This window comes from Pezoporus occidentalis, unplaced genomic scaffold (genome assembly GCF_034315485.1).
Source record: "Pezoporus occidentalis ecotype Australia unplaced genomic scaffold, CSIRO_AGI_Poc_V1 ctg24, whole genome shotgun sequence".
NCBI lineage: Eukaryota > Metazoa > Chordata > Aves > Psittaciformes > Psittacidae > Pezoporus > Pezoporus occidentalis.
The window spans coordinates 8,981,888-9,126,066 of record NW_026914285.1 but is presented as its reverse complement, the minus strand read 5'-3'; the positions used below and the strand labels follow the sequence as shown (position 1 = coordinate 9,126,066).

The window sequence follows — 144,179 nt, the reverse complement described above, 5'->3', positions numbered from 1 at the left end:
AATTATCTGAAATGTCGCCCAATGTTTAGTGTGGAACCACGTGCCTGATTTTCATAATACTGAGTATTTCATAGCACATTTACCTTTTTCTATCTCCCACTGAATTTCTTAATTGTTATGCTTGTCATGGTTTGTACCCCCTAAAAATGAAATCTGGCACCTGTGATTTGCCCAACACTCCCCAGAAGCTTTGGGAATAGTGTGGATAAAACACACCTGACAGCAGCCTTGTTTGTCTCATTTCCCTGGATACAACCTGTTACCCTAAACCTAACAAGGGATGGGCTCTAAAGGAAAAAAGGCTGTTTTATCATGTACATATACAGTACTTAATAATGTTTGTGTGTTTGCAGACAGATCCAAATTAAGATTACTTGGACAGCTACTACTAACTCCAGCAGAGTTTCTTCCAAAGCCACAGTCAACATGTAAGAAAAGAACCCATTATTTCTAGTATGTTAGGCTGACTCATCTGGAAGTGTCCCATAGGCAAACAAACACCTCCTAGATTCAGTAAACCAATTTCAGTGAAAGGATTGACTTTCTGAAAAGAAATTAAGGTTTATAGAGTACATTTACTACAATGCTCTTTTAAGATGTTAATACTATAAATAAAGGGCAGAATTAAGTAGCCATATTGCATGTAGAGTACACTATAAATGTACCATTCATCATATCCTCCTCTATGTTATACTATACAGAGGAGCCCCTACCACATCGTGGATGTTTATTATCATTCAAAACTAATAACCTTGGCTATATTCAGTAAAAAATGAGATCATGTGAGCTGCAAGTGGTCCAAGCACAAGAGCTTTTGTTCATGTGCCAAAGTTATATGCATATATCCCTCTGTCTGAACACATCAGTCATTTTAATATAATCAGTTTAGCTCACAGATAATTTTGTCCTTTCATTCTTTTTTCCATGCCACAGGTTTTATGGGTGGACTTTGAGAGCCAGTTGTAGATGTGACAAATGATTTTAAGTTTCCCTGTTCTTGGAGCTTGAATCTGAGTGCCATAGAGCTGAGCATTTAAAGGTTTCTCAAACTAAGCATTCAAAACCCAAGCTGCTCAAAATCACACAACTCTTTTGAAAGGCCTGGTCCAGATGAACAGTTTCAGAAATATCTACGTGTACAAGTTTGGGAATATATATATACATGTATGCATATACATATATACAATTTCTGGTTAGTGTTGCTTTGTCCCTGTAGCCTATTCATGCCATGCAAACTGCTTCATGTTGCAGTCCTCATCCCTAAGACCCGGGATCAGGCACTGCCTGAAGCACCTTGGCTTGCCCCAGCTGCCCCTATCAACCCCAAAAAACAGGCAATTGACAGCAATACATTCCAGTGAATTCTAAACCTTTCTCTGAAAGTACCTTCCTCAGCCACTGGTTATCTGAAGGACTGAAATGACAAGACCCCCAAAATTGGGTAGTAAAATTATATTTTAAATTTTCTTTAATATTTATTACATAAATAATTTATTAAACTTATTAAAATCATAATGGGATCAAAATGTGGACTTGATCTTTTTTCTTTGGAGGCTTTCTAGTTTTTCCAAGTCTATTGACTTTCAGTTAGATGAATCTTTTGGTTTGAACCTCTATAAAAACCCCAAATAGAAAAAATCCAAAAGCAAAATACTTCTGTGATAGCAAAAATTTGGAGTCCACTCAAGATCATTCCAAAGCGGGATAATGTTAAAGCCAGCAGTGATTGGTGGAGAGATGATATGTGATGGGTCTCAGGCAGGAACAAGACATGAAATGAATGGCAGTACTGCTGGCGGCTGACGGCACCCACAGCCAAGACAAACACCTGAAAAGCTGCGCAGGCAGATCACCCAGACACTCGTGAGAAGAAAACAATGGGGTGGCACAAGGCCAGTTACAACCCAATGGTGCCTTACGGGTAAAGTGCTGGAGACTCCATAGATCTGAGGAGGGGTTAAGGCTCCTCCTGTACATCTGGCGGAGCAGCAGCTGCTCTGCAGTGATCAATGTCAGCATTTGCCGCAAGGACTTGTTTCACAGAGAGGGGGTGGGAGTAGGTGTAGGATCAGGGTTGGTTACAATGTGCCTTTAGACTTATGTTGGTTTCCTAATCTCTTCTTTGAAAAAATAGAGAGAGGGGGAAGAAAAAGTTTTACTGTGAGCCCGCAGGCCGTATTTCCCCTCAGATCTATCCAGCCATTGCTCACATACATAGAGGGATCTGCTCTTACCAAGCTCAAAGTGCCAGCCATTCTTTTCCCCCCAAACCAGTTCAGCAGAAGTTAGCAATGAAAGGGATGAAACAGATGAATTTACGGTGTTAGAGAGGGTAACCTCATTTGCCTGTATGGTAAAAATACTACTTGAGCATGCCTTACAGCTCTGATCCAGCTGGCACTTAAACATGGATCCAGCCTTAATAATTCAGGCTGTGTGAGATTAAGCAAGCATGTAAAATGAGTGTATACTTAAGGGCCTGGCTAATCTGAGGTCCGCAACAGCGAGTACTTCAGGTCTGACCCTCCACTGGTCTGCAGCTGGCAAGGATATCTGCGAAGAACATCACCACACTGTGCCACTTTGTGCTCCCAGAGCAGAGGCTGAAATGGTCAGATTTCTGGGGGTTTTGAGAGAATTGGTGCAAAATTTGAGGGGCTGAAGTGAAAATATTGGTTGATAAGGATGCACAGAGTAAAAACCGAATTGCTGAACTAAAATCTGCCGGCAGAACTGTCGGCAGCCCAGGGGACAAGAGGCTTTCTGCAGCCATAGACTGCAAGAGAAGAAACAAGTCACAGATCTGGAGAAAGGGTCTGGAAAGCACAGAAACAAAAGGATAAGACTGATATGGGTAGGGAAATAGTAAAATGAGAAACAATGAAAGAGACAGCAATAAAACATGCATCTGTCGTTTAATCCTGGGTAAATACCCAGATTAGTGACATTAGTTTCTGCTGTTTATTTGGAGCTTACTTTGGAGCCGTATCTTTCAAGGCTAATGCAGCTGTGGAGCGCACAATGAAAAGCACAGCCAAGGATTTATCCCAGATATGGCCGGTTTTGTACAACAGAGGCATTAGGCAAAACTAAAGTTTGTATGCAAAAGTTGTCTTTCCAGCCCTTGTGTTCATAAAAATAAAGCTGGCATGAGCTGGCAAAGCAAGGAAATTCAAAAATTTCACAGTTTCTCTTCACAAATTTTCACATAATTTCACAATCATTTGGTGCTTAGATGGTCTTTGAAGGTTATGAAGGCTAAACATGCATGCTGGCTCTTGATTCACTTATGAGGCCTTACACCGGTATCCATCACACCGTGTACTGAAGCAAAGTGACAGCGCGCTCATCAAGCCAGGTCTTATTGCTGGTACAAGCCAAACTGTGCCAAGAGGAGGAAGAGGATGCTTTATCTGAGATGATGGCCTTGGACAAGAGCCCAGGAGGTTGCTGGTGTAGCTGCTAGAGGGGGTGAAAACACCAGACACCACTGTGGCTAGAAGGGATTTCCCCTGGAAGAAGCAGCTTGTGTCCTATGTACTCCACAGCAGCTCAGAATCCTGGCTGAGCAAGACAAAGGTAGAGACAAGCCATTTCAGGAGCACACTTGGTTTGAGAAAGCCATCCCTGCCTTCTCTGGCAGCTGTGCATTGGGCATTAAAGCTACTACTCCCCCCAAGAAGTAAGCAGCCATTTTGCCAATTTTCATTGTTTCTGGGGTAACCCAGAGAGCCATCATCTTCACTGTCCCACAAAGGCTGGCTCTGGTTTGCTCACTAAAAAAATATTAAAAACCACTGCCTATGCAGAAATGTACTTTTTTTTTTTTTTCATTAAAAATGACTTGGTTTTGTCCTTATGTTTAACTAGGTCAGCCTACGAGAAACATCCCACCAGCTGCTCACCTGATCCCACTGCGGTAATCATCTTCCTTTCCTAACCTGTTAAGAGCAAAGCTGTAAGGTGAGACATTTTAATGAGCCCATTGATGTTCTTGGAGATAAGTGCATTAAGTTACTGCTGGTTTTGCCACTTGCCAGCGGGCTAGGGGAGGCTGGTCCACAGCAGTTAAAGCGTTACAGAGCACCAGAGGCAGCTGGCATCTACTGAGAAAGGCACATGGAAAACATGACGCCAAGCAAGTGGGGCTAATTAACACCAGTTTCTTAAATTAGAAGGCTTTTAATGGCTAATGTTTAAAAATAACACCTTAATGACATCTAAAAATAGGTGCTGCCAAGCCCCCTAGTATTCTGACCTCCATTAAAATGGGAGTCCATTTCCCATGACTGGTGGTGTAAATCACATTTACCTTTTATATTCTGTTCTCCCTGGGATTAGCTGCAAAACCTGCTGCCTGACCTTGAAAGCCTATTTGAAAACATGTAAGAGTAACCTCAAGCACTCTTCTGAATGGTGTGCAATATACCAATACAATGTGTGGGCTGAGTAATTGGATAGAGTATAATCTCAGGTTGCAGCCTTCTGCAGACATGCACAGGGAAAAGTACTGAGGGAGTGGGGGACCATCAGACCAGGCAGACACCAGGGATGTGAAAGCTGGTGCTGAGCTTAGGGCCTGGGAGACATGAGCTCCATTTCCAGTTTGGTTGCAGATATCCTGTGCAACTTGGGTAGGTCTCTCATCTTCCCTCTGTGCCTCAAAGCACAGCCCCTCATGGTCCTGGAGGGGTACTACCAGGATAATTTCTCTAAGGTGTCTGGCATGCTTAGATACAACAACAATATGACTCACAGGAAACAAACAATAATATCAAAAGGGAAAATACTGCTTAATTTTCCTTGTGTTTAATATATGAGCCAAACACAAACAGTCTGGAAGGCAAACATATGTTGAGGACTTTTTCTAGAGCTATTATCCAAGCATGTGGTGGGAAAAGAAATAAGATTATCTCCAGTACTGCTGGAGATAACCATTTGCTTGCTTTTGCTGTGCTCCTCTGTGCTGTGCTTGGCCCTAACCTGTGTCCTGTCATATCACAATAGTCTGTGATAGCTGGTACAAAGAGAGAAATCTGCAGCTTGACTTACCTCAGAGGATGCAGGCACATCCCATGACACTTACCTGGAACAGTTATTTCTGACATAAACCCCTCAGTATTTGTTTCACTATCTGAAAATTGGGCAAATTAACAACCAAATAAATTTAGTTACTTTTATTTAAGCATTATTTAAAGGGTATCTGAAAGGCTAGAAAGGCCTAACAGTAGGAAAATGCCTTCCTAATGCTAGCCACACTAAAGGAAAGCTGGTCTTTGGTTTTTATCTTCCCTTCCAGTCAGAGGGCTGGGAACTTCTCTGCAAAGAATTCCTCTCTATCCTATGTCTGTGCACAGCAGACATGCTCCAAACAAATGAAAAGGAACATGTGTAAGTACGAGACTGTCCTGCCTAGCCCATATAATCCATGTGCCTTCCAGTTTTTTTCCTTTTTCTTTTTTCCTTTCCTTTTTCTTTTGTTCAAGGCAGATTCTGGATTGCTTCAGGAAGAGATGCCCAACCTTGTTATGGAGAGATTGGTGCATACTGTGACAGTGGTCTGGAGACAAACATCAACACTGATACTCACCTCAAGCACTCCTGCCTCATTAGTGAGATAAAGGGAATGTAAACCAGCTTTCGCTTTTCTCCCTCTGTGTTATTTTGTCATTCTAATGGTCTTCATTAGTTTGGCCAGATGGTTTTACTCCCTTCGCCTGCTCAGGCCCAGTCCTGCAAACACTTAAGCTTTCTTCTACACACATGCGTTCAGCACATGCATCAGTCTTTGTAGAATTAGAGCCTAAATTTGTTTCTGTTTCTGAATTCCAAGTTGGATTTTGACGCAACAGTTATTTTATATATTAAAATATCAGGTTTCTGCCCACACACATAATGCATGATGTATAACAGACCTTGCAAGGCAGCCATTGGAAAAGACCACTTAATTTGCTATTTATACAGAAGGAAGAGTTATTTACTATTCCTTGTTTTTCATCTAGAGTTTATACATGACCGAACTGTGAAGGTGTTGCTCCTCAGAAGCTCCATGATGTACATCTGGTTTCACATTCTGTCATTTCACCCACAACCTAAAATCATAAGCTGAAACTCCACAGAGGCTAATGAAAATTATTCCCCTTTGAGTTGCTTTATTAAAATGCAGCCTCAAGAAATACTGGCAAGTCAGGAAAGCGACTTTAATCCAATACTTGTTATCCTCTTCCACAGATTTTAAATCACTCTCTTTGCTCCTTACTTTGAGCAAATATATCCTTATTGTTTTCCTAGTCCTGCTATGACCTTCTGGGAATGTTTTCATCATGTAAAGTAACCTGCAGTTCTCTACTTCATAAATCTCATTCATTCCAAGTGTTAACACTAACTAATTCTCTGCTTTAGAAAGAAAATTATGTTTGTTTTTTTGAAGAGTCTGCTGGGAAGAGGAATATTTGCATTTAAAACATTTTTTTTCCATTTCATAAATTGTCTTGAGTTTTCTTCCCAGCAGGCAACAGAGGACTGTTTATATAAGCGAAGAGGGAAACTTGCTTTCCCATTACTTCCACAAAAGTACGATTAACAGCGATAACTATGCTAATTATTGAACTAACTGCACTTGGAAGGCACCTTACTGGCTGGAGAGGTAATGCATTTGGGTAATAATTAATTCCTTTTTTCCTCAATTACCTTTTATTAGGAGAGCAGAAGGTGTCAAAGTAAAACAGCTGCATATCTTCCAAGAAAAGCTCATGTTTTCCGAAGGAATTCAAGCGGAGGTGCTTTATTAAGAGAACTAGGCAGGACAAACATTAACATGGCAAGCTCGGCTGTTCAGTTACTTGGCTTCTCCCTAAGCCTGCTCGGCCTAATTGGGACATTAATTGCTACTATTCTGCCACACTGGTGGCGAACGGCACATGTAGGCACCAATATTATAACAGCTGTGGCCTATATGAAAGGGCTTTGGATGGAGTGTGTTTGGCACAGCACCGGCATCTACCAGTGCCAAGTCCACCACTCCCAGCTGGCGCTGCCCCGTGACCTCCAAGTTGCCCGTGCCATGATGGTAATTTCCTGCGTCCTTTCTGCGCTGGCATGTGTGATTGCTGTCATCGGTATGAAGTGCACGCAGTGTGCCAAGGGGACTTCTGCCAAAGCCTCCATCGCAGTCTCTGGGGGGATCGTTTTCATCCTGGCCGGTCTTGTCTGCCTGGTACCGGTTTCTTGGACCACTAACGACATTGTTACAGATTTCTACAACCCCGTGCTTCCCAGCGGGATGAAGTATGAGATAGGTCAAGCTCTTTACCTTGGCTTTGTCTCTGCATCTTTGACGATCCTTGGTGGTGCTCTGCTCTGCACATCAAGCCAGTGTCGCGGGAACGAGACACCTTACCAGACGCAGCCCAGCAGCATAAGAAGGACTGCTCCCTCCTATAGACCACCAACTGTCTACAAGGGAAACCATGCTTCTTCCCTGACATCTGCTTCCCATAGCGGCTACAGATTAAATGACTATGTGTGAGTTCCCTAACATTTGCCTGTGAGACACAGCTGCTTTATAATTTCTGTGCATGGCATAAAACAAAGCTAAGAACTTCTAACTTATAAGGGTTACAATACAAAGTTTACCATTGTTTGTTTCTTCCTTTCCTTTCTTTCTGGAGAAAGAAAGAATGTGAACACAAAACTGCTTGCTGCAAAACCTGGAAAACAAATACAAAGGAGGCTGTGATATTCCAGGGACAGCACATACCTGCCTATTTTCAATTAGAGTTTTGCAGGCAGCTCAAGAGCCGTTTTGCTAGAAGTAATGATTTTGTTTGTAGTTTCTGTCCTGCAACAACCACTAAAGTGGGACTGGACTCAACTTGTTTGAACAGTGTTCCAACAAAAGATGCCGTTTTGCCTAAAACAGAGAATTGTGTGGCGAGACACAGTGATTTTCCAGCAGCGACTGCCTGCTAAGTTTCTCTTTTCCATAATGCATGAATGATTCGTTATGACAAGGTATTACTTTTGCTTTGACTTAACTTTTTGTTTGGTTTTTTTATAGTCCCTTGAAATATGGATTTCAATAGCATTGTGACAGATGTATTTGACAGTATGTTATAGCCAATATTTTAAATTATACTATAATGTTTTGACCTTATCAAAATAAAATTTTAGCACATTTTTTAAACAAGACAGTACATCATAATGGAAACAAACCATCTCTGTGGATCAGAATTGGGTCTTTAGAAATGTTGGCAATTGAACAACACTGGACATTTGATGTTAAACTTTTATTAAAAAAATAATAAGAAAAAAGCAAGTATCAGAATTTGTCAAAGAATGGGCATTTAGGTCTTCATCAGATTTAGCTTTCTGTATGCATTATACAGAGCAGTAAAACGATTTCTAGAATCCTGTCCCCAAAGACTATGTGATGAAATGTACTAATTTCTTAGGCTTTGTCCCAGATCTTTTTTGCCTGGGGTCCTGACCAAAGGTGCATTAGAGTTAGTAAGAATATTTCCATCTGCTCCAGCAGCATTTGGGGAGCTTCCATTCACCCAGGCTTAGGCAAACAAGGCAGCCTCTGTGCCAGCAGAGGTTACGCTCAGGGTCTGTAACCACTGCTGGTCAGGAGGAATATAAAATCAAGACATTTACGTCTAAAATGCTTGGAAAATGGGATCATTCCCCAGTGTGTTCAAACAATTAAAAACCAAACTAATGAACAAAGAACCCCAGCCCTCTCCATTTCATGTTACAGCACAGTCCAGTGCAGCACATACTGTGGTATAAAACTATCACAAATATAAAAAAGCTGTTAACTTTCTGTTAACCCCAGAAAGTGATAGGTCTCTCCAGAGCAATGTATGGACCAACACACTGACATTTAACAGGGTTAAAAAAGTACTTCCAAGACCTGTGAGGCAACTACAGCTGGTATACTTCATTTGGCAAAAAGCTTCTTTCCAATTATGTTGTCACCTTGTAGCACCTCCAGAGTTGGGATCCTTTCAACATTTCCCCTGGTTTCATTCTGACCCTTCCTTTTCATGCCTGATCACCTTGCCATTTCTTTTCCTGTTGATTTGAATTGTGACAGTGTTTTTCAGCATGGGTGTAAGTTATCATCATCACTAATTTTAAAAAACAAAATGGCATTTCTGAGCAATTTGCTGAGACCCACAGTAATAAAAAGGATCTGGGACCAGGCTTTGGTGATTGATCATTAACAATGGATTATGAACTCCTGTTTTATTAACTGTAGCTATTACACATGATGTGAAAGAAAACCATCTTAATAACAGACTATGAGGCACAAGGAACAAACAGAAACTGCTTTGTCAAGGACTTCTTAGAGAAGATGGAGTCAAACTGTTCATAGACCGTTAGAGTTTTTCTGGGATGCCTTTTTAAGACAAAAGGTAGCTTAACGAAGGTGGTCAGTTATGTATGGTTTTTTTCTGTATTTGCATTACAATAGATCTAGCCAAGTGATTACAATATCAACTTCAAATAAGGGCTTTGGACAGCCATGAATACTGGAGCACAAGTCCAAGTGTGGGAAATGGGCTTGCGTCTCCTTAGGGAGTGTGTTTGTTATATACTGATAAATTAATTTACTTGTTAAGATAATTTGTGCAGTGGGAATACTTACATGTAGTGCTATTCTTACCACACAAATTCCCAGCCACGCACGGTATGTGACAGTAGTAAGAACAGCTTATAAAGTCTTCTCAAAAATACCTGGAATTGCCTGAATGTCAATGAAGAGAGGGGAACAGTTTCTCTGCCAGGGGGCTGTGAACCAGTGGATCTCATTCCATGCTAAGACTGACATAAATTTATTCTTCTTTCTTTGTTTTTTTTTAAGCTGCCACTGGAAACAAAAAACATATCCATTCTAGCAGCCTTAGAAGTCTGGCTGTACCTACCCTGGACTGACGTATGTGTTGATAACTCAAGCTCCTCCCCTGCTCCCCTGCTACCATGCAGGCTGGTGTCCAGACCTTGCTCCCTGCTTGTGTGGAGCCTGCCTTGGCAGTCCCGTGCAGGCAGTGCAACAAGGTACTGCTCAGAGACCTAGCCAAGGAATGAGTCTCCACTGCACCTCCTTTTCTGAGTAACCCCTTGGTCACTGGTGGCATCGATATGTGATGAGTGCCAAGGAAAGGGGATGAGTTTCCTTACCCATCGAGGTGCTGTTTGTGGGAATGTGCTTTTTGGCAGCTATAACTCAGCAGCAGGGGAACTGGACAGGGCAATGGATGGGGGCTGCCACATGCCACATTCCATTCTGCCTGCATGCATCCACTGGGTTTTTGGAGAATCCTGCAGAGGCAGATTCTTTTGTTACTTATTTTTTCAGATATCTGCTTTTCGCCTCCAGCTCACGAGAGCTGAAGTGCCAGCCTGTCCTCCCCGTGGAGGCACTGCAGGGAGGCAAGGATGGGATCCAGGGCAAGCAGAAATTCCATTTAGCAGTGCAGGCATTGTCTGTGAGTGTGATTGTGGTTACACTGTGTTTTAATCAACTTCAGTCACGTTCCTAGAGGAGCGGGGTGGGAGACTTGGCAGGGAGGCGTAGGTGGAGGACAGGATTTGGCAGCAGGAGGATATTGTGGTTAGCACTGCAACACCAGGGCAGAGTGGGGATTCTGCTGCAGGACTGGGTAGAGATGGAGGCATCTGAGGTAGGGATGGAGACTGGGCTCAGAGAGGGAACTTTGCTACTGAAGTGATGAGATTCCATTTCCCCTGCCCTTGCTGTCCCAGCTCCCAGCCACCACTTTGCACTCTGGCTCTCTTTGTGGACCAGTTTGCCTTCTTTAAAAGGCAGAAGACAACTGCATCAAAGAATGGAATCAATTTCTGACACTGAGATTAGCTAACCTAACTATCGGAAAAGTGTGAGTAGAGCCACAAAAGGGATGCCTGGAAGGGCAGGGGGTGTGGGAAAGGAAGAGGAGTAAGCAGTGGCATAAGTGAGCAAGGATTTCCCCTTCGGTAGCATGGAGTCAACTGGCCAACAGACAGGCACAGCTGTCTTGAAAACTAGCACCTGAGATGCACTGTGATGTTCACTGTCACAAAGCCAGACAACGTCACTGGCAGACAGAAGCTCACTGGGCCATGAACTGGTTGGCATTTTTGGTCTGTTTTCTCCACAATACCCAGTGCAAGTACTGGAGTGAGATAACTAATAATCCATAGCAAAACTTAATTCATTTCTTCAAAAAGTGTGTCTGAGCTAACTAATAAGACGAGGAAATTAACTAAATTCAGTCATTAAAAGTTCAGCCAATCTAAACCAGAAGTTCCTCCCTGCAATTAGCGGGCAATTAAGGTTTCTCACATCAGTGTATTAAGATTAATGAAAACTGTGTCCACCTGTAAACATCTACTGCTAGTTTACTTTGCTGTCTATCCCCCAGGATAGTTTGTGTATGTACAAATTATGGGCAATATTAAGGTGTCATGAGGCTCAGGAGCAGCTTAAAGAAGACCTTTTTCTTTTCTCCTCAGCTGATCTACTAAAAGATATCATTCCTTCCTTGCACGCTTTGCTGTGCTGTGCAATATAAGAAATATGCTCTTTTTCACTTGTTTTCTTCAGAAATTATACATATAGCTTAGTCCATGTGTTCTGATTATCCACATTTCCTATTCTTACCACTAAATGGGCACCTGGTCATGTTGATTTCCATTTTAATTTGTATCCTTTCCTATTCTTCTACCTATGACATGTTTGAAGCTAGTGATGATCCTTGAACCAGGCTTGATCCTGACCAAACATGACTCAACCGAAGTCATGTTATCCGTTTTTTCACAGTAGATCTAGATGAGGTATCCCCCTTCACTGAGAAACCTGCCAGTTTGTAAGAGAGCTTTCCAAAACCTCAAGCATCTAAATGGGCTTAAAATACTCTTAAGAGAAGAAAGACAAGATATACTGACCTCCCTCTTTTCTCTTTCAAAGATTTCCTGAGGGAAAAGGTTGTTAATTTTATTTTCTGCTTTAAGCATGAGGAAAATACATTCATTTCATTAGCTTTCACCTAAAAGATCTTTGGTAAGCAAACTGTTAGAAAGCAGAGTAAATAAGAAGAGAGAATCAATACACAGATTTGATCTGTTAAGAGCATATGAATATACTTCTTATATATGTGTGGATATATAAAATGGTGAAATCTGGCTCGATCGACTTTACTAAGGTCAGAATTTCACCCATAAGCTCATTATTATTGTCAATACTTCCAGATCTATTACAGAGCTTTTAACTAAAAGGCCTCCAGAGCAAAGAGAATCAAAGTCATGGGAGTTTTGCCCCTGTAAGAGAAACAGAAAGGGAAGACTGGAAATGGCCCTTTCACAAAGTGCTTGATATTGAGCAGAGTAGTTGCAACCAGTGGCATGTACAAGAGCCCTCCCTTCCACTCAAGTCAAGGACAACCAATTTTATTTTTAAAATGTCATAATCACTGGTATTGATCAACACTCCCTAACGTGGGTGCACACGAATCCATAGTGGCTTGGGCTATTGCCACTTCCCTAGCAATTCAGGCTCAATTAGGCTGCCTTGCTAATGCATGTCAGCTTCATTTAATTACTCTCAGGCCCGCAGTGTGAGAAAAGGGCAAGCTGACAGAGTAATCCCACACTTCCACTTTGCAGTGAGCTGCCTATTTGTTGTATTTGTTCACATTTTAAAGGGCTAAGCACTTGTTATACGGAAAACACAGGAGAGCAAAAGTCAAGAAGTATTAATAAGCCTTGGAAAACAGAGTTAGAACTCAATTGCTTGTGCAAAGAATTGCTGATGTTTTCAGTACTTTGAAAATAGGCTGGATTTTATAGCTAGGGTGCTAATGAGTAGCATTTCTCTTATGGAAAACTTGGTAAAAATTCAGTGGAAGCAAATGTCTTCTAACACTAGGGAAAACAGCCTTTTTATTCATTGTTTGGCTTATGATGATAACATGGCAGAAGCAACCTCTAAAGGTAGCTGGTAATGAGCTGAGGTTATAGTTTCTTCCATAATATTTAACATTAACATTAACAAATGTTAATAAATTAGGGGACAGGGAAGAGAGGGATGGCAGCAAGCCAGCAAAGGGGAAATAGCCATTAATCACCTAAGATCTCCAGTCTATGAAAGAAGCACATGTGCAGCTCACATTTCCCACAGCAGAGCAGATGTGAACTGAAACAAAGAAATAACCTGTGAGTACCAAAGCGCCTGGCTGCATACAGAAGCTCTTGGGCCTTTGCATCTAGATCTGAAACTAAATACTGGAGGAAGAAAAATGCAGGTAAAAGACCTCCAGGGGGACTCCCTAGGCCAGGGTGCTCCCTTTATAGTTGGCCTATATGGGCTTGGCCACCTTCCCATCACCTGACTAGAGGTTAGGTTTGCTGAAGGAATAAAGATATCAGAGTAATGCTTAGAAGGTGGAGAGGACTCACTGCCATGAGTCCTGGACTGTCAGCTCCAAAACCTGATGTATGCCTTGGGAATCAGACCTGCATCCCATAAGAGGCAGACTAAGGTCTCACTGTGTTTACCTGCAGAGCTGGAGCTGTGCCTTGCACCATGTCTGACAGAACTATAGTAGAAAAACATTAAAAGCACAATACAAAAAGAAACTCCAATAGGAAGGATGATGTGATGTCTTGCCTCTGTTTTTTCTGGTTTTCATTGATTTCTTATTTTCTTTTCATTTCCTAGCTATGACAGGCCTTTTTCTTGTTCCTGGTTTCCTCTGCTCCAGACTCTCCAGGTTGCTTAGCTTATGAGTTTACTTCTATTCTAGTTTAAAGCTTGCTGAGGGCAGTGCACATGACAGAAACACCAAACCTATTGATTTTTGCTTTTTAAGTCACTTTTTCCAGTTTTCAATTGTCTAACATCCAATCTGGTTTTTATTCTTGTTTTAACTGCCAATAACCCAGTGTTTTTCAGTATTCTTTTAACAATAAACTTAAAAAAGAGGATGCCTACAAACATTAAAATAATTCTTCAAAGTTGTTTTATGGTTTTGTTTAAAGTTATTTTATATACATATTTATGTATCAATATATTTGCATGTATATATTTCACCAGCTTTCGTTTTCACATTTGAAGTCTTATTATGCCTAGGGATGCTTTATACAATTACCTTAAATTGATCACTGTGTACTCTTACACACCTGTTTATGAGATGTATATGCTAGGGGTATGGACTACAAATTATTTTTGTGTTACAGGTTACTAAATACAGGTCTTTTTAGACATTTAGATATAGAAAATGCAAACCCAGGTGCTGCATTCTCCTCCCCTAGACTTTCTTCACCCATACTTTTTTGGAGTATGTTTAAGTTTAAAAAGTTACATTACACAGCTATTTCAATATAACAAAGCAAAGAGAAAATTCATAACTCCAGTAACATGATCACTGATGTCTATGGGCCACATGCCAGAAACCCTAAAGCCAGTAATGCACAATTTAAACTGAACTACAATAGGTTATTAGCATAATAAATATACACGAATGTACCTGGTGAAATCCTCCTGAAATTAGGAGTGGCACTGTAAATGCCACCTGTTTGTAAAACCACTGTATTTACAGTAAGAACAGCAGGAAGAAGCACCACACAATTCATTATGCATGACCACGTTAGTGAACATTTGAACAGCAACCATCATTTGGCAGAGAGGGAAATCTGCTCCCATTCAGAGTCAGAAGACACCCAGTCCTGCCTGCAATGCCCCTGGCTGGGGAGAGCACTCCCTCTGTACCTTCTCCAGCTGCAGGTGGGTACTGACTGGCAACAACCGCCTGCTGAAGCTGGTCACCCTCTGCTTGCACAGGGCTTCAACATAGGAGTGGTGTGGTAAGGATTCCAATGTATAACTGAAAGAGGGGTCCTCATGTCTTGTAGAAACATCATGAACTGTCTGGGTGAGATGCTCTGCATATTGACCAACTTCTATCCTCTGTGAAAGCCAGATATTGCAAAGTGTTGAGAATTAGGCCAGACCTAAGCATATTAGAAAAACCTTCATCTAAATGAACACCATCTTCACCATTATGCCTGCAAACTACAGGATGTTCGTGGAGGCCTAGGCAGCACAACTGAAAGGTACCAGCCTCTTGCTACAACAGGACTGCTTTCACACAAGACAGAGTCATCTCTTCAGTCCTTGCCTTGGTAATGAAAGCCAAAGACAATGAGCCTGTTGTTTAAGCTTGTTGGGGTCTTAACAGGAATCATTCTAAATGAAAAAAAAAAAGCTCAGTATATTTCTGGCAATGTATCTATGGTGCTTTGTATTTTCCTTATAGTAACTGTCAGTCTTGTGGTGCACTAGGTTCTGTAACATGCATTTCTGTTGATTTGAGTGACTGGTTTTTAATATACATTTATAACAGAAGGCTTTCCGGGCATCTGAAAGTTGGGTATTATCTTATTTTGCTGTATTTTCTCACAAATCCTTCATGTGTGAAAGGGGATGTAGTAGGTCATTTTGTACCATGGCTGTAAAATATTCAGGATCTTCTTTAGAAACTTTGTCCCTCAGTATCGCAACCAGTGTAAAACAGATTTGACATAAAAGCAGTTATTGTAGTTTATTTGGTTTCTGTTGGAATATCACAGATTTAAGTTTTTTCCTAAACTTTTTAGTGTTTGTATTATTCTCAGTTATTCGAAAGGTGGTTGGTTGGTTTTTTTTTAATAAAGGAAGATTAAGAAAGGAAGTGAAGCTTCCCTTATAAGAACGTAGAGAGATTATGTTTCAGAAGAAAAAAGCAGCCAGAAAGAAATCTTACTTAAAACTAAAAAGGTTGCTCCTATCAGATAATGAATATCTGGACTAGTCTTCTGAGAAAATTAGAAAAGGCAAGTAATCAAATGGATATTAAAATGGTGTATGGTTACTTAATGAAAGGTGTAATGGGACATTGCTCCCTTGGACAAAGGGACATAGACTCAAGAAACCAGAAGGATCCTTCTTATTTTCTTATCTGGTGATTAAAGTACAAAAATTGATGGAATATGAAAACAATCTATTCAAATGGGGAAAAAAAGGTCTTCATTTTTCTTAGGGAATGGGTAGTGTCAGCAGTGATTTGAGAGAAGGGCACCATTAGTGAGAGGAATCAATGGCTACACTAAATGAGCAACAGGTATAAGGGCCTCTAGATGGAAATTTGTCTGCCAAAAACCAAAGGTGGGCTGAGCATAGATGAATAGTTTTAGGAAGTACTGGCTAGACTTGTTTCCACAACCCCCATTCCCTGTCCTCCTGCACTGCTGTGGGATAGGAGGGAGAGAAAATCAGGAGTGAAGTTGACCCCAGGAAGAAGGGAGAGATGGCGGAAGGTGTTTTAAGGTTTGGTTTTATGTCTTATTATCCTACTCTGACTTGATTGATAATAAATTAAATTAATTTCCCCGAGTCAAGCCTGTTTTACCCATGACAATAACTGGTGAGTGATCTCTCCTTGGCCTTACCTTGACCCACAAGCTTTCTGTTATATTTTCTCTCCCCTGTCCAGTTGAGGAGGGGAGTGACAGAGTAGTTTTGGTGGGTACCTGGCATCCAGCCACAGTCAACCCATTACAGGGCAAAAAAAAGTCACCTGGTTCCTAAGATACCGCTGACAAGATAGCGAAATAGAATGCAGAAAGATCTTTGTCAGCTGCTCAAAACTGGAAAAATAAAATGAGGGGAAAAAAAGAAAGAACTGGTCAGAGACATCATTCTGTCTGTCCTTTGCACAGATGTAGCATCATGATAACATACAAACTATCCAGTCATGTAGTTCTAATTTGAGTGGATCAGCTCAGGAATTTTCTTATAACCACCACTGACTAGTTGACATGACATTTACACCTAACTACTCTAAGTAAGTTTAAATGCTTACTAAGCATGGATAGGAATGGACACAAACACAGCTTACATTTGCACAGTAAGAAATTCAAGTAAATTGCACAGAAGGGGTTTGAAAGATATTTGGCAGGTTATTGGTCAAAGATATTGCCACAGTTTTTTTAAGGATTTGGTCTGATGCAATTAATAACAGAAAAATGGGACCACACAAGAACAAAAGTTTAAAGAAATACTCAGACAGGTTATGGAAACTTCCACTTACTTAGCCAGCATGGCTGAAGTCAGCTACAGAGAAATCAGAGTACAGAAAGAAAGAAGAGACCAAAAGTAGTAGTTGCTGGAACATAACCTCAAGTGCCTTTCCTTTCTTCAGGCTTGTGTGATGTAAAATCCAAGTACCTACACCAAACCCGTGTTTGTGAAAGAAGCATCACGATTCTTTGCTTTGCTGCAGTCAAAGCTATTTCACAAAAAGGACAACTTTATAATCTTCTTTGTATACAGTTAATCTGAACAGTTGGCTTTCTCTGAGAAGTTTAAAGAATACTGTTGTTACAAGCATGTATGGAACGAACAATTCATGTAAACCTATTAACTGAGTAAACTCCCATTCTTTTGTATATGCATCACTCAAAGGTAGTATTACCAACACTGAAGCACTCTGCAAGACAAAAAGAAAGAGCACTGACTTACACTGGCCATTAATCAAAAACATTGAAATTGCTTGAATTTATTCATGTTGTTTGAAAGAGGAGGTAGATTTAACACCATCGGCTTCCTACCTTTAATATGTGTTTTTAAACAGAGCACAGAAAATATCCTTATTTCAATATTTTGTGTACAGAATCAATTGTTCTTGAAGATCAGATAAAGTTATATCAGATTTGGGTTACACCATGTATACAAAGTTCATTTTCTCTTTGGTGAGTTCCATCACCTCCTGAGAGGAAGGGAAAAACTGGCCCTTTCCATCCCAGGCAACAGCTCAGCAAGCTGCCTGGCGAAGTTCAGTTGTTATAGTAAACCATCCTCTAATGACCCCTGGTCTGTTGGCTTCTTTGCAAGCAAGATGAACACGAGTTGGCTGAGGTTCATGATATAGATATACACATAGTAATGAATATATAATGAAAACTGAATATCAGCCTAAATATTGTAGTGTCAGATTTCCCAAACTTTTATGTCTAGACTGTATCTGAGGTAAAGCACTCACTATGCCTAAATGCTGAAAACAAATTTTGAACCTTTGGAGTCTCTGGGATATTATAGGATCATCATTCACTGTTCAGAGATGAAGAATGGAGCCTATGTTTCTGCATCTTTCAGACACTAACTGATGGTATCACTAGCTACTAAACAGAGCACCAAAAAAAAACCCTGTTAAGTTTACCATCCAAACTTAGAATCATTAATGCAAGAGAAATGCCAAACATGGGTCACCAAAGACAAACAGAAGAAAATAGACTTAAAAAGTCAGCTTTGCAATAGGTTCTTTCCTGACTTCTCTAGCTCCTCTGCACACTCTTTCACTGGTGTGGCCTGCTGAATACAAACCCTAATTTAAAAAAGATCTCTGCTGTTTGCACAGCTTTTTAACATACTGGCTGCAAACGCATATAGTAATTCTTACTCTTTTTGATCCGTCTTCAGCAATCAGACATGACCAGGGTTAACATTAGTGTTTGTTCCTTTATTTATAGTTGACACTTGGATACCAAATTATGAATTGAAAATGTATGACCTATAGAAAGGCATGTGGCTGACTCCATGCTTGCAGGAAGGTGCTACTGCATTTTAAAACATTACTGAATAGCAGACAATTCTAAGAAAAATATACTCTGCAGTTCCACCTTCATTCTCTATCTTTATTTTCCCACATCCTAGATAATTTGTACGCCTCTTCCCATGCAATGGGCCATTACTGCTACTGCATCAATAACTGATTAATAATCTATTTAAAGACAAAACAATCTGGATTTATTGGCTTTTGTGAGTTGAAATTTTATCCTTTGCAAATGAAACTCTTATTCTACGTCCACATCCTATTTACAAACACTGTGACTTTCCTTTTCCTGTCATCAATAGCAGGCAAGCATTCTGCACTGCTGGTCAGGTTAAAAAAAAACTTGAAAGAAGCAACATTTCAAGTCAGATACTGTGGGTGCTTTTGGTCAGAAAACATTACTCAAAAAATTATGGATTAATCAAGGCTGCATTTTAACAGGTGTTTACTTGTCTTTTCCACCAGGCTTTCCTTCTTTTCACTGACGCTTTTAACTTTTACATTAGTAAACTCTCCAGTTGACTGTTGAGAGAGCAGAAATAAAATCACAATTGTCACTGAATTATTAGTACGTTACACACATCTACCAAGTGCTGTCCTTGCCAGAGGGTTTGGCATTGCCAATGGGTGGCTAATGGAAAAGGATGTAGCTGACATTCTGAACTATTTATTTCACCTGCAGGATTCAGCAGATGTAAAAATGAATATCTTCTGAAAACTAGCAGTGACCAGCTGAGATTTGATTCAGTTGCTGAAGAGTGAAACAGATAGATTTTAGGTTTTCTTTAAGAGCAAAACTGGGCATAAGCAGATTGGGGGTTTTTGAGGGAAGCCTGGATAAAAGATTCTTACGTGCTCTTACAAATATCCCCTCTTCTGATGGTTCAAGGCATCAAAGGTGACCAAGCTAATAATCACAACATTTTTTAGACCAGCTTTCACTCTCTCTTTATAAATAATGATCTGCAAAATACAGAACATAGCTTAAACTTCTTGATAATATGTCTTAAATTTACTGTCACCACACCCTTACATCTGGATTTGTCTGTGGGCTTTGAAACACTTCTGTGCATCAAGGGACCTAAAACTGCCAAACACGATGAGCCCATCTCTCTGATAGTTATAACTGCTATTATAAAGGAAAGACAATGAATAAAGTAGTCTTGCTGATTGGGTGTGATAGAGTAGAAACAAATGAGCTCCCGTGATAAGAACTGAAGACTGATCTTAGATTAGAAAAGCTTCTAAGAAGCCCTGTTGAATGGGTTGTCACAGTAGTAGCAAATAGCTCTGGTGACCTACCCAAGAGGCTTAGGATCTAACCCCAGATATAAATCGCATTATATTAATAAATACCTAATGTCTGCTACATTTGTACCCAACATTTGCAATGTCAGCATTTAACTCATTAACCCCAGCAAATCCTATGAGATACTTAGAATATGGAAGGTATTATTCTGCCCTGTGGTATCTACATGTGCCCTGCATCACTGGCTGTCTCACAAGCACTGATGGATTTGGCCTCAGAGCACCTTCAGGAGCGATGCAAGGGTCGTTATTCCCACTTTTTAATGATGAATACCAAGCAAAGAGGAGAGTTAGAGGGGTGCTGGCAAGTTCATTAGAGAGGTTTTAAAAAGTGACTGGCCTGGGCAGCACTAAGCAATGACACCCAGCCCCAGACCCTTGTGTACAGGATGAAGCAGATCTGTGACAGAACCCTACCACCCCTTGAATCAGCCTGAGACATCAGAGCTGACTATCAACAACAGAGGCCGAGTACAGGGCCTCTGGAGTTGATCACAGACAACTGGCACCAGGCATAGGATACTCAAGGAGGATTATGCTCGAAAGCTCTACTTCACACGAACTACCCATATGCAGCTAAGACACCAGACGTGGCGGAGCACTACAACACTTATTTCTGAGTACATGAAGACATCCTGTGCCTGGGACAGTGGCAGGGATTTAATCCGCAACCCATATTGATGCCATCCACAGCGGGCCTATCTTCCATGCCCAAATGAAAGGAATGTTTCAGCAGAGGATGAGCTGAGCTACCGGCCATGCCTGATTCAAACTTCAAGTTATTCAGTAGGGGTCAACGCCAACTCCTGTTTTACCTGAATGCATGTGGAAAAAGCCACCTACAGCTCCCTCTAGGTTAATCACAGAATCCCAAAGGATGCAGCCAATAGCTCCTTTCCTATTCAAATGCAGTCTGAATTGGGTATTAACTACCTGCTGTGTTTGGCAGATCTCTCATTCCTAAAATAAATAACTGTATGAAAAGTCATAAACTCTATATTGGACTTTTTTGTAAAAAAAAAAAAATAAAAAATCAAAGTACTGTCAGGATTTTAGCAGCTTCACTTACTGCAGTAAATCTGGCTTCCACAGCTGTTCATGCTGTACTGCGTGCTTCAGCCAAGTGTAGCTACAGTCCAACATTTCCTTCTTAAAGTATCCCTTACCCAGAGCAAAGCCAAGTGAGTTTTGGACAGGACTAGCATGCTAGAAATTATGAATGTGCTCTTATTAGAGCAGGTTGCATGTTTTACATTAAATATTCATTCAAATAATCCAGCAAAATGTTTGTCAAGATGATAGTTACTTTGGCTAAAGAACACATTTTTCCTCCAGTCTCCACCAAAACTCGCCCATATTTATCACATCGAGAATCTAAGGACATTAATGAAGATCTTGCTTAAACACGGCTGAGCTCCTTCACTGGTGCCAGATCCTGTTCTCCTGTTTTATAGCTGTACCATTTCAGAAATTGCTTGGTTCTCACTAGGGACAATCCTTTTACAGGTTCCACTGCAGCTCATAAAAGGGAAAAAAGGGAAGAAAAAGAAAAAAAAATGCAAAAAAAGGGGAATGTAGCATTTTCTCCTCCTGCCTGTTAAAAACCTGACTGGGTCAAGCTGAGACTCACAAAGTGCCTCATAAAGTGGTTTGGTTTCAGTGTCGTGGTTTTCTGGGCAAAACCAAACTTACCTCCACGCATTCCTGCTGCTGCCCACTGTTACCATTATTGGCTCAGTGTATCTTTTCCTATTCCCCTTGCTTCAGGAACAAGCCCTTTGTGCTGGTATGCTCTCTCGGGCATGTCTCCATTCATGAAAGTATCTCTCTTTCCCAGGACATAGGTTTCTTCTGCTTTTTTCCCCAGTCCTCCTCTGAAGCATCTGCCATAAGCCTTTCTACATTGCTCTCTTCTGCACTGGGGACTCTGAAGGCACTTGATTTTGGCAGTCATTTCATGGATGGCCTGAAGTAGGTCCTGAACCCTGCAGTGGGCTGTGTGGGGTTGTAGAGGTACGTACCAAGCTTTGCATGTTCTTTCACACAGAGAACAAAATACCTTTGCCACCCAATTTCATACAGCAATTGCTCCACAGGGCTTATCGGAAACGATGGACTGTAAAAATTTCTTAGTTCTCAGTTAGCAAAACCATCTTTGTTTCATACTTCCTTTCTTCTTTTTGTTATTTTCCTATTGTACGGCAAATGCATGTTTCCAAAGCCTCAGCATCACACACACACACACGGTACAGTACATTTATGACAATGTGTTGTCACAGATCAAGATATCACCATTCACTTTTTAACCCTGAAGTCAGGGATGTAAACATGGGCTTTATATACAGCAGGGTTTCATATATGTAAAGACAAGTCATGAAAGATTTCCTCACAAAACCAGAGAACTTCAGTATTCTAGTATAATTACAGACCTTATTCTGAATCAAAACCAGAGCTAGCAAGTTGGTTAAATTAATAAAGTTAAAGATTAGCAATATTGCCATCATGTGGCTAGTTTGAGTAAATGCTCGAGCATGATCCTGAATATATTAAGCACAGAAAGGAGATTGCACCTGAATTCTGCTGTTAAAACTGAGAGGCAATGTTTAAAGTTCTTTGTTTCTGTTACAGAATATAATTATCCCCTTTTTACAGTAATGATTTATATAGGAAGAATGCGTGTGCAATAGATGTGACCCTTATCCTCCTGGAATTTATAGGCTGCATTTAAAAAGTCACTCAAAAATTAATCTTGAATTATCCAACCAGAAACTACCTAAGTGAAAATTACCTCCTACTGCAGAAAACAAGAAGGAAGAATAAAGGACAAGCAGTTATCTTAGATGCCCTTCATATTTGAAACAGCTTGTAAGTAAAATTTTAACATTCAAACCCCTGGATTACTTTATCTTATTACTGCTATAATAATTTGTTATTTTCATTAATTTTATGATATTTTCACTCTCACCCACTCCCTTCTCTGCAGTATCACAAAAAGCTCTTTTGCACTGACTGAAAAACTTATGAGGAAAGGAATTTACACAGCCTACATCAGAAGAGTTGGATTTTGCTTTGTTAGCTAGTTAGAAAAATACGATTCTTTATATCATATTTACCAAAAATGAGGTCAAATGCTGTCATGTGATAAGATAGCTCCTGGCAGGTACAACATGACTTAGATTTGCCAATTTTTTAGAAAAGAAAAGCCTGTTCACACTTGACAATACTCCACGGCTGTTGCAAACCTGCAAGGCCATCTTGAAAAGTGCTTCTCTCTTTCTGGGAAGCCAACAAGTGAAATAGACACAACAGAGTTGCCTACTCCAGCAACTAATGCATACCAGGCACTTGCAAGGTACCCCCATTGTCTTGGTTGAAAATACTATCTAGGCACAAAGTGCAGTTGTTTTATACACTTTCCCCACTACAGAGGATTCACCATTCCAAGGCACATGTTGTCATAACCAATAACTCCTCTCTGTTACTGTACTGTCTGCTCTAAATTACGCACATTGTATTTAGACAAAATATGCCAGCAAAAGACTGTTTTGTGTTATTACTACATATGCAAGCATGAAACACAGATTTAGCCAGTTGCTGGCTCCAGACATTGCCTCTTGTAATAGTCAATCATACACCAGAGATGCAGCATTTTCATGGGGTCAAAGCTCAAATTTAGAATACTAGAGCACATAGCCAACATATTATCTCTCTTCTACTTGCAGAGTAAATCCATACCTTCTTTCCTGTCCCGCTATTTATTTGTAAGTATATCCAGCTGGTGCAATACCACTGGTGCCAGGAAAAGGGAAAATAAAAACATCCACAAAGCTCCTACAACTCCCAGTATGCAGAAGGCAGCACTCAGTGATTTAGCTCAAACCACCCCTTTAAACTAGTTCAGTTAAACAGGCTAAGATCACGCAGATAGCCATAGCCATTCCCATTTCAATCTGGCCTATTTCCATTTCCTTTAGCAAACAACGTTTAAGAATTCCTTATTTCAGCTTTGCTGAAATCAAAACGAAAATGCCTGTCCAGCTTATTTATTTACTTTTGCTGGCTAAATATACAGGATAAGTTTATACTGAGACAAAATCTGACATTATTTATCATCATCATTGTTGCCCCTAAGAATCACATCCTGCAGGGGAAGAGTCTGTGGAGGAATGTCAGAGAAATAAGACCCTTTAAAATTAAGCTTTCCTGGTGAATGTAACTCATAGCAAGAAAAACACTGTAAATGGAAAATATTAAAGAAGGACATCCACATAAGCAAGAGTATGTGTGCATGATTACTTCTACTCGATGCACAAAATGAACCTAACATCGCCCCAGACAGCCAGTTTTAAGTAAATGGAGCACAAAGAAACTTCTAACATGAAGAATTTGGGGCATTAAAGCAAACACCAATAAGCCCATACAGAAAAGATACCAAAAGCAAACACCAATAAGCCCATACAGAAAAGATACCAACAGCTCCCCTGTTAAAAGACAAAAACAGGTTCTTCTCCTTTCAAGAGCACCAGGATCAGGTTTTCACAGTCTCTGGACAAGCCCCAATTTATGACCAGTTTCCAGACAAAAAGAAATCTGTGAACCTTTTTAATTATTCATGCTCTAAGAGGCTAACCCTCTCGGGTTGCAGGCCAAGAGGCCTCAGGGCCATGGCTTTCTGGGGCTTTCAGCTGAGGGAATAAGCAGCCGGATTCTCAGCAATATCACTTGGCTGAAAGTGGCTGTCAAGCTCAAGAGAAACAGCAGCATACGCTGCTTTGGCAGACACGAAAGGGAACCAGCAGGGGAAAAACTCAACTGCTCCCTGTTTGCACATTCCAGCTCTTCTGCTGATGTTTGAGCACCTGCAGCCTGGGCACCACAGCACTTGGACAGCAGGGCAGGCAGGGGCAGGCTATGCTGGCAGGATGCTCAAGGGGTCACGGAAAAGCTATTAGGCTGCTCATGCATGGAAGGGGAAGGAAGGAGGGCAGGAAGAGCAGTGGCAGGGAAAAGGCACTCAGTAAAGGCCTGAGCAGCCAGGTCAGGGCAACCGTAGCAGACATCTCTCTGGAAGCAGCCCTGCAAACTCCCCAAAGAGCAGCACTGGGAAAATGGCAGTGCCCCAAAACCCTGCATGTGAGGAAGAACAGACCTGCTGTGTGGGGCTCTGGGCCAGGCAGGGAGAATGGTAATTGGTACCATGTGTGGGGATTTTGATTCAGAGCTTATTGGCAGTCTAAGTGCTGCCAAGAAGGGCTAAGAGATCTCCTGAGCTGGACTGTCTGGAAGAAGGTGCAGAGTGGACAGAAATACCTGGTGAATGTAGGTTCTGTCTTGCACCTTGAATGCTTTTTGGTGGTAGACTTTTCTCACTATGAAAATCCATGCCAGTCTTTCTGTTAAGGCTCCCAGGATCTCTGGCTGGTTGCTCCACAGCCAGAAGTTCTGCTGGATATATGCATAAGTCTCTCAGGCTCCTGCAACCTGAGGTATGTGTCACTACAACCCAGGATGTTGGCTAAGCAGAGGTCAGCTGCTTGGATACTCTACAGACTTGCCTGACACACTGCTGCTGAGTGAAGTAGGAGAGAAGGAGAGACTCTGCTCTGCCACAGAGTTTGCAGCATGGAGGAGACCTCTTGATCAGACTGCTGTACTTTCCTCCTGAAAACTCTTTCCTGCAGAAGCCTATTCTAAAGCTTTATTCTTCACCAGGTGGAAAGGAACCAAAAATAATAACTTTATTTTTTAAACAAACAAACAAACAAACAAACAATCAACCAAAACCCCAACACTAATAGATATAAAGATGACGAGAAATGTCTTTAAGTAGACAGAAATCTGGAAGACATGTTTCTGCTTAGTTTGCTTATTTTTGGGGAATGCTGTCACCTACTGGCAGGAAACTGCAAAACTGGGAGTTCTGCGGCAAGAAAACCTTTCTGCTCCAGAGGGGAAAAAAAGCCAAAACAAAACCCAATAGTACGACTATAACTCAACCTGGAAACCTAGATGCTCTTGGGTAAGAAGGATCATCCCTGAGCTGAAAGTCTTGCACAGGAACTCTAATGACACCGAACTCCCTCCCTGCAACCTACCACTATCGGTCTGTCTCCCCTTTTGGGTTCCCATCCACTTCTTCCTCCCAGATGCCAGTTTCTTTCAGCTACCAACCTTCAAATTTCTCTCTACATCCCAGCTCAAAAAAGTTAATCCACGCTGTGACTTTTCCTCTCCCAACCATCTCCGTTTCCACCTACACTACTCTTCTCCTTTTCTGTGACTACATTCCTTTCTCATCTCATGTGGCAAACAGAAAAACAGGAGGTACCACTGAGTAGGGGCATGTTGTGGTTTACACCCAGACAGTAGCTAAGTAGCATGCAGCCATTTGCTAAACCCACTTTCCCTCCCTCCCCGAGTGGGATGGGGAGGAGAATTGAAAACGCTTTGGAGCAACCATGGGTTGAGATAAGAACAATTTAATAGATAAAGTACAGTATACTACTACTGATAATAATAATAATGGAAATAACAAGGGGAGAGAATATAAAACTAGAAGAGGAAAGTTAAAAAAAACCCAACCGAAAAACCCAAGTGCTGCACAATACAATTCCTCACCACCCGCTGACCGATACCCAGCCCAACCTGAGCAGCGATCAGTCCCATCCCAGGAACTGCCCCCAGTTTATATACTGAGCATGACATCCTGTGGTATGGAACACCCCTTTGGCTAGTTTGGGTCAGGTGTTCTGCTTCCTCCCTCCTCACTGGCAGAACATAAGAAACTGAAAAGTCTTGACCAGGCTAAGTGCTACTGAGCAACAGCTAAAACATTGGTGTGTTATCAGCATTATTATAGGCAGCAACACAAATGATACATAAGTAAGAAGTTGCATGTCTTCTTGCTCTTGCTCACAGAACACATTCCATGCCTGAGGATTGCTTGCATATTGCTCTTACAGCTGTCACCCTCCATGGCCACCCTCTCTTAGGCTCCAGCAGCTTTGTGTAACTCTGCCCTCTTATTTTTCATTTACTTTTAAGGGGCTGGACAACAAATAACATGGCAGTGTAGCCTTTTAACAGAGGTTAGGACATAAAAGATGACATTGTTATATGTACACATGTGATTAACTGGTTTTGACTTATAGGTGGGGCATGGAAACTTTTTTCTCTTGCTCCCACACAGAGCAGTAGGTACTAGCATTGGTGGTGACAGCAGCAGGTCCTGGATGTTGAAATACTTGGTGCACCTGTAGCAATGGGTGTACCACAACTTGGCAACTCACGGCAAGACAGCTGAAAGTTGGTCAGAGCGTACACCAACCAGATGTTCCACCTGCCTTCCAGATCCCTCCCACTCTTCAAAGTGGTTTTCAACAGAAACGATGCTTAAGACATTCTTGGAAAGTCTGGAGCTGCATGTGGCATTCCAGGTTATCATTTTACAGTTCCTGAGAGAGAAACGCTATCACCGCATGGACTTAACCATCCTTAGCCAATTATAAAATGCAATTCATCAGAAAGCAAGCCCTGTCATCTTAGAAGGAAGCTTGTAAGAACAATACAAACAATTTATTTGCTGATAATGTATATTTGTGGCATAGATTCACCTACAGATTGTTTTTCTTAAAAGAAAACCCAGTTTTCTCTTTCCTCCTTACTGCCAGTATTTCTCCCCCATAGCTCCAGAAGAAGGAATCCTGTTAGAGGAGTGACATCCAGCGGTTGCTCTGCACTTTGTTTTTACACAGAAGTCCCATGCTTTGTGTGCCTGCAGCCTGGACTTTTCAGTCCTTCATTTGCCTCATGAAAGAAGCCAGATGGTTTCAGGTAATGAACAAACATTTTCTGACATGGGAAAGTGATTACACATACATACAGACACATACTTAAATAGCAAAGTATGCAGAATTGGGACATAAAGATGACCTTTTAAAAGATCTGTGATCAAGCCAGAGAAGTACATGTAAGACATGCAAGAAAACCACTCTGAAAGAGGGAAAAGATCACTTGCCCTTGACATGAACTCTTTGAGACATACAGTCTTCTGCATTGTCTGATACTTGAAATATCTATGTGGACTATCTATGCAGTAGCCATAGTGGATGTGTTTACTCCCCATCTTTCACTACATTTCATGCACCTGTGCAAAATCCACGATTCTGAGGAAGATGGGAAGAAATGGTACATGAAGACCATGTATCTCCATGCGCTCCCATGACCAGTAAGTAACTTCTCCATGCGCTCCCATGACCAGTAAGTAACTTCTCCATCTTAAACGTTAAATCACTTGCTCATTCAAGCTATGCCAAACTGGAAATGGCAGCATTCACAGAATTGTAGAAGGTTGGACAGGACCTCTGCAGGTCATCTTGTTCAACCCGCCTGCTCAAGCAGTCCCTTTTGTCAGCCAGAGGAAATGACTATGTGACTGCTCCTTCTTTGGTTTCCCATGGGACTGGTGTGTGAGATACTGACACACACAGTACCAAATGTGTTGACAGGAGCAGCACTTGGACACCCCAGAGTTCCATGGTTCCCAGAGTTTGGCAGTAATTTGCTGCCTCTTACAGAAGTTAATTCTGTGAGTTCAGCGCCCTGCTTGTACTGCTGTAAGGTGAAAGATGTAGACAGGGCATTTTTTAATAATGCCATCTCACCAGGATAGTACCAGCAGGATAGCAGTCCTTGAGTGGTTAAGAGCCTTGCAGAAGGCACTGAGCAAAATGTGACACACCGCATTCACAGCTGGAATATGAACTCAGGGTCCACTTGAAGTACAAACAATTCACATGGCCAATTAAAAATTACATTTATAGAATCACAGAATACTTAGGGTTGGAAAGGACCTTAAGATCATCAAGTTCCAACCCCCCTGCCATGGGCAGGGACACCTCACACTAACCCACGCCACCCAAGGCTTTGTCCAACCTGGTCTTGAACACTGCCAGGGATGGAGCATTCACAACCTCCCTCAGCAACCTATTCCAGTGCCTCACCACCCTTACAGGAAAGAATTTCCTCCTTACATCCAATCTACACTTCCTCTGTTTAGGTTTGAACCCGTTACCCCTTGTCCTATCACTACAGTCCCAAATAAAGAGTCCCTCCCCAGCATCCTTATAGGCCCCCTTCAGATACTGGAAGACTGCTATGAGGTCTCCAAGTAGCCTTCTCTTCTCCAGGCTGAACAGCCCCAACTTTCTGAGCCTATCTTTATACAGGAGGTTCTCCAGTCCCCTGATCATCCTCGTTGTCCTTCTCTGGACTTGTTCCAACAGTTCCATGTCCTTTTTATGTTGAGGACACCAGAACTGCACACAATACTCCAGGAGAGGTCTCACAAGAGCAGAGTAGAGGGGCAGGACCTGCTGGTCACACTCCTTTTGATGCAGCCCAGGATATGGTTGGCTTTCTGGGCTGCAAGTGCACGCTGCCAGCTCATGTTCATTTTCTCATCAACCAACACCCCCAAGTCCTTCTCTGCAGGGCTGCTCTGAATCTCTTCTCTGCCCAACCTGTAGCTGTGCCTGGGATTGCTCCCACCCAGGTGTAGGAACTTGCACTTGTCACGGTTAAACTTCATGAGGTTGGCATCAGCCCACCTCACAAGCATGTCAAGGTCCCTCTGGATGGCATTCCTTCCCTCCAGTGTATCAACCAAACCACACAGCTTGGTGTCATCGGCAAACTTGCTGAGGGCGCACTCAATCCCACTGTCCATGTCACCAACAAAGATGTTAAACAAGACCAGTCCCAACACCAACCCCTGAGGGACACCACTTGTTACTGGTCTCCAGCCGGACATTGAGCCATTGACCACAACTCTCTGTGTGCGGCCATCCAGCCAGTTCTTTATCCATCCATCAAATTGATGTCTCTCCAATTTAGAGACAAGGATGTCGTGTGGGACAGTGTCGAACGCTTTGCACAAGTCCAGGTAGATGACGTCAACTGCTCTACCCCCGTCCATCAGTTCCATAGCCCCATCATAGAAGGCCACCAAATTGGTCAGGCAGGGTTTCCCCTTAGTGAAGCCATGGTGGCTGTCACCAAGCACCTTGTTGATTTTCATGTGCCTTAGCATGCCTTCCAGGAGAATCTGCTCCAAGATTTGGCCAGGCACAAAGGTGAGACTGACTGGTCTGTAATTCCCTGGGCCATCCATTTTCCCCTTCTTGAAAATAGGGGTTACATTTCCCTTTTTCCAGTCATCGGGAACTTCACCTGACTGCCAGGATTTCCCAATTATGATGGCCAGGGGGTTAGCAACTTCATTCACCAGCTCCTTCAGGACCCACAGATGGATTTCATCAGGACCCATGGACTTGTGCACGTTCAGATTTTTAAGATGGTCTTGAACCAGATCCTCCTACAGTGGGCCCAAGGTCTTCAGTCTCTCATTCTCACAGTCCCTGCATCTGCTTTCCAAGACTTGGGTGGTGTGGTCAGAGCCTTTGCCAGTGAAGACCGAGGCAAATAAGTCATTCAGAGCCTCAGCCTTCTCCAAATTCTGTGTTGCTAGCTCTCCTGAGAGCTTCCTGAGGGGGCCTACATTCTCCCTAGTCTGTTTTTTATTTGCTATGTACCTGTAGAATCCCTTCCTGTTATCCTTAACATCCCTAGCCAAGTTTAATTCTAACTGGGCCTTAGCTTTCCTAACCTGGTCCCTAGCTTCCCAGACAACATCCCAGTATTCTTCCCAGGCCGCCTGTCCTTGCGTCCACTTTTTATAAGCCTCTTTTTTCCTTATAATTTTCCTCAGGAGCTCCTTATCCATCCAAGGAGGCCTTCTGGTGCTCCTGCTGCACTTCCTTCTGGTTGGGATGCAACAGTCCTGAGCTTGTAGCAGGTGATACTTGAATATCAACCAAGTCTTGGGCACCCCTTCCCTCTAGGGCTGTACCCCATGGAACCTTCTGAAGCAGGTTCCTGAAGAGGCCAAAGTCTGCTCTCTTGAAGTCCAGGGCAGTGAGCTTGCTGCACGCTCTTCTCACTGTCCTGAGGATCTCAAATTTGACCATCTTGCGATCGCTACAGCCAAGGCTGCACTGGAGCAGCCCAACATTCCCAAACAGCCCCTCCCTGTTGGTGAGCATGAGGTCAAGCATGGAACCTCTCCTTCTTGGCTCCTCTATTACTTGCAGAAGGAAGTTGTCTTCCACACAATCTAGGAACCTCCTGCATTTGCTTGTGCCAGGCTGTACCATCCTTCCAACAGATGTCAGGTTGGTTGAAGTCACCCATGAGAACAAGGGCCTGCGAGCATGAGGCTTTTCCTATCTGTCTATGGAGTGCCTCATCCGCAGGTTCTCCTTGATCAGGCGGTCTGTAACAGATGCCCACAGTAATGTCTCCCACAGCTATATTCCCTTTAACCCTGACCCACAAACTCTCTGTTAACTGCTCACCTGTCCTCAAACACAGTTCCATACTCTCCAGCCTATCCCTAACATAAAGGGCAACTCCCCCTCCCCGCCTGCCAGGCCTGTCTTTTCTAAAGAGCCTGTAACCTTCCATTCCAACACTCCAGTCATAGGAGCCATCCCACCATGTTTCTGTGATGCCTATTATATCATACCCCCGTAGACATGCACACATCTCTAATTCCTCCTGTTTGTTCCCCATGCTAGGGGCATTTGTATAGAGGCATCTGAGCCAAGCTCCAACTGAAGCCGGCTCGTTGGCTGGAGTGGCTGGGATATCTCTACATTGCTCTGATGCGCGGATTGACTCCACAACTCGTTAAAAGTTGTAAAGTAGGTATGCTTTTTATTCAGCGCTGAGACGCACGGGGATAATTCCTCAAAGTCATGCGTACCTCAGTGTTGTTTCCCTGTACATTTATTCTCTAAAGTTATATATATTCATAAGGTTGCACAATATGCCTATACATATTCATGTCCTATCCCCGCTTCGTATTATAATGAGCCAGAAGGTCCTCTGCACCTGCGCAGTGCCCCCTCTGGTCATGGGCAGGGGTCTCAAGATGAAGTAAATGAGTCTTCCTCCTCTGGGTAGGGGTCTTCAAGATGAAGTAAATGAGTCTTCCTCTTCTTGCACTTTTCACCTTTTTTAGTCTTTACGTGTGGCCTTAGAGTTTGGTCAGTGTCCCAGCCGTAAATCCTCTACTTCTCCCCTTTATCAGTAGAGTTTGATCAGTGTCCCAGCCATAAATCCTCTGCTTCTCCCCTTTATCAGTAGATTCAGGCGTCTGCTTATTAACAGGACCGGAGGTCTCTGTTCTGCTTAGCAGGCATTTACAACAGATAGTCCTTTTGTTTAAACAAATTCCTCTAACCACCTTGTACAACCCCCCTGTACAATGGTCAACCCTCTGTATCAGCTCCAAGCATTTATTATAGGTTCTGGCAACTGACTGGGTGTGTTGGAATGGAATGATGCCCCCCTCCCTCAACACATCTAGTTTAAAGCCTCCTTGACCAGTCTGGCAAGCCTCCTACCAAAACTGCTCTTTCCTTTCTTTATCAGATCAGCTCCACCAGCCCCCACTAGAGCTGGCCTACAAACTTGGGTCCTGTGTTCAAGACACCCAAACCCCTGACTATGGCACCACCCTTTTAACCATTTATTAACCTGGCTAATCCTCCTAGCTTTTTTTGGGTCCTCCCCTGTATCCTGGAGAACTGACGAAAAGACTATCTGAGCTCCAGAGCCCCTAACCACCTCTCCCAGGGCTCTGTAGTCCTTTATGTTCCCCAGGGTACTACTATCTGTATCCCTAGCACCCACATGTATCACCAGGAGTGGGTGATAGTCTGTGGGACTTACTAGAGCAGGCAGCCTCCCTGCAACATCCCTGATCCGTGCCCCTGGTAGGCAACACACGCCCCTTGAGACGGGGTCTGGCCGGCAGATGAGTGCTTCTGTGCCTTTCAAAGTAGAGTCCCCTACTACTATGACCTGCTGCTTTTTACTGGCAGCACCAGTAGAGATCTTCTTTACCAGTGCATCAGACGGCAGTTTCTGGCTCGAGTGCGTTTCCTCATTAGCCCCCTGCAACACAGCAAAGCAGTTCTGTGTGGGAACAGGGGGTTTAGGGGGAAGCCCCTTGCTTTTGATTGTCCTTTTCCTCCTTTTTCTGTAGGTTTTTTTTTGTCACTAATTCCCAGTTTCCCAGGTTAACTGCCTCCTTCTTTCCTTCATGAGGTAGAGGTGAAGCTCGAGGCCTCTGCACAGTTTGGGCCAGGAGCAAGCATTCCTGCTTCCTCTCAGCTTCCCTGACGTCTCGCAGTCTATTAACAGCATCCCTCAGCTCAGCCCCTGCTGCAGGAGGACCTCCACCAGGGAGCACCGAGTGCAGCCCTGCCCGTTGTGCACCCTCCCCTCACCAGACCAGTGCAGGCACTCTCTACACCCCGAGCTCTGCACCGCAGCCTCCCCTCTCACCGGCTCTGTCTGGGTGCCTACGCTGCCACCGCCGGGGCAGCCAGAGCAGAGCTGCCGGACCGGGCCCTGCTCATACGCCGAGTGCTCACCATTACTCTCGAACCGCCGCGCAAACTGCCTCGCCGCGCTCCCTGGGCAGGTTTTTACCCGCTCAGGGCTGGTGCCGCTGCTCCTGGCTCCGCCCCGTGTGAGTCAGCTGCTCGCTCTCGTCAGCTGAGCTGCCGGCTCCTGGGCAGGTCCTGTCGAGGACTTGAGGCTCCCTCGGTGGCTCTTGTAGCTCTGAGCTGAGGCTCCTGGACGCTGATCTGCCCCCGCTCCGGTGTTGAAGGCGTCCTCTCTCGAGCTGCTCACCTCAGCAATTGGCAAACCTGGGCTGAAGAGCACCCTTGAAAGAATGATGTCTATGCTGTACTTCACCTTATGAAGCAAAGAGTTTAAATAGGACTGGGCATGTTCTGTTTTGAAGCAGAAATTAGTGCATGACAGAAAAAAAACATGAAACCACTTTCTATAAACACTGCGAGAATAGCCTTCAATGTCTTAAATATGAATGATGTGCGGGGATGGCCCTTTGGAGACTGAAATAGATTACAAAAACTAGAAATCTACAATTCTGACTGTCACGGTGTTAAAGTAGTAATTTATTATACAAAAGATGGCATCCATTTATAGATAAAGTTTAAAAACCGAGTACCGTATAAATTTGACAAATAGCCAGCAAGTAACGAACAGGGAAACAGGAAATCATAGTGACGAGACAACTAGTACTAGAAAGGGAATTCCTATTAGGGAAGTTGAAATATCAGGTATCGCATTCTGACAGAGATCAGATATGAAAGTAGTCTCCAGCAGTGAAAGCCCCGTTATCTTTACAGCTCCAATTACATTGTAAGGCAGAGTGAAAATAAGCTGAGCAACCACAGAAAACCAAAACAAAATACGTAGATGTCGCCTGAATGGCTATGGCATGAAACAAAGATGAATACTCTGGCAATTATCTGCATTTGAAGACTCAAGACTCCAGACACCAGGTATGCCAGTAACACTATAATAATGTACCCAACCTACTTGTTTTCAGCAGAAAGAGCAGAGTAGTTTACATTGAAATGTAGTGTAACCCCCCCCCGAAAAAAAAACCCAACAAACAACAAATCAAAAAAAACCCCCCCCCCCCCCCCCCCAAAACCTTACCAAAACAAGATTTCAAAATATGCATCAGGATAGCTTTGCAATTAGCATTTACAAGTGTAAATTTCAATTCAGAGGATTGTTTGCAGTGCACAAAGACCACTGCAGTACTGTAGTAACGGGTCACTGTCATACAGAAAGATGAAATAGCAATCTCAATCTGGGCAAAACATAAAACAGCAAGTGCAGCAATGCATATTAGTCACAATTATTTGCTTTGGCTATCAATTTTCAGGTATCTCTACAAACTTCAATTTAGGTATCTAATTTTTTTTTCGCGAAAACTGTTTTAGATGTGGCTTTGCTTGGTAATTTCATTTATATTGCTCACTAGAAGAAAACCCAGGTGTGGGTAAGTTTATTGAATCTCCATCCTCTTCTCAGTGGTTGAAGGCAAAGATACAGTTAATGTCTTACAACTCTCTGCTTATTAATTTGCTGAAATCTAATTGTAGGCAACGTACTTCATCTGCCTGAAACACTGACACAAGTTATTATTTCCTTTCTGTGAAATTTTTGTGAATCACTTCTGAAACATTTCTATTTCTGTTTTTCTAAAGTACTAGTCTACTTTCTTAGAAACTGACAGAAAATAAACAATAAGTAACTTATACACCTTAAAGCCAACCATATCCAGGGAAGAATGAAAGTCAAAGAGCTTTAAAATGAATTCCAGCTTTTCTCTCCTGTGCATTGTGGAACTTCAAATAATAGCCTAAATTATGAGAAAAAAAAAGTCTGCTTAAAACTTCCACATGCTAGCATCAACCAGAATGACTATCCACATTTTAACAATCATCTTTTTAAAATCAAGTCCATGATAAGGAAAATTCAGTGGATGAGTTCAGAATACTGTGGATGAGCATTGTACTTGGGAAGGCTAGATCTGCACACCACAGGAAATCCAGTGTAGTCATTTTCAGATACTTTGGTCTCACTGTTTTCAATCTGCAGGTCTTAGTTCAGTTTTTAACTGCTTAATCCAAGCATGAAATGCAAAAAAGAAACCAACTTTTACAAGTCTAACATAACTGGATTTGTATTGTATTGACTGAATAAGTTAAGATTTGGAAAAAAGGAAAGGGGGGAAACGTCTAATGTATGTGCTCAAATCCTGCTGCCTCGGGGAAATCTCATGTCTGTGCTTTGTTTCTTTTTAATACAAAAAATAAACAATTCAGAACTTTCTTCTACTGTTTAATGCTTATAACAGGTCTTCAGAGGGTTTCTTTCGTTTTCTTCTTGCATTTACAAGTTGTTGGGGGGGGGGGCGGGGCTTAAACCACAACGAATCATTATGAATGTGTTTAAGTCTTTAGAAACTCAATTCTTTTGCCAAACAGGGTACTGGCAAATGTGACAATTTATAAACACCAATTTTGGGAGTTTGATGTAGACTCTTCAGTTACTGTAATCAATAGCCAGATTTTCCTCAATTTCCTCAAGCAGTGCCATTTCTTGAAGAACGCTTTCTTCAAGAAGTAGAAAAACTTAAAAGTCACTTCCCAATTAATTCTTCCTCAACAAAGCTACCTTCCCGAACCCTGAGTCTTCTACTGACACTTTCTTCAAAGCACTACGTCAAATACACAAATGGTACTTTAATCAGGAACTGAGGATTTAACATTTGCAAAAAGAAATGCACTCTCAGATACGGCTGCATCTCCTTCAGACTGTGAAGAGTCTACTAAAACCTTAGTCTTTATTTGTTTGAATTACAGACGATTTCATCTTCAGTAGATGTAGAAAGAGCCACATCCTCAGTTCTAGGACGTTTCGACGCTGGGGGCTTTTGAAGGCTGTCATCAGATGGTAATGGCCTCTCTGAAACAGGAAGATGGCAAAAGTAAATGCAGATTGAGAGAGTAAATTGGTCTGCTGAACAATTCACCACCATTCACCAGAAAAAAATCCAACCAAAAGAAAAAAACCCCAACAACAAAAAAACCCCAAACACACACAAAAATAAAATCAAAAAAACAACCAACAAACAAAAAACTCAACATAAAAACCACACCAACCCAACCCCCGGTCTGAGAGTCCAGCACATGAAACTATGGTGTGCTGAAAACTTAAGTCTTTAAAACGCACGTGTAGAACCTGGAGAACACGACAACCAAGTGAATTTACTCTCCTCAGGTTCAGTGTCATCTAATCATAGACTCATAAAATAGTTAGGGGGGAAAGGACGTTAAGATCATCTAGTTCCAACCCCCCTGCCATGGGCAGGGACACCCTGCACTAAACCATGCCACCCAAGACTCCATCCAGCCTGTCCTTGAACACTGCCAGCGATGGAGCATTCACAGCTTCTCTGGGCAACCCATTCCAGTGCCTCACCACCCTTACAGGAAAAAACTTCTTCCTTATATCTAACCTAAACGTCCTCAGTTTAAGTTTGAACCCATTACCTCTTGTCCTGTCACTACAGTCTCTAATGAAAAGTCCCTCCCCAGCACCCTATAGGCCCCCTTCAGATACTGGAAGGCTGCTATGAGGTCTCCAAGCAGCCTTCTCTTCTCCAGGCTGAACAGCCCCAACTTTCTGAGCCTATCTTTATACAGGAGGTTCTCCAGTCCCCTGATCATCCTCGTTGTCCTTCTCTGGACTTGTTCCAACAGTTCCATGTCCTTTTTATGTTGAGGACACCAGAACTGCACACAATACTCCAGTAGAGGTCTCATAAGAGCAAAGTAAAGGGGCAGGACCTGCTGGTCACACTCCTTTTGATGCAGCCCAGGATATGGTTGGCTTTCTGGGCTGCAAGTGCACGCTGCCAGCTCATGTTCATTTTCTCATCAACCAGCACCCCCAAGTCCTTCTCTGCAGGGCTGTTCTGAATCTCTTCTCTGCCCAGCCTGTAGCTGTGCCTGGGATTGCTCCCACCCAGGTGTAGGACCTTGTACTTGGCATGGTTAAACTTCATGAGGTTGGCATCAGCCCACCTCACAAGCGTGTCAAGGTCCCTCTGGATGGCATTCCTTCCCTCCAGCGTATCAACCGAACCACACAGCTTGGTGTCATCGGCAAACTTGCTGAGGGCGCACTCAATCCCACTGTCCATGTCAGCGACAAAGATGTTGAACAAGACCGGTTCCAACACTGATCCCTGAGGGACACCACTAATTACTGGTCTCCAGCCGGACATTGAGCCATTGACCACAACTCTCTGTGTGCGGCCAGCCAGCCAGTTCTTTATCCACCGAGTGGTCCATCCATCAAATTGATGTCTCTCCAGTTTAGAGGCAAGGATGTAATGTGGGACAGTGTCGAACACTTTGCACAAGTCCAGGTAGATGATGTCAACTGCTCTACCCCTGTCCATCAGTTCCGTAGCCCCATCATAGAAGGCCACCAAATTGGTCAGACAGGATTTCCCCTTAGTGAAGCCATGCTGGCTGTCACCAAGCACCTTGTTGATTTTCATGTGCCTTAGCATGCCTTCCAGGAGAAACTGCTCCAAGATTTTGCCAGGCACAGAGGTGAGACTGACTGGTCCGTAATTCCCTAGGCCATCCATTTTCCCCTTCTTGAAAATAGGGGTTACATTTCCCTTTTTCCAGTCATCGGGAACTTCACCTGACTGCCAGGATTTCCCAATTATGATGGCCAGGGGGTTAGCAACTTCATTCACCAGCTCCTTCAGGACCCACAGATGGATTTCATCAGGTCCCATGGACTTGTGCACGTTCAGATTTTTAAGATGGTCTTGAACCAGGTCTTCTCCTACAGTGGGCCCGAGGTCTTCATTCTCACAGTCCCTGCATCTGCTTTCCAAGACTTGGGTGGTGTGGTCAGAACCTTTGCCAGTGAAGACCGAGGCAAATAAGTCATTCAGAGCCTCAGCCTTCTCCAAATTCTGTGTCGCTAGTTCTCCCGAGAGCTTCCTGAGGGGGCCTACATTCTCCCTAGTCTGTTTTTTATTTGCTATGTACCTGTAGAATCCCTTCCTGTTATCCTTAATATCCCTAGCCAAGTTTAATTCTAACTGGGCCTTAGCTTTCCTAACCTGGTCCCTAGCTTCCCGGACAACATCCCAGTATTCTTCCTAGGCAGCCTGTCCTTGCTTTCGCTTTTTATAAGCCTCTTTTTTCCTTATAATTTTCCTCAGGAGCTCCTTATCCATCCAAGGAAGTCTCCTGGCCCTCCTGCTGCACTTCCTTCTAGTTGGGATGCAACAGTCCTGAGCTTGTAGCAGGTGATACTTGAATATCAACCAAGTCTTGGGCTCCCCTTCCCTCTAGGGCTGTATCCCATGGAACCTTCCGAAGCAGGTTCCTGAAGAGGCCAAAGTCTGCTCAGGATACAGCTGGCTTTCTGGGCTGCAAGTGTACACTGAAGCTGGCTCATGTTCAGTTTCTCATCCACCAACACCCCCAAGTCCTTCTTTGCAGGGCTGCTCTGAATCTCTTCTCCACCCAATATGTAGGTGTGCCTGGAACTACCCAAAAACTGTAGTGACATACTGTCACGCAGCTGCCTAAGAGCAACCACAGTGAGAACACACCATATTATCAAAAGCTTTCAAATACTCCAGGGCAATGATGAAGCTTTAGAATCTGCAACTAGGTTTAGGTTTGTTCTTGACTATGCTTGTGTTACAGGCTTATAAGTCTATAATAAAAAGAATGACTGGCAAAAGACTGCTGCATATTAATAGCCACAAATGCAAATAACAGAACTTACCATGTTCTTGTTCTGAGGAAGAAGGTATAGGAACTGCATCTGCAGGGGCTGGCGTATCTGCCTTCAGTGGAATCAAGTTTACTCTCCTTTAAAAGAGTAGCAACAGTTCAATCGCTTTAAAGGCATTATTTCCATAAATGATTTATTTAAAGGTTTACTTCATATAGAATCAGTTTAATTTAAATGTAGTTTAGATATATCATACATTTTTTCCTCTTGCTATATGATAAATAGAACATTTTTCAGAAGTATTTTGAATACCACTAGTGATCTTTCCCATTAGAAAGTACTTTTGCATGTTTTATATGGTGCTGTGCTTGATATTCACCTTCAGAGCACAGTATCCTGGTCAAATATTTTAAAATTAAGACTGCACCTACTATTCCCTAGCCCTGTCCACTTTAGATTCATAAAACTGCATCTCTTTTGGATGGCACTTAAAAATTAAGCACAAAAATGGCAGAGGATTGAACCAATAAAAAAAAAAAAAAAAAAGCCTTGCAAGTAACACCATACATTCCAGTACAAGATGACACTCATGGCATAATCAGTTGATAGGATTAAATATCATTTCTCTCTCTTAAAATGGTTAGCTCCATTAGTCACCCCACCCTCCAGGAAAAAGTTGCTTAGATCTACCTACAGCCCTTTGACTTGTTAGTTCCAGTACAGATGAACACTGCTGTGTAGAAAGCCATCATCTCCAAGATTTTCCTTGCAGCTGTTGATGAAATCCACTATTCTGCTTTCTTGTTCACCACTTCCTCTCTAGCCACCTACTAATTAAAACATTCCTATGAGAAGCTACAATAATCTCCTTCAACACTAAAATAGCCTTGTTTTACATGTCTGTCCCCTCACTGATGCACACCAGTTCAGGGTCTTATATTGCAGGCTGTTTGACAATCAGTACATGGATTACAAGTAATTTCTAAAAACCTAGGAAGTGACCTCAATCAATACATGAAGTCCCACACCCATGACCAAGTACACTAAGGGACTGTTTAGACTTGCACTCTTCATAAAATATTTCCTGTCAGAAGAGTCTTTAAATGATTCTCATCAACTGAAGACTTCAGGTACCATCCTCATACTGAAAATGGAACCTGAAGACAGACACCTGTTACTGCCATATGGACAAGGCATAAGGGTCAGGTTAACTTTGCTACTAGGATTCAGGAGACATTTTGACCTTCCAGTTGCAATACAACTGGAACAAAAAATACCATGTCAAGAAAGCTACCACCAAGACACCATCTCAACCTTTAAATGTAGCACAAGCACAGCTTGTCTCAGCCTTCATATTTATAACCGGAAACGGCAATATAAATCTCACCTTGGAGTCCTGCTCCACGCTTGTAAAGTGTTGAGAGTAACTCTCCTGGGCTGGTTTGCTTTAGCGCTCTGGCTGGCTGACTGGCTGATTTTCCTCTCATCTGAGGATGAGACTGGAATGTTTTTTATGACAACAGGTGTGGAAGGCAAGTCCTTACCAGCAGCTGTGGGTGTTCTAGGTTGGAGAGTGACAGTGCTGGGATCAGTGACCCTGCTAGGAGTCGTAGCTTCTGTCAGTCTAGAACCTGGGGAAATGACTTTGTGTGGCTGGCTCTTTTTCACTTTCTTCTCTGTTACACCAGAAGTCCTGACATTTATCTGTGGCTTCTCCTTCAGTGGTATTCCAAGTTCATCCTTCTCAAAGGTAACAAATGAACAGTATCCATCCATGGAGGAGATAGCAAGAAAGGCTCCATCGCTGGACCTATTTGGAATTTTTTTTTTGCCATTAAGAGTAAAGGTCAGAAATTTCCTTCAGTCCTCATCCCTGCACCTGTAACACATGCTGTACCTGTCTTTTCCTCCCCCCATCCCCAAATACATGCATACATTTTAATAAAACTGCAGTCAAGTGAAAGACATCCAATTCAACTGAACAAAGATCTTCAATTCTGGCTTTTGCCTGTGATCTAATCTCTCTGGTGTCATCTGTGAGCACCTGTAACATGCTGCTGCCAGCACCTGTATGCACAGGTACACAAATCTTTAGTCACGGTGTCTGAAATATTGCTGAACTGTTCTCTTCAGACCAGCAGAGCAATACAAGCTCTTTGGCTCTGCTCCTAGCACTAAGGAGAGGCAATGCTCAAACCACCATGGTGCTCACCTGAATGGGCTCTTCTTGCTTATTTCACCAAGCAATGTCTATCACTGATTACAACCACTTGATTTTCTGTTCTCTTCCACTGCCCCTTTCCTGACACACCATGATTTCGACAGTGTTGAGCATCAATTAGAACTCTGAAAGACAGGCCTCCATGTGGTCCTCAGCTTACTTATACTGGCTAGGAAGGCATGAGAAAAGAAGCCTTATCCAGCAGAGGGGTGTGTCCTGATTATAAGACCAGTTCAATTTTCAGCTTCAGTTCTGATCTGCCACATCAAGTCAGATGAATTATTTCAGCAGAACTGTCCTGATAAAGCAGAATTTGGCCAGGATACAGACACCTGAACTCAGAGAGATGACTTCCAAAACCTCCAAGTAACTTTACTAATGCCAGTTACACTGCGTGAACAATGATTGCTTCCCATGGATACCTAGAACAATAGCTTTCATAAAAATTTCCATCTGCTTGTCCTCAGGATTTGCACCTTGCTTCTCAGCAGGTAAAGAACCACAATTCCCTGGTTTACAGGGAAAAAAAGAAGCAGCTTGCTCTTCACACACTGCAATGACAGTGACCACATGTGCATCATAAATTAAACAAAAATACAAGACACAAGATGCTGTGCAGAACTTCAACATACAAAAAGGACATTTCCCGCATCACAACAGATCTTAGGAATATAATAATTGCCTACCATGAAATGTCACTCAGGGTGTGATAATGTATGTTAGAAACATAACCAAAGGGGAAGGACTGCTCAGTATCATAAAAAAGCACAGAATCTTCTGAAGCAACAGCAAATACCAGTCGATAGGGCAGATCAAACAGAGCAGGAGACGATTTCTGACCGATTCCATCTAGAATGCAAAGGAATGAACACACTGAGAACTTTTTGCATTCATTGAAAGGTAGTAACTGCAGTAGCTTAGCCATGAACCTAAAGATTACATTATTAATCAGTATCAAGATAACAGCTCAGAAGACTGCACTTCTATAAAAAGTAAAGTTTAATGTCAAGTACTAATATTTCTCTTGTCTGAAGTTTTCCCTCTATTGTCTTAGCTGAAGAGAGAGAAATCAGCAGCTTTGCCCATGTGGATTCTTACTGCTTTGTTTTGTGAAGTTTGTCATATATATTCATATATATTCCAGCTGGAATTTTTAAAGAACAACTTTAAGACTAAAGTCCAAACAAACACACCTCAGAATATAGTGTAAATCAAGGTCACAACAAATTTATACCGCTGTGTTATATTCTGTACAACTCAGTCAAAACAATGGATTTAGCACTATTTGTGTTACCTTGGGTTCAGTTCCTAGCTAGTCTTTTTAAGGCCAGATTATTCCAGCTTCCAATGGAAGCTGCATGCTAGCTAGCTGCTTTCAGAAATTTCCAGTATATAGGGCTCCTGTTCAGTTCTCTGATGATTATGGAAGCTATGCACTAAGGCCATTAACATTAATATAACTTAACGTTGTCGCATCTCTAGATTTCTAGGCTACCAAAAATTTTCACTTTTCTGAGTATACGTTGCAGAAACTAAGCATTCCATTTAGATGTGTCACAGAGGCCTACACCAGACACTCACCTCCTTTCTTTGCAACACACCATTACAACAAATCTAAAGATTATGATGAAAATAGAGAACACAACAACTGGTAATCTCTAAATCCTTTAAGGAATACCAGAAAACGATCCTGTAAAGAAAGACGCAAAGCTCTGCCTTTTGGTCAAAGACTAGTCTTCAAAATATAAACACTCCTGGACACACTGGACTCACAGTAAGGCTGGATTTCAATTTTCAGGTAAGTTTTCATGCAACTTCATACAATCCTTTCCCATCCTCAGAACTCCTGTTATGGCCAAAAATACCAGCACTGCTTTGGGTTTGGCTTTCTTGAATAAACATTAATGGTTGTTGCAAACTACACCAACTCTCTGGTGCTTCTGCGATGTGGGTAGTTGAGACTAACAGAAAATATTTCAGTGGGTCACTCCTTTAGTGCTAAGCCAAGTTATTTACTTTTACTTAACACTAAACAGTAAAAGTTTAATATTAAGCAGTGTTAGTGTAGCCTAAGAGGCTAAGTAAGAACATTTATCCACTATATCAAAAGCCACTCACAATGTACTTAAGGTGAATTCAGCGTCTTAGAGTCAAGAAAAAGCTTCTAAGATGTGGTAAACACTATCTTAATGGAGTGTTAAAAGGCTAGGGCATAAAATAGTAAACAGCCACACTGGCCTCTTCACGTATTTGCTGCAAAATCATACTCCCTAAAGGATTTACAGTACCTTTATTAAATGCTCGTCTCAACTCAAAGTAGACTGGGCAGCAGCGAACAGCAAGAGTTGCTTTTCCAGGACATGGCAGGTGACCCACAGGCCTTTTATAAAGAATCAGTATTTTAAAAATCAACATTGCAATTTTATTTCTTATATAAAAAGATATTTTTCATCTTATTAATCTCTACCTTTTAAGATTGTTTCTGGAGAAAACATATGTGGTGTTTGTTACATTTTCTCCTGATTCAACACAGCCAGCTGCAAAAATAAAGGTTAAAACATTACTCATCTACTCAAAAGGGTACTGGGTACACACTTTATGTCCATAAATATTCTACTTCTCAGGAATTAGGCTTGTCAGCTGGGCAAGAGCTGTGCAACCTGAACACAACTTAAAAATATCCCAAATATTTATTTAGTGCTGTTTTTGTTTTCCTTACATAGTTCCCCCTCAAAGCTTCTTTTTGATGTTGTCAGACATCTATAAAAGCAATGCTTATATGGGAAAACTAATCCCCTCCTTGCAATGTTATTTCTACTATGACTGCAGTGTTCTTAAGAAAGGATACAAACAAAGAGAGACCAGTCAAAAAGAACTACTCATTATTCTTCACTTCTATTTTAACAGAGCTGTATTATTGCAATTTACATGTTTCAGTACAGAAAAATGCCATAAATATTATTTTTATCACAGCAGAAAGTTGACATTTTGAACTGCTAACAGAAGAGTATTGTGAAGGCTCTATTTTCTTCAATAAGAAGACTGAGGAATGGCTTAATTAAGATAAATAAGCATTCCCTAGCAGTTTGAAACCAATCCTGAAGTATGTTCGAACTAGAGCATAATGGGCACAATGTAAGTTATAGTGTACGTTCTCACATACCTGGAGTGAGTAAATAGGAGCCATCAGGAGTAAAACTGAGCCTGCGGAAAAATGACTTCATGCTGTCATCGTGGAACATCCGATAGCTCCTAGCCTGTAGCATTGAAAATAGATTGTGTAAAACGCCATGAATGCTTCAGCTGGAATTCAAGTGAGACAAGCCATCCAGTTGTACAGTAACTCAATGGAACTTCTAAAATAAATGTTTTAAAAAACACTGGCTCCTTCAAACTCACTTTCTGCTGTGCTATAAATTCTTCACAGCTAAGAAAAATAGTTCTTGATCCCTTTTCAGCTACTAATCAAAACACGCTACAAGCAGTCACATTAGACCAGTGAGTAAAAAATAGTAGTGACCTGGAAAACAACATTTTTTAACAGTCAATGTAAAAGCCTGTTCCTTAAGCATTTAATTTTAACTCTAGTATTAGAGGTTTAAAGAGACCTTATATCAAAATGCTCTCTCTCAGGCCTGTTCTTCAGTCTCTATGACACTGTTACAAATGTTTTTTACAAAAAAGAGAAAAGGAATAGAAGGAATTTAAAAAGTTATAGCTAGCTTGGTGGTGTTTTTTACTGTTACTTAAAACTGGTTTGGACAAAACAGCTCTTTGGTTTACCTCCTTGAGTAAGACAGAACTTCCTAAATTTTCCAGAGTTCATATTTTTCCTAAAAAATCCAACTACCTTTTTAAAAACTTCAGGCTGCTGATTTTAAAATACTATTGCTATATCATATCCATTAATAAACTTACAGCTTCTGCAAGACATATTTTAAGTTTTCCCCATAAGAATTCACTATGCGTACTATTTTTCCACGCTATTTTTAATATTTACAAAGACATTTTGTTACTACTTTAAACCACTGAACTTGCAAGAGATCAACAGCAGCAGGCAGTGCACTTTCTGAGTCATTTCTGTAATGTTCCAGGAAACCTGTATCAGTCTCTACCTATAACATGCAAAAATGAGACGGAGACAAAAATGTCTGATATACAGATTACCTGAATGGAAAACATTTGTGCCTTTGGTTTCACAGAAAAGAACAACTCATATAAAACAGCACTCACCACGTTCTCCAGAACCATTAGTAGCAGAACAACGTACCTCTCCTTCAGCTCCTGATCCAGATACAATCTTGGTAATATTGAACGCTACACGCTTGGTCTGCGTGTTGTATACCCGCAGGACCCTACACAATAGAGACTACAGTTAGTGAGGAACATCTTCCTTTCTCCCCAAATTTCACACAACACTGCAGGATCTCGCTTCTCAGTCAGAACCGTCAAATATAAATGATAATCACACATCAATTATAACTGTTCATGAGACACTACCAGAGGTACATGTTTTGATGGCTAAATAATCAAGGCATTGCTAGCAATTATTTGACTCAATAAGGTTTGTGAAGTAGTGGCTTATGCATTCAGGGAGGAATGGGGAAATTAGCAGACAGTGAATTGCCACCCCATTCCTACCTCTGTTGTAGTAGCCAGTATGTTTCTGCAGAGTGAAAACTCTCCTCAAAGACAATTAGCTGCATCTCTATGCTTTGGTTTCCTTTGGAATAAACGTAAACTGGAGTACATCTCTGTACAGAACATTGGAACTCCCTGACTTCATCTCACTAAGACAGCAGGTAGCCTAAGCGAATGCAACTGCTCGTCTCACCACCCCCTCTTTTCCGTCAGCTCTGACCTTCACTAAATTATGTTGGCTTGGCAGAAAACCAACCTAACACAAAAACTGGACAGCTTTCTGCCAACTTAATGTGCTGATACAGAAAGAATACTGTATAGAGTAAGGAACAGAAAATAGAAGGTAAGGCTGTGGCATGCCGCTTGAGACATTTGTGGAACTACCAGTTTCTGGATGTCATGCAGATAAACTGGTCTGGCAAAAGGGGGAAAAGGTCTCCCCAGCCTGGACTGATGAGTACCCAGACTTGGCAACTGGCCTGGCTCCTGTTAAATCCCCACTGAGCCAAAGCTATTCACTAGCCTTGCAGAAAAGCATCTGAAACCTCAAGAGGTGGGAAATCTCCCCTCTTCAGATTAGTTCTTGTCCTTGCTTGCAACTTCACTCCAAGACAAAAACTTGTGTATCATTCTATTATTTGTGTTTCACTGCTGTTCATTTTAACAAAAGCACAGAAATCTCACACAAGAGATTATTAGAAGACCAAGACTCATAATGACCTAGTTGGCATTAACTTACAATTTTTCTGACCCTGTTGCAAATCTTACATCAAGACTACTTTTTTATTATTATAGCAATTTTCTTTGCATTGGGTGCCAGATGACATGCATTTATTAGACAGCTGTGAACCCCTTCAGAGCAGCACACATGCCCTAAACAGTTTAAGCTTATTTAAAGTTCTGATAAGGGCCAAGTTTATAATGTGTGTGTTTAGATTTCCAATGACATCACTTACAAAACTGTTGGGGATGAAGGGAGGGAGAGGGTGAAAGAAAGATACCAGTGGAAAACAATTTTAACTTATTTCTTAACCTGTTTATATCTTTCTGTAAAACAAGGATAAACTTACTAGCTCATTAACAACCAGAGAACGCAGCACTCTCTTAAGAAATACTTGGTATCTATAATGAACAAACTCATGAAAGCTTATTTTGTGAAGAAAAATTTCTACAGAAGTTTACACAATCTTATTTGCCGCTTAGAGACACCACTCAGACTTCAGAAATCATTTACTGTAAGCAAAAGATGAACTAAATTACCATTTTACTTTCACATCAAATTTCTTCAGGAACAATCTGAATAAAACTAAAATAGAAGCCAGATTTATCCTGTACATTTGCTTTTAATTCATCCTCAAGTAAGAAAGAATACTAAGGAAAAACACATAGATCAATAGCTCACCTATCACAACTCAGAGTTGTAATGTACTGGCCTAGAGGATCCCATGTTATTCCTTGGACATAACTCTTGTGTTCATTTAATATTGAAACCTTCTGTCCTGCAATTACAAACAGTTTTCAGATTCTAAAATCAAATCTTTTTAAAAACATTTCTTCATATCAAGAAAGAAAACAAAACATTTAAACATGTAGAGAAAACACTTTTTAAGGAAACTTTTAACTTGATAGCACCTGATAAGAATATCAGAACTAGCTGCTTTATTTCTAGAATCTTCACAACTACAGTAAATTGTGAGATGCCAGTTTAAGGCTTGTTCCCTACAAACTTACTCACATAAGCAGTTTGGCTTAGGCCTTAAATAAGCGAGGTAAGTATATTTCAAAACAGAAGTATTTCAAAACCTTTGTCATTTAGTACCTCAAGGACTTAAGCCAGTGATGCTCTCTTTGTACTGAACAGCCCTATAGATTTTTACTATTAATTTTCTTCCAGCCATTTTTTAAAAAACCATGCAAGCTCTGAGCTTGGGTATTACTGGAAGCTATCCCTGAATCTCTTTCCTTTCATGTATAATACAATTTCTGATTACAGAGCCTACATTTTCCAGTAATGGATTCTTACTTCCAACTTCCTAGTTGTGCCTCTGCCTAGAAGAGACAAAATGCCCTCTATGGCATTAACTGCATGCTAAAAGAAAGCAGTGAGAATGGAAGACATTACACATAAATATCATACCAGCTTAAGAGGCTATTGAGCTTTTTTTAGTAATAATTCTAATAGATATGTGCCTTTAGTTGTTACAAGCAGTCTGAGATGCAAGAGACATTTGGTCACAATGCCACTACACATATGATCTAAGGACACATTCTCTTAAGTGTATATTCATGTATTTATTAAAGACATTTGAAAAGGAGTATATGTAACTGTTTAGATGGGAGCAACATTAAACACCCAAACCAAGAACACAGCATGTCAGCAGCGGAACACTGTATTTTCATGTGTGTGTGCACTGAAAAATTAACCTGGATTCTACTTTATTTTTCTTAATTAGACACTAAGTAGTAGAAATATGAGAGAAAAGGTTAACTTCAGAGAAAGTTAAGTATTTCCACATTAAATTAAAAGTGAATGTAACAATAACACTGCTAATAAGAGAACATCAAGCCATCGTAAAGCAACCTAACCTAAGTGTTACTACCAGAACTTCTATAGACTGGCCTTTGTGGAAAATATAAGCAATCTCACTCCACTAGGATGAGAATGAACAGAATTGTTTTGCCTAATGTAGCCTAAAAAAATAAGTCATATTGTGTAAAACAAAGACTTCATCCTATACTCACTTCCCATTTTTTACACAGGGAGGTAGTTACCTGATACCAGTCAAGTTTTATTCCTTTGTAGGGGCTTGGGGTGGAGTAACTAATATACAAGCTGCTTGTATAGGAGTTTATATTATTGTATTGTGTAGGAGTTTATTTTAGAGGGAAACTGGGTGGCTTATTTCCCAAATACTCCAAGGTGAAGAGATTACCTACGTGTAAGTTTTGCTGGCCTGACGATATGTCTGTATGTTAGGCTATCGGCCTCACAACCCTAGAAATCTAGCAGTCACAAAAAAAAAAAAGACACTTTCAACTCTTTTGGTAAATACCATCAGGCACTTCCACCAGGACTAAAGACACAGAAGTGATAAGATGTAGCATTTACCTTTATTGACATCCCACATTATAGCTGTGTTATCTACAGAAGCAGATGCCATGTAATTTCCATCTGAGGTCCAACAGATATCATACACATCTTCTAAGTGGCCTCTTGAAGGCAGAAAAGAAACCAATTTTTAACCAAAAAATTAACAGCTACATGTAAACATGAGTTTTATGCATTTTTAGGTTAAAAGCAATCAGAGGCAAATGAAGCATCACTGAAGTAAAATGAACATCATGACTTTCAGCTTTTAAAAAGTGCTTCCACATGCAGAAGGTAGAAGAACATTTTAAAAAAGCACATCCTACTATTTAAAATAAGCCTGCCTTTTAAACAGGTCTTCTTCAAAGATAATGAAAACCCCATATTTGAAGTTATTTATGAATTTATATCTACAGATCCAGAAACAAACATTGCTAGGATTTGTACAAACAGAAGATAAAATACTACACCAAAGCAATTAGGAAGTGCTGCTACTCAAGAAAATTTCCTGCATTTTTATGGGTTTCATAAAAGCAGTAAACAAACATCCAGTGGAATCATGTGAAACATGGAAAGTTAAGATTAATTTAGATACAGTTGACCAAACGTTGCAACATATTCAGAAGCACCCAGAAGGGCTCCATCCAAACAATTTTTATTTCTTGTCATTTGAAGATTTATCATGCAGCACGGTAACTTCAATAATAAATATTTGGAACACTAAGTTTAGAGAAGGGGGACTAGGTTTGTTTGCTTTAAGAGATTAACTCTAATGTTCCTAAAGGATCACACTGGTGCTTCAAGCAATCCCACTAGCACTTTCAAAATTACTCTCACGTAAACCTCAGCAGTTGCTATGAAAATATCAGTTGTGGATAGCAGAGTTACTTATAAATCTGTAATGATTTTATCAGTATAGACAGGTACAGAACAAACCTTTTAACAGATACTACACAGAAAGTAAGGCAGTGTCATACATACTGCTCATTCAAAATGCATTTCTGAGTCCAGAACCACTAATTTCTTTCAGACTTACCTGAGAGTGAGAACAGAACACTCTCGTAATTCACCTGCCAATGGTGGTTTGATGCCTTACCGTTATCAGCTAATAATTAGTCTTAGGCACAGTGTGTATATTCTATTAATCATCGTACACTTGCAACAGAAGCTGTATAATGCAGTAGATTTAACTACTAATGTGAATTAGTTGAAAAAGACTAGTCAACCCTCACAGCTACCATCTGGCAAAATTTCATGAATCATCTGACACTTTTTGCTTTAATAATGATCAAAATTTCCACTATAAAGCTAGTAAATAAAACTCCACATTTATTTTATATATCTCTGTGCTAAGCTTTCAGTGACTGTAACCCTCAGGAACCAATTTCAAAGCGCATCAGTTATGTCACACAAATGCCAACTCTGCCTTAAGAGAAGACAGAGGTTGGTGCTCTATCAAAAAAAATAAAAGTTAAATACAATAAAAGGATGAGTATTACAGCAAGAAAATTTTAGAGGGCACTGAAGTTCTACATCCACTGAAGAGAAGTCTGTACCAGATGATAAAAGCCACTGGAGAATCAAAAACACTGAATAGAAAAACTAATAAAATATTAAGTTACCTTAAAGTTTTAACGACTGCCCAGTTCTCTTTGTTGAGCTGAGCTTCATCTTCTTCCTGAAAAACCAATGGTTCCAATTCTTTGCTATCATTCAGCTTCCACAATAAAATAACAGCATCTGTAGAAGAAATCATACAGAGCTTCTTTCTTTCCCAGTCACCATTTCATTAATGCATTAGATTTAGTTCAACATTACAATTCTTTCACATAAGACACATGAAAAGCAGTTCTCACCATCTCCTCCAGATGCTAGGATCTCACCACTTGGAGAGAAGCGCACAACATTTACTGCTTTTGTATGGCGGGCAAGGTTGGATAAGAATTCCACAATTGCTTTTCCATCTGGTCCTTTTTCCACTTTCCATATCTAGTTAAAGAAGCATTACAAATAGTTTTCAGGAACAAGATGTAATATATATGCACTACATTAATCCACAATCTATTCCTTGGGCAGTCTTTCTGAACTTATCTGAAACTTTCATAGCTAAAGCTGCAGCTGCACCATAAATTTTCCCTCTATGAGCTACAGCTGTGTACTGGGTGTATATGACAAGGTTTTGATACATGGGGGAGGCTTCAAAGGTGAGTTCTAGCCAGCTCAAAGACAACACCTTTGTTCCACAGAGATGGCACCTCTGTGATAACATATTTAAGGAAGCGTGAAAAGCACTGCACAACAGCTGTGAGAAAAGAGCAAGAAAAATGTGAGAGAAATAGCTCTGTAAACACCAAGGTCAGAGAAAGAGGGGAGGAGGTGCTCCAGGTGCTGGAGCTGAGATGCCCCTGCTGCCGCTGGAGACCATGGCAACAGAAGCTGTCCACCTGCAGCCTATGGAAGTCCCTAGAGGAGCAGATATCCATACTGCAGCTTGTGGACAACCCCATGCCAGAGCAGGTAGATGTGACCTGAAGGAAGCTGCAGCCTGAGGAAAGCCCACACTGTAACAGGCTACCAGGAGGAGCTGTGGCCTGTGAAGAGAAACCCACACTGGAACAGGTTTGCTGGTAGGACCTGGGACCCCATGGGGGACCCACGTCGGAGCAGCCTGTTCCTGAAGGACTGCTCCCTGTGGAAAGGACCCACACTGGAGCAGTTAATGAAGAACAGCAGCCTGTGGGAAGGACCCATGCTGGAGCAGGGGAAGAGTGTGAGAAGTACACCCCCGAGGAGGAAACACAAGAGGGGACAATGTGTGATGAATTGACCACAGCCCCATTCCCCACCCCCCTGTGTTGCTCAGAGGGAAGAGGCAGAGTCAGGAGTGAAGCTGAACCTGGAAGAAGGGGAGAGATGAGGGAAGGCATTTTTAGTTTTGTTCTCATTTCTCACTACCCTCACAATAAATTCAATTTATTTTCCTAAGCTCAGTCTGTTTCACCCATGATAGTAATTAGTAAGTGATCTCCCTGTCCTTACCTTGACCCATTTTATCACTCCCCCAATCCTGTTGAGGAAGGGGAGTGACAGAGCAGCTCGGTGGACACCTTGTGGCCAGCCAAGGTCAACCACCACAAGCTGTAATTATATTGCAGGTTTTTTTAGTGTGATGAAATATATTACTGAGTATTTTCAATAAATTGGAAAAAAAAAACAAAACAACAACCCAACAACAGACAACCAAACACCTAATATCACTCTCTCTTCATTCATCAACAATCTCTAGCTTCAAAGGTATCTGACAAGCCTATAAATATATTGTAATTCCATGCTATTGAATCATTGTATTATTAACAGATCTGTCAACCACAAATTGTAACAGTCTGAAAAAAGAAACCCTGATTACTACAGGAGAAAAACACATTAGCTCTCTTCAGAAGTCTGAGCTTTGCAGTATATCGCAAAGGCCAATAGATTTACTGGTTTCAAACAGATTTGAGCAAGAATTCCAGTTCCCCACTGATCATAACAACAGCATTATGACAGTTTCATATACAGACACTTTTCCAGCAATGCTGGCTTAAGAATTCCTGATCCCACTTGTTCTCAATTTTGCAGTGCATAATAATGCCACTCCTACTGCTCTACTTGGGCACTGGTTCAGACATGAGATCAGCACTGTTATGCCTCTGTAATTGTGGGACTAAGGCACAGATAACTAAATCCCATTAGGTGTTTCAAATAATCTACTCCTGGATGCATCCTCAGACACGTAAAACAAACCAAGACAGAAAACAACCTATCAATTAGGCTATGGTAGGAATATACCAAACAATGAAATAGCATGAATTAAAACCTCTGTAACTTTTGCCAGTTTTCCCTCTTCATGCAGTGGTCCTCCAAAAGAAGATACAGCAGCAGAATTTTTCATGTCTAAGATGACTGAAAATTTTCAGGCCCTAAAATATGTCTAAGTATGAATACATACTCAGTAAATTATATATAGCCAAAATCCCTGAAATGCATACAGCACCAGTTAAGAAGTCAATTTGCCAGTGAGGGAAGGAAAAATTTTGGCTGCATCTACTGGAATAACCCCCTAATTTTTAATCACATTTATCCTCTTTACCACCTCCAAAAAAAAGAGGTATTGTAATCATGCACATATCACAGCAGTTATCATTTGTAATAATTTGCTAATAAATACTTTAACAAATATTGGCATATTTGTGACCACTATGTCTACCTTCCATACAGAGAAGCTGTTAACTAAATAGACAAATAAATTCAATGTCTTTCTCTGCAAGGAAACTGCCTCACTTGGCCATTAACTTTATTTAAGGAGCTAACCAACATCCAGATAAAAAGAACATGCACTCAATTTCCCAAAGCTTACCAATCAGGGCTTTTACAGAAACCAACAGATCACTGGATGACAGGAAGTCCCTGCATTAAGAATTTGGAAGATAGTAAACAACTGCCTGATTTTGCAAAGGTGAATGCTAGAGCCACATGTTTTAAAGCTTATGCTATTCAGCATTTTCATAAGTGATTCTCGAAAGCATGAACAACTGATTACAAAGTTTGCTAGCACCAACACAAATTCACTTAGCAGAGGTGCATTTGAAGCCGAGTTTCACTCAGAAAGACCTCATACTGCTGAGTGGCTACTTCTAAAATGGCAGATAGAATTCAAATTTGATGACCAAAGAAAGAGATTAAACCCAGTTGTTTCTCACTACACATTAGCAATTTCTACTGAGAGTTATCATCCAATAATCAACTAAGGCAGTTTTCTAAGAATAACAATGCAACACTCAGAAGCAGAACTCAAGGACAGTATGCAAGGATAACAGGAATCTCCTATGCAGCTGTACAATCTCACACTCTCCTTAAACCATTCACAGCCAGTGTCATGCACTGGTCAACAGCCTAATGTCTTGGATAACCAGCCATTTCACTCTCTGCACAAGCTATAGAACCAAACCAAACGGGTTTAAAACTTACCCGAACGGCTGTGTCCACACCTGCTGAGGCCAGTCGATTGATCTTCCCATCAGCTCCGTGCTGGAAGTCCAAGCTGTAAACGGGCTCCTTATTATGCCACACTATTTCACAAGTGATGACCTTCATGTTTGCTAAAGAAAACAGAGTAAACGCCAAATAAAGCCTTGTTTTTTTGTGACTAAATCAAAGTTAATTCAGATTTGGCAAGCGCCACAGACAGATCCCGGGACAATTTCACAGTGGAAACTGACAGGATGGTTTAAGTTAGATAATTTCTAAGTGCTAAAATCTATTACGGCTACAGTTACTGCCTAAGCACCGCGTGAGCATACCAAACCGCGTCTCCCAGCGGAATCAAACATTGTGACTGCCGCGTGGGACAGTTACAATGAAAGCCCACCGGGGGCACACACCACAGCTTGCCGCTTTCAGCCCCGGAGTGAGCCCGCCCTGCCCCGGGCAGCGCCAGGCGGGACCGGCACTGCGCACATCCTCTTGCCCTCGGAGTAGTACCGCGGCGGTGCAAGCAGCGCTGCACCAAGCAGTCAGGATCACGGAGAGGCGGGAAGGCTCGGGGGGTGGGGGGGCAGCGGGAAAGCAGTGGCGCCGCTGCCCACAGCCCTACCTCGCGGCCTGGCAGTCGCTCCCTGGGCAGCACCGCACCAAAGCCCCACGGGGCAGGAAAACCGCCGCCGGGGCTGGCGGTACCGGATGCCTGGGGAGGATGCGCCCCACGAGACCCAGCGCCGCGAGCACCGAAGCTAACTCCCAGCTCTCTGCTCGCTCCCTTCCTGCCCCGGCTCCCCACAGCACAGCACCACCCCTAGCCGCCACTAACGGCCGGGGAGGACGGAGGATGCCCCACACTCCCCAGTCCTACCTCCAGCTCCCTGCTGCCGGGCTGGGCTCCAGCGCTAGCGCCAGTTTCCCGCCCCGCGCCTGCGCGCGGCCTCCTCCCCGCTGGCTGCGAGGAGCGTCAGGCGGCCGGCAGCGCCCCCTGGCGGAGGCGGCTACACGGCGGTGCCTCCGCCGGCCCAGCCGCGGCCATCACCGTCGTGGAGTGTCGCGTTATGTCTCTATATTGCTCTATTCGAGATGTTTTTACATCTAGGCTGGTTAAAGGGCAACCAGTCCCCAAAATCGCCGTTTCTTTCAAATGCAAACCTTTCAGTGTGAAGTAATAATAAAGAAATTACATCCTTAGAAACCAAGGCAGCCAGGATTGCCATGCAAGCACAGCTAGGCTAAAAGCCAGGACAGTGCAAGGCCTCGTGCTGAAGCACGGAATCAAACTCTACAACTCGAAGAGAGTTATAAAGCAGGTACGTTTATTACAGCGCCGGGTACAAGGGGGATTGCTCCTCCTAACTTGCACACCGAGGGGTTAAGCAAGCAGATATTTATTACACACAAACATGCATATTCATTAGGTTCCCAAGAGTTCGGCAGGGATAATAGTTAGTTTAGGTACTCATAAGTCTCCTCGCTTTTGGCGCTTGTGCACTGCCCTCCGATGGTCGTGGGCAGGGGTCTTCAAGATGAAGTAAGCAGTCTTCCGCAGGGTGCACTTTTCACCTTTGGCACAGTTGGATGCCCCAGTAATCGCAAATTAGCTGAAACCAGCCATATCTGCAAGTTCCTGATAGCTGGCAAAGATTTAGAACGGTGTGACCTTTGTACCAGGGTAGGGCAGACAAGGAGTATCCTAAGCTAGCAGATGTTCAGGAGTCACCGTCTTCGAACTGATAATTAGAAGGATGGAAAGAAATAATGCACTCTTGTTAGTAAGACTGCTAAATTCTGTTATCACACCACAGACTTACAACACAAACATTGTTCTCTATCTTAGACCTAAGTTAAGTTAAAAGTATATTAACCCTATGTTTTCCAGGCACTTGCTTTCCTTTTATCAGTGCTTGACTTGAAATCTCACTTGCAGAGCAGGACACACAAAGGTAAACCATCATATTGAGCCCAGGAACTTGCCTGAAACTCAGTTAATGCACACCGCAAAACAGCACTGCTCTTTCCATACCCAGAGTGTCTTTTGGTGCAACCCTTTACACAATGCCACCTTGCAGACCACCATCTCTTATTAGTCAGCTGTATTGGACAGTGAAGTAATGGTCAGGGAAGAATGGTCTGCCTCAGCCCCCCAAAACCCCCCAAAAATACCTGAAAGCCCTCAGTCTCCCATGCTGGGGAATCAAACAACTTGCCTAAATGTAAAATTTCATGAGAGCCAAGCCAACCTGAGCCAAGCACCTAAAGTAGGGGGTCCCACCTCCCTAACTGTTGTGTTCCTGTCACTTCTGCCTCAGCACCAGGACAATAGTTCTCTAATAAGGCTTTTGTGAAATACGAACTCACTCTCCTAATCGAGATAACAGGATTTTATTGAGAGACAAATCAATAAATCAAAAGCAACAGTGCAGGGGACGTGAGAGTAGCCAGAGGCACACTGATTAGCATTTGTTACAGATTTATATACTTTAACTATTGCATTAGCCATATACATATTCATAATTCCCACGTATAGGCAGGTAATATTATAACTAGCTCCAGGAACTTATAAGTTTCCTCTTAGTACCTGTGCACTGCTCTCCAGTGATCATGGGCAGGGGTCTTGAGGATGAACTAAGCAGTCTTCCTCACGTGGGCAGGGGTCTTCAAGATGAAGTAAGCAGTCTTCCTCGCAGTGTACTTTTCACCTTTGGCACAGCTGGATGCCCCAGTAATCACAAAACTAGCTGAAACCAGCCATATCTGTAATTTCCTGATAGCTGGCGAAGTTATAGAACAGTGTGACCTTCATACAAAATTTATCGCAAGCAAATCAGGATGGGCAGATGAGTATCCCAAGCTAGCAGATGCTCTGGAGGCACTGTCTCCAAACTAACTGGTAAGTAGAAGGATGGTGTGAAATAATTCACTCATGTTTAGTGGGGCCACTAAATCCTGTCATCTCACCACACACTTAAAACACAAACATTGTTCTTTATCTTCAACCTAAGTTAAGCTAAAAGTACTTTAACCCTGTTTTCCAGGCACTAGATTTCCTCATATCAAGTCTGCCCAGTCCCATCCCCCCCCATCCCCCCCCCCTTTCTTTTACCTTTACAAATTCTTTTGCTATGTGACTCCATTTTGCTCAAGAGTTCTGGCCATTTTCAACTTGTCTAAACTTGTGTCTTTAGTGAGCTTTGTTTCTGTTATTGCGAACTCACAGAGTTATATCCACATAGCAACACCTATGATTTGCAAAAGCAAAAACATTTATGTGTTTATCACACTCTGAAACACAGAGTCCCAAATCCTAGTTGAGGAACAGTCTTGTAACTGAGCACCTGAAGAGGTGCAGGCAGGCAGTGAGCTGCTCTGGGGCCCGGTCAGGACCAAGCCTACCAAGTGTGCTTGCACCTTCAGCTCAAAACCAGACTGAGCCAGCCTTCTCTTAAGACCAAATACTTAAAATAAGCCCGAAACATTGGCTATTCTGCATAGTCTTTATTTATAAACAAAACCATTGCATTTGATCACATACCAGCTTTGATCCTGCAAACTCAGGTTTATATGTTTTTATTTTTATATTTTACAAAAAATACATTTTAACAAGTAAATAAAAAACATTTCCATTAGTCCACTGCTCTCCAAATGTAAATGTACAGTGTAAATCTGCCATTTTAAATATATGCTATATTTTGCCAACTGTCTACAAGAAATTCAACTGCAGAATCTGATGAAGCATAATAAATAATGATTAAATGGAAAACAAAAACTTTTAAAAAGTCATACAAAGTTATATTACATCCACCTCTTCAAAAATCAAACATTCAATTCATCCTTTATAAACCACAACAGTATTGCATTACCCTTATTGACACTGTAGAACAGCAAGCATCTTAAAACTGAAATACTGTCCATAGCAAGAAACTGACTGAACCACAACTAAAAGGAACAGGACAGTAGCAGCGCGAAAGCCGAAAACCTTGGGTTTATAAAAAAGACTCCCTAGAAATGAGCATATTGAACACTATCTCATAATTAATTTTTATTTTTTTTTTTTTTAAGCAAGAACCATTTTTTCTTGATTACTGTTTGGATGACAAATACCATCACATAGTAAAAGGTGGATTTGCTGTCTTTGCCACCTTTCTTCTCATTCCTGATGACTTCAAAAGAAAAGCATGCAACTGACTGAAAATACAGTCACCACTGTAACAGCAACTTCTCTTGGTACCACTTCTTCCCGCTTCCTGGGAAGTTTTTGCATGAGCACTACGGTACACACCTGGACTTATGAACCAGCCCTCCTGCATTCTAATGGGAGCTACAGGTACAACCGAAAATCCCTGTGACTGCGCTCAAATAGACAAGCTCTTAGATGTAGAAAACAACAATCACATAGCAGGGGCAGGACACAAACAGGCGTGTGGTTTCCATCACTGAAACAGCTGAAATATCCTAGCCATATCCCATGGAGTTGTTTATGCTGCAAAGCTATGTACAGGTAATGTTCTTTAGTGACATCAAAGTCCAGAAGGGAGCTAAATATCACCCGTGCTCAGGATAAAACCCTTACAGATTTTTTCTTGCTTTGGTAGTGAAACACAAATACTACCCATATGGCCAAAATTTTAATCTACTAGTTACATTTCCATCCGATTAATGCAACATAACGCAATGAAACAATACTGTAGTATACAAAAATGTTAGGAGGATTTGTTCTGAGACGAAAATCAAGGAAAGTTCTTTTTTGCATTTTTATATAGTCCACTACTTAGATCATCGAAGAGGAAGGAATTGCAAATATTAATACTTATATAAGATCAAAAGTCAAAACACTTTTGCAGAAAAGTATTAAGATTCCTAATAATAAAAATAGTTGCAAATTTAATTAAAAATACATTTTAAAAGCAAAATCCTTAATTAAGTACATCAGTGTTGGTCAATATTGACAGTGTTCCTTTAAGAGGAAGCAAAGACAACACCCACCCAATGCATCTGTGGGAACATCTGAACGCAGACTATATACACTTACTGATCAAACTATGTCAAATATATAAAGCAGTATATACAATTTTGAACCTAAACAAAGGTTATAACGGAAGATCAAGCAAGAGTCTGCTAAAATCTTAAGATACTAAGTACTACTAATTTCATGCATTTGTTCTACAACTTGTCCTAAAATTTCATCTACTACATCAATATCGTAATTGACTTGCTGCAAGTCTAGATCAGGCATTATCGTAGCCAGAAGCTGTCCAACATTGACTCGAAGAGAACGTAGTTTCAGGCTGTGAAGAAATAATTAGATATGATTAGATGTAGTTTTATGTTCAAATACGGAGTACCTTTCTAAACAAAGCTGGAACGGCTCCATACCTGAATTCCGTAAACAAAAAAGTGATGCAGTTAAAGCTGCCTCAAGATAACTTCAAAATCTACCAGTTTTTCAAAGCTGAGCCTCTCTAATTTTAATTTTGAAGGTCTATATTCCCTTAGTTTCAAACAAGTACTAAAGGTGAAACTGAATTCTACCTTTCCCAAAAATAATCAGCAGTATTTCTGAATGGTTTTATTTAAGTTAGCAAAAAAATACTGGCACAATCCTTTATTCCACAACACCTTTTTATTTCTCAAAACAACACTAAAACCCCAGTAACTTTATACATTTAGAAGCACAAACTACTATCACCTATGGGAACAAGAGAAAAAGAAGAAAGAAGGTAGCAAGTAAGAGTAGTTTGTCAAAAGGCTTTAAAAGAAAGAGAAGGTAAGGTAAGAGTTACAGTACAGCTAAAATGTTATGTTTCCTCTTTCTGCTTTCTTTCCTGGATCCCCTTGTTCTGTCCTTTTCCTCACTGAATTGCTTCCAAATCACCCATCCCTTCTCTTGAGCATTCCTTTCTACCACCAGTTCTTCCATCCCCTCCAGTAGTCAGTCTTATCCCAAAAGGACTTGTGGTGGAAACTACTTAAAAGTCCTACATATATTTACTAATTCTTTTAGGAAGCACAAGTCAGCTGCTTTAAGAAGAAAATTAAATGCTGGCAGAGAAAGGGGAGATTTATTTGCTCATAATAAAAAATAAGATTTAAAGGACTGTGTGGAAAACGCCCAGTCCATTACCCCCCAACATACTTTCAAAGCAGAGCTAACTCAGATCAGGTTGCTCAGGACCTTCTTGTGTTTTGAAAATGTCCAAATATGGAGATTTCATAGTCTTCCTGGGCCCCTTTCTCCGGATTTGACTACCCTTGCTGTTAACACTTTTTTCTCTCAAATATTTGAACAGGATTTCCCTTATCACATATTGTGACTGTTGCCTCTCATCCTATCACTAAGAAGAGGCTAGCTTCATCTTTTCTGTATCCCCTCATGAAGCAGCAGAAGACAGCAATAGGATTTCAGGGTAACCTACTCTGTGTAAGGCTATTTCCCTCAGCTTCCCCTTCTATATAATATACTCCAGACCCTTACCCATCTTGGTGGCCCTTCAGTAGATATGCTCCAATATGCCAGTGCCATTCATATTTCAGGGAGCCCAAAACAGGGAATACTGTGCCCAGTTTGGTCTCACAGTGCCCAACAGCAGGGAAGAACCACTTCCCTCGAACTGCTGGCTCAACTCTTGCCAATATAGCCCAATAGGCACTCAGATTTCCCACCACAAGAGTGCACTGCCAACTCACATTGAACTTTTAGTTACTAGCATCACAGGCCATCTTCTTCCAAGTTGCTTTCCTATGGGCAGTCTCTAGCTTGTTTAGTTGCATGGGGTATTTCCAACACAGGTGCAGAACTTCACAATTGCCTGTGTTGAATTTCCTGGAGGATTCTTTCAGCCCAGTTTTCCAATTTGTCAAGGTCCCTCAGCTGCAGCCTTACATATCAATCGCTCCTTACAATTTGATGTCTTTGTGAATTTACTGAGTTAATTTTGCTCCCTCATCTAGGCCATTAATAATCACTGGCCTTGATATTGATCCATGAGATCAGCAGTCCAGCCACCTTTACAACCCACCTCCTAGTTTACCTATCTAAAACCATACCTCACAAACTTTTCTATCACGGCATTATGGCAGCCCACGCTGAAAGCTTTGCTAAAATGAAGGTCTGCAGAGGTGGTCATCTCACTGTGAACAGCAATGAGGTTGCAAAGTCATAATATGTCCTCAGTAATCCATGCTGGTTGTTCCTAATCACCTTGACTATGATGGGGCTGCAGGTGGCTTCCAAGGTAGATTTGCTCCAGTCTTCCCAGGGGCTGAGGCTACACTGACCAGCTTGTAGATCTGCATGTCCAAAATACGGGCACGACAACTGCATTTCTCCAGGTATCAGGAACGTCCAACTGTCACCACCTTTTGGAGATATCATCACAAGGCCAGCTCTTCATCCACTCATCAGCTCCCTCTGGTACATCTCATCTGCTCCTATGGACTTCTGTATACTGAATTTGCTTAAATGGTTGCTTAATTCAGTCACCTTTTATTACAGGTAATGCTTCACTCCCTAAGATTATACTTGGCTTAGGGACCTCAGCAAGCAGACCTTACAAGTAAAAACCAAGATAAAGACGACACTGATTACCTCAGTAGTTTGTACCTCATGCACCTCATATCCTTGGCCACTAAGCACCTGCCCCACTGAGCAGCAGGTCCACACTGTTCTCCAATTGCTGCTACTATGCTTACAGAAGCCCTTCTGGTTGCTCTTCCCAGGCCTTGCCTTTGCTTTGAATTCCATCCTACCTGCACAGGCAGCATACCTATATTCCTGCTGGTCTGCTCATCCATGCTTTCATCTATTACGTGTACTTTTTTTGTGTGTTTGCTATTTCTACTAACCAAGAGCTGCCAGCTCTTTTAAAAATAAGTTTAAACCCTTGTTTGGTTCAAAGATACAGTGGACACAAACTAGTTACAGAGAATTGGTCTGCAGTTAGAAATTCTTATGGAAAAGGAAAAAGTAAGTTTCAAAACTATCCCCAAACTCTTTTCAGTACAGTACTATTGATCAAGAAAGAAAAACAGAACATAAAAGTGAAGTTCATCTACACAGCATAAGGTAATGATCACACTCCTTCCTGCCTCCTTTCTCTCTCCTTTTCTGCAAGTTGTGTCAAGAAATTATTTAACATTTGATTTGTGATATTTTAAGACGTGTCAGTGGGGCATTCTACTGTGCAATGGTCAATCCTCACACAAATACCCAAATTATGAAAAAAAAAAAAAAATCACTTGATTTTAAAAAATGTTACTGGAGTTACGAGTCACAAGCAGCAGTAGAAAAGAATTCCAAGAACTGCATTTTATTGTATGATTATCAGACATAACCTTCTTCAAAATGTTGCAGATACAATGAACCAACCAAAATCTTCCTCGAAATAACAGTCTAGAAAGAACAAAATTGATACCTTTCTCCATCAGAAAAATTTACAGAGTCTTCTACATTACTGGTGGTAGAATCATTTGCACGTGCTACTGCTTGTGGAATTGAAGCTTTTAACTGTGCGATTTCTGCTTTCAGTTCTTCACACTGACAAGCAAATTGATTTTTTTCCACTTCTAGTAGTTCAGCCTGGCAAGTAAATAAAAATTCCTTTATATGTTAAAAAAATTGCATCTTATAAATAAATGCATCTTATACAAATTTACACCATTTTAACTTTACTGACTGCTTTTAGTTAACTTTTCAGTGAGATTGTAGTATATGACAACCTAGACAAACTCCTTTAAAATAGCCAGCTGTCAGCTGAACAACTGTATCTGTGTGCCCCCTAAGCTTGCTCTCTCTTTTGTCTCAAGTCAAAGCCACTTGGAGCCTTGTAGTCTCTCTCCTAAGTTTGCTTATTTCTATCTATGAAAGCAGAACAGGAGATCCTAGGATAATTTAGTATTTCTTCTCACTTTTAGGTAGCTTGATTAGTTAGTGGACTGAAGCATACAACACCTTGTGTATGAGAACTATGAAACACCCATTAAAAATTAGAAATAATTGGTAATTTGAAGGATATCACTGCTTTAACAAACGTACCTCGCTTTTATATCTGTCTCTCTCAATGCTGCACTTGTCCAGTTGCCTGAAAACATCATCCAGTTGCACAGCAATTTCATCTACCTCACTCTTGTTTTCACTATCTGCATATCCAGTTTTTAAGTTTTGCAGGGTACTACATTGTTCCTTTAGTTTTGCTATTTCTTCTAAGGCCTGTTCATACAGAATGGTCACTTCGGACAAGCTTCTTTCACAACCACTTTCTTCTTTAAATGAAGGAACTGTCTCAGTCGACTGATGGCACATTTCTTTTTTTACATACTTATTATTCAATTCAAAAATCCTTTGTTCCAGCGTTTCTACTTGTTTGGTTAATACTTCACATTTGTTTTTGTACATTTCTTTTTCTTTGCTTAATAATTGCAGCTGATTTTTCAGTTCATTTCCAAAATCTACAGATGTCTCGGAAGCAGCATTAACATTGTGCTCTTTAGTTTCCATCCCTGCCCTGGGAACTTGAATAGCAATGTCATCTTCCATCTCTTCCTTTTTAACAACTAATTTTGGGAGCTCTGTCTGTGTCGATGAGGTCAACTGTTCAGTTTTTGATTCTGAAGTAGCTGCACTGCAAGGTTCTCCAATGTCACAGTTTTCTTTCTGCTTCACTTCTTGATCCAAATTAATACATTCAGTTTTTACTACAGGAATATCAGAATCTGCTGAAGGCTTTGGAGTACTGCTCTCCTCTAAAATAATGACATCATCATCATGGTTGTTGAATGTTTTGTCATTTAATCGAGGTGTCTTTAAAGACACAGGTGTAACACAAGTAGGTGTCTTCCGTTTACGACTGAGAAGCAAAGTATTAAACTGTTTATTATTTTGCTGAAATTATATTGCAAAGTCAATTGTTTCAAACTATGTTTAGTGTTTCTATAACCATTATTAAAAGCTACCACTCAGTAACTAGAAAGGGATGTCTCCCTACATAGCATTTTAAGATGTGTAGCCAGAGTAAGTACCTTTCCTGTAAACACAAGTGGCTGACATCCTCACACTGAATTATCACCTTCACACATTATTGAAAAACAGACTAAGATTCAGTATTTGTGGAAACATCCCCCCCCCACCCCCCATCCTCCATCCCACATGCATTCCTTAACCAACAGAAGTTAAGAAAAACATACTATAGAATGCAGTTAACACAATACAGTCTTTTCCTAAACAAACAAACCACTAAGGAACTTTCCTCACCAGTACACACTACTTTTTGCTGCATTCACTTTTATACTTCACAAGGTTTCCTGGTACCTTTAATCAACCTGCGGCTTTCTATGCTCCCAAAAGTGACATATGAATTTTGGCAGCTATTACCTGAAGACAGGATTACATCAACACCACGATTTTCATTAACAAGTTATTAATTTTAGAAATAAATAGGAATCTACTTTGCACAGGTTCACTAACCTGTTATCAGAATCAGAATGAGGTGAAGATACTGATCTATTTAAAGTAAGCAGAGATCTTTTGACAGAAGCATTTGATGTTTCTGGTAGAAGTGATCTTAGAACAGATTCCTTTCCACTCACAGCTGAGAATGTTCTGAAGTCTTTACTTGAAGAAACAGGTGTTCTTACAAACACTTCATTATTGACCTATAACATAATATTAATTAAGAATTAAAAGAAACAGACATTAGTAGAGTCTTCAGAATAGGTTTAAGCAGTTCTAACTATCTGCCAACACGCAGAATTCTTACCAGCATTTCTTACATATACTACAAATATCTCCTTGAACCTTGCTCAGTATTCTGCAATAACTAAGGCTAACTTGACTCTACAATGCAAACCACAATTTTCTTAAATATTCTACAACCTCTACCCCCAAACTCTACTGATACCTGTGAAGTGTTTCCTTCATGTTGGTTTAAGATATACAACATATTAGAAAGCAGCAAATTCTATACCGTAATTACAGACTTTTACCAGATTTCTTAGAGGACTGTGAACACTGTACACTCCTCTCCGTGCACAGATTTACTGCTGTCAGAAAGCAGCTTTCTGATCTTACAAGTCTTTCTCTAGATAGCTACTTTAAAAGTACTGTGTAGAACCTCAGGCAAGAGCTTTTCCCAAGCTGTATCTGTCTGAAGCTTGACCATGACACACAAACCTGCTCATAATTAATTCAGCTTGTCTAAAGGAACAATACTTTACCCATAGAAATTACTTTTTTACTTGGGTAAACGTAACTGGAGAAAAACTAATACAATGAAGTATATAGGTTAAAACGGCACATGTAAAATATCTACAGAAATTGAGTGATCTTCAGATGGCACTTTACTATGAAAGCAACTTAAACCAAAATCATGCTTAGGAAATTTGATTCTGAGTTACAATCTACACACTAATCACTTCACCATGTTGATCTGCATCTGCATTTAATCTGAATTTAAGTGCCTCCTTGCAAAAGTACAGCTACTACAAGTCTGCCCATCTCCACCCCCTACCCCAGTTTTAAGGGCATCTTCACTATCTCCTCATAATATCTCTCTACAACAAATTCACTTTCAATAATTAGATGTCATTCTCTCCTGGGTTCAGCAGTAGCAGCCATTTTTCTCCTTCTTTGTTGCTGGTGCAGTGCTGTGTGTTTGACTTTCAGCCTGGGAACAACACTGGTAACACTGATGTTTTTAGTTGTTGCTGAGGAATGTTTACTCTGACCGAGGACTCTGTGAGTCTCATGCTCTGCCAGGGAGGAGGGGAAGCCAGGAGGAAGCAGAGACAGGACACCTGACCCAAACTAGCCAAAGAGGTATTCCATACCACAGCATGTCATGCCCAGTATATATACTGGGGGCAGTTACCCAGAAGGGCTAGATCGCTGCTTGGGTTGGGCATGGGTTGGTGGGTGGGGAGCGGTTGTATTCTCTCCCCTTGTTATTTCCCTTTTCATTATTATCATTGGTGGTAGCAGCAGTGGTTTGTGTTATACCTTAGTTACTGGACTGTTATCTCAACCCATGGGAGTTACATTCTTTCAATTCTTCTCCCCATTCCCCTGGGAGAGGGGGGAGGAAGCGGGAAGGGAGTGAGTGAGTGGCTGTGTGGTTCTGAGTTACCCCTGGGCTTAAACCACGACACGCTGGAAAACTATAACGCTTTTTACAGTGTCCTGGGATTCCTACTGAGGTTGTTAGGCCCTGGTTTGAGCCCTATATTTCTGTAGAAATCTGGGTGCAAAGGAGGCACACAGTAGGAAGGGGCCATGCTGTTTCCACTGGGTACTGATGAGTAAAATGCCAATTACAAAAAACACCCACCCTAATAAATACGATGAGAGATTAGAAATACAAGGAAAAGTTTCAATATACAGACAATACCCAGAAACTTCTGCAATTGTAAGAGAAGACTCAACAAAACCTTGACACCCTGCTCCAACCTTAGAGTGGGTGGCTCATTGAATTCACTTTTTACCCCTCCACTGCTCTGCTCTCTCTACTGGCAAACAGAGGGCTCTTGCAATACAAAGGATGTCTCCATTAAAACACATTTTTTTGAAAAATGAATGCAAAACCCGGTAAAGCTAGATTCAGCCACAGCACATCAGATTTCATGTTGCAAGAGCATGCTACCTCTTCTATTAAAGCTGGTGCCAGTGATCACATTCTGCCATTCAGTTCACTCTGTGTGGTTGTATATTTTCTTAATGAGGATCTGAAATCAGATCCCTTCTCTTAACTTGACAATCTGCCAGAATTATGCCATTTTACCAAATGCAGAACTCACACGATCCGTCTGTTGTCTGTAGCCATGCAGGGGAAACATTTTCCAAAGAGAAATGTGGGTTGGCCCCGTAAGTATGTAATTATCCAAATTCTGAAGTGTTTCAAGGTGCTCTTGGACCTGATGCTGGCCATCTAAGCTCCTATGAAGTCTTTCAGAAGAATGTACACAACTAAGCTATTGAGTTGGCAGGAAATTTTTGGAGTACAGGACCCTGCTTAGCTTCCAGTAATCATTCTAATGCCATAGAAGAGCTAGGAGTGACTGATACATTTTCTAGCATTTTTTTGTAAGAGGGTTTTGTCCCTCTAAAGCTCCTTCTTAAATACTACATACAAAGCAGTGATGCGTTTTCCATCATTGGAGAGCAAAGACAGAATATTGTTGGTTTACTAATAGCGCACATATGCTGTATAGACATCTAAACGAAACAGGATGTTGAACCAGTCAGTTGGTCATCAGCTAAAGCAAACCTTAATTCAATGCCTCGCCTATTCAATCAAACTGCACAGTACTGTTGCCAGCAAGAACAATTCCACTACCAAAATCAGTTTCCTATCAACTTCAAGAGTTACCTGGTAGCTGAACTCTAGACGCTTCTTCAGTTTTTCCCTGTCTCTGCCCAGCAGCAAGGAAGAAAAAAAAAAACACAAAACACACCAAAAAGCTTAGATTCAACATGTGAATTCATTATAAAAACAAGCCAGCCTCAAAATCTAAAGCAAACACAACACTCCTTTATCTCGGTTACATACAACAGCTTAACGTCAAAAAAAATTCTCTCATAGATTAAGGTTTATTTTAAAAATTTGAAAATAAAAAACAAACCCCAAAATAAACCAACCCCGAAACTCCCAACTCTAGAATACCAGCCAGTATTAGTTAAAATTACCCAAGCTGGGTTTTTTTTAAACACACCTTAGTTAAGAACCCTCTTATTATGAAACAGGTGTATTGAGGTATTCAGCTGGTTCAACACTGAAAAATCCTTGAATTTCAGTCCTTGAAAAATAACAGTTCCTTAGACAAAGTCTCCTAACAGCCCTAGTAGCCCACTTCTGTAACATCCCAAACTATTTTCATCACTTACTACCACAAAACAGTGCCCCTCTAAGAGCTGTACTTGAACACCAATTGCTGCATTGCTCTCCTTAGTAGCTGTTAAATGAAAGGCCCCTTTTGTTACAACTTTCCTAATTTTGATTTAGGAGGGCAAACAGGTATTAAGTCAGAGAGAAATCTGAATGTAATGCCAACATGCTAGTAGCAAAAAAACAGTGCTATTCATCTATTCACTCCTACAGTCAAGTCTTGATTTTAAGGTACTATTTTCTGGCTGGATATATTCCCAGAAGAGATGCAATTACACCACACGTGACAGTAAAGGGCATTTAGTTTTCACATTCCCTTTCTAATGCTGAGACACTTGTAAGAAAGTCTCTAGTACTCACTTTTTCTTGTAAGTTTTCTCATATGTAGGATGTATTAAGTCATCATCTTCTGGTTCTTCTGGCACATTACAATTCCTGAGTCAAGGAAACGGAAGGATTTGAGGGTGGGAAATGAAAAAGAGCTTAACAACCATGCTTATAAGAGGTGATAAGAACTAAAAGCAGTACTGAAATATTCATCGAAATCTAATGTTACCGGAATTGTGGGTCAGGGTTCAGTGAGCAGAACCACTTTTCTGGCAAATGCTCTATTCCATCTGGCAGCTTCCGCCATTTCAGACATGAATCACATTGTACCCATGTCTGATCAGGCTGTTTTCTGTAATGAAAAAAATACCAGCACTTTCACATGAAAAGTTCATTTTCATGACTGAGTGTAGAACAGTAATAACAGTATGTAAATTTCTTCTATTTAGAAGTGATACTCACTGTATCTCCTCAACTGGCAAAGCTAATGGGTATTCTCCATTTGCCTTTGTTTTCATTTCATTCCAGTAATCATTAAGCTTCTCTCCTAATGCTGCTATTGTAAGTCTGAAAAGTTTTTGAAAGACCACCATAAATAATCAAATCCTAGCACAATAAGAACTTTTATAATCTACAATGAAAGAACAATCATGAACCGCTCCAATATTTCTATTTGCACAACAGTAAGCTTTTTGCTTTGAGAAAAGCCTAGAAATCAGAAATTGTGTGAAGTCATGTTTGCCAATAAATTGCTGAAAATATGAGTTGGAGCACAAAGACTGAAATCAAAGAGTCCTCAATTCAGAAGCACCATGAACGTACAGAGCAAACTCTGAAGCTACATCACCAGTTCAACCTCAGTCATAGAAGAAACACGTACAAACCCACCTCTGTCAATCCAGTACGTAGCTGTGTATTTAGCTGATATTTCCGTACATCCATGGAACTGCAGGTTCATGACTACTCCAAGCTGACATGCAACAATATGACATGAAGACTGCAAACTTACCATTGCAGTATAAAGTCAACATGTTGCTAAAAGGAGCAGGCTAGTCTTACCCTAGGTTAATTTCCAGCTAGTTCCCTGATTAGGGCTCATTGTGCAGCCCAATGACTACCAGAGCTGGCACACAGGAAGGAGGCTGTGTGTAACAGCAGCAACAAGCCCCACAAATGAGGCAGAGGTAAGAATGCCTCTTGTAAGCATGCTGAATTTATGTCAGGGTAAAGTGGCTGGGTAACCAGAGTCTGAAAGCCAGTCCATCCCTGCTTGGCTTATTCCAATATTTAAACCACCTTGTGCCTTGAACTAACACAAATGCGTTTGCAGTGAACCAGTATGATGACCTAGAGAGTTCTGATTTAGATCACCTCTGAACCCAAGTCATGAATTTCTGTGCCAAAGAAAAGGGAGTACCACAAAGGCAGAAATGAGCAGCAATACATGGATGGGATCACATCCCTCTTCTGGAGGGGGAAGAAGGGCAGGTCAGTTTACACTGATCATGAAACTGCAGCATCAGTTTTATGTTTCTGGTTTGGGCAGGAAAGTTACCTTTTGAAAACCAGTAGCACTCTGCAGAAAAACATTTATAAAGGAGATCTTTCAAGCATAGTATCCCTCTGTGCCCACATTATATGGTTTTGGTTTTTTTTTAAAAAGAAACATGTAAAAAGCATTCAGTGCTCACAGTGCCAGTTTGCACAACCTTAGTGCAAACCCTCGTCAACACAGATGACCGTACTATGATGTTCCTAATTCCTCCCTTTCTGCCAAAGGAACTGTTAGTGCCACCACATAAGAAAGGTTCAGGGAACATCTGTATTGAAAAAACTAAGAAGAGCTATTTTCCAGTTTGACTGACTACCTGATCTGCTTTACTATGTGTTTTTGTTAAGGTTTCTGCTAGCACAATGGTGAAAGAAACACGGGAACTTCTTAAAACTGGCAATATCACTGCAAAGAGCAGCACAAACTGTGGGTACCAGTTAAAGGTACAGGCAGATTGAACTGCACTGGCTGTAGCAGCTACTAGGTCTGTTGCTCCTCCAGGGGAACACTGTTTCAACAGCAGGAATGACCAGATTTATCATGCTCCTCAATTGCTGCAATTAGCAGGTCTGTTTATTACAGCCCTTAGGTGTGGTTTCTGGGTTATCTTTATAGGCTGAGCTGAATATAAATTAGCAATTCAGGAAATGCATGGTGGACATGTTGCCAGTGGAAGCTGAACCACAACTGGCTGAAGGGCAAAACATGCAGTTTGAAAGAGGTAATGAATTCTCCTGCCAAAGTTTACCCTACCTATGTTTAAAAGTTAATACCCTAAATTTCTAAGTCTAAGACAAAAGCAAGTGTTAAGGCACACAGAAGGAAAGTACCTGCTTTTTTAAGTGTATATGGTCAAAGGAGCCATCAAGAACAGAAACAAACCTGACTGATGAGGTAGTGATAAGAACAAACCTGGTCAGTCACAAGAACTGGTAAGAGTATGTGGAGCGTGAGAATGGTTATTTTTTCAATTGGAAGGATAAGTAAAGGAAAAGAGAGGAGCACGGGCAGTCATAAAACCTGAACAATTGGCATTAGCAAAGACAACAAGTGTAGTAAGTCATGCTAATTGACAGGCTATCAAAAAATACAGGCAAATTAGGATTTTGCAACTGGTAAGGATGCAAACCTGAGGATTCAGGATGCTTGAAACTATGCCAACTGATGAGGCAATGTTCGTGAGCAAGGAGGAGCAGGGAGGAACAAAGAGGGGTTTGACAGAAGAAGGTACAGAAGAAGCAGGTTGCATGTAAAACAGGTTCAGTCAGTACAGTTGTCTGGACTACAGCTAGCCCTACCTTCTTGTATATTATTTAATAATTTCTTAATTCTCTACATATTCTTTATCCCATGTGTATGGCAAGAACTAAGTTCCAGCTACTGGTGAGAGCTGTGTGTGAGTAGATTTGATGCCAGCTCCTGGAGTCAAGACTGAATGTGTCATGCCAGTTATTGGAACAAGCAGAGGTCTCAGCTGCCACCCACTAAGGCAGGAGGTGCATCCCCCAAAACACAGCTCCTGGGGTGGACCAGTGTGAGTTAGGGTCTCAGCACTGGCAGCTGGAACAGAACTGTGTGTCACAGCTCGTGTGCCTGGTGCTGGGAGGGGGGACAAGCATCTGCATTTTTGCCAGTCCCAGTGTACTGGCATGCATGGAGCGTGCACATGTATTTCCCTCCAAACTGGACTCAGCAGTGAACAGGAGGCCCCAGGTCTGGGCAGCGATATCAGGCATGCAAGGGTTCATGTTGGTATACCCAAGGGAACTTGCAAATATGGAGTGTCTGTGGTATGAGTACATGAGTACACACACATTTGCTAGCGAACAGCGAACCACTAGCCAGTGCGTAGGGGGCCTTTGAAGCAGGTAAGAGAGCCTGGGTCCAGGCAAGGATGCCAGGAGGACAGAGGGGCCATGCCAGTACTTGGAGGATCCATAAATGTACATGTGCTTGTGAGCCTAGAGTGCCATGTGTGTGCCTTCACAAGTGAGCTTCTATCTCTGCCAGCCTAAGAGAAGGAAGGGGACTTGGCTGTTCATGTTTTATGGGAGTCCTACATGTAACACCTTGTCTGTGGCAGACTCTGTAACAGCCATGTCAGTGTCCTCTGCATGCAGCTCTGGGACATGTGCTCAGCTCTGCTACTGGTTGAACCTGCAAACAGGAGGGTTGTAGCCACATCCTGCAGCCAGGGCAGAGACCCCAGGTCCCCAGGCTGGGCTTCAGCAGCCAGGCAGGAGGGAGTCCTGAGACAGAGCTGCTGGAGGAGGCAGCTGTTCCTAATACCCCTTTTAACATGAAGCAGCACAGAAAACAGAACACAGCCAACAGCCCTGTCATCATGAAAGGAAAAAGTAATAAGAGAGTGTAACAATTCTCCAGGCTTCTATTCAGGAAGTTTTTCCTGGACAGTTGTTATGCCTCAGCTTGAAAACTGCTTACACAACTCATGCCCTCTAGCCTTTCTCCTCTCCACATGCCTCCTTTCACAATGCCAGTACAAGTGACTCACAGCAGAGGAGTGTACACAGACTAGGAAACTAGTTTAAAAATTTAAGTCAGGCTACATTCCCAACCTGGTTCACAGTTTAACTATAAGAAATATCACATTAGATACTAACTGATGGGATGGATGCAGATATGCGACAAGTGGCAACCCCGAGTTAGAAATAAAAACTGAAACAAAGCAATGTCCCAAATCACCACTACCTTCAGGATGGCAGGTATTTTAAATGCTCTGTCAGGCAGCAGAGGATTTGAGGGCATTCAAGTCCACTCTTTGGAATGAAACCGAAAAGAAGGGCTCAAAATTATCCAGCAAAGCTATTCCAGAAAGGAACCAAACAAGAAATGTTATGAAAAAAGTTAACAGCATGGGATTCGTGTATCACAATTTCAGTCAAGTGCCACACATACCCATATTTCGGCAAGTTATTCTGTGCTCATTTTTACAATCATTGAAGGGCAGAATTGCAACCAACCACTTTTTAGGGCACTTACTTTACAATGAAGTGGACTCTAAACGCTCTAGACTTCACTGACTGAACAATGAATTCAGCATGACGAGTGTACATCCTACCCTTGCTGTTCAGAACAGTCATGCAGTTTAATGATGGCACATAAGCTTTTATTTTTACTACTTAGAAGTCTTTATTGCTAAGTATTTCACAATGAACAGAAAGTCTGCATAAAATGTACAGTTACCTGTATTCATTTGTGTAGTCAAAATCTTGTTTGTTATGAGTTGGTTTTAGAAAATTGCATTCAATGATCCCAACTACACCAACACCCATGTTGTTTGCCTGTAAGGAAACAAGATCTATCAGAAAAAACAACATATATTCTATGCTAATACTGCAAGAGTCTGTCAGAGGTAACCAGCTATGTATGCTAGGTAAGAACAATTTTCTGGCTTACAACTCTTCCCCAAAAACTAAAATCTCGACACAAGCCCACCAAATTATTATTACTACTACTAATATCCTCTGTTCCACCCCTCTTTTTGTCCTGAAAGATATGCCCAGGCCTATATTTTGCGTATCAAGCTTAGTTTCAAAACCAAACATTAAAACAACCACATACAATTTAGTTTGAGCAGCCATTAAGAATTGTATTAAAAAGGTAGTTTTGTAAATGATGTATCAATATCCTAGTTTGCATTCATATTATTTTTTAAAAAACAGCATTTGAGTGCAAATGATTTTTGAAGATGTTAAAATAGTTTTGAGCTTTAATTTCTTACCTTTAACTGACAGCCAACTCTTTCATAAGCTTTGATAAGTCTGTTTTTATGGTACATCATTATTCCATAATGATCTTTGTTTCTGCAGTTAAATCCAAAAGTAATTCTTACTGTTCTAGCCTTTTACCAGATATTAAGGAAAAGTTTGGCTAATCTCATAACCACATAGAGTTACTCTGAGTGTTCATTCTAAACTGGGTCCTGAAACTTTTTTCTATGACAATAATTCCTTCAGTATGTCTTAAAATAAAAATAAATAAATAAATATAATCACATGAGTATAACTGCAATGTACCAAGCAGAATCCAGGTAGTTTACAAAGAAAGTCACATCATTAAATTCAGCATGCAATAATGTAAATATAAGTAAAGGATACATTCAGAAATTTTGGCCTATATATATCACGTTCAATGAAGGCAAGGCTTTTGGACACCAGCTGTGTTTTCACTTTTTGTCCTCGCAGAATGATCTGCATTGTTGGCTTCAGATACAAAATACTGCAATAAGCCTACAAAACAGAGTAACTGCTGTTACTAAAAAAAACCCTCAAACATCAAGGTATGAAAATTTTGCAATACACATTATGTTTAGGAAGACAAACTCAAGCTTTAACTCACTTCTATTAAATGTGGGGCTTTTTTCCAACTTGAATCCAGAAAAACAGGATACATGTATCACAAATTAAATTAATTGCAATTGAAGGACAACTTTTACACATGACATGTTAATAAGGTATCTGAAGATGCAGTTTTAACATTAAAAGAGCTCTCAAGCACAGAAGCCTCTTATTCCCCTACTGAGAGCTTAAATATTCTACTACAAACTTTAAAATAACAAATAAAAGCATGTTAACTTTGCCCCAAATGACTATATATAGCTTGATAATAGCTACATAGATCTATGAATTTTAATTTGCATTTCATTTACCATTATATTTACAACTTCTCATACTTGAAGCAGATATAGGGCTTCAGCAAGTCAGAATAACTGAAGGTTTTAGTTCAAGTGGAATACTTCTGAGTATTATCCCCCTGCCAAGAAGCGTGCCCAGAACACCTAGAAACTGCAGATGCATTTTCTTACAAAAAGACGACTTCAAAGCTTATGAGAATCAATAGTGGAGAAAGTGGTCATATCAATTAGCTTACAGGAAAGTTCTGTCCCTGTCTGCATGAATGCATTCAAACAATTCTGCTTCCCAGAAAACCTAGAAATGATAATTTTAAAATGGATAGGCTTTGTTTGACAAAGATCCAGATGGGCATATGCATGTATACCTGCACTACGATGGAATCTTACTCTGCTGAACACCGCAGACACACACCCCTATTTAACTTCTGAAGCTACTTATTGCATTTCCTGATTTGCTCCTTAGTGGATAATGACGGCTATATTTAACAGCAGAATATATTTGCAAGACTATATAAACCCCAGTAAGTTTCTTCTAACCAGCAAATGTCTACAGAAGTTCACAAATACATTCCACCTTCAATTTCAAAATAGATGTTGACATACTGCCCTAACATTTAAATTCTGATATTTGTCTCCCTCCTCAATCAACACATCTATAGTATAAGTACACTATATTACATAGTATTACATTAAAACAAGAACACATACCCTCCAGCTTCAAAAAATGAACAAACAAATTTTAAAGAGCCTTATACATACTCTCAATGAGTAGTCACTTTCTGGAACAATCTGGTCCAGTCTCTCTTGTTTTTTATATCCTCTTTTGCCCGTTTCATCTAAGTCTTCTGGAATTCTGATGTCGTATTTATCCTTGTCAAAGTCAAACTCTGTTTTTTCATTTTTATCTCTGAGAAGTAATATTAAAAAAATATCCTTATTATGACAAAAAGGAAGCCAATACAAGATAAGATACTGTAGTGGACCCAGGGGTTATCATAAAGATGCAAGAGAAAGGGAATTCCTTTAAGCCATGGTGGTTTTCCACACAGCCTAGAAAGAACAAAAATACCTGTATGTACAGGCAAGTATTACTGCTCACATACACTGAAAGGTAACAAAGTAAGTGAGGGATACAAGGAGAATGGAATTCATCTTACCTTCTAAGATTCCAAATGATAATTCTTGTTCCTTTTTTCCCTATTATAGCATCTAGCTCTGCCAGTAATTTCTCCTCAGTAGAAAATAAAGAATGTGTTAAGATGGCTTTCAGGCTGTTTTTGGATTCCACTGGATCACTTATCTGTCGTAAGCACTACATTAAGGAGAGTAACTTTGAATGAAGTAGGCTTTCAGAACAGGAGGACATTTCCACAACAGTATCCTGTACTTAACTTCACAGGTTCTCTCATTCCACATCTGAGAGCTCCTACAAATGCAAAGGCCTTAACAAATTATAGCCTTTCTTGCATCTTACAATTTATTTAGAGTATCTGTAAGATTAGACAAGGAGATATCCTTTACTGATACTATCATCCAAGTTTTGCATGTATCCACAACTTTTCATTCAGAAATTGTTGAAAGGATATGATGGTTGTTAAATGTCACTATAGGAACCATGACATGTTCTGCTTTTGTGACTTCAAGGAAAGTCTGAGACAACAGGCCGACACTCATGGTTTCTCCATTCTTGGTGAAGACAATTGCATCTTTTCCCAGGCGCATTGACCCTGACTTAAACCCATTTCCATACAGTCCTACCGGAACACGGCCATTCATCACAGACTTCTCACTGAAGCCAAAGCTGAAATATATGAAAACATCAGAAGAGCGTAAAAGATCCTATAAAACTTGAAAACCCAAAAGATGCATGCAAGGCTTACCAAATTAGATTCAGGTACAAGTTAATAGCTTGCTTTAGAGACCATGAACTACTGTACAATGACAATGTAGAGTTACGCAAATCCTGAAAGTTACTCTGCTAAAACCATACTGCAAGAATCCAGATAAATTTACTTTCATCTTTAAGTATTGAAAAGAAATATAATCTGTCTGGAATTATGCAGTAAGCATTCCTATGGGATTCTAATAGTTATCTTGTGGCTTCACAACAAATACTAAGAAAAGCCCCTAAAGCTCCCCTCTACTTGCTTGAAAATGTGCCATCTACATATCTTCCATTAGTAACTGCACATGACATTTAAAGAAAAACAGGTAACTGTATCTAGAACATGGAATTTAACAAGCAAGCTATTACTTACAGTGGCTAATAGAAAAAGAAATGTAAAAGTTTTAATTCAAGCTTGCTCAAGTTTACACCCAGAGATTTATCTGCAGGCAGAGCAATCTTTCATTCTAAAAGAACAATTGAACAGCAACTTCTCTGCTAACTGTAGAAGCTGCAGAAATATAATTTCAAACCCTATAGCACATTTAAAGATAAACAAACCACATCAGTACAATTCCCTTAAGTTTTCCACAACACCTTCTATTTTCAATATTCCAGAGGTTTTGAACTGAATCTCTCTTCTTCCCCCTTCTTGCTCACTTAACTTAAACAAAAGCAACCAAATTAAAAATGTTAGGAAAACATTAAATTTTCCTTAGCTCCACTATAGGGCACTACAGAGTTTATACAGTACAACCACTGCATAGAAAGTTAAACGGGAAGGATGACAGAAAGGATAAAAGGAAATTAAGATATAAAAACACTGATAAAGTTGTGAGAGAGTTTTATTAGCAACTGCCTATTCTAGAGTCTCACTTGTATAACCGCCCACCTTCAAATATGCAAGTTTATAAACAAAATTAGTTGATTATATATGAGAAAAAGGAATAACCTTAGCAGTAACAGAACTAGCAGCTGGAATTTTCACAAGGAAATAAAAAATGCAAAACAGGTTATCCACCTTAGCATTTTGTGCAGCTTCTCTGAGTTCATACCATTTCCATTATCAGTGAATGTCAAACACATAGTGTCGTTTATCACCGTTTTGTCTATCCATATCTGTTTAGCACTCACATCTGGATCATAAGCATTATCTGAAGAGAAAGAAAGCAAATAAGGGTGAGATACTAAGAAGCAAAAAGCAAACAGTTTAAGTGAGAACATATTTTAAAGTGTTGTAATTCCAGTGAAGATGTCCGATAACTCTTCCAAAGTTACATAAATCCATATGTAACCCAACACAGCCTTATCTAGTAGGAATGCATATATAATCAATCTGCCAAATGTCAGGTTTGCAACACTGCCAAACAGCTATATGGAACAGCTGTTCCTAACCTCACTGTAGTGTTGTGCTTGCACATATGTTTATTTGCTGAATATGGCAGCTTAATGTAGTCCCCCAGTTGTGGGCCTGTGACACTCAAGACACATGTTAAACTAATGAAGCTCTGAAATTGCATCCATTTTTCAGCTCCACAGCTAGGTATGTAATACCAATAAAGAAATTTTGTGCTGGCACTGATACAAATTTCTCAGCTAAGTCACTGAATATTAGTCAACTTTTACACAGAAGCAAGAAACCATAGCTTTCAATAAAGTAAATGTTACACTAAAACCTAAGTCTCCCTAAAACACTATCTTCTTTATAGATGACAACACTAAATCAAAACGTTATGATGTTTTAAGAGCTGCATCAAAACTTAGCAAACCTTGCCTGGAAACAACACACAATTTCCCAGCTATTACAAGATGATAGTAATACATAGGCAAAAATTTAGGTGGAGCTGAGCAGCTCAAAAATGAGAGCAGAAAATGAAACCAAGTTTCCACTTTCATTTCCTGTCTCCCAAACAGTTGTTGCAATATTTACTTTCTCCCAGCCACACAAACACCTTTTCCGGCTGGCTCCTAGGAGGCTACAGTCCAGAATGCAGACAATGTATCACTGATATACATGGCTGCAACAACATCTTACCTACTGCAGGCCTGTGGGCTTTTTAACTGGGAAATAAATTTGAAATATTACCACAACTTCAGATAATAAAATTTGAGATACTAAAAAAGGCAAGAAAAAAACCTGAAGCCCAGCTCCCCACATCCCACACAGTTCTGTGAAATCTACAACGTTGACACCACAAGTGCAGGAGATACAGGTGAGAAAACTTGTTGCTGCTCTGTTACCATGTTGCTTCCATATTAACAGAACTGTCACAAATACACGTTTTGCTGGTACAAGTTGGTCAAATTTGAGAAGTCACAACTTCTACAGAAAGTACAAAATGCTTTAGTTTAAACTTCTGCTTACAGGATTTGAAAGAGCTTGCAGCATTGCTACTGCAAGTGAAATAGAAACCATGGCTCCACAAATATTTCTTGTCAGCAAAGCTAGTTTAGATTTCATCTGCCCGCACACCATTTTCTCACATCTCTTTTCCCCCCTTCCCCAGCACTGTGCTACTCATGGAATTTGCAAGGGGGAAAGCACAAGGAAAAGGAGGGGTAGGATGTGATGGCAGAGCAGAGGGCAGTGCCCCTGCCTCACTGCCTGTTTTGCAAGTTCAGCTGAGAGTCATAAATAAACAGCTCTAGTCAACACTGCGGCCTATAAAAAGGAGTCACAGCTCAGCAGCTTGCTTTCTATAAGCATAAAGTACAAATTACATCCACAGTGAAACTGCATCATTACTATGGATGAAAAGATATTTCAGCAAACGAGGTCATTTCAAGTACAATTGAATGGTTGGAAGCATTCTTCCAAGACCATGATTTATGAAGGTCTCCTGATCTGTCAGTGCACCAACTCTCTCTAGATGTCCCATTTACTCTCTTCAAAGTATTCATTAGTTTACCTATATTTAATCTGACCAAGTACTAATGGGAGAAGCCAGCAATATAACCATCAAAAACTGGCAGGAGGGGCTAGAGCTTAAAGGCAAATTTCAGCATACACACCATTAACGTTTTAGGCAAGTTCACATAAACTAAAATTCAGATCTCCATAACATAACAATTGGTATTATTTGGCATTTGGCTTACAGTATAGCCTTTCCTAGCATGTGATAGGTGGATTACAAAATTCACTTAAACAAACATGCCTAACTAAAAGCCTTTACAACCAATATGTTGCTACAATGCTTTTGAAGCTTTGTTAAAGCAACACATATAACAAACCTGAGGCAAAGGAAGAAAAGTCTAGATGCCTTGCACAACACACCTACCATCATTCAAGCCAGGTAGGGTGACAAAACAGCTGAAATGCCCAGCTCTTTCTGCAGTCACATGGTTTTGGTTTCCTCCTCTGTGACAGCTCTGGCCTTATCTAGCTGAAAAATTTCTACTTTCTTTTGTTAGGTTAATTTTCAAGATTAACAACAGCAAAATGTGCACATAAGAAGTGAAGGAATGTGGGACCAGAAGAGCTGCTCCCTTTGGCAGTAGCAAACTGCTAGATAAGCTTGGCAAGCCTTTCTAAACCACACCTTTATTTTGAGGAATCAGAAGAAGTCCACTAATCATCCCCTAACTCAGGAAACAAGCAACCCTGAAGATATCCAGTTAATTGCGATTCAAAATCAAAAGCAAGATGATCAGCAGGAGCTAATAAACATATACACAGCCCTAGCTAACAGAGGACAGTAGAGACAATAACATAAGCAGAACTCTTAGAACACTGACAGACCATTAAAAGGAACCACTCTAGCGGCTCTCTTCATCCTGAAGATGTTCAGCCAGTAATTTGGTAATCCAAAAGAAAATTAGGATACTTGAGGAGTATTGTGACTGTGCAAAAAGTACTACTGAACGTTTTGAGGAAGCATTGAAGAAAAGGGAAAAGTCAAAGTGCATGTACAAAGAATGGTATAATGGGTGGAAGGTTGGGGAGAAGAGGATAATACACACTGATTGTGTGCAAGCTGGCTGCTGGTCAGTATGCTTTTATGGCTGGACTCTGTGCCACTCTGCTCGTACTGAATGCTATTTCTAATGATTTCCTGTGCTAGCATGAGCTCTGTTCTCAGTGTGTGCTTGCACACATTTGTTCTGCTAGCAAACATCAGGCTGGACAAGTTGGAAGAAACCAGCAACTGGTGAGATCCAAGGTCTAAACTAGAGACTGGTAAGAAGCCCAGGACAAAGGTACTGGAAAGACTCCCATGTCTTGGCAAAACACCCAGAAACGCGAAAAAGAATGAGTGATAAGTGAGTGAGAGTACACATATGTGCCACTACTGAACTTTAAACCCAGTTAGGCAAGAAGCAGGAATAGGGTAAGGCCATATGTACTGTTCATGTTTTGAGCACTGCTTGTGAGCTCTTGCAAAGTTACTGGCCTCCTGTCTGTTACAATCTGTCTGTGGCCAGCCGTGTTTACAGGATGCCAGTATACACACATCTTTGGAATGCGCACTCAGCCTTAATACTCTCTGGGCCTGAGAAGAGAAAAAGGCAGTAGTAGACTCGCATTTGATGGTATGGGAGAGAAGCAACTCACTTGGTTCCACAGTCTTCTATATTTGGCAACCCTTAGAAAACAACTCAGCAAATCATACAAGACACCTGCAACCGATATCAGGTATTACATATGCTGTTCAGAAAAAAGCTGTAGCAAAAATGAGTGGTTTGGGTTGGACAAAGAATCACCAGAGACATTAGCAAAAGTTATTTTAATAGAAATTTATAACTGATTCAACAGAATTCGATGGCAAGGTTCACTCTCCTACATACAAAAGGAAACTGTGTTAGACTTGGTAATGATTTATACAGAATCAGGCTAAAGTAATTTATACAGAATTGGACTGAAGTGAGGTGTAAAGAAACTGGGTATATGAAGGAATAAAGGAGACCCTTCCCATGATGAGTCACAAGGTTCAAAGATGACCCCCTTCTTAGAAAGAAGTCCAGGTGCAGCTGGACTCAATCTTAGTTCCAGGCTTGGTCAACAGTTTATGCCTAGGTACAAGATGCTGTATGTGGGTCTAGCAGGAGTCTAGATTTTATTCACAGTTCTAAGGTGAATCACAGGACTTCCAACAACACTTTATTATTAACTAATACACACACAGAGAGTCAAATACCTAAACCAAAACACAGAAAAAGCTATATATGTATATGTACATATATATGCATGTAAATAATGTAACATATAAAAGATCCTGTTAAAAATTCCCCTCAGATGCAGCAAAAATACTCACATCAGCTTTTTCAGCATTCCTCAGTGGGAAAAGGGTTGAGTATCAGTGAGCAGAAGTAACAGCCCTGATAAACAGTCCTCCTATTTTGTAAACTTGAGAATTTACAAACTTTGAGAGGCTTCCCACTCAGAGGGAGATACCCGGTTGCAGCCAGCTGCAATTCACGAGAGCCCAAAGTCTCCCTCTCTCTCCCGAGTCCACTGTTTATAGGGTCAAAGATGATTTGCTTTAGTCATCAATAAATTTCCATCCTGGCCTCACTTCTATATCAGTTCCACCAGTTGCACAACTCCAATAGGATATTCCAAGTTGGCAGAGAATGACTGATTATCCCAAAAGTTCTCCTTGTACAATCAGGGAGTACTCAACCCCAGCCTGATCTCTGTGTGCCACTCCCTATCTTTGCCAGGCAACTATCATTCCTGGTACAGCCAACTCCTTGCACTTAACACGAAATCCTGGGGGGGGGGGAGGGAGGGATGCACCACCACAAAAGTCAATCTGATTGTAAAAAACAAACAAACAAAAAAAAATAAACAAAAAAGTAAGATTCCCAATGGTAACAGGATCAACTCCTCCCCCCACCTGAAGGAAAGAGGTTTTGTAACAAAAATAAGTATTACAATCAAGTACTGAGCCAAATATTGTTCACATACCTATAAGTTCTGCAATTGCACTGAAAGGCCAGGTGTGACTGGTAGAGTTGGTATGCAAGAACTTTGGACAAAGCTGAAATAAACCACAAACAATGATATTAGCTTGCATTTTTCAGTGATGCCAAACCAGAAGCAGTTTTTTAAATACAGTAACATTAAATGAAGCTGGTTTGTACAACACTACCTAAAGGCTGTAATTTAATTTACTTTCAGATATTGGCATTCTAACACCTTTTAAAGGGAACATTAATATAGTTATTGAAGACAAAAAAGCAGTACAAAATTCAGCACAGTGTCATACTATGTTCTGAGCATGGATTATATTGCTATCCTATTTTTATAAAAATGGTTTGATAGAAGGAACTACTCTAGAGGTTACACCAAAGCCTTAGCCCAAATCTAGTAATAGAAGCATATACATATATATGTTCTTAAATGTTAAAAATGTACTAAGATGTATAACCATGAGTATTAAACCTTACCTGAAAGGCGAGCAGCACTTAACATACTCAAGTGTCTTACTGTCTGATGTTATTGCTCCTTTACACATGTTGATCAAATTCACCTGCCACTCTCTCAAGTAGTGGTCTGTACTTTTAGCAATTCGATCTCATACATTTTAACCTCACGATATGTACCCAGAGGAATGTAGCCACTACTAGGATTAGATAGGGATATGCAAATAAAGTACCTATTTATGGGATGTATTCAGTGACAAAAAGTATTATCAAGTGATTTGTGAAAGTCTGGGTTCAGGTATATTCACCTAGATCAAAATACTAGGAAAATCAGAACTAAATATCCATATAAAAGTTAACTATTTGTCAATGCAATGTCTGGAGAAATGTACCTATTAAGCCAGATACAGTTGGCGTTCACATTACCACTGAGGTTATCTGTAATTACACTTTTACAAGGCCTTTAACACAACCCACTGCACATATATGCTTAAGCCTCACTGGCATAATTATGTTGATGTAAAAAGCGGTGCCTATGAATACATAACACTGGAACTAGTTCTTTTACAGTGCAGTTACTTCAAAAAACATAATCCATACAATATATATAAAATTGAAAAACATTTGAAAATAGCATGTATGTACCCATATTTCATAAATTTTACAGAACTACTACACTGACAAACACTTATGTAGTTAGTAAAGTCTAAATTAAAGCAAATAACCACTTCAAGTTCATGTAGCAGTGAAAGAGAATAATGCTGCAAGTTCTAGAGCCGTGAGTCAGGTACTGGAGCAGGAATAAAGCAACAGCTTTAGTTCTGATCAACATAAATTACCACTAAATTTCACCTCTATTCTAAGGTTGTAAGAGCACAGGACACACTTTCGGACTGCAACTTAACCCCTGTATTTCTCCAATGAGCTACAAGTATGGACAGACAACACATTCTTCATTGCCATCTGTGCTTTAAAACTCAAGTTTCATAAAGCTAAGGCACTGTGCCCCTTTCAAATGCTTAACAGATACGTACAAATAATTTAGAATCCAGGAAGAAAATGATATCAAGTCTATTAACGGAAATCTCACATATGCCATGGCATGTGGTTAAAAGGACCTTCAATTTTCTTCCTCTGCCGTACAGTAACTCAGTAGATATGAAGATCTCTGTACCATTTTCTTCACTTCAACCTTTAACAGCGCTGGCATCAGTTGCTGCTTTGCTTTCTAAGCTTCATGATCACAACACACAAGAAACAACTGGGGATTTTTCCACCTGAAATTCCTTCTCGTCAAACCATAAAACCTAACACTAAAACAACCTCAACAGCACACAAATGGACATTCAAGCATTCAGCATCTACTCAACTTGCTGCTAAAGCATTTCTCTGCTACTAGCCAGTGAAAAAAATCCAACCATATATAAGGTAGACTACTTCAACCTCTGGAGTTAATTGCTGGCATTGAAGCCTCAGCAATATGGATTTGGTGAAAAGTCCTGTCTGTACTTTTGATAAAGGCATAAACTCACAGTTGCAAGACTCCCTTGGTCATCAGTCAATGCTGATGTCGGAAGGAATCTCAGTTTCATCAACACTGACATAATCACAAGTAAGTGTCCTTGTTTGCTGTGAAGCAAAAAGCGTGCATGTCCATGGCAAGAAAATCTTAATGTGTTGTCTGTGTAATGCAAAGCTTCTTCACCTGTCCTTTCACTGCTGCATACCAGTGATAAACCTCAAAAAAAACCCAGCACCTTAAAGAAACAGCATCTTCTATAAACAAACACCAGAATCATCCTGATCTTCTCTGGATCACTGTTTCAAGCAGTAAAGTTTTGAGAAAGGCTTGAAGGTGGTACACAGAAGTGTGAACTTGTCAACACATGTAAGAAATGAGAAGACTGGAGTTGGAACATGGGAACTGTAATAAACTGTCTCTAATATCAATTTCCCCTTCCTCCCCCCAGCAAAAGGTGACCAACTATCCCACAGAGTAGTTCACAGGAAAGCACCTCATAGCACCTTTTGTTCATGTAAAGCACAAAAAAAAGGGCACACAAGAAAGTAAAATTAAAAATCCCCAGAGAATAGTGGTTTAAGGCCATTATCTTTTTAGTCTGCTTCAGAACACATCCAGCTACCAGCAACAACTCACCATTTCCTGATGAACTCACAGGGAAATACTTAATCCCAGAATACTTAATCCCATTTTGTTTCCTTATACTTCATTCAAAGCACCACTTCAATTAGCTCACGAATAACTGGAGTTCAGTAAGTACAGTAAGAAAGAGTTAGTTACCTGGTGAGCACTCCCTTTTAGCTATGTTAGGATGACTGGGCCTAATATATTTTGTGACTAAGTGAGTTTTGTTAGTGGTTCCACTTTCCCTCCTGAGTCCAAATGCAGCCAAATTCCTTTTGGAAGTACAACTAAACCTCCCGCTCCTTCAAACTGCATATACAGTTCATATTATAAGCTGCACTAAGAGGAGCATCTCCTACAATTAAGACCAGCAAATATTTAAGAATAGGCAGCTTAACTCTTAAAAACAACATGCAGTGTTGAGAATTATAGCTTTCCAAGAAAACTGGAGCTCTTCCATCCTTGGCAGACGATAAGGCATGCACAGATCGAATTACCACTGAAAAATATATCTTATCTTATGAAAGCATTTCACAACTTCTTGGGGAACAACCCCACTGCCACTTTCTTCCTCTCCCTCCCAGTTATGCAGCCTGGTTACATGACTGTGTGATGAACCCCATCAGGGAGCCTATCCAAATTAAAACCCATTTTTAAGTTCTTATTTTTAACCTGGACCACCTCCCTGATCCGTCTCATCATACAGCTGAGCAAAAGTGAGATAATGCCAGAGTGGGAACGGGTTACCAGGCCTGCTCACACTGCCTACGTTGTTTATACATGCTTCTGAAACTAATGAAAATATTTTGGGGAAACCCAACCTATTTCCAAGCCGACAGAAGAGACTGTGACCATCAGCTCTTTATTGCTCCCTAGAAAACAGAGCCTTTTACACTGTAGGACACAACCTGTTTAGAAGCTGTATTATCTGCTTCCCTATAGCAGGCCATGAAATCCCGCCCCCAGTACCCGAGCCAACCTACCCGCACAAGAGAACTTCCCCGCCCGCTCAGCCCGAGCTAACCGAGCCGAGTTTGTGCCGCGACGGAAGGCGAGCAGCCCGCCGGCCTCTCCCCATGCCCGGCCAGTGCTGCTACCAACGGCTTCCCTCGCCAGTGCAGTGCCCGGGGCTGGGTAAGGAGCTGCCGGGAGCGGCACACGGCGAGGAGGACGGTGCTGGCTTATTTTAGGCGGAACCAGATCTTCCTGACCCCTGGCCGACAACTTTTCACCCCCCAGAGAAGCCGAGGCGCCACTCCCAACCCGGGTGGACTCCGCTCCCTGCTTTCCCTGGGGGGAAACGACGAGCTGTTTCTCAGCAGCGGCACGGCAGCTCCCCCCTCCCCAAAGCGGCCTTCCCCCAGCCCGCCCCTCAGCCACCGCGCTCATCGCACCGGTGCCCCGGCGCCGACGGCGGCCGAGAGGAAGAGAGCCCGTCCGCTGACGTGCCCGTCAAGCCCCCCGGGCTGGCCGCCTCTGGCCCCGCACCACTCACCGCGCTGAAGCGGATGCCGCCCTGTGTTTTCGCCGCCATCTTTTGTGCCACAGCGAGAGCCGGGGAGGGCGCGAGAGCCTGTAACCCGCACTTCCGCCTCGCCCCCTCCACTCACGCTTCCGGCACCGAGCGCGCCGTCTCGCGGGGAGCAGCGGGCCCGGCTGTGGTGTGGCGGCGGCAGCTGCCGGTGGGGCAGGGGAGGCTCGGCCCTGCCGGCCTTTGGGCTGACACCCGGAGCTGTGGTGGCGTTGGCACTGCCCCGCGGACACGCAGCGGGTACTGGGGGCTTTCAGCGCTGGGAGCCTCGGAGGTGCGGGGTACATCGCACAGCGCTACAAAGGAGGGACGGACTGCGGAGAAAGGGTGAAATATGAAAAGCAGTTTTCACAAAATCACAGCATGGTTTGGGTTGGGAGAGACCTTAAAGACCATCCAGTTTCAACCGCTTGCCACGGGCAGGGACACCTCCCGCTACTACTCGAAAGCCGCGTCTAACCTGGCCTTGAACACTGCCAGGGATGTGACAGTCCCTTCGTGGGGCAATCCCTGTGCCAGTGTCTCAACCACCCTTTAAATCTACACTATTCTACCTACTCTAAATCTAATCTAAAATCCATCAGCCCACACTCCTCTGCCCATAGGTCTTCAAGATCAGGTGTACTGAAGAGTGTCCTCCTTCCAAATGAAAAGGCTACACTTCCAGGGCACTTTCCCTAAACATACAGAAACGCAGAGAATGGTTTTTGGAAAGCCATGCATACCAAGAAAGACTTACGGAGCAACAGTCCTGAATTTCTCAGGGGCAGGCACTCCCTCCATGATGGCGGGTCATCAGTGCCTCTCAGTCAGTCAATGACACCCCACCCACCATTCTGCAGCACCCGCAGCTTCCTCCACCTGCTCCACGCAGCTCTGCCGTACACACAAACCCAGAGAACTCATCCTGAGACCACAGAGCTGGGATCCCAGGGTGGAAGGTTCAGGGATGCAAAAGGTGAGGACGTAGGAGTGAGAGCAGTAGGGGCACACCGTGAAAGGATGATGAAGGCAGGGACGCAGTCTGTCCCCCAGCAAGCATGGGGCTTAGCACAGAGCTGCTGCTGCTAGGCTTTGAACTGTGGTCTTCAGGGTTCTGTACAGAGCCCTCATCCATTGAAACAGCATTTGAGAGCTTTTAGAGAGTCAGGTAAAAGTTGATGAGTGAGCAGTAAAAGTAATTTGAAAAACGAGGCTTGCATTTGAAAAGGTATTTCAAAGTAACATTTAATATTATTAGAAGAGTTGCATTCAAATAATACATTTAACCATTACTTAATGATCTGCATTTCAAGCTCTGCTGTTCTATGGCAGTCACCTTGGTTGTACCTACTAGCTTTTTCCTTCAGGAAAATGAAATCCCTTTGAATATGTTGCCCTCTGCATATCATGCATTGTGGCTATGCTGTCTCAAAGCTGAAGTATCCAAAAGAGAAAGCTTGGTTATCCTGAAAACAACCAAAGAACTACACAGTAAAGCAAAAGCATTTTCTCTACTGTTCTTGATACTGAGTTCTAGGCAAAAGTTTTTCAGATTCATCTACAGTTACCCTGCCTTGGCAGTACCAGCATTAAAGCAGTACAACCCTCCTTCACATGGATTTAACAGCAGTAGCATAAGAAGTAAAATGACTACAGTTAGTCCCATATAGAAAAGGTATAAAGTTACACTGCTAGAGATACCTTTAGGCCTATGTAAGTGTGTCCCTCCACCACCCAAGGAGGACTTGTCCTTTCCCCTTATTCACATGCTATTTATACTGATAAAAGATCTGCTTATATACTAAATTTTAAAGAACTTTTTCTTCTTCAGAATTAGATTCTGCTGCAGTGAAAGGATTCTGCAAGTCACAAGTATCTAAGGCCATTTAAAGCAGCCATCTGCAGAACCACAGGACAGAACTAAATGTCTGTATGAAGGCAGGAGTTCAAAGCAGTTTGTGGAAGGTAAGATCAGCTTAGAAGTTAGACAGTTAGACCTAAGTCACAGATTCTGTGATTAAAATGCACCACCACAGCTAAGGAGGAAGTGACTAATGTCTGATCCCCTGCACATCTGAAGTACAGGCAGCCAGAATGGGACATTCCCTTTCGAGGGGAAGGATGACAAACCCCTCCATCTAAGTAACTAGTTCACCACCTCCAGTTTGCAAGGAAACTATGTGAAGACATGGGTTTACAGCTTATGGGAGAACGTAAAAATAGAAGGTTTGATGGCAGAAAGTTGTCTTAGGTTTTAATAGCCCATTTGACAGCATCTTATCAGTATTTTAAGGGAAACACCCAAGTATCAAATGTAACCCTCAGAAAGCTGAAAGTAAAAATATCAAATCACCCTGAGTATTAGCGATTTCTCTTTAAGAATTATTGAAGATGTGTAAGTAATGAACACAAATATTTTAAAAACATTCTGCTCCAATTTTCCAGTAATGCTTTAAAAGGATAACTTTTAACTTGTGCTCATTCCAGTACCATTAGAGAACATTAATAAATTATATTAATACATTCACATTCTTAGTGACTACAGTTTTATGCTTCAGTCTATCACTTTCCTTAACTAAAAAAAAAAAATCAAAGTAGCTGTAAGAATTCAAATTTAAGTTTAAGCATAAGCCTGTTGCAGTATCACCTTCACAGAGCATTACAGTATTAACATAGTAAACCATGATCAGTGTTTCATTATTTTAGTTTATAATACAAAGATGAAATTCGTATTATCTGTAGATAAAATACACTGCAGAATAGCCTTCCACATTTTGAAAAAAAGAAGATGAAACAAAACCATCCCTGACCTCACAACCTGGGGACATCAAACCACACATTTTGTATGTCCTGTTTTAATTAGCAAAAACAAGAGTGGTGAATTTCAGTACCCAACACATTTACCTCAGTTGCAGTGTCCAAATAACTCTAGTAGCATGTAACAGTCCAGGTTATATCTTACAAAACCAATTCTTTGAAGGCAAAGGTGTATCAAAAAAAAAAACCTAAACAAAAGCAGACAAAGCTTCTCACCATGAAAAATAATAAACATCCCTGCCCAGAAAAACCAGTATTGCAAATCGAGTCAGACAGTCCACTAAGTATGAAAATTCAATGTAGTCCATCTTCTCATTTAAAAAATATTCTACTAAGCCTTTTGTTGTAGGCGTTGCTACAATGGTGCTTATCCATTGGCCATCAGAAGTGTCCTTTAGACATGCAGCTGTACTGTTTGGTGGTAGAACTAATCCCTATCTCCCACGTCCTGGGTGGTGGCAGCAGTGCAATTCTGAAATAACCTGCACCTTGAACATTACTGTAGTCATGGCATGGTGATGATCTTCCTACCTCTTTTAACACCTAGGAACAGCCAAATACATTCTTTTGTATCAAAAAAAAAAAAAAAGGTAATTTTATTTTCATTTAATTAGGCTGTTATATGCAGCAATTTATATTTATATAGAATTATCTTCATTTAGTTGTATTTCAGAAGTTTCAAAGTGGCCTTAGTCCCTGAAAGAAGAGTTTTTTAATTAAAAGAAAAAAAGAAATTAGAATATTTTTAGTCAAGTAATTAAAATTAAAAACCCTCAAGTAATGTAAATTACAAAATGTTACTGCATAGGTTTGTCTTTTATGAGTGTTTATCTTTTATTTAGGAATTGCTAATCCTGAAGAATGCTATTATAGTACAGAGTTGAAATTACAAACATGATTAAGTCTGCAGTTATTTGCACAGTGCTGAGACTTATAAAATACATCTGTTTGAAATTTAGGTGATTTGTATAGAATAGATAAGTTTTAGGGCAAGTTAAAGAAAGGAGAAGTAGGAGCAGGCTTTAACTTCAGGAAATGGCTTATCTGCAAACTGATTGTATACTGACATGCAGTATTGGCTTTTTCTTAAATTTACTTTCAGAAGACAATTCCAAAAGCAGTTTAAAATCCTTACTTGAGAAGTTACTGAATAAATGGTACAATTGCTACTTTCACCAAGTCAAAAATATTCTTCCTCTATGTACAAAATCTCTTTAATCCTTCACATTGAGAAAAAGTAAAATAATACAGTAACTATGATAATTGCCACTAAACTGTACTTTTTTCTTTTCCCCGACAGGAGCTGAAGAATCCTGCTTTTTAACCCCACTCAGAAGCCCGGGTTACTGAAGAGCACTCCATAACAGCAGGAAGAAAACCCAAAATGTAGTTTCAAAACTGGGGAAAAAAGAATAATTGCAGTAAAGTTTTCCCTTTTTTTTGCTGTTTGTTCACCACGACTCAAGGGTCTGACATGTGGCTTAACTTTCCATGTTTTCAAGGAAGTCACATTCAACATTCTCTTCAAGCTGTTGCAAGACCTTTACACCATTACTGCCGCCAGCACAGTCCACAGGAGGAGATGCAGGAGTATGTGAATTCTGGGACTCACTCCTGTTTGTTGTAAATGCACAACACAGAGTCTTGAAGAAGGGCATAAGCTGCGTGATGTGGGATACAGAGCGGAAGTTCAAAAGAGGAAACTTCTGCTTCTTGAAAATTGTCTCAGTGCTATTCATTTCCTGTAAGCAAACAAGTTGAGGTTTACTAAAGGTTTTGCACTAAGACACAATTTTATGGCTTGTCTGAACTCCTGTGCTATACTGTTTTTCATGCTAAGAGATCCACAGCCTACAACTGTATCACGATAAAAATAGTATAGGTGGCATACAGAGTTACTTCTATAGTTGGATTCAAGGTTCCATTATATGAAAGTCTCATAAATTCAGAAAACTGCAAATTTGGACTAGCCTTAAGAATCAAACAACAACCAGATTATGTCTGAGAAATACTAATGCCTGTATTTTTTTTCTGGAAGAATTAAAATGAAACCTGGATGGTAATTTATGGTAAAGTTTTTTTTTGGCAAAGTATGGCATGCGCTTTTTTATGAATACTAGTCCTGTCTGAGACAAATTGTTTTCACTGGGTGGTGTGGGAAGATTTAAGGTAACAATAGGAAAACTGCCTCTTGTTCCGTCATGTTCAAATGCAATCATACATCTTCAAGATCTACATGCGAAAGCAGGGAGATAATTTTTAAAAGCCTCATGAATTTTATTAGACTGTCTAAAACCCTCTTGCCTAACTTAAAATCTTGTCACTTGTTTAGAAAAGTAAGTTAATGGATTAAAAAAAAAAGAAAAAGATTCAAGTGAAGCATTCTTTCTTTACCCCATATTTCATCTTCAGCAAATCCATGATTCTTATAATGTGTGGTCTGCATTCCTGATGATTTTCTACCAGGTGAGAAGTCACAGTAGATGACTCTGTGTCCACCTCTGGGACAAATGCCCATTTGTACCTGAAACAAATGGATTATTTACTTGATAAGAAGACAGGCAGAAAAAAATCCTTGCTTGGACCATACGTAGTTTAGTAGAACACTGGTTTGTTTACAGAAAGGGCAGTCATAGCTACAATTTTATGCTATTACAAGAGATTAATTTAATGAACAAGGATATTACTATCATGTCAGTATTTAAATGCAACGAGGTCCAAAAAAATCCAAGTGTGTGCAAAGGGAAAATGAGGAACAGTCTCTGTCTTTTTCTTCTCCCAATTTCTCCAAGTTAAGGAACCTTCTAAGGAGGGTGTTGAAATCCTCCTGCACTGACAAGACCAAATTGTTTTTCAAAATACCCCAAATTACATTTGTCTGAGTAACAACATCTACAACTGTAAAAAGAACTGGTGGCAAAATTATGTCTACCAGAAAATAGATCTGGGTTACTTTAAAGGATAAGAGTGGTAACAACCCAGAAAACAAGTAATTAGAGTACTTACATCTGAAACAATTGCATCCTATCAGGTGGAAATGAAAGCGCTGTGTCCAAAAACTTACAAGCTGATAAGTACAAAGACAGCTCATTCTGGTGTATGTCAGATCCACTGCCATCACTTGAGACTTTCTGTTTGCTGATCTTGCTGTTGGTCCTGTGTTAGTTACAATTAGGAAACATACCATTAAAACCTGAATCTACTAAATGTTTTTCATTCAGCAAACCAGAAATGTACATGTTGACACAAATAAGCACTCATACCTGTGCACAACAAAAACTACTCTTATTCTGTATGAGCATTGTGATTAATATAAAAGGCTGCAGAAGAAAAAGTAATCAAAAATATTCAGAAAAAATGGCAACACGTTAAAATATTCAAATGCTGACTTAGCATCTCTTCTATTTTTGTATGCAACTAGTAAGTGGCACTGACTTTTTGAACTTATCACTATTTTAGCTACTGAAAAGGGAAGTCCTAAACTGTGACTCATCAGTACCAGAAATACACAAGTAGAATAACAAAAAAATCCCCATTGTCTCCTCCCTATCTTAGAAAATTATGTAAATAAATAAATAATTAAATAAATAAGCAAATCCAGAATAAGCACAATCATTATCTGCTTCCACAAGTACTCTGTCAGATGAAGGTAATTCTTACTTTGATGGTTCATCTTCCTCAGTTAAATCTTCTTCAAGCTGTAGGAATGTCTGAATCTTTAAAGAAATAAATTATTTTTTCAGGGATGCTGAAACAATCATACAACTCAATCACAAAAGAGATATCCTTCACATAGTATAAGGAACCACAGACTCCCAGCTTACTCTTATGACTTGCCACAAAATAGCAAGTCATGCAAGAGATTTCATTAGCAGCAACAACAAAATTAATGAAAAAGGTATTTCCTAATGTAAAACTATTGTACATTAATGTAAAACTATTAAAACATTTCCTTTTTTTCAAACAGGGAGTCTGTTTTGGAGGAAGAGAAAGACAAAACGGGAAAAAACCACACACTAATTAGTTTCAAATTATTACTTATTCCTTACCAATTCAGTTACCATAATTGGCCACAATGAGGTTAGATGCTGAGGTGAAATCCTTAACAGAAGAACTCTGAAGAAGAGAAACATTTGTGCAGCAACTATAGAAGTCTGCCCAATACGGAGGTTCTCAGTCAGTCGTTCTGAAGTAAACATGAAAAGTAAACAAACAAAGTAATATTTTTCTGAAAATGTGTTGTTTTGGGAAATAAAAAATGCAGGCAGTCACAAAACAAAATTTGTGCTTTATCACCTGTTTTGGGTTGAATCCCTTGCACTGTACTAACAAAATTGTGTTTCAGGGGAAGTCTGAAGACACGGTGGTTTTATATTGGAAATTTTTTTGTCAAAACTGACATTTAAGGAGAACAACAACTCAAGAGTGGCTGGAAAAGTGGCTGCCACAAAATAATCACATTTTCTGTTATATTACCAGACCAAAGTCTTTGGAACACAGATTCCTGTCCCCCTTGTAATGAGATTATTTATTTGTTAGAATTCAGAGATTCACAGCACTATAACTTTTGTTAAAATCTTTTTAAAAATGGATGTGTTGGAAAATAGGTGACATTCCTTTCCTAAACAATTTATATATGTGTTACAGCTTAAAAAAAAAAAAAAAAGGCAGGTGAAATTACAAATCTTACCTTGTATTAAGGGAAGATAGAGATGATACTGATCAATCTCTCCACTAAAGACAGCGAAAGCTTGCCGCTTTAGCAACATTGCTTTCTGCTCAAAACTTGGGTACAATTTTAAGGCGCTGCTCTGCATATCTGTAATAGAGATAACAATTATCTACCACATAAAAACTTCTTGAGGTTTGGGCAGAAAATAAATCCTATGTCCTGAAATGCCTTAAAAAGAAAAACTCACTTTGGTTCTACTGATTGGTGAACTAGTCTTGCATTGTAAACCTTCAGCTGTTCTTTTAGAAAATCTGAAAAAGGGACTAAAGCTGCTTTTTCTTTTGAAGCTCTAGGCAAATTTATGAGGTCCTATCTCACCCTTTCCCCCAGAGCTTACTCCCCTGCACTCTCATGAAGCCTGAATTAGAGGTCAAAGCCTATTGCTCAAAGGTTTACTGTACTGGTGCACCACACTCCCACAGCTCAATGCCAGTATAGAGACACCTTCAAAATTAGCCAAAGCCTTCTTGCTTTCTAACAGGGAACGTCTGCAAAAGGTGTTTCAGCAACTTAAAATTATGGTGAAATGTGAATTCAGGAGTACAGCATTAGCACTTCCAGAACAAAAATACTTGTGGTGTGTTTTAGACATGACCAAACCACAGAATTAACTTAGCACAGTTTTATTATCTGTGAATAAAATTGGCAATATAATCAATTATGCAGATGCAGCATTGTCTGTATTTTATTGATACATTAATATGTTAAAAAGGCACCCAATAGCTCAAAAAGCAAATAGATTTCAAATTAATATAGAAATAAGTTATCAGTAGCTGATACTTACTCATCAAATCTTTAAACATAGTTTTCTCGTGTGTCAGAAGATGATCAACAATGGATCTCCAGCTGAGTAAGATACAGAAGGAATTAGATACCCAGAGAAAACTTTGGTACAGATTCACAGAAAAGATTCTGGTCAAGCCTTTCATACAATAAAGAGTTTCCAAACAGTATTCAATATGCAGACTCTTACCTGGTTTAACACCTATTGCATTCTAGGTCCTCCAGCTCTACTGTACACAGTTCCCTAATCATTAAGGGGAGTATCAGCATAAGTTTTTACTTATGAACTATAACGTAGTTACACTAATTATAACTAATATACTCATTAGTAGAATTAGTAGTCAAGACCCATTTCTAACATTATTGCATTCTGTAAGAAAGTACTAAACAGAAATTTCCTTCCAGTATTAGCCATTCTCTTTTAAAGCCTTTCTTTGTGAATTCAGAATAGAACCTTGTAGTGCTACAGCCTCATGTCTTACTGAGTGCATGAAGTGTCCATCTGGAAAAAAGCTGGGTCCATATACAGCTCGAGAACTTCTTTTTTCCAGGCTCGCTTGGTGTAGGCGTATCCGCTCAATGAGCTGAGCAACTGAGCACCAGCACGAAAACTAGGAATGTTGTAGGCACTGGGAGAAGAGAATAATAATTATATATATATATATATATATAAAGTTAAGTTTATATGAACAGAAAATAAACTTCAGGGCTCCCCACAACTTCTAACCAAATTCTCCCAGTAATAGGCTATGTCTACAGGAGCTCATAGAGCAGAGCAGATCAGCAGAAGCTCCTCACATTTTTTGTGTACCTTGTCAGGGGAAATATTTTCGGATGAGATGTGTCACAGCACAATACTGCCTGTTTCCACTACAGGTGTGTTTCAAAACTTCCCTGAAAAAAATTTCCAATAGAATTTTGTATCCCTGTCAGCAGACCCCTTTAGAAAGTACCACAGTAGGCTTCACCCAGATAACAAGTGTATATGTTGGTTCTCATGTCATTATCACCTGTATAAAAATTTCACACACAAGCCTTTTTCTCCTTGTGCTGCCCTATACAACATCCCATGCTAAATTTGGACACCATGTTCTGCAAGATGCAGCAGCACATTAAGAATCTGACTGATTTGGTTAGGGGTGAAGCAGGCAGAAAACACTGTAATAGACACAATGGAAAATGCACAAATGAATAGAAAATAGTATTTTCCCAAAATTTCTCTGCATCATTTTTAAACCAACCCTCCCCACCCCTGAGAAGGAGCATGGAAATGTCTTCAAACCCTGCTGTACCCTGAGGCTTGCTGGCTTTAATGCTTACTTCCCATTGACTCTCAACCTATCATCCCTTTTAGGCACGGCTGGTTGTATCTTCCCTGACCCTCTATACCCTGTTTTGCTCTCCACTGTATACTGGCTAGTGGTTTTGACTGCGGCCTAAGTAACACTTGTGACAAAAATCCTCACTTCCCCTTCCCTGCCATCCATGAGCGGTGGCTGGTGAAGTGCCCTCCCACACTTCAGTATAGATTAGTCTGCTCAGACAAACGTAGTAGCCAAAAGGTAAAAGCCAGGAAGAGGGGAAGCTTGGCAGCAGCTACAGCAGAAAAAGCTGGAGCTCAGAAAAATGGAACTGGTAGCAAACAGGGAAGAGAAGGGGAGAGTTGCTTCCTTTCACTTGGCAGAGCGGCAGGAAGCAACCCTCAACAAACAAAAGGTTTCAGTTCCTGGGTGAAATACGGTTCATACCTCATTAGAATGGAAACAGAGGAGAGGATAAACAGACGAAAAAGCAAAAGTGTTACAGTGTGGCCAAAAAAACAATTAGTCTTAAAAAAATCACACGTGCAGAGAGGGGAGTCACCTGTGGTTGCGTAGGTAAGGAAATACGTAATAAAGCAAACGTGAAATCAATGGCACAGCTTTCTCCTTCTCGTCACTCCGGTAAACCATGTCCAAAAGAGAAGCAAGAACCTTAAAAAGGAAAAGAATATCCCTTTAAACCTCCAATTGGTATTTCTGACAAAAGGGGAAAGCATGCTGTATTTCAGGCTAGAATGTGTGTGCACATAGGATGTCTCAATAAAGTTTTAAGCTCCCATTTAATCTATCAGGAAAACCTACATATTCTCCTGCTCAATGATATCAATAAACAACCACCCCACAGATGAAAGCAGCAACTACAAAACCTTTTCCTACTTACTTCTGCAAGGAGGGAAAGAGCTTGGACACTGTATATTGAAGGAGCAGAGGCAGAAACCATTGAAGATGGTACCACTGATGTATCTGAAAGAGGCAAAAATAATTAGTTTTCCCTTCAGACATGCTTAAATTTTGCTGTTTCCTATTTTTCTTCCCAAACAAAACCGTTAATTGCATACTGGTATTAAAGTGAAATGCTTCTGGGTATGTTGCCACAATGACATAACTCATGCCGCATGCTGTTCTGTCCTATATATTGCATGCATCGCTAGTAAGTTTTCCTCTGTATTATACACAATATGCAGATATTTACTAAACCCATTGAGGCTAACATTGTTATTGGAGGAGAATGTATTTTTTTTGTTGTTTTGCTTTGTGTGTGTTACTCCCACGTCACACAAACTACACACTATTTAACACCTTGTATTTTTCACTTAAATAGAAGAGAGGAAGCAGCAGAAAAGTCAGACAAAACCACATTACCGTTCACATCTTCAATGTTGAAGTCGTCTGGTAAAATCTGAGGCCGAGCTTTCACTTCTAAGTTCCGGCTCAGCCAGCTAGTCTGTTCCAGAGAAGAACCAGCAACAGTTCCTACAGCCTCCAAGATTTTTTGGGTCACTTCCTATAACATAACCAGGTAACACAGGATCAGATGAAAGCTATTATCACTTAGCAGATCCAGCAAAGTCCTTTTTATATGGAACATCTCAGGACAACCAGAAGTAGTCACTTTTATCTCTTAGAAACATAAATACTTCTCTGATTTAACAGTCTGTGCTCTCAAGATAACTAACTACTGCTCACTTCAAATAAGATCAGGCAAGAAAATGAGAAGCAGGAAAAACTTTAAGTTAGCTTAAGATGAAGGTTTTAGTCATGATTTGCCATGCAGGCCATTACCATTAACACAGTATTAATTTGGCATCAGTCCTACCACAATTTACATATTAGCTGTCATCTGTCAAAGACATGATCTGAATTGTTCATCCCCTCAGAAATGGCATATCAATGCCTTTATTGTTTTGAATACTGTTCCTTTTTATTCCTTTCACATTTGGAGACTATCAAGTGAGGCAGGGCTTTATTTTATGACAATACATCTGCTCCTATTTCAGTCTTTCTATTAGGTGTAAGCAAGACAGCATCAAACTATGAGCACAGTCACTTCAGCATATTTCATTCCCAGAGAAATGAAAAGCTGGTCACTCTATCAAAACCAAATCCCAAGTATCCAAAGCAAAATAGAGGTCACTTTTGAAGAGGCTGTAAGATGGCAAGATGGCAAAACTGTCTTCTTATTATCATTATTGTTTTCTGGCAAGCCTCTAAAACAGAAGTGGAGATTCAATTTCTCTGTTGGCATATTAAAGTACTGTAACTGTAACACTGTCTAACCTCATACACAGCATTACTTTGGCTCAGACCTAAAGCTGCACTCGTGTAGGTAGTGCTTTAAGTGTTCTGGTGAAATCACTATCGGTATAGGAACAGAATCCTGCTCTAGCCCACCTCTCCTTTACATAAAAGGCGAGCTGACAGCCTTTTACATTGCCAAACACAGCTATGAGCTTTAAGGATCATTATGCTCCTAATTTTCCTAGATAGTTTTGAGATTTGAATGCTTACTCATATGACATAGAATCATAGAATAATTAGGGTGGAAAGGACCTTAAGATCATCAAGTTCCAACCCCCCTGCCCACCTCACACTAAAACATGTCACCCAAGGCTCTGTCCAACCTGGCCTTGAACACCCCCAGGGATGGAGCATTCACAACCTCCCTGGGCAACCCATTCCAGTGCCTCACCACCCTTACAGTAAATAACTTCTTTCTCATATCCAATCTAAACTTTCCCTGTTTAAGTTTGAACCCATTACCCCTTATCCTATCACTACAGTCCCTAATGAAGAGTCCCTCCCCAGCATCCCTATAGCCCTCCTTCAGATACTGGAAGGCTGCTATGAGGTCTCCACACAGCCTTCTCTTCTCCAGGCTGAGCAGCCGCAACTTTCTCAGCCTGTCTTCATACAGGAGGTGCTCCAGTCCCCTGATCATCCTCATGGCCATGAGCTCATGACGTCATACTTGATTTAAATTCTGATAAAAATCATAAAATTAAACAGGGAAACAGCTTTGAGAATTCCATAGTTACCACTGTGATTTCATGCATTTTTGACAAAATTTTGTTAGAGACATTCTGTGTATGTCTCTATTTGAGTCTCCCATATTTACCAGACCTAAGTCAAAACATGTGGATGCACATTCACATATTATATAAGCATAGGTGAATTCAGAGACAAAATACGGATCAAGTCATCTTCACTTTTACTTAGATGTACAGTGCCAGACTTATGAATTAAAAGGAATACATGTATACACTGTACCTGCAAGTCTTTTTGGTCTTTTTTGTTTTCTAGAGTAGGTGTCCTAGTCACAAAGTCATTCAGTGTGCTGTGGGAAAATCAAGTCACTCCAAGTTAGTAATCGGACAGGTCTACTCAATGCACCTACAAACCTTCTTCTCTCTTATGCAGTACCTGAGAAGAAGAAAGTGTCCAGGAGGAGCCAAGTTCAACTGCACAGACTCTTTGAGAAGTCCTAATAAGGACTGGAAGTTCTCCTGCAGGGCTGAGACAGGCAGTCTGTCAAAAACAAACAAAACCAAAACACACAAAAAGTCTTAGGTCAGTTAAGGAAAAAAACCTGCAACATACATGGGTAACATCGTGGCCTAAAAGCTTCCATCAGGATCAGATCAGTACTTTAGATCCTGCCCCTTTCTAATAGGAATATGCTGGTTTGAATATACTCCAGATATTCCTCTCAAGAGCTATTGTAATTAGCCTGAGGGAGAAGAGGAAGGTGACACAAGATGTCTCCTCCCATAGATTGGCTCTCTGAGGAGAAAAGCTGAAAGGTGTAATTATTAATACTTCTGACAGATGTCTCCTGAAGTACAGCGATAACAGCAATGCTGAGAACACATACCAGATTAGGTCTCACGACCAGCAATTTTATCATATCGTAAACCAGTGTAACCCAACACAGCAAAATGATAACCCAGCACCCAGAGGTGATAAAGAGCACCAGAGGGAACAGACACAGCAAGCAAGGTGTGACACAATGCAACCCTGAGAAAACCAATTCAGAGCAAATAAAGCTACATTGTGACCAGAGACTGTTGAACTAACACAGTGAACGCTTATAACAAATTTGTTTTAACATGCTCTGGTCAGATCTGTCCTTATCTCAACCCTCTTCAAGAGTGCCAAGAAGGACTCTGGTGATTTAAGCCAGCTGGCAGCTAAACACCACACAGCCACTCACTCACTGCCCCGGTGGGACAGGGGAGAGAACTGGGACAAAAAAAATAAGAAAGTTAAAATTAATGAGTTGAGATAAAGACACTTTAATAGGACAGGAAAAGAAGGGGAAATAATAATAATAATGATGATGATAAAAGAATTAGAATATACAAAACAAGTGATGCACACTGCAATTGCTCACCACCCGCTGACTGATGCCCAGCCAGTTCCTGAGCAGCAGCCCCTGGCCAGCTTTCCCCCTGGTTTATATACTGAGCATGATGTCATATGGTATGGGATAGCCCTTTGGCCAGTTGGGATCAGCTTGTCCTGGCTGTGTCCCCTCCCAGCTTCTTGTGCACCCACAGCCTCCTCGCTGGTGGGGTGGTGTGAGAAGTTCAAAAGTCCTTGAGTTCATGTAAGCACTGATCAGCAGTAACTAACACATCAGTGTGTTATCAACATTACTTTCAACCTAAATCCAAAACACAGCACTGTACCATCTACTAGGAAGAAAATTAACTCTATCCCAGCCAAAACTGGGACACTGATCCAACAACATGGTATAAATATCCCTAAGCATAGGCAATATGCATACATCTGTAAATGCTAGCAGCACATGCAGTATGCCAGTCAGAGGGCTGTGTCTTCAGGAGGAAGAAAAGGAATAGTTTAGCCTACCAATCCACGGCATGTCATAGCTTACTGAATACAGTATATTGTACAGTCTGATATATCGCAAGGCTTCTGTAAGGAAAGCCAAGTACATGAAGAGTTTTGATCAAAGGAGTGTTTCTAATCAACTGCCTGACCCACTACATGTCCAGCACAAACTGAACCCATAGCAGTTTTATTGAATTTTTAAGTTCTCTATCCATTCATCTGGCAACATAGAACAGATAAGAAGAAAGATCATAACAAATTATACAAGTTTCTTGCTAATGAGAGGCCTGAAGTACCGTGCAGTATTGGTATGAAATGAGGCTTTCAGACTGGCATTATCAACAGATCAAATGGAACATAATTTCATAGCCCAGTTATTTTGTGTCTATCTATCTGTCACTTAACAATGAAGTAGCAATAATCATTTCTGATATTGTGTTCTGTGACACTGGGACACAAAGATCAAAGTAAAGCAGAAACAGTGATGCTGGCTGTTATCCTAACTACAGTAAACCAGAAAGTTTCTTTTTATAATGGCTGAATTACCTTTGAATGAAAGCATAACTGAACTGCAGCACTGGAATATCTACAAGAGAAGATTTCTGAAAAATAAAAGCAAAACCACAATTATCTGCCAGAAGATTAAAAAAAAAAAAAAAAGTTCCAAGCTGTTGAATATTTGTGTTCAATGCTTTCTTCTTAGAAACCGCTTGTACTCCAACAGGTGACCAACTATGTCTATACAGCAGTATGAGGGAATTCACAGCCTTAATAGAGGACCCTAGTTCAGAAGCAGACACATCACTTTGGAACATCTGTTACAGTTTATTTAGAGCTGTAGGAGCTCCTGTAATGGTGTGCACAGTAGCTAAACTGACTTCCTTGAAAACCAACTGGAAGACAGCAGACACAATGCGAAGCACTGTTCAGGTAAGGGTAGAAAAATAGAAGTACATCATTAAGTTGTATATCTGCAGCAACTTCATGAAAATTGTCAGTGTCTTTGGTACTGGAGGACCCTATACTTTTTCATCACCAGTAACTTCTCTAGCGGAACATTCTGAAGAATGGACTTACACTGATGGATAAAAACACAGAAACGTATATTCTGGAAAAACTTACTTATTCAGGTGCAAAAGAGAATCATACATTTAGAAAAACCCAAACTTTCCTTCTAGCAATATTTAGATGACACATTGGAATAGGTCCAGAATAGAATATATTAAGAAAATGGGATTATTTTAATGGTTACCTCTTCGCCCTTGATTTGTGATGGTTTCTTGACTACCTCTTTGATTAGATGTAATATAGTGTCAATTTTCAATGTGCTAAGTGCACATATTAAGTCCACAAGAATAAGCTGAGACGCACTAGCCACTGGAACAATCTGACAAAACAAAACAAAAGACACAGCCCTCAGATCACTGTAGCAGGCAAAACATGAAGTTGAAAAAAACAGCTTTTTGTGTGATTACTCAAATATCAATACTTATACAAAACATAAATTGGACAAGTTAAATCAAGCATGCAATAATTTGCCATATATGGATCTTCTCCCAACACCTTCATGAAAACAACTTCATTATGCTCAAATGAAAGCAGGAAAGAGGTGTTCTATGCCAAATAAATGCTAGTTTTATGGACTACAGCTCTAAACTTTCTATGGAAATAGAGCTGGTTCAAGGTCTTTAAAATACAATTGGAAAATTGCAATCTTAAGATTACAAACCAGCACTGAATAAAAAAAATGCCTGTTACTATCAGACTTAAACTGCTACACTGTCATTTTTATTTGATTATTTATCTAGTTTTAACTGTAGTCCTGATGCTTTATGGAATTACATGTAAATAGGAGTGTTTCAGATTTTTCAGTGACTTGCCACGTCACATGTAAAAAGCCCCAAAGAATCTGTAAACAAACGCAGAGTTTAGAACTGATCATATAAATGTAACATTCATCTGGAAAACTAAGTGTGCCTTTCTTCAGTTTCACCTTGCTTTTACTTTGATTCCTATGAGGTTTCTTGCTATTCCATACTGCTGCAACTGCTGCCATCAACTGGATTCCAAGTTGTGGTGTCAATGGATTTATGAAGTCCAGTATTTTAGTTCTTAATGTCTATAGAGGGGGAAAAACAACTGTCAATGCTCAACTTTGTAAGGCAAAGGCTGTTTCATAGTCTGTAAACATTTTTCCTTTTCCCAAAATATTCAGAAAATATCAAAGAATCTCTTGATATACTTGGTAGTTAGACTAGTTTTAATATCTTGAGTTAGTTAGTATATCCTCCTTACATATGGAAGGTGCATTTGTTGTAAAACATTGCAAAATAGAAAAAAATAACTTCTGTGTTCTATTCTCTCTTCTCCTACAGGTATTTTCACTACATTTTATCAATATCCACAAACAAGAAGGGAAAGTCTAGTATTTTTATCCCTGCAGGTATATGTTCTACTGCCTGTGGAAGGTGCTGACAATTCAGGGGCGGTTAGCTCTACAGCAGTTATTAACAGAAACTCACAGAAAGAGCAAAACATTAAACAGATCAGGATGGTGAGATACACAGCAGTTTAAAAGGACTCCTACTTTAGTTGCTTTAAAGTAGACTGAAGAAGAGCCTTTAGTTGTTCCAAAGAAGTCAGTTGGTCTTTTTTGAGAGTCTTCCCTCTTTATAACACTCCAGAGAAGAGACATGGTATTAATAATGCGAGGTAATTCTTCCAAAATGGCATTCCTAGCGTTTCTCAAGTTTGCAGGTTCAACTAAACAAGAGGACTAGAAAAAAAAAAAAAAGAATATTGAAATACCTTATATTATGCACCACAGAGTAACTACTCTTAGGAGAGTTATAGACAACTAGGAGAATTATAGACAACTTTTCTAATGACAACTTTAAAAATAATTCAACTATTCTATTTCTGAAATATACTGCTGCTATTAGAATCTACTGAATTTGTTGTTCACTATTTTGGCACTGAGAATTGATTTGTCTAGTGAATTATTAGTAGTATAACATCCTCTTCTGACAAATGTTATAGAAAATAAAAATTGTGGAGAACACATCAGCATGTTATAAACTCAAAAGAAAATAGAAGACTTTGTTAATGACAGAGCAACTGTAGACAAGCTACATGGGAGAAATACTTGCGTGATCAAGATCATAATGAACATCTTGTACTTAGGATTAACTTCCCTGTCTTCAAATAAAAAAATAAGTTCAGTTCCTCTCCATTACCCTTTTACTTTGTTTACTTCTTTTGGTTTACTATGAGTCTTCTTTAAGGTTATCTTCTCGTATAAAACCTGCTTTACTATGTATATTCACCTCTGAATGGAAAAGTTTGATGAACTGCTGCCAAGGCATCAAATAAGTGGTAGGCATTAAGCACATACCTTTTTATTTTGAGCAGGGTGATCCAGAAGGCAGAAGTGACCAATGGTTGTCAGGCCTTCCAAAAGGGTTAGTGGGTAATCAGGTGTAACATTTTCTCTTTTAGAAGTTAAGCTTTGAAGGAAAAAATAAAAACCCAAAGCAAAACAAAACCCAAACCAGTTATCAGGCCAAGTGTTATTTCCTTGATTAAAAATTCCAGTAGAAATCTGTTTCTGTTCAATAGTTAAAAGAATACTGGAATGACCAGACAGGACTACCAAAACAAAGGATTCACAAACTACATTTGAATAACCCTGTTTCCTTGTCTAGATCTTTCAGAATATTATTCCCCACCTGACCACAAAACTTTAGCTTTCAATTATATTTTCCCACTCCTTTCACTTACTGCCTGTTCTGAACAGTATCACTGTATTTTTCTACTTCACTGTATCCCTCCTCGATTAGTCCTCCAAAATCCTCAAGTCTTGTCAAAACTGGGAACTTCTTTTTCACTTGGATAGCAAGCAGAGAGGGATAAGAAGTACCACAGCTGCCAGTCATCCTTGCTGCTGGCCCCCTTTCTTCTCTTCCTCCAACTGCAGTGAGCCTGGCTGCAACAATACGTCCTCTGCCCCACCCAGCCTCGATGCCTGTATATGCAGCAGGGCTTAAAGATCAAGCTCTGGGAGCCACAATGCTAAACCAGTAAGTTACTATGCACTACTCTGTAGCAAGGGGAACTCTTCAGCATAACAAATCACACATTGCAGACTCTTACCTTGCAAATGCTTTTGCAGATGTTTTCACAGCTTCATTTTCATACTGTTTGACAAGCTCATCCAGGTTTTTACATATCTGTACAACAAATGGTGCCACAGTCCAGCCTAAGGACTTCCCAAAATAGGGCAGGGAACCTGTCACTAAGGCTACCCAAGTGGGATGCATCCCGTGGCCATACTCTGGTTGCAATCCTCTAACCACAGCGGAGACAAATAATCCCTGTGAGGTTATTGGGTGTGGATACACATATTGCATTGCACCAATAGACTGCTGGAAATTAAGAGCCTGCTGCCATTCCTTAGAGAGGTCTGGTTGATTCTCCTGCTCCCCATGAGTCTGTCCAAGATGGTGCTCCAAGACAATCAATACCTGCAAAAGCTTCAGCAACTCAATCTGGAGTGGGTGTTCACTCCATATTTGATCATGCCCAAAATTTATTAGGTTCTCTTCAAAGAGCTCTTCTTCAGGAACATTATTAGCTCCATCTGCCATAAGAAACTCATACCGCTTCTGACTTATATACATAGATGCAGACAAAGAAAGAAGAACAAACTCCTGAATTTTGCATCTTCCTAGCAAATTGCATATGAACTCTACATTCTTATTTTCTGCTGCCTTTGCCATAGTAGCTAGCTGTGTCATCATTCTAATCAGTACTTCCACACTTTTAACCTGAACATCTCTGTTGCCAAGCACATCTCGGTGTGTGACCTTCAAGTAGCATGGATAATATGAGCGCAGAAAACTGAGACAGAGGTAAGTGAGCAGTTCTATTAGAAGAGAATGGGGACACATGGTTGGGGACTGAGTCTGGAGCTTGCCATAAAAACTCTGCCCTACAAGAGCTTCCTGATGGCGAGCTAAGAGATTGTAAATAAGATTCAAATGTGCTGTGGAGCTGGTATCCATGCTTGTAGTAGCTACAGCTTCAATAAATTCTTTAGGGTTTGTTTTAAGCACTGCCTCCAGAACAGAAAAAGCATACAATACCCTCTTAGAATCATAAGGCTGCAAATATAGCAGCATGTGTTTGAACAGAGCTTCAATCATCTCCTGTTTTTCCTTCTGTTGCTTGAGCAACCTAGAATTGGTAATTTCCTGGAGCTCCAAGTCCACCTCTTCATCACTTGACAGAGACTCCGATGCCTGAGTCCTCTCAGAGTCAGCACGTACAAGGTTTAACGCTGCACTGGATTTGGAGCTTTCAGGAAGGAATGCACTGAGCAGACTCACATGATTTGTGGTCTCTTTGCCATCAGTTGCAGCACTGTCATTGTCCTCATTGCTCACTTCTTGCAGCTCCAGAGAAGGAGAAAAAGAGGATGTATTTTCACTGTCATGGCCTGTGCTGGTGTCTGCTGATTCTGTGTGCTCACTATTATCTTGGTCACCATCTGCTTCATGTAAGATAACTGGATTATAAGAGCCATCATTTTCAGGCTGTTCAGTTTTTAACTCCAGCTTCTCTGGGTCTTTTTCCACTTCTGCCCAAATTGCTTCTCTGTCCACAGTAGTAAACTGACTCAATGGAAGGTTTTCCTCAGAACTGCTCTCAGAGATGCCAGACTCTTTCAAAGAGGCCTTTTTCTTGCAAAGCAAATCACGTATATCTTCTGGAAAAAAAATTACTTGTTTTGGGGTTTGTTTTTCAAAAAGAGCATGTAATTGTCAATTTCACATACAGAAACATAGAACAGTTTGGGCTGTAGATTACCTTTAAAGATCATATAGAACAAAACATGCTTTATATTGAAGACATCGTTGTAAGAAAAAAGAAAAGGTTACAAAGCTCTCTGCTCTGGTATTAATTGTAACGAGTTAAGCTAAAAGAAAAATTAAAAGAAGTAATTGGTTAAGGCAAGAATTATCTATTTTATTTTTAAGTGCTTGAGCAGTGCTAACCTATTGTATGTGCAAGAGAACAGGATCAAAACATTAAGCTGTTTCACTTATGCTATGACTCCCTAGATGTGACAATTTTTTTTTATGCTTCCTGTGCATAAAGTGTTTGCTGAGATCAGAAGGGAAAAGAGAAGGGTAGCAACAGAGGAACTGTGTTTGTATAGCATCTAATAAACAGGTCCTTTTGGATGCTATAAATGTTTGTCATCTAACTATTTGCCAATCAAGACAGAAAATCAATTATGCAAGCTGACAGCTAGATTAACAGTAATGAGACAGACAGTGACAAGGAAGTTTCTTTACACAAAGCTACCAGACACTTCTCCACCGTCTTCCTGCTCTGCTCCAGGAACAACCTTGGCTACTTGAGCCAAATGGTGCAGCATCTCATATCCATACCATTCTCAGCAATCCCAAACCTGAACACATTGACAGCCTTCACAGGACTTTGAACTTGGAGCAAACCCTGGCTCCATGCCTGTCTTGGTCTTCCTCAGCTGCTCCCCACAGGTGTCTGTCACACTTGTCACACACATTGTGAATCACATATGACACACAGATCATATGTGGTTCACAGTGGGTCTTATTATGGGTCTTAAAATGGACATCTTCCAGCTGTCAAATTCAGCTTGTCCACATAAAGACTCCCTGCCACATTCTTAAGTTTGGGTGGCTGAAGGTCATCTTCCATTCCAAACATCTGTCTTTGCTTCTACATCCTAGCTCTGGGGATCCTTGAGACATATGCCACAAGGGCTCAGCTCTCCTCTTGAATCAAGGCAGATCTTTGGACAAATACATTTTAATTTTCAGAAGTCAGCAGAATTAGAAGGGAGGTTTTGTGTGCTGTGACCTGGACAGCAAGATGTTCCTCACAACCTCTGGTTATTAACACAATGCTGAAGGAATCATTAGCAAAATATTCTGAAAAAAATTATTTGATACGAGGGTGCATTGTGTTCAAGGGCAAGACTGGGTGGAGAGAGTAAGATTTGCCTGTCCATCCTACCTAGAGAGGTATCCTGTCATCCTACTGAGACAGTTCGTGGACTGACAGAGTCACCAAACTGCTCCTGGGTTTCATTTGGTTGCAGACCTAGTTTTGCTCGAGAAGGGATCCTGTACACAGTGAACACACATGCAGTGTGGATCATCTGGGAATGGCAACGGGAAGTGTGGCACAAGATCCCAGAGCAAAGCAGGGAGCAATCCAAACTAAGAGTGTAGGTGCAGTCACCATAACAGAACTGATCATTAGGCCTTCAAGTAGCATAACTTACTCCTGAACTCTGTTTTAGGCATCGCTATAGGTACTAGGATGAGGAGGAATCTATGGAACTGATGCAAGACAACTCAGGGTAACAGCATGCCACTGTATTTCAGAGACTGCCTTCAGTCGGTGTTCAGGAGTATGCAGTGCTATATTAGCACTTACAATTTTAGTCCAAGAACAGTTTTACCTGCTGAATTTTTCTGTTTGATGTAGTGGATGGACGTGCGCTGTGTCTTTGGATGAAGCAGCAGCAGCAGGACTGGTTCAAGAATCCGTGCAACATCATTAAGTGAAAGAGCACGGATCAGCCAGCCCTGTGCTGCAGCACCAATTGCGCCATCTGAACAATTGAGACTGTCCAGTACCACAAACAGAGACCTGAGTGAAGAAATCAGAATGAAGAAATACAGTTGAAATCCCTAAAAAGGTTAATGCAAACAACAAAATAGTGGCAGGGAACAGACATAGTGCATGTTCAAGTAAGCACCAGTCAATGGCTCATGTCTTCTAATGACAGCTTGATCATGCACACTTTCTGGAACTGAGGTCAAGTACTCATGCGTTTGTAAAAGCAAGGCCAGACACATACTCACACTCTAGAAGAGCAGCATATTTTAAAGTTCTTTCACATATTCATTTAGACAGATTCTTAATGCTTTTATCCCATTTTATACAAGGTTATGGTCTTGTAAATAGGAAGTAAAACTGTAAGATTTTTCATAAGTAGCTGGTTCTATTTTCTTTGGAAATAAAAATGCGTTATGCAGAAACTTGTCTACAAGCTACTCATATGAAGCTCTTTCTATAGAAACTTTCTTCATACAAGAAAATGCACCACGCGTACAAGGTCCCCCATGCTTTGCAAATGTAGTAAGATCTTCCTTTTGTTCTTGTTTCTCTTTTTGTCTCTACAGAGAACTTTTTCCTACCTCAGAAAAAAGAACATGATAAAGCTTGATACAGTTAAACATAAAAATGTAAGTCCAAGACAGTGGAAATGGAAAATACCTATCAAAGGACCGATTGTGAGAAGTCACTCTGCTGCCTTGGATCTCTCTGGTCAGGTGCCACATGACAGAGAATCTGAACAGTGCTTCCAGCCTTGTCCCCTGTGCAAGAAAACAAGACAGATACATATTTTTTACAGCATTCATCTTTAAGTAAAGTTTTAGTGATTTTTAAACCTTTAGCAGAACAATAGCTATTGTGTAGGTGACTGCTAATCCTTCTCAGGTAGTTTTCTGTCTTGCAATAGACTAAATCAAAATGCCATATACCCATGAATGCACAACCAAAACAGCCACAGTGTTAATAGGAGCAAGAAAAGATGTGCTGATACACCAAAAATGTATTTCAGGGCTCTGGTGTATAAACACTTTAGTCTTGGTTTGGTGCTAGGGAGGTTTAAAAGTTGGATGACAAACGGGAAGACACTGGTATATTAGGTAGTGTTTGTTATTGGTAATTTTGTTTGAAAGCTTTTAAAAGATTTCCAAACTCTTAAGTTGCAAAATTGTAAGAGCAAATGTATGAAAACAATACTGAAGACTGAAGGTGGCTGTTTTTTTATTGTGCAAGGCACTTCTCACAAATACACTGTAAGCTATTAAGTAACTATTCTGACTTACTATTAAACTTAGTCATTAAACTAGGTAATTAAAATAATTAATAACTGGGTCACTTAAAATACAGCTAACTTATTATGAGAACTAAATGCTGAGCCAACATTACGTTGACATACATTTACAAAGCAATAAAATCTTTCGTTGGAATATGCAGTTTACAATATGAACATAAAATAAAATTGGTTTAGAGTTTTTGGTGGAGCTAGGTCAGTTTGGAAACACTGACAAAAACTGCAGGCTTTTAGAAACTACATGATTTGGGCTGAAACTAAAAAGCTCCAGTGACTGAACTTGTATCCAGGGATTAAGTTTAGCAGTATTCCTGTGATGAATAAATTCCAGGGAATTGTAAAGTCATGAACAGAGTCTGTCAGACTCTTGGAAGATACAGAGACCATGGAAGTGAAGACATGGAGTGGAAGGGAACTGGAAGCAGACTGAGAAGCACTGGAATAATTCTACAGTGATGAAGGGATTTCAATGAATAAAGAACTTACTTTATCATGATCCAAAAGTGCATGGCAGATAATGTCTTCGCAGATATTTGCTGATGGTGCCAAGCAGTGTAGCCTGTAGAACAGCTCCACACATGCAATATGATGCTCTCGTGTCTCTTTGTTCAGCTGATTCCAGAGCACGCAGGCTACTCTCTAGGGAAAAATAGCATCAACAGGTAATTTATATTAATAATAGTAATTTATTCCCTAACTTAAAAGCTTTCCATTGCGCAAATCCCCTCTACTACCAAAAGACATTTCCAAATCACCTTAGTTTAGCAAGGAGCAAAAATTCAGGTTATACATTCAGACCTAAAGGAATGTAACTCTCCTACCCTAGTAGGACAGATAATTCAAATGTATGTGCATGAGAAGGCAAGAAAAGCATTTCTGCTTCTATTTTCTGGGTCAAAACTTAACAGATTGTTCATGTGTCAAGCACAGCAATTGGAAACACAGTAATTAAGAAAAAGATCTTGGAACCAACACTCATACCAACACTAATATCAAAAAATGTTCAGGAGAAGAAAAGAATCTTTGAAATGTGTATACTAAAACCAAGGAGGACTACTCAGCCATTAACATTTTCTCTTATCTGAAAATTTAGAGTGGTATCAAAGTTTTCCAAAGCATAGTTTTCAACATAATGAAACCAAACCCTTCAAGTCAGAAATCAAATATATCTACCTCCAAGAATTCGGGCACAAAACCCAAATAGCAATTTGAAAATAACCTTTCACTTTTGAATATTCTGTTGAGAAACACATGCAGAAGAATGGAATTGCTTTCCAATACTTGTGGAAGCAAAAAAAAAAGCAGTGTGTCATTGTTACACAAACATCCTGCCCCCAACATCCATTCAAATAACATTTGCTTTCCCCCACCATCCTTAGAGGTTCAATCTAGTTGGGCAGTAAAAAAGGAAAAGCAAATTGACACCTGGTAGAAATCTGTTTTCTCTGAGATGATCTTTAGGACTCCAGGAGCAATGGGAGGAAGGGTGACCATCTGTAGCTTTCCAAAGAAGGGGTTGTGGCCAGACACTTTGTATCTCTTCATTCTATCTTCTATCACAAGCGCCAGTGACTGGGAATGGTTGATCACCTCCAGCAGCGTGAAGATGGACACATTCTGCACATAGCAGTCATTTACGCAACAGCATATTGTCATTAAGGACTTCAGCCACAGAGGGAAGCTGGCATCACAACCTTCTCAGAGGATAAGTGAAAAAGAAAACAAAGAAAAAAACTTTTTTTTAATAATCACAAGGTTGTGGTCATATTTCCAAGAATCCTTCAACCAAGCTCAGAGGACCAAGAGTCAAAAATGACTACCCAAATCCAACTGCCATGTTGGATATCATCAAGTCCCTTACTTCAGGAAGGACTTGCTTCAGAGCAAGTTATATTCTTTTCCCTATTTCTCCCAGCAGAAAGCTCTTGCAGGACCTTGGTAACCCAGTAACTAATGGATTTCTGCTTTCCATTTTATGCTTACTCACACCTAGGTTTTACAGCTGCTGCTTTCCAGCTCTCATTGTCAAAAAACACAGTGGTCTGCTGATCCAAGGATGCTCTTTCACATAGAATTGAGGCATATCATTTCAGAAACGGTGAAGCACCCAAAGAACTGATATGGCTAACATCAAGTCAAGTCATCTTTGCCTATCCTGAGTGAATAATCAGATACATTTTTATTAAGGCTAGACTGGAAACAGTCTGAAGTATGAGTTTTGGCTTCAAACCCAAATGCTTTAACTGCTTTACTATCACAGCTACTCTTCCTTCTCCACATCAGACAACTTCTGTATCACATTTAGCCCAGAACTTCATTATCAGAGGTCTTTTCTTTCTGTCTTTAAACCTTACTGTGCTCTCCAGGATGTGCAGTTGAAAAGAATTTTGAAAATAAAACTTCTATAACCCTAGGCTGATATTTCAAAGAAACATAATTATGAAAGCAAGCCTTGTAAGTCGAGCTACACTGCTGACCACATGCAAGGCACTGCAAATATGCAAATGTCCGTGTCAGGGAGACAACTCGCCCATGTAGATGATGGGCATATCATCACATTGCTGAGGAAGACAGCAGAAATTTGTAGTGAGGTGAGGATAAGAACTCAATTTATCCAGTTTCTCACCTTTCTATACACTATAAGCCTATCTTGTCAACTAGTCTTCAGGCCAATAACTGCTTCTGTTAAATCTAATGAATGAAATTGAACTCCCAGAACAAACAGGCCCACCAGTTATACAAGATTATTCTTTCTTAGTTTACATTGGACTGGACTCCTTTGAATTCTGAGGTTTATGGAAAGAGATTATTTTGCTTCTGGTATGGTTCAGAGCTCCAGTTTTCTACCTACACCCATCTTCCTCTAACACAACAGATTTCCTGAAAGCCCTGAACCATGCCGCAAGGCTACAGGCCAGAAGGTCTTTGCATCCCTTCAGCTACAAGTTTTGTAGTGAAAGCTTTCAAAAGAATGTGAGTTATAAAGCTTGGTAAAAATTGTTCCTCAGCTGCAAGACAAAAACCACATGCTGATGTGGGGAAGTCTTTAATTCACATGCAACTTGCCTTCAGCCCTGTCAAAAGACATTACTACTGGCCCATGTCACACAGCTCACACAGCTATTCTCTAATGTTCAAGTTTCCTAGTAAAGAATCTTTTCTTACCAGGAACATGAAACAGAGAGAGATACAACTGTTCCATTTCTTCCTCTGAAAGATAGACTGGGAATGTGGTACAATCCAACAAAAGGTGACAAGCTGCAGAGAAAGCTTCCTTGCAGTCACCCCTAAGGGGTCCCAAGACAAGCATCACTTGTTCAAAGTCCCACTCTTCTTCTTCCTTTTCCTTTTTATTACCAGAGTTGTGGTCAGAAGGAAGAGGATTAGAACTCTTGGTCTTGAATGGTGACCCTCGAACTGAGAACAAGTCTGAAAGCATTCGTTTAAACTGAGGTACAGTGATTTGCTTTGTATCCCATGGGCTCTTCTTCTTGCTACCACTTTCAGGCAATCTGTAGCCATTCTCTTTTTTCTCTTTTCCACTCAGATTCATTGCTGAGATGCTTTCGTTATTTGTTTCTTGAAATCGCATCCCAAAAATGTATTTACTGGAAAACTTGGCAACCAGCTCTTGGATGCAATATAAAGTCTTCTGAATGCTTCCCCCTTTCTTCCATACATCATCTCTCTCAAGGGTCACAGTTGGCACCCCCAAGTGCTGAGAGAGCTCTGGAGAGGAAGTGCTTAGACCAATTCCACTGTCTTCTGACTTCAGGGGAGGGAATGATGTCTCATCCTCCTCCTGCAGCACAGACTTAGTCTCCAAGGTTATGTCCACATTTTCCTTTTTCACTGGGCTCTAAAACAGAAATGTTAATGTGGTTAATGTTGCACTGCATAGACCATTTTAAACTACACAGAACTGTGGCAGGCACTAGGGAAGAGCAACGACAGAAAAAAAACCCAAACCCTAGTATTTGCAATTTCCAGATTACTTTTACAAAATCATGAGACACAGTTATTTGTATGCAACTAATTTCAATTGCATTTAAAACCTAACAAATGTTTGTATAATCCTCACACCTTGATTCATTAAACACCAACAGATCCACAGCTACAAATGGAAATGTTTCCTTAAAATCAGTTCACCACTAGAACAGTATTACATATGTTGGATTATTTCTACTCAAATGCATGTATCTGTTCTACTGAAAAATTCTGGCAGGCTGTGCTTGTGTGATTGCTTTATGCCATCTATTCCTCACTCCCTATCATGGTCTTTTCACACAAATAATACCACATTGTGTTAAACTAAAATATTAATTGAAAACCTTGCAAACCTAACCAGCTGTAAAGCTGGGTTTGATTTGCAACTTGAATCTTTAGCAACTGCATTATACTGAGTGCTTTTCAAAATCATTGAGATCACATTCTTCTGAAGAGGTAAGATTATAGTTCCAGTTTCAGACAAGACTATATACTCCTTCACAGTCACAAATAATTCACACAAGTCAGAACTTAAAACCCAGTAAGTCTAACAAGGCAGCAGATAGCTCTGGAAGGGGTGAAAGAAGGTAGGTTCAAAAATCTTTATTGCTGCAGTTATTATATAGGTTTAAGTTAAGAGAATTAGCATTTTAAAATGTTATGTCACTAACAATTTCAAACATTTACAAGTAGCTGAAAACCACCTACCCCATTTCCACTTCCTGTCTCAATGTCCAAATAGGAAGGAGGCATTTGCACTTTGCTAAGCACCTTAAAACAGGTCTTTAAGGCATGAGTGAGTTCTGGTAAACCTAATACTTCCATATTTTCCAGGAGAGACTGCACCATATAACTGAGCATCTGTGGAAGATACTGAGTCTGCACTTCAGAGTAGAGCTCCTAAAATAAATAAACGTCATTTAAGATAGCTATCACATATTACTGTCTATATTCATATTTCTGTCTATATTCAATATTGTCATATTCAGCTGTCTAACAACACAGGTCAGTGATTGATAAAGTCAGTTCATGAATTGTTAACCTGTACAAACCTACTTAAGCACTATTCCGCCTTTCTTCATTCTACATGATGAACCCCAAATCACACTCCAAAAATCTTATTATAGCTAGCCAGCTACTAAGAGACCCAAAAGCCCCAGGAAATTATTTCTCAAGATGCAAAAGGTACACTTTTTCTTTCCCTTGACAGAATCACCATATTTTAAAATGCAAATAGTTTTTATTTTGCTAGGCAAATAGCATGGGTAGCCATACATAAGTCAGCACATAAAACTATACTTTGCAGGGCATAGCATGCATATGTACACATATGTCAATTTGCCCATTTTCATCTTAGGTAATCACAATATGAATTATTTGATTTTAAGTTTCTTAAGACTTCAAAGCAGCTTAATGTTGCCTTACCAAAGGAATCACATCAAGAAGAAACACCAACAGCGTGCAGAGCTCTGAAATTGTGGGAGGAGTGCTAATATTTTCAAGAAGATATCTTGTCTGTGTGGATTTGTTTCTGGATGGAGAGAAACATTATTATGTAAGCTTTTTTCTTCTCAAAATTCGTATTATAATAAAAAGCTTCATTAAAACCAGCACAAAACACTGAACGGCCAGGCTTTTTGAAGCAAAGTAAAATGGAACTTCTAATATAGCAAGATAAAAAATTCTGTCAAAACCACTTTATTGTAGCTTGCATGTGGGATACTACAGTACTTCTAATTTTCAGATTGAATCTCTATGCAATCTTACTGAAGTATAATCTTCTCCATTGTATTTAGAAACCAATAGAATGATAGATATCGCTGTTTTTCTTCAAAACCCACTTGTTCTTCCAAGAAAGACCTCTCAGCCTCCCTTTCCAAAACTTTTTCTCCTCTGTCATTTTAAAAATAATTTCTTTTGTTCTCAGGTTGCTACTTTACATCTAATCATTTACCTGTTTACATTTTTAATTACTTTAGGATTCAACTTGCATACCTGTCTAATTCTAACATGTGTTTTGTCCCTTCCAGAATTTAAATGTTTCAGTAAACACTATTATCTTACACAAATAGCTCTTAAGTGGCATTTCTAAGAGGAACACTACTGTTTGACAACATAAACACCTGAAACATTCTTCAAAACATTTGGTTATGTAATCCCAAAGAAAATCTGTGCTTAAGGATGTGATCAGCAAATTGACTGTCTTGACGATTTCTGAAGCATTTTTGTTCTCTTTTATTGCACTGTATGAAAGGAAAAAGAAAAAAAAACAAACCAAAAACAAATGTTAGTGAAGATTCCAAGAGCATGCACATTACAGTACTAGCTGATGCGTTCTGAAAACTTCCCCCCCTTTCTCTACAGGCTAAATGATATTGATTGGTTTAGATCAAGGACTAAGTCATTCTGGAACAGCTAGAGTTTAAGCATCTTTCTCCCAGATGAAAGAAGTCAAGTCTTCAACTTTGAAAATCAAAAGGCTAAGAGTTCTGCCACCAGACTGATTTTTGGCCAATATTAAGTGGGTTTAATCAATGCAAATCATGTGCAGTGTACTTTATTTTCTTCTCTGCTAATGAAGAGAAATCACTTGTGTGTGGGGAAAAAAGGAAGTAATAGAAAATCTGATTTTCCATACAGAAGGTCACTTTAACAACCTGACCTTCCTTAAATTGGTCAGATTTTAGTAATTCAGTTTAATATAACTGATAGAGTTTCAGTTCATAATTGAAAAGTTGTAGCTATACCTTGTAAGTATGTTGCCACTTTGATTGTAGCTAAGTTCAAGATCAGAACCAAGTGCATCCTTGCAGTAGGAATAAAAGGCTCTAATAACTTCAAGGAAGAGATCCCCAACAACCTGTGGCCCTACAAATGAAGGAAAAAAGAATCTGGTAGTTGCACCAAAGTGATTGCTAGGCAGCTCAGTTGCAAACTTGTATAGGCTTAAATTAGGGGTAGGTAGATGAAAAAACAAAACTTTCACCCAAGCAGGAGAAAAATGCTTTTTAAAACGACAGATTTTCCAGTTACAATAAAATTAAATATGTGGTTAAATATATATATATATATGCATGCATTAATTCTACTTAAATGTCACCTGTTGTTCATTTTAGGAAATTTAATTAAGTGATGCTTGGAAGGCCATAGTACTGGTTCTACATTAGACTTAAGTCACTTCAGTAAGACACCTACACTGCAATCATTTATAAGCGGCCACAACCATAACCATGAATCTGCAGTTCATGTGCCAAAAATACTCTCCATGTCTGTAACCATAAGAAAAACAATCAGATTAACCAATATATGTTTAACATAGCAGCCTTGATTAAATTTCCAGGGACAGAAGATGGAAAAATAAGCAAAACGAGACAGTTTAAATGCTGAAATATATCAAAAATGCATATTTATACACAGTTTTAAGAGTAAGGTACAAAAGTTAGGTGTGTGGGGACAACTGCATCTAATTTTCAAGGGTCACTTTTATTATTTTATCTGAAATTGTCTATAAAGGAGGTGAACCAATAATAAGTACAATACCCTAAACATGGAAGCGTTTAAAGTAGCATAAAAGGATTCCAATGAGTACTTCTAAAAAGGAAAAGTGAGGTGAAAGGTTCCTGTTACGTTTTAGTTTGCTACCTTTAAGAAGCTGTGCTGCTGAATCCGTTTCAAAAGGAAGTGAAAGTCATATTGACTTAAGGCTTAATAAGTTATATTTTGTGTGCTGATTGCCTCAGAAAGTTTAAACTATGCAATGCAGCTCAGCTAAATAACCCTGATTTGTAGTTCCGATTAACACTGGTTGTCAGCCAAATAAAACACACAACAGTTATAATATTTGTCATCTACTTTCTAAATTAAACTAATCCATAAATTTCTAATGCAACAACCCTAGTGTCTTCTTCAGCATTTTTGTCAGGAAATAAAAGTGCTCTATATAAGAAACTTCAACTACAATAAATTTTGGGTTTGGGGTTTGTTTTTTGTTTGTTTGTTTGTTTGTTTGTTTTTTAAACAGCTAAAAAACAGCTAAAACCAGTGGAAGGAAACATTAGCACCACTGTCTTACAAACAGACTAACAATTGCTTCTACTAAGGTAGCATTCATTTGTTAGATAAGAAATAAAGAATCCTTATTTTTCCTGGCAGTGCTTTGATAATTCTTTAACAGGAAATGTGCTTAAAAGTACTTGCCTGACCCATGAAAGAGGATAAGCCTACCACATACAAGATCCTAGAAAACAAACTGCCACCCAAGGGTTTAGTCTCAGTACATGAGTTTTGTTCTAAATCTATGCTTAGAACATAATTTCAAAGACTTGTCCGCACATACACAGCTCTTACAGAATACTGTTAAATCCTAAAACTCTGTCAAGTCATTTTGGCTTAGTTTTCACACAGAGAAAGGAGAACTTGACCTTTAAAACAAGGGCCAGCAGAGCCTCACCCTTCTGGCACTGACAACTTCATGTACACAACAGGACAGACATATGACAGGGAAGAGGAGAAAATTCTTCATAGCTCAGTCATAAGGTCTAAAACTATAGCTCCCACAGCAGCATCAGGCTGGCACTAGCAAGCAGTGCCACTGAAAGAGGTATCCCTACCTCCTCACACACATAACAGGTTATTTCCAGTTGGAATACCTGCAGGTAAGTGGTACTGTCCACTCTGGCAGCAGTACCATCACACACTAGTTGCTGTGGGACTACACTGTCTGGAAAAGCAACGCAGTCATGAGAGTCTGATGCATGCATCTAGGGAGGCCTGCAAGCACAATCAAGCACTGGAAACACCCAGGCAAAAGCAGCAGTTTTCTGCAAAGGAGCCTCTTTATAAGACAGAACAAAAAGAGGTCTAACAGTGTTTTTAGAAAATAAGCTCCAAGGAATGAATTGAGTAGAATATTGAGACTAGGGCAGAAGTAGTTCTTTTTAACAGGTCCCCCAAATTGCAATTCTGGGCACAGAACAGTGTTATCCTCCCTAGGATAAATCCATCCTACAATGGAGTGCTCTGCAGAAGAGCCAGAGGTAACCTGGAGGGGATGCTTGCTCCAAAGCACCATTCTGAATGAGGTCCAAGGCAAGGAACACAGCTCCCTGCACACTAATACACAATGCATGCATATTCAGAATTAGGAAGAACTGTGCAGGGTGTGTCTTAAATCCTGCTGTCAAAGGCAACTGACAGCCAAGTTCTAACAGGCATTAGCAGTCATAAGAGAAGTGACAAGCCACATTACCTATTTCAGGTTTGTCAAGGAGACTAACTAGGATGCGGAAGGGTTTCAAATAAGCTTGATGCTGTTCCTCTGTATCAGGCTCTGGGAATTTCTGCTGTAAAATTTCAATCAAACTCTAGTAAAAAGAAAACATCAAATTGTTATGGGGAGAAGAGAGACTGCTATTTTACTAATACCTGAAGTGTTTCTAAATTTGATTTTGTTTTCTACCGACTACAATTGAATTTCAATTTTCCATTAAGGGTAGACAAATCAATGACATCTTTTCATCATCTGTACTCAAGAGCTGTTGTTATTCAGAGAAGCATTTTTAAATAATTCAGGCAGTTCATCAAAGATGCTACATTTTGGTTTTGTTAGATTCCATTTGTATTATAAGCGCATCCAATATTTGGATAAATACAGCAGAGCAGGCATCCAGGTAGATGAAAATACAACCACCAAAATGGCACTATCTATAGGGACAGAAAGTGAAGGACAAACCAAGGAGCACAGTGAACAATTCTAGATTCAGTTTGCACTAACATTTGAGAGGATCACAAATACATCTGTATGCAGCAAACACCAACCTCAACTAAAAGATCTTTAGAGTATTTTCCAAAGAAATAAATAGCATGGTCTTCTGAAGTTGTTGAGTCTGGAGCAAAAGTACCACCTTTAATATCAGAGCCTACAAGATAAACAGAGGCATCAAGAGTACACAGAAACACTACAGTACAGAGCACTACACAGATGCCATTTATACAAATACTGAAATTATACCGCATATTTAACCTCTGTTGTTTCAATACTTTGCTTGAAACAAACTCACATACTTCCCAAAGACAACCCACATATCACAGCTTGAGGTATCCTGATGTGCTATACTGGACATAAATGAAAACCAAGGCCTGATCCACACATGGGGTTAGCAAGGAATGCCTTCATACAGCTACTTGGCTGCAGCTCTTGCCCTGATCACTTTTAGCATCTTCATGCTAAAAAGAGGCAGATGAGGAGAAGCCTTAGCTCTCTTATAGCCTCTCCTTTACAATTAAGCCCATGGGGGAATTAATAGACTATTACTTCCAGAAAAGCAAGGTTAAAATAGCACCCACTCTTCTTAGTCCAATGAATCACTTCTGAATAAATTGACTAGAGACTAGAAATAATCAGATACCCTGTGATTCAGGACAGCGAAACGAATTAATCTGTGAAGAGTAGACTTATTTGCCAAATAAATGCTTAATTTTACTAATCAGATACTTAATAAATGGCAACTAAACAACACTTTATCATCATTCATTAACTGCTGAAAAGGTGTATTGCAATTTTAAGCACTGACTTTTTTTTTCTCTTAGGTATTCAGAATATTTGATATCACTGTATATTGTACAGTACCTAGCAACCATGCATATAATCTTCTATTGAGTGACATGTCTCTTCTCAACAATGTTTGTGCAGCAGCTGACAGAATATAGACTAAATCAGTCCTGTGCAGCAGAATAGTGCTTTCATTGCAGTCCTAGGATGAAAAACAAAGGCATTTCAGCTGCTTATGAACACTGAAACAAGTCAAAGAGGTAATGAGTTGGTTTGGGTGTTTTGTTTTTTTTTTAACAGGTGATATTAATGCTTTGGGAAAAAAACAACAACAACAAAAAAAGCAACAAAGTGTCAACAACAAAATATTCTGTAGAGAAAAAATCTCAAGGAAGGGCATCTGATTCAATTGTGATAATATTCATATTTAAGGTATAGAGCTACAAGTTAAGCTAAAAGTACTAAAGACTTCATTATGTTATAACTGCATGCCTAAAATTACTTGCTACTTTCAAAACACTGGCTATACTACCAGGTAAATTAGAAAATGATGGAGAACAACTCTAGTTTCAAGCAATATTTTCTCTCTAGTCTTTAACAGAAGTATCTTCGCTTAGCACAGACAGTTCTAAATGCTGAAATCCTAGTTGAAAAGAAGCTCGATATTTTTTGCACATGCCTTTTCTCAGGCCTGAATACTTCAAGAACATTCCAAGTATCATGCAATAATCACTGTGAAAGCATGAGTCTGAGAAGCAGCAGAGTCTCCTCTACTATTAAAACTGATGCAGGAACAAGAAACTGCAATATCTGTTTGATGACTTTGAAGGTACAAAATTCAGACTTTTGGCAATGACAGAGGTAGAAGCTGGATTGGTTTCACAGCAGACACTTTCTTACACAAAGTGTGCATGCGACTATACTAAAACAGTCCTCTTACCAAAGCTGTAGAAAATGGAAAGAAGAAGAGAATCACTTCTAGAGTGTTTCTTTGCACAAGGACATTTGAATCCAATACTGATACACACAAAGACTTTATCTGTTAAAGAAAGCACAACAGAGTTTACTTCATGATAGCACCTGAAGTGCAATCACTGCTAATAATCATAAGAAAGAAAGAAAGAAAACTTGCCTACATGTGAGCACTGTTTTTTGTAAGAAGCCATTTAACTCCTACCCACAAAGTGGGTTAAAAAGAAGAACAGGTAGAGAATAAATGTCAGGTTTATCTTCTGAATTGAAACACAGTCTTTTAAGGTTGTATGCAGTACCGATTACCAAAAACTACAGAAGCTTCAGAAGACTTACATTCTACAGGCTAACCAGAATCTGTATGGGAGAGTCCCTCCTATGTTTCAGGAAAGATGCTCCCATGAAGTAACAATATTAAGCAATTCTGAAGTATGGACCTTTCAGCCTCTCTTTCTCTCCCTCCAAAACGTTAAGAGCAGGTTATTCAAATTTAATACAGAGAAGGCATAATTTGCTAGTATGCTTGTATTGTGGTAGATAAAACTGTTCTATGAGGAGCTCAATGAACTTACTGTGAGCCTATAATCGGTGCCAAGCATGTACTTCTGCTGTTTTCCAGACAGCTCTCTGTTGATGTGACTGACAACAAAAAGAGAAGCAGGCAGCCTGATGGATGGGCCAACCAGGACACTGCCCCAGAGCGCTCCATAGAACACTTCCTGGCCCATCAATAAGGAGAGCTTCAAAAGCAGAGCATCTGTTCTGTACGGAAATATAGTTTGCATGGGAAAACAGATTTTTGTTAGACCAGTTTGGTATCATAAAAAGGCAATTATACACAGAATTAATATTGACATCATTTATTTGTTTTTCTCATCTTGTATTATCAGTATTTCCCATTTCACATGAAGATGTCTGCATCTAATTATACAAAACCAGTAAAAAATCTTTTGTCACTGTGCACACTTATTGAGACAAAGCTTTTGTGGATACTTTAGAAACTTTGCCAGTAATTACCTGCAAGCATTTAGCTCTGACCAAATTACTGTAGAGGTGTGCGATAATGAACTCGAAATAATTTAAGATGGTGCAAGATTCTGGAAGCCAATTTAATCAATCTGGGATCTGGAAGATACCCTACAAATTTGTGCTTAAAAATGAATGGGCTTAATCTGTAAGTAACTGTATGAAGAAAAACATGAGATAAAATAACACAGCCAGCTACTGCACACATACTGAAATTAGTTTACCGGTAATAGATATGAAATATATATATATATACTTATATATAATAAATATGGAATGTATATTGAAATTAGTTTACAAGTAATCACATTGGAGGTCCTGTGACTGAAGCCACATTTTCTGCTTTTGCCACTCTGTCAGTACTCCAGTGGTTAAATCACAATATTTACTATAATGTAGGAATTAAAACCTCACATGAGGAATGTAGAAGTGAGAAAAGAGGAAGATGTCCAGCACAGAAGAGGGTACACCACCATCCCCCACACCTTGCAATGTGATGTTCTTTTCCATTTCTTTATGAAGTAGCCCTCAAGCCAATTTCCTTTTATATTTTGTGTAGGTGTGTGTGCAAACTCATGCATATGCATATGTTTAAGAAGGGAATAGTGTCCAGGCTGAAGCATGACCCGAGCTAGTACTTCCACCACTTTCAGGAACAGCACATGATGTGTTACTGTTAGTCCTCAGTGTTGAAGATTCTGAAAACTTTCAGTGGAAAGCCTCTTGTTAAGTCAAATTTAAAATTAACCTAACACATGTTCTGAGAAGATATCTTGATCTACCTTTCTTGCTCCAGAATCATTATGATAAGTAAACTAAAGACTTTCTCATGTAAATTTATATTTCACAAAATTATATATTAATTTTATCATGAATCTTTCACAGGGAAACATACAGTCAGTTCCTGTCTGTGGTGCTGTCTGTTCAAGGTGAAGAGGAAAACAGTGCCAGTAACAATAGGGGAAAAGGCATAAAAAACACAACTCAGATGTTGGAAGTTAATCTGCACTTCCCATTAACTCATGGCTTCAAATTTAGGCAGTTTCAAAATAGGTTCAGTCTCCCTAAAGAGACTTCAGATAGACAGGAGACTTAGTTCCAAGGGAACGCCTTTCTCCCTCACATCCCCAGCAACTAGTAGGGGAAAAAAGAAAACTATACACCATCACTTATAAGCCGCCTGACAAAAAGCACATACTAAAATTTATGTTTCTACAGGAGATATGCAAGAAGTATATACTTGTCCATCGATCTGGTATTCCAGAATTGGCAACTAAATGCTATTCACCAAGTTGGGATCACATGCAATCTACTTTTAGCCACTCCACCAATTAATATGAGCCTTCAATTTAATACTTGTTTGTAAAAAGAGGCATTAGATGTAGAACTAGTTCTCTTTTCCACTGTAATCTTTGCAGCCTAGCATATCTCTCTCTGTGTTTTCGGTTTTTTTTTCCCATAAAGAGGAGAGAGAACAGCCAATACATCCAGACTAGCAGTACAGAAGGAAGCACATTACCACTGCAACATTAAGTAACCTCTTTAAACAGAGAAACATTTGGATGAAACCTAAGGTGTCCAAGTTCTTAAACAATCTTACAAAACAGTTATGGTAAGTGAAGAACAGTCAGTCACACCTCTGTGCCTGGCAAAATCTTGGAGCAGTTTCTCCTGGAAGGCATGCTAAGGCACATGATAAACAACAAGGCTTGGTGACAGCCAGCATGGCTTCACTAAGGGGAAATCCTGCCTGACCAATTTGGTGGCCTTCTATGATGGGGCTACGGAACTGATGGACAAGGGTAGAGCAGTTGATGTCATCTACCTGGACTTGTGCAAAGCGTCCGACACTGTGCCACACGACATCCTTGTCTCTAAATTGGAGAGACATCAATTTGCTAGGTGGACCACAGGTTCATAGGCATGGTTTAGCGTGAGGTGTCCCTGCCCATGGCATGGGGGTTGGAACTTGATGATCTTAAGGTCCTTTCCAACCCTAACTATTCTATGATTCTATGATGCTAAGTAAAACCACTATACAAATGAGTGTAGAGTTGCTCTTGTCAGCACACTTCCTGATCCTGACTTTATCATACTAAATGCCACTGTCATTACTGCCAGGGCACCCAAAAGTGAAATAGACACTTTTTTCCACAACAGATTTTCTAAGAGTTTCCTCTTGCTTGTGTTTTCAGAGCCTGAGGGTAAATATCTGATACAGAAATACAGGAAAAAATTCAGCTGCTCTCTTGTGTTACAATATTTAAATAGAATTTATCGATAAGGCAGTGGTTCGGGAATTCAGGTTAATTATTTAGGAGTTCAGAGGAGTTTTAAGAAATAAGTTTTTTTTTGTTTCTCTCAGCACTTCTATTTTTAACCCTCCCTTTCCTCTTCTCCTCCTGAGATAAAAACAGAAGGGGAAAAGATTTTTCTGCTTTAGCACTATCTACTGCATCTTTCAGGGACTCATCATTTCTCCACCTTTAGAAGCTCTTTTATCAAGCCTTATATCTAGAGAGCTAAGAGAATTTTCTTGAGAATTCCTTAAAAAAGCAAAATACTGGCTATTATTTTTCATTAGCATTAGTTCTCACCTATCGTAAATTTCTGATCCTTCTTCCAGTCCAGGCAGCAGCCCAATTACAAAGGCTTGAAGACCAGGCAGGAGGGACTTTTGGAGGGGAAGGAAATATTTCTCATACAAACCAAGGAGAACAGGCCTCACTGACATTGCTGCATTTGCCAGCAGAGGGAACAAACCAGAGCTTTATTAAAAACAAACAAACAAAAGAAATATTAGTTAATTAAAATAGACTGTGAAATGCATATGCTTTTAAAGAAAAGCTTACCTGTACAAGAATAAATCCTTGGCAAGCCATTTTGTCCCAATAATTTTAAAGATTATTTCATAGGTTTCTAATGCCTTTAAATGCACTCCACTGGGTAGTGCTGGATGCAAACACTGAGATAATCTTTTACTGATGATCAGCCGTCTTGGCAATAGAGAGTACTTCAGGTTACTCTGAAGAGCCTGTGGAAGAAAGAAGATGAGAATAAGTAGTTATAATGTAACAGAAAATGCATATGATGACTCTGTGTCAAAGGCTTCCTACTAGCACATTGAAAAGAGCTAAATACATTCAAGAGTTTTCTCTCATAAATGCACTTTGTTACACTGAAACAGGAGAATCCTGCAATTGAGTTTTCATTTGGAATCAGTCATAAACAATCTAGAAAAGTCTGATCTTACTTTGCTTATAGGCTGGAAAAGGAAGTTAAAGGACAGGGCAGGGTACCCTCATAGTACCTCCAGGGGAACCAGGGAAGTGACAAGAAATGCATTTCAGCTTTTAAGGACAGAGAATAAAGCAACAAAGAACTATCTTTTCTCATAAATTTTAATTTCACTTGTACCTGAAATACAAACAAGAAACCTTCTGACCAAAGCTGGCATGATTAAATGGGACAATAGCATCTTAGAGTTATTTGTAGTTCTGCGTGGCTACATTTAGTAAGCTTTATTAGCTATACCCACTGTACTGAGAAATATAAGTAAAAGATCTTCACAACAGGAAACAGTTAACTAAGTAGTGCAGACAGGCCAGGTCTCTGGAAAAAAACAAACTAGCACTTCTTTGGAAAGGTTACTCTTTTCCTTTAATCACGCATGTATTTCAGTGAGGTTAAGAAGTATGTCTCATCAATTCAGAGACAATTAAAAAAAGATGTTGCAAGCAAATGGCACTTTAGCCTTTGATTGCTTCCTGCTAACGCAAACATATGTTTCACTGTGGATTGACATTTGTGATATTTTCAGGATTAGGTAGATTCTTGACTCTCCTAAAGGTTAAGTCACTGTCTTCTACATAGCGGTTTTAAACTTGAGGTTCTTCTATCCTGCCTGAAAAAAGGTTTTGAAAAAGCAGCAGACAAATGAACCAGCACTTCTTTGCTCATTTCCAAGGAAAAAACAAAAGCAGTTCAGCAATGATCGTGGCATTCACTTGAATGATGAACACTCTCGTTGGCAGTAAGAGGAAGAGATAAAACCCACCATCTTTCAAAGGTGTGTGCAACTTATTGTTTAAGATTTTGCAGTTGTTGGGCATGAGAATCCAAGACTACAGCAACATTTCACACATGAAACTAAACTAGCTTATACATGTGGAGTTACCTTTAATATCTTATATTTGAGAGATTTACTCATATATTACATGAGTAATATTAATTCAATGGTAAAGATTGAAATCCTTAATACTTGTAAGAACTTCAAAGACTGCAGGAAAGCTGGACTTTGAAACATTCTGTTCATATTGGTCAGTATGTATTTGCCTACACCCTCTGTATATATGTAAGAAGGTAATTATAGGAAAGTATGCTAATGGTAAATATTTTTTCTCTCATGATTGAACAAATACCATCTTAATAAGTCTATCAGTTAAAATTTAAATATCAACTAGGTAGAAAATGAAAACATTTACTATTTATAACACCGAGAACCTGATCCATTACAGAAATAATGCCATCTCATAAAAAAAGCCATTTAACTTATATCATTTCCTAAGGATACCAAGCAAATCTGCAGCAGTCAAGAAAAACTCCTCTTCACCAAACATCAGGGATAGCCAAGCAAAACATTTAGTCAGAACAGGAAAAAATACTCCAGGCATACTAGGAGTCAAATAGTGGATATTCAGGGATAATTCAATTTTAAGTATTTCTGCTGAGTAACTCTGAAACCTTCACATGTTCAAATTCCACCAGGTGAGACTACCTTAGAACAAGACTACATTCATGTATGTGTGCCAACTATACTGCTTCACCTAAAGAATCGGAATACATCTCTGTACTGGAAGCAAGATTTGAGCAAGATTTGAAGACATTTGTTATGATCCTCACAGATAAGCTGAGGAGAGTTTCAGTCCATCACATCAGAACAATTCTGAGATGAAACTCCCTTCTCAAAGGCATGCAATCTTTTTTTTTCTGACTTCGGTTGAAGAAATACACAGTTGGACACAAACCACAATTCTTCTCAAGAGTGGGTGTCCCTAGTTAACAGTTGTCTCTGATCTTCCAGCACACGCAAGGAATCTTAAACCACACTGCAATATGTGAGATGACTGCAGTTGCACCAAGAGCCTTTCCAGCAGCAGGGTGGGCTGGCTGCTACTTTGCTGAAAGGTAAATTTTCAGATTCTTAACAGCTTCTCTGCTGGGAATGGCAAGGATCAAAGAATTTTGAAAGGGTTGCAAGACATTAATTAGTGGGCTGATCTAAAACTGTTAGTTGAAATAAGAGTGACATGATAATATACATATTTAAAATTGCTAATTAGTTTCTGTGAGCTGACAGTCAAAGCTAAGTTTAATTTTTTAAATCAAGCTTGATTTGTAAATCAAGCTGAGCTCAAACAACTGAAAAAGGGAATCACTTGCCTGTGAGATACAGGACTGCTGAAATGCCGCCATAATTTCAGCTGCTACAGGTAGTTAATGTTCTGGTAGCAAGGCTGGTATCATTGGCACTGCATGCAGACGAAGATCCCATCCCAAACCATTGCTTCCACATTCAGAATCCAGCACAAAATACCACAGATGGACAACTCTAGGTTTCCATATTTATTATTCACCCACTCTTTTAAAGATTCTTGTAAGCTTAATTTGTCTTTGATAGTCTGAAGCCCATTCATGATCTGCTTTCCCTTCATGTCTCCAACTGATTTCCACATGAGCAATTACAGTGGCAGAAGTGTTAAATGTCACTGGAACTGCTAGAAAGGTTTGGCTTAAGAAGCCTGAACTGCAAGGAAGTACTCCACACTTAATATATAATCCCAGGGTTTGATTTTCACAGAGCAATGAGAAATGAACAATCTCAGAAACCCAAGAAGTACTTGACCTACCACTGGCTTTTAAAATAAAAGCTTTAATCAGTAAGTCAAGAAAACATGAGACATGCGAAGTAATGACTTGTGTCCAGGTGCATGTTTAGTTTTCAACTTTTTACAGATTTTTTCTTTATGACTGACTAGAAAACACATTATACACACCAAAACTTTTCTAATGCATAAGCATGCTCAGGTTTTATTTGAATGTGGGCTTTAAAGGATAGAAAGAGAAGACTGTTCTTTGCAGCAGTATATACATATGCCTTAAAACAAAACAAACACAGACACACAGAGGAGTATTTGCATTTCCACATTACTGGTTTAAGTCATTCTGCACTGCTTTATAGCACCACTAAAGATGTTGTAACAATTTGCCTAGACATTAAAAAAAAAAACCCAAACCAAATCAACTAAATATTTTCATTTATATAACCAGAATTCCAGAAAATAAAGCACATACATATATATATTCATAAGATTCTATGCAACTAGGAGATACTATGATTCATGTTTTAGACAACACTGGTTGGGAGGAGAAGGGAAGAAGGAGAGCCTGTGATTCCATTTTCCTCCAATTAATTTTCCAAGTTAAAAAAAAATAAAAATCTAAACAGATTCCCTACATATAGCAGCATGAAGTTCAGATATGGTTGTGAGAAAATTGTAAACGAGGAGCTGGAGTTATATTAAAAAAGGGGGTGGGGAGGAAGATGTATAAAATATCCCTCGTTCAGCACACTGAATTTGCGCATCGGGTGTGGTGAAGTTCCATAAAGCAATTAGAAGACAAGGCTTTCGCTCTTCTCAGAGATATGAGGTTTGCCTTCAACAGATGGTAAATGGTGCTTGTGTTTGTTATTTGGCCAAAAGCTGTTATAAAGCCATGGCAGAGTTTTCATATGAAGCAACTGGTGTAATTAATGACTATGCTCATTAAATCCATGTTTCAGAAGAATCCTTCTCTTCTTTCCCCTCAAGAACAGACATATTGTGACATTAAGTATTACTACTGAAACAAACAATTGCGCAGCTGTACTGATTTTTGGTCTTTCTCCTTCTCCTCCAAACAGATAGTGTTTAGTTGAGAACTGGCTACCCAGGATTTGGAGAAGGCTGAGGTTCTGAAGGACTTCTTTGCCTCAGTCTTCAGTGGCAAAGGCTCTGACCACAACACCCAAGTCTTGGAAGGCAGACGCAAGGACTGTGAGAATGAAGACCTTGCGCCCACTGTAGGAGAGGATCTGGTTTGAGACCATCTTAAAAACCTGAACGTACAAAAGTCCATGGGACCTGATGAAATCCATCCTCAGGTCCTGAAGGAGCTGGCAAATGAATTTGCTAAGCCACTGTCCATCATATTTGAGAAATCATGGCAGTCAGGTGAAGTTCCCAACGACTGCAAAAAGGGAAATATAACCCCCATTTTCAAGAAGGGGAAAATGGATGAACCTGGGAATTACAGACGAGCCAGTCACACCTCTGTGCCTGGCAAAATCTTGGAGCAGTTTCTCCTGGAAGGCATGCTAAGGCACATGAAAATCAACAAGGTGCTTGGTGACAGCCAGCATGGCCTCACTAAGGGGAAATCCTGCCTGACCCATTTGGTGGCCTTCTATGATGGGGCTACAGAACTGATGGACAGGGGTAGAGCAGTTGATGTCATCTACCTGGACTTGTGCAAAGCATTTGACACTTATCAACATCCTTGTCTCTAAATTGGAGAGACATCAATTTGATGGGTGGACCACTCGGTGGATAAAGAACTGGCTGGATGGCCGCACACAAAGAGTTGTGGTTGATGGACCCAGTGTCCGGCTGGAGACCAGTAACGAGTGGTGTCCCTCAGAGACTGGTGCTGGGACTGGTCTTGTTTAACATCTTTGTTGGTGACATGGACAGTGGGATTGAGTGCGCCCTCAGCAAGTTTGCCGATGACACCAAGCTGTGTGGTTCAGTTGATATGCTGGAGGGAAGGAATGCCATCCAGAGGGACCTTGACATGCTTGTGAGGTGGGCTGATGCCAATCCCATGAAGTTTAACCATGCCAAGTGCAAGGTCCTACACCTGGGTGGGAGCAATCCCAGGCACAGCTACAGGTTGGGCAGAGAAGAGATTCAGAGCAGCCCTGCGGAGAAGGACTTGGGGGTGTTGGTCGATGAGAAAATGAACATGAGCCAGCTTCAGTGTGCGTTCACAACCCAGAAAGCCAACCATACCCTGGGCTGCATCAAAAAGGAGCGTGAGCAGCAGGTCCAAGGATTTGATCCTGCCCCTCTGTTCTCATGAGACCTCACCTGAGTATCGTGTGCAGTTCTGGTGTCCTCAATATAAAAAGGACATGGAACTGCTAGAACAGGTCCAGAGGAGGGCCATGAGGATGATGATGATCAGGAGACTGGAGCACCTCCTGTATGAAAATAGGCTGAGAAAGTTGGGGCTGTTCAGCCTGGAGAAGAGAAGGCTGCGTGGAGACCTCGTAGCAGCCTTCCAGTATCTGAAGGGGGCCTATAGGGATGCTGGGGAGGGACTCTTCATTAGGGACTGTAGTGACAGGACAAGGGCTAATGGGTTAAAATTTAAACAGGGGAAGTTTAGATTGGATATATGGAGGAAATTCTTTCCTGTTAGGGTGGTGAGGCACTGGAATGGGTTGCTCAGGGAGGCTGTGAATGCTCCATCCCTGGCAGTGTTCAGGGCCGGCCTGGACAAAGCCTTGGGTGGCATGGTTTAGCGTGAGGTGTCCCTGCCCATGGCATGGGGGGTGGAACTTTATGATCTTAAGGTCCTTTCCAACCCTAACAATTCTATGATTCTATATTTACCTTGAAGTTTCTGAATCAAGAAAAGCCTGCAGAAACTAGAAGTAACACACTTATTTTCTATTGCAAGTCAAATTAAAAAAAACAAACAAAAAAACAACTTCAAAACTGCAGGCTAAATGCTAAAAATTAATACTGTAAGAACTTATAATCCATGCATTTACACACTTGTGTTATGATCAAAGATAAAAAGCAGTTTGGAAGTGCTCTTTTAGAGCAAATATTGCTATCATTACTGAGCATGTTAACCATGCTGTAAGCATAAACTAAATCCCTCTAGAACAATTGGTTCCTCAAATGTTACAATATTTGCTTTCATGGTGAACTCTAACTATAAATGAATATCTTGTTCAGAAAAGGGATGCTGGCCGTCCAGCCAGGCTCAGTGGCAACAGTCACTGGTGAAGCTTATGTACAAGTTACATTCCACCAGATATCCAAAAACTGTTGAAAAATTATTGAACTAGGTATTTCTGCCAATATGTACAGCAAAATCCTGTCCATTATTGCTGTCAAACAGATGCAGGTTGGTGTTTTTTGGTAGATTGGTTGGCTTTTTCTTTTCTTTTTTAATATATATGGATTAAATGAAGAAACAGGGGAGTTTAAACATGCACTTGCCAAAAACCCAGTAAGATTTGTGCTCTTCTATGAATAAGTAAATTTCAGAGACTTACTGAAAGCCTTCCCTCATAATTTTCTTACAAAAGCAGACTGCAAAATCCAGTATTTGCTACTGCTCAGTTCTTCATTTTGCAAACTGTGCCACTTATCTACTCTGCCTGCACCCACTGTTAAAATTTCTGAAAATATATATGCCTATAATCTGGATTTAAAATCCCAATGAAAGCCATGAACTTGGATTTTCCTAACTTCCCAATATTTTTAGCCTCTTAATTGCCTGAAGTTCTTCCTACATGAATACTTTTATATGTATTTTATGTAATATACATATCTGTTTATACTCTGAATAGACAGCGACAAGCACTTTGGATATAAAAACTGTGCTAAAAGCACCTATTCCTCCAATAAATCCACATGTGCTGAACCACCGGTTACTTCTAATTTTAAAAAGACAGTACCTCTGCCCCCAGCATTTTTCTATCAACGAGATTTCTCAGAGATTTCTTTTCACAACATTAGAACACACTGGCAAAATCTGCAACAGTTCAATCACATTTTAGCACTAAGACAATTGAGAAGAATTACTGTATTCTGAATGCAGCAGTCTGTAAGAACATCTGAAAACACCAGTCACAAAACGGTGCTTTCCAAACAATGAACATACATACACAGATTTGCAAAAAGAATAGAAACATGTTTCAAAGCTGTATTTGAAAACAGTGTTGAAAGGACAATAATTGTACTTCCTGAAGCATGTAGTAGCCTATGCTGCAACTACTAATCACTGGTTTATAGTAAATAGAGCTTGAACTGAAGCAAAGCACACAGAGACAGATATTTACAAGTGGAATATGTGTAAATTTTGGGGCAAAGCTGAAGACTCTCTTTAAACCATTAACATCCACGTTTACTGCCTGTTTAATCTACCCAGTTGCATCTATCTAAATTCTCCTGCAAATATTTGCAAGCATTACTTTCCACTGTTTTGCCTTCACCATGATGCATAACACACACTATTTAAATTAACCCCCCCCAGAATCTTTCCCTTACAACTTGGGGCGTAGTGTAAGTTAGTAAATTCTGCCAACTCTCCATTCTTCACTCATGTTCACACTTGGTACCTGCAGTTCTGTTCAGAACACTGCAGCAGAGGTTCACCTTACCTAGCCTTAGAAGCCTAGGTCAGCTAAACAACATGGACAAAACAATAGTAACTCACCTCAGGCTTCCTATAAAAGCAGTGAGGAACACAAGCAATTTTAGGACAGCATTCATCTGACCTACTTTAAATAGCAAGAGACGAGCTACAAAACAAAAAAAAACAACCAACAATCACACACACAAAACCCTCCCCTCCTTCCCCCCACTTATTTCTGTCCCTGTCTAAAACTGATTCAGGGTGAAGCTGTCTACACTGAAGTCATGTGAAGTTAGATAAGACTCATTTCCCTTAAGTGACAAAAAAACACTGTTTATAGATCTGCAAACTGACTGGTTTGGCTGCCCATTCAGATTAAAGTCAACCAGTTTCTCTGTTGCTTCCCTGGTTCTAGGGAAGCATAGGACCAGGTTTTTCTATGGTTTTAGAACCATAGAAGCACAAGAAAAACTGAAAAAAAACTTTCAGTTTAACCTTGGCAGCTAATTAGCAGTGGAAAGAAGTAGTAGAGTTGTCTCTTTTCACCATGAGCAACAGCAGCAAGAGCTCCAAGATCACTTGTTTCAGCCAAGGCCAAAGGGATCTGGATCAGCTCCTTTCATTATTCTTCTCTAAAGTAGCAAAAGCCTGTGCTGCTTCCTCCAGACCTTGTATTGAAAGGGTAATGCCACCGAGCTTCTATAGAAATAAGTGTGTGTGTATTAAACTTGTTGGATTCAACAGCGCAAAGTGTTGTTGAAGCCTTCATACAGGAGAGAAAGCCTCAGAAAATATCAGACCTATATAAGCGAGAACACCCACGATTAAAGTAAGCAATACACTTGAAGCATGTAAGTACTTCTGAAATGCCTTGACTTACACATCCTCTTTCAGCATTTCACATTTGCTTAAGAGGCACCAGTGAACACCAGTTACTCACACCCGGATTCCTGAATATAACCATGTGCAGTTTTTAGAAACATTTTTATCATTGAGATACTCTTGATTTCCTCCCTCCTACCCATTCTCAGAACTGACTGTAATAGAAATAAGGCTCTTATGTTAGAAACACGTCCCCCTCCCCACAACACTAACAGAACTCAACAACAATATTTATGGTTTAGGATGTAAGAAACCAAATAATCATAGCAGTTAAGAGAATAGATACTGACATCTAATTCACAATCTTCCTTTTGGCAGCATACTCCCCTGACATATCCTTATGTTCAGATGACAGAAGCAGATAAACACTGTGAATGATTTGCTCTACCAATACTTAAGCTCCTAAAATGATTAAGTCTATAAATACCACAGCAGATGGACTGGTGTAACAGCTAAAAGCTCTTTCGTTTGGCTTTTACTATGCTGCTACATATTTTAGCAATTCTGTACCTGAATAAGAGTTTCAGATGGGTGTTCATCAGTTCAGTGCGTTCATCTAGGTCAAGATAAAAGATCAAAGACTACCTCCCGCCAAAGGTAGGAAATCTCTCATTAATCTTATTTCTTATTTTCCCTTTTGGGAGCAGCATTCTGAAAGCCTCTAACTCGCCTTAGTGACTCAGCAGGAATCGTGATGAAACAGTGAAGGCAGAAATACATAAATCCTATTGCCAGAGTGATATTTAGCTTCTCTCCTCTGAAGAGGAAAGAACATGGCTACCCTTAATTTGGCAAATGTTTTCTCAATTGTCAAGAAGGGTAGGAAGGAAGACCCTGGTAATTACAAGCCTGTCAGTTTCACTTCAGCACCTGCTAAAGTAATGAAGAAAGTTATTCTGGAAGTTACTGAAAAACATTTGAGAGACAACACAGTCATTGGGCATAGCCAGCATGGGTTCATGAGGGGTAGGTCATGCTTAACCAACTTAATTTCTATTTATGACAAGGTCACCTATCTAGTTGACCAAAGGAAGCCAATAGGTGTGGGGGTTTTACATTTTAGCAAAGTTTCAATAGAGTCTCTCACAGTATCCTTCTGCATAAACTGCCCAGGACACAGCTAGACAAGTCCATAATATGCTGGCTGAGCAATTGGCTGATGGGTCGCACTCAGAGGGTTATAGTAAATGAGGTTACATCAGGCTGGCAGCTAGTCAGTTCCCCAGGGCTCAGTTTTAGGGCCAGTGCTCTTTAACGTTTTTATAAATGATCTGGATGCAGGAATTCAGTGTACATTAAGTAAACTTGCTGATGATACTAAACTAGGAGGACCTGTGGACTCCCTCAAGGGTAGAGAGGCCTTACAGAAAGATACGGATAGACTAGAGAGCTGGGCAATCTCCAACCATATGAAATTTAACAGCACCAAGATTTTCTACCCGAGACAGGGTAATCCTGGTAATACATACAAATTTGGGGATGAGAAGCTGGAGGGCCAGCCCTGCTGAGAGAGGTGTGGCGGTTTGTGTTGATGGTAAGTTGAATATGAGTCAACAGTGTGCCCTGGCAGCCAAAAGGGGCTGACCGTGTCCTGGGGTACATCAAGCACAGCATAGCTAGCTGGTTGAGGGAGGAGACTACCCAACTCTACACATCCCCATCTTGAGCACTGTGGGCAGTTTTGGGCGCATCAATGTAAGAAGGACATCAAACTATCAGTGTGTTTGGAGAAGGATGACCAAGATGGCAAAAGGTCTTGAGGGCAAGATTTACAAGGAGTGGCTGAGGTTACTTGTTTTCAGTTTGGAGAAGAGTAAGCTGACAGGTGCCCTCAATGCAGTCTACATCCTCTAGGGGGGCAGTGGAGGAGGAGGAGGAGGTGCTGATCTCCTCTCTCTGGTGACCAGCAATAGGACACAAGGAAATGGAATGAAGCTGCATCAGGGGAAGTTCAAATTCCTTAGGTAAAGATTCTGCACAGAGAGGATGGCTGGCCACTGGAACAGGCTTTTCATGGAAATGGTCATGGGACCAAGCTGTCAGAGTTCAGGGAGTGCCTGGATGACACTCTTAGTCATATGGTTTAGTTTTAGGTAGTGAGTTGGACTAGATGGCTCTTATGGGTCCCTTCCAACTTGAGATATTCTACGACTCCATAAAATCTATGACTCTCCTGTTTAAACACTCTGTAGAACCAAGGCAAACAGCGACAGCAAAATCATGTGAGGCACCTATCTGGTAACAACAGATGTTTCCTTATGAATTCTGCGGGACTTGACTCCTCCCACCCGTTTCCTTAATGACTGTAACTACTCTTTCCCCACGCAGACTCAGAAAGAGCATTATAGGACACAAAACCATATACCTTGTTTCTTGGGCAGGACAGAGGACCCACTTCCTAAGTGTTTTCCCTTAAAAGTCTTTTTCTTTCTTCCATTATTCAGCATATTTTCCATGGTCACACAAAAGACAACACCAGCCGCAAATCAATTGTTCCCCCAAATACAAAGGAAGGGCATGGTCAAGTAAATGTGATCTTTAAATATAAACTTTGACTCAATATATTCTAAAACTTGTGACCTCCTGTCCTTTTCTAGCTGCTCTAGAGCAAGTAACCAGCATCCTTAAGTGCTCTTTTGCTGCAAAAACTAAATTAACTTAGCTGTAAAAAGGAAACAAATACCATTTGAAGGAAACCTCTGTTGGTTTTACCAGAAATTCTCACATTTATGCAAAAGACACAGACTTAGCAGAGTGATTTTTCAGTTTTGCTAAGTACTATAAAGTTAATAACAATACAAAGATCATAAACAAATGAAAAATACCCCTATGACACTGTACCTTATTGAGTTTGCCAAGGGAAGATATAAGATCTGCCCATTCACTTGACGATTCAAAGTTTCTCAAAGCTTTCTCAATTGATGAAGAATAATTTCTGTATCTGTAATCACCAAGTAACTCCTGCTCTTCCGGATCCATCTTCGGTTCTCATAGCAAGGTGGAATTGCCTGATAAGCTAAAACATGTACACAGTTACAAAAAGATAACCCACTTTTAAATTCTGGCAAACCTAAAGTACTGTAGGATAGTAAATATGTAGAAGCTGTGATGGACCACAATAAACAGGGCACCTGATCAAGTTTCAACACAATGTTAAAAATAATTTAACACACATGACTCCAACTCCCCACTGTCTGTTTTAGAAGTTTTGCAGTCACATTTTCCTATTTATGAAACATGTTTTTTTCTTCCATGCATGTGGATCTCTCACACAGTAACAATGAGAAGGAATATGAAGTGTCACTCTAGACAGTCAAAGTACTGACAAGGAGATAGGGAGAAACAAGTAGGTTTCATAACCTGTCATCTGTGATTTGAAAGGTTACCAGTAGCTCTGGAATGTGAAACATTTCATATCAAAATACAACTTTCCAAAGGAATTCCATTAAAGGACTTCTCAGCCAACAGCAGAAGGAGCTCTCAGAGCTCTGCATGTCAACTTGGCAACAGCAGCTGCTGAAGTACAAGACTAAGGTATTGTGCCAGCATCACAACATGCATTCTGATTTTCCTTTATTTTACCAAAGAGTACCCATATATATTTATGGAGGATAAAAAAAGTTATCCAGACCTGATTTTCTCACATTCTGTAATGCATTTAGATTAAAAAACCCAAACACATCTGTTTTAGAACAACTGGAAACAAGCGTGATTGGATTTTATGCACTGAAAAGTCGTATTTTCACTCTATGACACTAGTTCTCCTGTTAGCTAATATAAAAAGATAATAGAGAGATGCTTAGGTTTAGGAATGCCAGACTTAGGTCAATTTGTGCTATATGACTGATAAAGAAGAGAAAGCCAAGTCCCATAACAAAACATTTTATAATGTTTCTGAAAGACATCTTCATTCACTTTCCTACTGTTAGGACACAAAAATAAACCTAAGCTGTCTCTACATTCTTTCAAAGCAGGTCATCTCTCAGAGCATTAAAAAAAATGAGATCAATAACTGCCTATTGTTGTAAATAATACAATCTTTAATAAACAATCTTTAATAAACAATAATAGCTCCATCAATGGTAGTAAACTCTCAAAAAAAAAAAATGCTGGATACACCCAAAAATGAGAAAGGATTTTAAACGCAGGATTAAACACAGGTTTGCACTCCCCAACAGCAGGATTCAACCTCTGCAAATGCAATTGCTCTGTCATCCAACCTAGATCCACGTCTATGGAAAAACATAAAAGTACTATCACACAATGTCATCAGGGCTGGTTTGGGTTGGTTGGTTTTGCTTGTTTGTTTTGCTACAGTAAAGATTTAATTTTCTGTTTTCACCAGGGTGTATGCAGTGCTTTTCATAGCAGAGAGAGTAGAAAATCCATGCAGGGTATAACATTCATCAGGCATATTGCTACTCTTGCTCCAACAAGATTTAAAAAGGCAATATCAACTCTACCTTAAAACCTAACAGAGTGGCAAACTTGCAATATAATGTCAGCACAAATTGTGAGTAATCTGATATAGACACTGATATATTGCCCTGCCATGGCAATAAATTGAGCCCTATTTCCCTCATCTCATGTAAGTACCTTAATCATTGGGCTACTGGATTGTATTCATACTCCTCTGAACAAAGTATGAGCTAGAAAGCATTCTAACATTTCTCTGCCAAGTCAAGAGTGCTGCCACTTTCATAAATAAGAGATTTGTCCAGATCATTTAGAACCCAGCAGCCGTTTTGCTGGCAGAACACATCAAATTCCTTCACCTCTAAGTGCAAAGCGGGAGCATGAATCCCTTAGAGAACAGGAATCAATGACATTATCAGCAGCACTTAAAGAGGTTCTAAATATTCTGTGAAAATCATGTCCTAAAGCATTCTCATAGCACTAAAACCTGGTATCTTTAAGTAAGATTTAGTTAGGTTATGAGTGTAAAATAGGATGTACAACTCAAGAAAAACAAACAAAAAAATCCAAACAAACAACAAAACACAAACAAAACTTCATTTGGAGGGAAAAAAAAAGGTGTTGTCAAGACACTTTCTCTGGACTGTGCTGCGAAAAGGCAGGTGAATAGTGTATTCCCACCCAGAAAAGCAGTGATGGACGTACTGATTTAGTGTGCATCGATTACTGCTAGCAAGGTTTGAAAAAAAGCCAATAATTAAAATATGGCAAATAGATCGTGTTTGTGCTTATATACAAATGCAGGAAGATTAAAATTATAAGCAAAAAAAAATGCCAGTCACCTTCAGATACGTCTTCCAAACCCCGGATTGCAAACTTCCTCACTGAATGGACACGTTCACAGCCTTCCGCATTGTCTGCAGACAGGTGAACGGGACGGGCGCTTTGCCTCTGATACCAAGGGACGAGGTTCTGCCTCCCTGGGCTGCGGAACCTCTGCGGGTTCCCCCCGCCCCGGACACCCCCGCCGTCGGCTGCTGGCCGCTCCAGCGCCCAGCTGCGGCTTGGGAGCCCACGGGGCGGACACGCAGCGCCACGCCAGGCCCGGTCGCCGCGGAGCCGGGCCCCCCGTCAGGGGCAGGCATGGGCGTCACGGATCCCGCATATGGCACACGGATTCCCCCCTAACCTCATACCAGACACACGCCCGCCGACGGCGCTCTCCTTCCCCCTCCCTCCCTGCCCCTCTTCCCTCCCCATCCCCGTACCTGCGAAGGGCCCCACAGACCTCCCGCGCCGCCGGCGGCTGCGACGTGTCCCAGCTCGGTGAGGGGACGGGATGGGGGAAGAAATGGGGAGCGACACTCCGCAGTCTCTATGACAACAGGGGAGAGCAAAAGATGCCCCCCCTTCCGCACGGCCAGGCCCGCGCCGCAGTCGGCAGCTGGGGCGATACCACTGGATGCAGCGCGGGGAAGGGGAAGCCAGTACACTGGTGCAGGAGGAATAAGGGCGTCCCCGCCCCTCGGCGGCCGCTCTCGTCTTCACCGGCTGCCAAGCCGCGAAGGGAGGCTGCCAGTGTCGGCGGGCGCTACAGCCCGGAGAGGGCTATCCGTGGGCACCCGTGCCGGCGGGAAATGGTACGCCCTGGTGGTCAGACCGCGGCGCCAAGCGCCCCCTGGCGGTCTGCATTGAGTACCTCAGCATTCCCGTCCGTCCCTACTCCACCTCCAGCGCTCCGGAGCCCCGCTGCCGGGCGGGCTGCGGGGAAGGGTCGGGGCGGAGACCTGCCGGCCGGTGACTGCCGGGCCGCTCCCTTCTCTTGGTGCATCAGCAGCGCCTGGGCTGGAAAAGAGCTGGCGGCTGCACGGAGCCGAAGCCACGCGTGTCCGTGTGACCGCCGCGCTCCGGCGAGGACAGCGAGAGCTGCTACCCGCGCCTGCGGGGAGGGCGAGCTCAGCGCCTCCCGCGCTGTGAAGCCAGTACAGGCGCGTTTAACAGCTTCACTTCTCTTCCGGCTGGTGTAGGCACGAAGCGCTTTCGGCAAACCGTGCAGAGGCGGCTGGCACCGGGATCCCGCTGTCACGTTTGTGGTAGGCTCGAGTTCAGCATAAGCAGCCCTCTGCTCTGTACAACAGGCTTGAAAGAAAGCTCATGTGCTCGGTCTTAGTAGTCCTACGGCAAATTAAAAAAAACAAACCAACCCTAAACTAGCAAAATACCCATGGAAAGTAAAACACTTGATCCTGTCAGGCAAAGATTTATATTATGTGGAAATGTGTTATTTAACCTCAGTTTCTTTTTTATCTTTTTTTTTCTTTATTACTTTCTTTTTCCTTCCCTTCCCCTTTAACATAATCCTGGTAGTTCAAAATACAACCCCCCCCCCAAAAAAAAAAAAAAAAAAAAAAATCACAACCAAAAAAATCAAGGAAACCCCACCTGTTCAATTATTAAAGATGAGAGCACAGAAACTGTTGTTTCTTCTGGATGGATATTGTTGGAATACTCATGGCCGGCATTCTGATGGATGCATTTGAAAATGGATACTGTTTCAACAATGATCTCCAGTAAGTTTTATGTTACTATCTTATATTTTTTTGAGATCACCCGCCTTTCCCTTTCCTAGCCAGATTTTAGTAACATTATTTGGTATATTTCTTCTAACAAATACAAGCCACAGTAAAATGTAAGCAGCTGTTTGCAGTCTTTCCTGTGGCCCCCAAGGCTCCTGTGTATGTCCTCAGTTTAGGAAGCTGGTATTTGCAGTGCTGATGAGATCAGTGCGGGTGCCCAAAAGGCTGGGTAACCTCAGAGAAATGCCTAGCAGGTGTAGGAAATGTGTGTCACAAAACATCAGAATGTCCTGCAGTGATTTACAGCTGTATTACAGATGTGTCATCATTTTAAAAGACAAATCTTAAGAAATGGGATGGTATTAGAGCACAGTCAATCAGGCTGCAAATTCAGGTGGGGGTTCCTCCTACTGCAACAAACACTTGAATATAACATTTCTCTTTAGGTATACACAGCAGTAGGTACATTCAGTGCCATGGGCATCAACGTAGCTTAGCTTTCTAAAATGCAATGCCAAACAAAACAGACAATGCCCATCAGATCAGGGTATCTGACTATGTGGGCATGTACCTGAAGATTCCTTTATTGTCAGCTCCAAAATGAAGTTTTTGCAGAACAAAAAAGAAAACTGAAGAATTTCCATTGTAAAATATCATGATTCTTTTGTTGTTGTTGTTTGCTATTTGAGATTAAAAAGCTAAAAACATTCCTTTCCTAACATGAGGCTAGAGTTTGAATTATATTCTGCATTTATGCGTTTTAAGTTATACTGAATGGCATATATAATCTAAATTCTCTTGACACATTTTTAGGCTTAGAGGAATACCGCAAAGTCAGGACACTACATACATGCTGGGTTATGCTACTATAAGAGATGGGTTTAATTAAAATTATCAGTGAACATAAATGAATTTTCAAGAGTTCTTATCATCTTCATTATTTATATGGCAAGACACTTAAATGGAAAAATTCAATGAAACAACCTGCTGAGCTAGGTATATTCTCCTCAGCATTTTAGATAAACTGGCATTAAACTCTCGAGGAATGTCTACAGTTTTGAAAACAAAAGCACTGTACTACACAGCATTGGAACCATCATGAATCCAAGAGTCTGTCCCACACTACAGTTATCAGCATTGCAGGGGTCCCAGATAGAAATGACCTGGTAGTAACCCCCTTTAGATTCAGAAAGTTTTAGGGCAGACCTGTCTCCTTACTGACTACCCCTACACCTTCAGATCATTGGCTTTCCAAAGAAAGCTCTGCTGAACAGCTGGCCTGCTACAGCCTGTGAAAATGCTGGCTGTGCTGTTAACCAGTACACTGGGAGCTTCTCCTTCAGAAAGTCCTGAAGGGCTTGCACACAGTTTATACCAGCTGATGCGGCGGCAGCAGGTACAGCTTCTACTCCCAAAGCTTAGCCACTGCTGCTATGTCATTCCCAGGAAACTGCCTCCACTAAGCTCTCACAATTGTGAATCCAATTCCTTTATAGTCCCATGTCACCACAGCTACTGCACAGCCAAGCATTTTCTTTGGCTAATAAATTCCAAAGCACAAATGGTAGTGACATGCTGTGAAAAGAAAACCAGTAAACCATGCGTAAAAGTTTTATACAGTGCAACAGATCATTATTACTTTATCCCTTTCCTAACCCTTAAACTTTGAACAATTAACCACTCAGCAAGTGTGCCAGCATCTGAAAGCAGAAAAATACTTCCGAGAAAATGGACATGGGAGAGAAGCAGGGAGGTAGCTTAAAAAGAAAAAAGAAACAAAAAACCACACCCAAAGCAAACCCCCCACCGTTTTGGTTGAACAATATAAGCTCTGTCCAAAGATCCAGCCTGCCACACACGCAGCACAGCCTGTCCGCCAATGCTGCTCTCAGCAAATAGCCCTCCTATGCCAGTCTTCCTGTGCTCAGGGACTCTTGCACTCTCTCTGTGCAGTCTCAGCTCCCTTCCCAGGACATAGCCTCCTTCATACCAGTGTCACCTCATAGGGGTACGTGCTCCTCCTGCATAAGCTCCTTCCCAGCTCTGACTGGTCCTGTCAACAGCCAGTATTTTCTGCTTCTTGTTCCCACCTCCTAGAGCTGAGGTTGTACCCATCCACACAGCTGATTCTCCTTCCACAGCTGCAAAGGTTGTGAAAGGATGTGTCCTCTGCTCTTCTTTTTGTTCATATCAGGAGAAAATGTCTGTACTACAATCAGTTTCACCATGAGAAATAAATTTCTGCAGATGACAACTTAGCCATCACCTTCCACTTCGCTTTCTTCCCCTGAAACAGGGTAAGAAAGTTGAACAAAGAACAAGCACTGTGAAAGGGCTTAATATGAGAATTTGAAATACAACTTTTGAAAAAACTTTCAAACTTATGGTTTGGCTTGAATATAAAAAGCAGAACCAAAACCAAACCAAAACCAACCAACCAACTAACCAAGAACGCCCCCTCCCCAAAAGATCCTGAGCTAGGCCTAAGAAGGAGCCTTATAGACCACAGGGGTACTTAGAAACTTACCTGAATTTAACAATGGATGCTACCCAGCAACAATAAACATACACAGGACTCTTACAGTGTGGTCTTCACACAAACCACACAAAAGCTGGGGCACAGTTTGTTTGAAACGTTTGTACGTGACAATCAGAAGGCCATGCAACTTTTGAAATTTAATGGCTCAAGCAGCATTTCAAGTATGAAGAACAAGGGATGATTCACCGTCGGATTACATCTCTCATAGTTGTGCACAAATTACTACAATACCAGAACAGCCCTATTCTATTTTGTTGAAATACCATTAACACAACTAGAAAAGCATACACATGGCTGTATTAACCGGATGGCTCTTGGAGCCATCATACAGCAGGCAGCCTGCGGGTAGCACATAAAATGCATTAAGAACTGTACAGTGATTTTGAACAAGTCTGTTGCACTTAAACTAAAGGCCTCTGAGATTTTTTTTCCTCATGGAGAATAGACTATCAGGAGAACATTTGGGGCAGCACTCGCCCTTCTCCAACAAGCTCTGGGGCGTGTCTCATCTGGCAATACTTCAGTCTTCATAAAAACAATAGGTACCATATCCTTAAAGGACCAACTAATAGTCATGCCTTTGTTCTGTGCTTATAAGTGATAACCACAAATTATTTATGTCCAAAGTCTTTCACTCCAAGGCTTCCCAAAACACAAACTGTACTGGGGAAGCTAATATAAACCCCATTCAGCTAAGCCATGTTTGGCACTGTCTTGCCAGCTCCTGATTAAGAACTAACGTGTACACTAGCAATCTGTCATTACTAATAACAGCTTTATAGGCAATTGTTTCCAGCTC

The 144,179-nt window shown here is 40.5% G+C and overlaps 4 protein-coding genes across 9 annotated transcripts; 1 reads left to right on the top strand and 3 right to left on the bottom strand.

The window, feature by feature from the left end:
• The first annotated feature begins 6,727 nt into the window (after positions 1-6,727).
• CLDN14 (claudin 14) lies at positions 6,728-8,805 on the top strand. The gene has a single exon (XM_062622301.1). The coding sequence runs from the start codon at positions 6,818-6,820 to the stop codon at positions 7,526-7,528; it is 711 nt and encodes a 236-aa protein (XP_062478285.1). The 5' UTR covers positions 6,728-6,817; the 3' UTR covers positions 7,529-8,805.
• Positions 8,806-35,829: 27,024 nt separating this feature from the next.
• CHAF1B (chromatin assembly factor 1 subunit B) lies at positions 35,830-55,153 on the bottom strand. Of its 2 annotated transcripts, XR_009965544.1 has the most exons (15): positions 55,038-55,153; positions 54,158-54,288; positions 51,007-51,139; positions 50,773-50,890; positions 49,172-49,275; positions 47,465-47,561; positions 45,692-45,776; positions 44,585-44,678; positions 43,889-43,958; positions 43,710-43,801; positions 42,108-42,270; positions 40,588-41,010; positions 39,895-40,030; positions 39,252-39,337; positions 36,244-36,389 (listed from the first exon to the last, which is right to left on the bottom strand). XR_009965544.1 is itself a non-coding variant. In XM_062622300.1 (14 exons), the coding sequence occupies exons 2-14, from the start codon at positions 54,281-54,283 to the stop codon at positions 36,268-36,270; spliced, it is 1,713 nt and encodes a 570-aa protein (XP_062478284.1). In that variant the 5' UTR covers positions 54,284-54,288; positions 55,038-55,153; the 3' UTR covers positions 35,830-36,267. The 2 variants fall into 2 exon arrangements, 1 of the variants encoding a protein (XP_062478284.1); XM_062622300.1 differs by lacking the exon at positions 39,895-40,030 and having other exon boundaries at positions 35,830-36,389.
• A 3,054-nt stretch (positions 55,154-58,207) lies between these two features.
• Positions 58,208-86,613, bottom strand: MORC3 (MORC family CW-type zinc finger 3). Of its 3 annotated transcripts, none has more exons than XM_062622303.1 (17): positions 86,469-86,613; positions 82,370-82,442; positions 77,483-77,615; positions 76,164-76,377; positions 75,734-75,882; positions 75,336-75,483; positions 74,041-74,172; positions 73,665-73,784; positions 73,127-73,224; positions 68,830-68,934; positions 68,597-68,719; positions 68,401-68,475; positions 67,525-67,567; positions 64,629-64,816; positions 63,201-64,011; positions 62,581-62,744; positions 58,208-59,454 (listed from the first exon to the last, which is right to left on the bottom strand). In XM_062622303.1, exons 1-17 carry the CDS (start codon positions 86,505-86,507, stop codon positions 59,301-59,303), a joined length of 2,769 nt encoding a protein of 922 aa, XP_062478287.1. In that variant the 5' UTR covers positions 86,508-86,613; the 3' UTR covers positions 58,208-59,300. The 3 variants fall into 3 exon arrangements, with proteins under 3 accessions (XP_062478287.1, XP_062478286.1, XP_062478288.1); XM_062622302.1 differs by lacking the exon at positions 86,469-86,613 and adding an exon at positions 84,360-84,383; XM_062622304.1 differs by lacking the exons at positions 82,370-82,442; positions 86,469-86,613 and having other exon boundaries at positions 77,517-77,615.
• Positions 86,614-87,705: 1,092 nt separating this feature from the next.
• Positions 87,706-139,974, bottom strand: DOP1B (DOP1 leucine zipper like protein B). Of its 3 annotated transcripts, none has more exons than XM_062622287.1 (37): positions 139,534-139,974; positions 136,691-136,865; positions 125,344-125,525; positions 125,089-125,259; positions 122,038-122,227; positions 121,434-121,532; positions 120,572-120,695; positions 119,761-119,861; positions 119,192-119,306; positions 116,691-116,811; positions 116,067-116,186; positions 115,369-115,474; positions 114,652-114,843; positions 113,122-113,815; positions 111,382-111,653; positions 110,443-110,595; positions 109,329-109,429; positions 108,508-108,698; positions 105,144-106,758; positions 104,386-104,497; positions 103,579-103,767; positions 102,985-103,110; positions 102,244-102,378; positions 101,538-101,593; positions 99,561-99,665; positions 99,408-99,474; positions 97,503-97,644; positions 97,021-97,103; positions 96,682-96,791; positions 95,301-95,447; positions 94,820-94,881; positions 93,994-94,122; positions 93,353-93,489; positions 92,964-93,019; positions 92,310-92,459; positions 91,698-91,827; positions 87,706-91,045 (listed from the first exon to the last, which is right to left on the bottom strand). In XM_062622287.1, exons 2-37 carry the CDS (start codon positions 136,826-136,828, stop codon positions 90,785-90,787), a joined length of 6,882 nt encoding a protein of 2,293 aa, XP_062478271.1. In that variant the 5' UTR covers positions 136,829-136,865; positions 139,534-139,974; the 3' UTR covers positions 87,706-90,784. The 3 variants fall into 3 exon arrangements, with proteins under 3 accessions (XP_062478271.1, XP_062478272.1, XP_062478273.1); XM_062622288.1 differs by having other exon boundaries at positions 111,382-111,650; positions 139,534-139,973; XM_062622289.1 differs by lacking the exons at positions 136,691-136,865; positions 139,534-139,974 and having other exon boundaries at positions 125,089-125,227; positions 125,344-125,499.
• Between the last annotated feature and the right edge of the window lie 4,205 nt (positions 139,975-144,179).

What these genes read in the sequence shown, in the direction of transcription:
- CLDN14 (XM_062622301.1), top strand. Translation starts at nt 6,818, where the DNA reads ATGGCAAGCTCGGCTGTTCAGTTACTTGGCTTCTCCCTAAGCCTGCTC.
- CHAF1B (XM_062622300.1), bottom strand. Translation starts at nt 54,283, where the DNA reads ATGAAGGTCATCACTTGTGAAATAGTGTGGCATAATAAGGAGCCCGTT. An exon ending in GCAGTCGTTAAAACTTTAAG is followed by an intron (nt 49,276 to 50,772) that starts GTAACTTAATAT and finishes TCTGCCTTCAAG; the next exon opens with AGGCCACTTAGAAGATGTGT. An exon ending in GCGTGGAGCAGGACTCCAAG is followed by an intron (nt 39,338 to 40,587) that starts GTGAGATTTATA and finishes ACTCTTTTAAAG; the next exon opens with GAGAGTAAACTTGATTCCAC.
- MORC3 (XM_062622303.1), bottom strand. Translation starts at nt 86,507, where the DNA reads ATGGCGGCGAAAACACAGGGCGGCATCCGCTTCAGCGCG. An exon ending in TAGTGACATTTAACAACCAT is followed by an intron (nt 75,883 to 76,163) that starts CATATCCTTTCA and finishes ATGTAGTGCTTA; the next exon opens with CGACAGATAAGTGATCCAGT. An exon ending in AAAGTGACTACTCATTGAGA is followed by an intron (nt 74,173 to 75,335) that starts GTATGTATAAGG and finishes TCTGTTTTGTAG; the next exon opens with GCTTATTGCAGTATTTTGTA.
- DOP1B (XM_062622287.1), bottom strand. Translation starts at nt 136,828, where the DNA reads ATGGATCCGGAAGAGCAGGAGTTACTTGGTGATTACAGATACAGAAAT. An exon ending in CACAATCGGTCCTTTGATAG is followed by an intron (nt 108,699 to 109,328) that starts GTATTTTCCATT and finishes TTCTTCACTCAG; the next exon opens with GTCTCTGTTTGTGGTACTGG. An exon ending in TCTGCAAAAGCATTTGCAAG is followed by an intron (nt 104,498 to 105,143) that starts GTAAGAGTCTGC and finishes TTTCCTTCAAAG; the next exon opens with CTTAACTTCTAAAAGAGAAA.